At 33.4% G+C, this 144,179-nt stretch overlaps 3 protein-coding genes across 4 annotated transcripts in view; 1 reads left to right on the forward strand and 2 right to left on the reverse strand.

Moving 5' to 3' along the window:
- The window catches only part of LOC124367735, a 26,475-nt gene extending 5,505 nt beyond the window's left edge, over positions 1-20,970 (reverse strand). The window contains exons 1-7 of one of the 2 annotated variants that reach the window (XM_046824812.1): positions 20,705-20,970; positions 16,710-16,808; positions 14,069-14,164; positions 11,954-12,037; positions 6,279-8,594; positions 3,116-3,209; positions 1,663-1,815 (exon numbers count right to left, since the gene is read on the reverse strand). In XM_046824812.1, coding sequence (XP_046680768.1) covers positions 1,663-1,815; positions 3,116-3,209; positions 6,279-8,594; positions 11,954-12,037; positions 14,069-14,164; positions 16,710-16,808; positions 20,705-20,785 — 2,923 coding nt within the window. In that variant the 5' untranslated portion in view covers positions 20,786-20,970. Of the gene's footprint in view, positions 1-1,662; positions 1,816-3,115; positions 3,210-6,278; positions 8,595-11,953; positions 12,038-14,068; positions 14,165-16,709; positions 16,809-19,841; positions 19,947-20,704 lie in introns of those variants that run through there. The other variant, XM_046824813.1, reaches the window with a different exon arrangement.
- Positions 20,971-34,827: 13,857 nt separating this feature from the next.
- On the reverse strand, positions 34,828-72,757 carry LOC124367736 (RING-type E3 ubiquitin-protein ligase PPIL2). Its single transcript, XM_046824814.1, has 11 exons — positions 72,478-72,757; positions 67,182-67,392; positions 65,539-65,682; positions 57,525-57,690; positions 56,047-56,192; positions 52,423-52,546; positions 48,482-48,630; positions 48,148-48,299; positions 38,835-39,024; positions 36,169-36,314; positions 34,828-34,977 (listed from the first exon to the last, which is right to left on the reverse strand). The coding sequence occupies exons 1-11, from the start codon at positions 72,507-72,509 to the stop codon at positions 34,890-34,892; spliced, it is 1,548 nt and encodes a 515-aa protein (XP_046680770.1). The 5' UTR covers positions 72,510-72,757; the 3' UTR covers positions 34,828-34,889.
- Positions 72,758-79,397: 6,640 nt separating this feature from the next.
- LOC124367150 (neuroligin-4, X-linked-like) lies at positions 79,398-111,131 on the forward strand. Its single transcript, XM_046823799.1, has 10 exons — positions 79,398-79,610; positions 85,510-85,949; positions 88,124-88,270; positions 88,371-88,562; positions 103,966-104,238; positions 104,385-104,601; positions 104,709-104,922; positions 107,690-107,847; positions 110,700-110,815; positions 110,909-111,131. Exons 2-10 carry the CDS (start codon positions 85,628-85,630, stop codon positions 111,025-111,027), a joined length of 1,758 nt encoding a protein of 585 aa, XP_046679755.1. The 5' UTR covers positions 79,398-79,610; positions 85,510-85,627; the 3' UTR covers positions 111,028-111,131.
- The last annotated feature ends 33,048 nt before the right edge of the window (positions 111,132-144,179 follow it).

A 144,179-nucleotide genomic window follows, 5' to 3' on the forward strand; every position in this document is an offset into this window, starting at 1 on the left:
CTTCGTCAGAACAACAAGGCAAACTCTACTATGGTACTGGAAATATCTTAAACCTGAAATATATGACAAGGACTGGAAATATACGCTTTTTGACCGAAGTAAGTTTACAAGACCTGTGTGATCCGAAATTTGTGTTTTCTTGATCGGGGTGACAAGGCAGATTCAGCTGTGACATTATGTAATTAATTAGAATCAGAAATGCTCCTACACGTGCCAAACATGATATAATAATTAAGTTAAACTCTGATACTATTTACCATGAACTTAAATAATATCTACCTGATGTATGCCAACTTACGTTTTAAAATTTTTATAGGACTCCCATCATATTACATTGTAATTGCTTTTACTAAGTAATATAAGGCTTCGGTACTAAAGATTGTGTGCGAAGCCGCGGGTAACAGCTAGTAACATATAAAAGAACCACATAATGTGAACAAGTAAATAAAAGATTATTATAACAGCAAATGTTCAAATTTTTTCCCATTTGTGTCAATGCAAAACTGAGCTCTTCGTAACATCGACTGTCTTGTGGTGGGGAGGGGGGGTTCTCCTACTTATACTGCTTAATAATTTCTTTGTTTGCATGAAGTGGTTCTTTTAGTTGTAATTAAAAAGAAAAACCTATTAATTTTCAGTAGCTTTGCATTTTTCAGGCCAAATCTCAAAGGGAACATGACATGTTGTCTAGAAGGAAGGGTTTTACAAATATTCAATTTTCGCGGAAACAAAATATTTGCAACCCCATGTGTATTAGACAAAAAAAGTTTGTATATGATCCTCTAACGACCCTGAAAAAATTTGCACTTTTATCGTAATCACCCTGTCTTCATATATATATATACACACACACACGCATGCACAAAGGCACTCATGAAGGCACGCACACACACAGGATGATTCTGATAAAAGTACAAATTTTTTCAGGATAAAAAAAAAATATATATATACAAAGTGATATATATCACTTTTATTGAAATTACCGTATGTGTGCGTGCGTGCGTGCGTGTGTGTGTGTGTGTGTGTGTGTAAATGGGAACAAATTGAAAAAAAGATGAACATGTGAGAAAAATGGGATTTTATTTATATTACAATCTCTGCACTATAAACCTCCGCCGTGGTGTTGTATACATGACATTTGAAACTATCATGGAGAGTGGCACATGACCTTCCTCTTGACATGCGTGTTTTTCTTGGTAGGCAGTCGATTACCACATGAACTAGCTGAAGATAACCCTTACTTGAAATTTCACAGAAAAAAAGAGTCTGCCTATGCAGAGTAAATGACATTTGGACTCTTGATAGATTCAAAACCTTATGTCAAACTGTAAAGTGTGCTCATGTCCCATAAATCTTCGTACATAACTGTTTCCACTTTCCCGAGTCTAAACATTTCGCTTCTCACCCATTAGGAACCAGACACTGCCAAAATGACCAGAGATGGGGTGCCTAGTCCATTGTTGCACACTGAAGTCTGGAATAATCTAATATATACATCTTTAGACAGCCCCAGTAACTAAAGCACAAACTAAGCGATCCAACAATTTCAACTTTCTTAACGTTGTTCTACCAAACACAAAATGTGTTGAAGTGATCCTCATACAATCTAATATAATAAAAATGTCTAAACTAGCCTGAATTCTAATTGTTTTGTATAATTACCTTCAAAGCATGTGCAACGGTGAGATTGTATAATCCATTCTGGGTCGACAATAGGCTTGCCCTGACCAAGTGCACAGAGGAACTTCACAGTTCTGCGCACTTTGTCAGTAACAAGCACAGTGCAGCTGTCGGGAGAGTCAACCACAGTTCCACCTACACACACATGGCGGAGTACACGCATTAGTATTGAGTTATAATTACATAACACATTATTTTCGTATCTGATGCCACTACCAGTTCACCTGTACTAACTTGATTGTTTTATTTGGGGGCCACAATGGATACAAAGTCAAAAGTCTTCATACAAAGTAAGTTCGAACTATATAGATAACATCTAACTACCATTTTCCAACACTTAGAAAACAACACTTATATTTATAAAAGACATTCGATATCAATAAACAACATGATGGTGAGTTTATTGAAAAATATATTTACTATTCAGATCTTTGTTTTTCACACCTCACCTCATCCAATTGAGTTGTACACAAAATAGAGTACAGAAAAATGGCAATGTTTCATAAATTATATGAATTGATACATTTTAATATACAAGGTAATTATTAAGGAAATACAGTAGATTATATTTTGATATAAACAAAAACCAAAGTACAAGAAACAAAATAGTATATACATTTTAAAGTGACACTGAAATACTATTTTTCAACACTCACCAAACACATTTAGGCACTTATCATAGCGGTGAACTAGTTTTTAAATTCCAGCATTATATAATTCTGCCGCATGAGACTTTAATCAGGTAATCATTTATACCCGTCCGCAGTTCCACATCATCATGAAATTGCAATCCAGGACTTCATTGCTGGAGACATGTGGTAGTCACTGGGAAGCAAGGTCCGGATTGTCAAGCGGATGTGGAAAAACCTCTCATTTAAAAGCATCAAGGACTTCTTGAGTCCGATTTGCCGTGTGGTTGGGCGTTGTGAACAAAAACAAAATTTTCGAACCTAACTTTCCTCTGCGCTTATTTTGTATTGTTCTTCTTAACCCTTTCTGGATGAAACACAGGTGCTGCCCAGTTACTGTAGTTCCACTAGCGGACTAATCACAGGCACTGCACGCCTGGCGTACTACGTCTCATTTCACTGACATATGAGATTAGTTCGGTGGGTTCTATTGGCACTGCATTGTGCTGCTACCTCTCAGGAATAGCTTGAACTATTTGAAACAATGTTGCTGCCGTTTTTTTGCTGTACATTTGCTGAATTGTTGATGAGCAACAAAAGTTACAGCTGCGTGAATTGTCTGGCGATGCAAACAAACTAGTTGAGCCAAAGTTAATCAGGTTCTTTGTACTTTTATACATACATCAACTAAACAGGAAATGTGTTACTTCTGTGGTACTTATCATAACTTACGCAAGGTGTAGTTATAATTAAAAAAAGACACAAATTAATAACCTGTACAGTATTGAAAATTAAATTTTGCTTACCTAATTTTTTTACGTTGGCTTCATATGTTGTGTTGCTAAATCCAGTAAACAAAACTTTCTCACCTCTTGCAAATGATCGCCTTGGGTTCTTACTCTGAAAGTAATAAAATTTAGTGATGGTTACAACAAAGAGCTGTTATATACGGAAAAATATTTATGTTTACATTTTATTTAGATTATACTTAAGGCAAATTTTTAATATGTTTAAGAAATAACTCTGGCCTCTAGTTCTAATGACTTATAGGAATTAAATTATTATGGATGGAATTTATATATTGTGTTCAGTTTCTTACACTCCCAGCAAACATTTTGACAGTTCTGTCTCTAGTTAACAACAGACAAAGCTTCACAGCCTCCAGATAAAAATTGTAAAAGTAATACTTAAAATAGATTTAGGATAGGTGGTCAAAATTATAATTCTCTAGAAATATTTCATATACATAGAGTATTCATTGCATGGAATGTAAATATTGGTTTTTGATGTATTGCTTAAAAATATCTGCTTAAGTCACTGTATAGTGACAGAAAACCTTACTGATCGGCTAATAGATTACCGGAATGAATGAAAGAAGTATTGCTACAATTCACTATTTTATAATAACTCTGTAGAAACACACAACTGGAATACACTGCATTATGATAACTCTGTAAAAACACAATTGGAATACATTGAATACTAGAATATATTAACTTAAGCATTGTTCTTTAACATAAGTTTACATACTCATTTATTTTGCACTGTGAAATTGAACAAAACCAGCGTCCAAGCACAGACCATGCTGTCCCGGACATTTAGTACAGTAGTAGATCATGTCTTTTCATTTTCCTTCTAGTAGACAAAGACTGCATCTCTTTCATAGCTTCCTTCTACTAGCAAAATGCATTCTTCACATTGGTTCGACATCTACTCTCATTCCTTGAGTAGGAGAATTCCATAATCAAGTGGTAATAGGCATTCAATCACACATGGGTGAAAGTCATAAAATAGAGTCGCTGTATTCCAGAAAAGCTTTTAAACAACATGTAAGAATTCACCAACATCTCAGTTATGTGAATTCCAATTTTTTTGTACCATCGTGTAGACTTTTATGTGACAGGGTAATATGCCATCACCTGATCTTGACAATATCCCATTTCATGTTCTTAACAATAGCAGTGGGTTTCATTGTTGTTTCATCTTGTTTATTCTTACACTCTTCCAGGTCAAGAACATGCTCTGTTGAAATAAAACGCACATCTCATTTGTAATACCATTTACCAATGAAAACTCCATCAGTATAGTAGCATGTCACCTCCTCATGTACAAGCTTGGTTTCTACAAACTCAGAACGTGTATTTTTGCGTTTAGCTTTGAGGGTGCTTGTAGTGTCTGTCTTCTGGTCAAGTAGCTCTTTGAACAAGTCGAAAGTGTTATAATAGTTGTCCATGTATTACCCGTGACTTAAGTCAAACCTATCTTGCATAAGATGTAAGACCACAGTTTTTGAATGACCAGTACTGCCAAGGTCAAAATTACTGACTCCGGCAAACACAGCAAAATGTATGACAAGTCCGTTTGGTTCCATCAGTACATATAGTTTGAAACTATACTTGTGTCTTTTGTTCTTAATGTACTGGCGGAAAATTAGTCTTCTCCGCCATAAAACCATAGATTCATCAATACACAGTTCCCATCCTGGTTCATAAATTGCTTTCAGAGTGTTGTTGAATTTTGTTGTTGTTTCTATGACTGGCCGAATTTTGTAAAGTCGGTCAGGTTATCTGGTACTGGCTCTTCACCTAACGGATTCCAGCAAAATGCAAACATTGTATAATGAGCAAAAACTGGTACCGGCTCATATACTGTTTGAAACACAAAACGGTATATTGTAAAGTCTACGAGTATTCCAACAGTCCATCATTCTAGGGCACTGAATAGCACCCATACGTAACAATAGGCTCAAAAATATTTTTACTTCCTCCTGAGTTACTTCACTCCAAGAGTTCATTGAAGAGTGAGGACTTGATTAGTAGTTGCAACTATGTACTGAGCTTGAGCATTTATTTCAGTTGTAAGCAAGTCAGGAAAGTCGTCATATACAAACAGTTACAAAAATCTAAAGGTTCTGCATTGTATGGCATTTGTATTTTAGTGCTTGTATAGAAATATAATTAAAAGTTTGAGTATGAATCCATAGTGTGGTCACTGCACCAAGTGGGTCTTAATAGACTTCAATTTGTCCAGGAGAGATTTGTGCGGTTCTTGGATCTGAGAGAGGCAGTCAGAAATCCCGACGGTCTTGCTCTGGTCAGCACAAATGCCTGCGGACTTCATCTAGTAATTGAGGTTAGAAGATCTGATATCACATTCTTCTATAACGTTCTAAACTCTGTAGTGACCAGCCACCCTCTGTGGAGCTAATTAGATTTTGTGTCCCATTGCCACTAAGATGTCATCACTTATTTACGTTTGGATAACATAACCGCAAATATTTCCAGTTTAGCTCCATCTCAAGAATTCTTCAACTTTGTAAAAAGGTCAGTAGCACTATAAACTTCTTCTTCGGTAGACTCAAGTGTTGTGAACAATGCCACCCTGACATCTAAATTACAGGCCTATCAGCATGATGCGGATTAATCAATTCTCCTAACTCTTGACTTGTCTGCAGCAAAAATGTATACTTAATTACATAAACTATTTTGATGTAGTAGCATATTCTTTGATTTAGTTCGCATTACTGCCATCTTATTATATATTGGTTATTGTTCATATTTTTAGATATTCAATTCAATTTATTGTTGTTACATTTATATTTGTACTGAGCTAGCTCATTACTTGGTTTTTTATTCTTTTTTGATCTGGCCATCTTTGTTCTTAAACTTATCAAAATTGTATTACAGTGAGAATGTAAATAAATAAATAAATCACGTTTTATCTCGTAAATTACACAATTCAGGTAGTAAACAATGTGATAAGGGTTCCACTTTCACAGAATTTCTTTCCACACCATCTATTCTCAAAATAATACAAGCCAAATTCATGTTATTTACATGTTATTATCTTACCTGAAGCGTTACATAGCTAGAGGTCTACAGTAGAACCTGTTATAAAACAGAATAATAATATTCAGTAAATAAATTATAGTTATAACATTACATTAAAAATTAACAAAATAAAACTCACCACTGGTTGATTGCTAGTTGAGGTATCACTTGAAACACTTTTCCTTCTGGAGATTCCTCTACAGTTAACTTTGCCACTTGCTTTTATACTTCCAAATTTACTTCTGGCTTTATCTGGATTCCCATGTTCTTTTGCTGGCACATTTTCTTTTGATTTCTTGGAAAAACTATTATCTAGCGAAATTTCAAAGGGAGAGTCATCAGTGTTTGTGGTCTTCTTTGTTTTAACTACAGATGACTCTGATCCAACACTCTTTCTTTTTCTCATACCAGATCCAAAGTCTTCCTCACTTGAAGAAAATTCTGACCTAACATTACCATTATTCTGGAATCGAGCAGGTTTTACTATTGTGCGTTTGCAATTACTTCTAAAATTAATATCAATTAAATCTTTTACTACTTTATTTTTAATTTTTTCTGAATTTGTTTTGTTATACATTTCTTCCATAGAATGAGAATACAATTTATAAGATTTCATTTTACTTATTTCATCTCTTGTATCATTTTCTATCTTTCTTTTGTTTATATTGTTTGTAACTTTACTAAAAGATTCATTTTCTTTTAAAATATTTTTGTAAACATCAGGATCAGCTAAATTACTCTTTTTTGGTTGGCCAGTTATTTTGGAACTAGGTTCTGATAACTTACAACATTCCTGGTGAAATTGGCTATCCTCTAGGTGAGCTTTAGTTTTATTTTTCTCTATTATATTAGCAATTGTATTACTTTCTGATTTTTTTGATACTGGTTCTACGCCATCTTTGAGGAGTACATTTTTTTCATCTGAACTTTTATAAGTTACCTTCTTCTTTTTGACACGATTATCTTTTTCTGAGATAGAATTCTTTGTTTTGTTTGTGTTTCCTTTTTTTGATTGCCTAGAGACATTTTTATTTGTTGTAACCTGCGTTATACTTTTTAATTGTTTCTTATTTTTTATCAAAGGAGGTAAGACATTGATTTCTGAAATGCTATATTTACTTGATTTTTCTTTTGTATTAGAATATTTTGGGTCAATAACTTTGGGTAAACTTTTAATTTTGTATGAAATTGGTTTCTTTTCTGGAAATCCTAGAAACTGATCACAAATGTTTTCAATTATTACAACAGCAGTTTTCAAATTAAATTTTGAATAGTAATCAGGCTTTGTAGCAATTTCATTGTAACTATTTTTTTCAACTGAATCATTAGAAAGTGGCTTAACATTTAATGAATGTTGTTTATTACAATTGGTTTTAGCTTCTTTCACCTGATTTAATTGTTTCTTTTTTCCATTTAACTCCTCAAGTTCTCCAATTTTTTCTTTTTTGTTTGATCTGTCACAGGGTACAATCTCTCTTATAAAGTCTCCTTCACAACTCATATTAAAATTTTCAGTTGCCAAATGAGTATGTTCATTTTCCTCGCATTCCTCCTCATCAACTCTTTCTTCCTTTATTTCACATTCGCTCTTTATGTCATGTGATAATAAAACTGGTATATTTTCAGAAATGTTACTATTTTCTTGAGAAATTGCAGGTGTACCGTGGTTTAAACCACTAATTTGTTGCATTTCAATATCAATTTCTTCTTTTATTACAACATTACTTACTTCTTTACATTTTAGGTAAGGATTTTCAGGACAAGCTGTGGTTGTTTTTAATACATGTGTTTTATTAGAAAAAGAATCGCTAGAGTACTTAGCTGCTTTTACATTTTGAGTGGTAGCTTTTATATTTTCTTTGTTTATAATTAATATTTGAGGATCTACACTTTTGTTCCTTGTTAAATTTTCTTTGTGTTTAACAGTTATACTTTTCTTATTGCCACAAAGAATATTACGTTTAGTATTTTCAAGCAATGCAGTATTTACTTGAGTCAATTCATTTTCCAAATCTTCATTTGATATTGGAGTATCAACACATTTGCTTTTCTGATAAATATTGCCACTAGAACTAATATTACATGTTTTATTTTCAAGTAATCTAGTATTTACCTGTGTCAATTCATTGTCAAAATCTTCATAAGAAGGTTCTTTACTTTGGTTGTCAAGACACTGCTTAACTATTTCATTTTTTACTACCGTACATGTTGTGTACGTACGTGTAGTGTCAGTGCTTTTACAATGTTTATCTGCTAAAGCTGGATGAAAAGTAGCTTCAGTTAAACTTAAATTTGCCCTTTTATTACTTTTATCTTTCTGCTTTGATTTGAATTCTTTAATTGTCTGGGTTGGTAACAAAAATAAATTGTCATCTTCAGTTTCATCTCCCAAAGGATTATCAACTCCAATAAGATATTCATTTAAATCTTCAATTTCTTGAACAGTAAATATTCTCTGAAAAGTAAAAATAAACATAACTATACTAAACAATCTATCAATTGATTCTAAATTTATATCTAAACAATCACAAATGCACTTATTACTATTCTTATTTAATATATTTGTAAGTAACAATTGGTTACTATAACTCTAGCAAATTTTACTACACAGGCTGCTGAATTAGTTTGTTAGTTCACTTATTCTGACAGTTTTCTATTAATTTTTTTCTAACTATGGGAACAGAATCACAAAGGAGGTTATTTGACTGATAAAAAAATATGGAACACTGCCTTGAATTTAATTTATAATTTAAATAAGCAAAACTAAATATTTGGTCATTATACTGTAACCAATTTTATGACAATGGTGGCATATGTGGAATGGAACCCTCATGATTCATAACACTCATACCCAGAGGGGCTTTATCTGTATGAGGTGCTCTTATTGAGGGATGAATGTTCCTTATGTAATAGTTGCTAAAAGAATAAATATTCTTCACATCATTAAACAAATACAGATTCCGTAATTTAATATTTTTGATGTTTTATATATCTATTAATATAATATTGTTAAATAATGCTAATTTTTAAAAAGACTATTAGTTTAATTTGCATGGTTTAGTTTTAACTACATATATTTTTAAAAAACCGAATTGATCAGAAAATTGTTTCTTAATAAATGAGTTTTTATTTAATGTTTAAGTACCACGAGTCAAAATCTGGGCTGTAAATACTATTTTTTGAAGCTTAGTGCATTTACAATCAATGCAGAAGTATCCAAAAGTTATCACTTCTTATAAAGTTGTAATAGTGGCAAGATGGAAAATGTAATTTTAAAATTGTATTCCACTGAATAACTGGTAGTAAGTACAAAGAGTTCACACATAAAATCGAAATTATAAACATGGAATTGAAACTATAAAAATAAAATAAAAATTATAAAAATGATAATGATAATGGGCTCATGAAGGATATATGAGGGTAATTTAAAGTAAGAACCGACTGTGCATTGTGTCCGCACATCCTGTCACGCGACATCCATTTAAGGTCAGACACTCTTGGCCAGTTCCCCACTACACCACCATTATGTTTCATGTCTCGTGTGCCGGTGTTGGTAGTGTGGTTATATTGCTTTGTTTGTCACCATGTCAATCATTAATTCCACTGATTGTGAAGTGCACTCAGTAACCTTTTTTTGAGTGCAGAAATTCACTGGCAGCTTGTTGAAGTTTATGTTGAGGATGCAATGAACGATGGAAATGTGCGAATGTGGTATATGCTTTTTAATGAAGGAAGGTAAAATGTTCTTGATGAATAATAACCTGGACGGCCTGCTGTAATGAATAAAGGCTTGGTACAAAAAGTTGATGAGGGAATTCTCCAAAACAGGCGCTTCACTAAATTGATGAACTCCATTACAATTTCCACAAGCTTCAAGGTCTGTAGTTTATAATATTGTTACTGATACACTTCGTTACAAAATATGTACGCGAGATGGGTATAAAAAAATGTAAAAAGCAGAACATAAAGCAAAGAGTATGGCACATTCTCTGTCCTTTTTGGAGTGCTATCACAAGGATAGTGATGAGTTCTTAAGTCATATTGTGACGTGGGTTGCGTACTACACTACAGAGACTAAACATCAATCCAGTGACTGGCATCATACAATCTCCCCAACAAAGCCACGGAAATTCAAGTAAGAACTTTTAACAAGGAAAATCATGCTATAGTTTTTTAGGACCGGAAAGGCATACTTTTGATAGACTTTCTGCCGCAAGGAATGACAATAAATGCTCTCTAGCGATGTCTTTCTGCTTCATGGACAAGAAGCTCGGTCTCATGGTGCGGTAAGAACACAGACACAGCTGGACAAGTTCATTGGGAATTACTGGATCATCTATCCACCATACAGCCCTGACTTAGCACCATTAGACTTTCAATTTTTTCTTTACTAAAGGAATTTCTTGTGGGAAGTCTTTGGAAAATGGTGACATGTTGAAAGAAACAGTTACTAACTAACTGGTTTAACAATCAGGAGGCAGAGTTCTTTGATGATGGGATCCAAAATCTCGTCCCATGACTTGAAAAATGTTTAAATGTTTATGGTAACTGTGTAGAGAAGTGAAAAAAGTTCATAATTAGTAATTAGATACAATTTAAGTTCATACATAAAGTTTCCCTTGATCTATTACAAAATGGTTCTTACTTTAAAAATAAAAAATAACACTCGTACACCAATAATTAATGCAGAAACATTGAGTTTTTAATGGATTAATAATGTATGGATTACAAAGGTGTTATTCAGAATCTTTTTTTGCTGTTTTGGGGACCCCACATTGATCACCTATCGGCCAAACTCTCCAGGATTGTTTATTTTTCAAGACTTTGCACTTGTTGTGTTCACACTGATTATCCCAGAACTGCTTAATTCACATTCTTTCAATCAGTGCTCAGATATGGGCACTTAAAACAATATTTACTGTGTGGTATAATTATTTTGGCTACTAATTTTGTCCATCTATACTTCTGCATTAAAACAGGTTTTATATTTGTCTTATACATTACTTGTGTTGTTGCTTTAGTAAGCTTTATGACAATAACATATTTTTATTCTTATCAATTTCTGCTACCTGTAATAGGAATTCCTGCCAGTGTAAGTTATTAAAGATTTGAGTTCTATAATAATTTTGATTATTACAAAGAACTTCTTATTTGAAATAGCACAGTACATTTTATTATCATCATTTGTGACACTAAGTATGAAACACTGAGAATTTGGTTACAACAATTTCAGTACCAGAGGGATGATTGTATTAGGAAATTATAAGCACTAATTAACCCTTATCAGATGGATGTGGATATCCATGTTTGTTTTTAACAAAATTGGTTTGTGGATATATTCGTTTATGGGGATATTCTTCACGGAAAGTTCGTGGAATATCTGCAAAATCAGATCAAACCAATACCAATTTATTTTTTATGTACTTAATGCTATTTAAAAATAGTAATCAGAGGCAATTCATAAAAATAAATCTTTCTTAACATTAATTAAATGATTTTTTTTAAGGGAAATTTATTTTGTGCATTGGCAAACTGTAATCTTATATACCAGCATGCCTTTTTTTGCAATAAACTCTCTAAAAATATATGGCGCAAATTTACAATCATATACTGTTTTATTTTAAAATGTGTCATAAAAATGGGTTTCTAAAAAAATTTTGTTTTAAGTCTAAAAACTTAACATATTTAGCAAATTTTCAGCCGTCCGCAAAGAGTTATGCTTTCAGATTCAGTAATTTTTAACTGCTTGCAAATGTGAGGCAACTCTATTAATCTTACATGAATTTATAATGAAATATTTAAATCAAGATTGACCTTTGTATATACTGCTTTTAAATCAGCAAATGTGAGATGATCATCCCCTTGCAGATTGTATCTGACATTGGGCTTCAATATAGTCTGAAAACAGAAACACAACTGTCAAGAAAAACTTATTAATAAGTGAATTAAGGCCTTTCGAAATCAAAGATTTCACTGTCAGGCGACTCCACAAATATATATTTGGACTCGGCTGATTAAAAAGTTTTGACTGTAAAAAGGCCTCGCAAAATATAAAATAAATATTGGAAAGTGTGTGGATCATTAATAGTGACATTAAATTAAAATATTTCTGATTGCTCCAAGAATCTTCAGTCAATTAATTATTCAACACTTAACACACTGAAGACAGTTTTACAAACATACACAAAATATTTAAAATTAGTTTTAAAATTGAAATTATTTGAACTGTAAACTAAAGTATAGTAACAAAATTCTTGACAAAGCACTTAAATATAACAAAACTATGTCCCTGAGTAGAAATAGCATGAGACTGAATAATGCCCTTTAACCATTCCTTCAGTACTGCTTGTATTACTGACTCTCCTCCCTTATTGTGTTTGATAAAATGTTTGCAAAGGCCTATGAGGGTGAGCATAAATCTAAATTACAAGCTAATTAAATCAGCCTCTTGTTTAGTAAATTACTAATTATATAATACAAATCGGTTGTATATACATGATAAAACATTTATCATTTTATTCAGTTTAAACTGCCACCTATAAATAATGTTTATTTTTCAATTCTATAAGTATAAAAAGCTGTTTGGTAAAACACCTTGCAAAATAAAAATAATTATTTCCTACACTAAATTTATAGACACGCTAATGTTTTATCCCATAATTTTCGGCTAAATTGTACATTTAATAGTTATTTACTCAATTAATTATATATTGCTTTTGCCTTTTAAGTGAGTTACACCATCTCTTAATTCCTGGAAACACTTAATTTGAAAAATATATGTAAGAAATAGGCAATGATAGTACAAAAAAATAGCATAGTAGTTAAAAAAATGGCACAGCAAGCAATATACCTAAATAGTAAACTATATTATTTATATTCTCTGTAGTATATATTAAGTAAAGTAATAACATTTTCAATACATTATAGTCAAGATAATGATTTAAACTTAATTGACATCAAGTAAAAGAATATCAAACTAAGTAAAACAGGTTCATATTTAATCCTTAAGGCAAAACAGTTAGTTAAACTAATCAAAAGATTTTTTGAGAAGATTTACTATTGAAAAAAAAAAAAAATAACTAAAAGGTAAGCATGAGAAAATTGCCGTCACGTGACCTCTCACGTCCTGGAAGGAGGAGTGTTAATAACAATATGTCGCTTTACACATTCGCTACCGAGGGGAACGGTAGTGGAGAGTTATGACACTCATAATATCAGAAACCATGCTGCTTGGTAGCCAAACTAACATTGTATACTATAGCTAGAGTAGTACTGGTGTATAATTTGATCTAACAAGTGTTCAGTCAAAAAATCATTTACTAATCAAATTGATTAGTTGTACTTAAAAATTTCAAAGTTAGTGTGCAATGTTTCAATTGCCACAGCTAAAAATAAATTACATGACATGAATAATGTAATTTCAACAATGAGATAGTTGTCAGGAGACTCTTGGACAGACATGCAATGGAACTTATTAACATTTGACCAATGTCAGCAGTTTTAAATTATTGTGCTATGCGAGACACAATTGACTTTTGATGCCAGGAGACACAACATGGGTGTGGCAGTGGTGCTTACTTAAGAAATAAATGCTGGAACTAACAAAAGAAAACAATTCTGAAAAAACTATTCTTACACCGATTTTAAAAGTAAAATTTTGAAATACAATATATATTTATACAATAATATAAAATATAATGAGAAAAATCAAATTCCTCACATGAGGCTACCACATTCAGAACATATATCTCAACTGACTTTAACTTAGTAAGGCTTAAGCAGTGATACTGCTCTACGTACTGCTTAGTATTCATTCTCTATATAGTAATAATTGATGATGTGCTATTGGTATTGTATAAGCTTATTTTTTTTTCTTCCACTGAATAAGTGAGAGGAAATATTGTAAAATAATATATTATAATAAATTACCTTTCCAAGTCGTGTATTGTTAGTGCTCCCGCAATCATACACCAGATGCGTATCCCAGTCCTCCACCTCGATGACAGCATGTTTACTCGAGATGGCCTAGAATGTAGGTAACAAATGTTAAAACTTTGTATTATAAATCACTAAATATTGCTTATGTTATTTAGTTATAGTGTGGTTACTATCCATAATATGTTACCTGAGGTATCCATGTTATGGAGATTATCAGTCAGAAATAAGGTGTTGGCATTACATTCGTTCTTCTTCTAAGGGGTGGCCTATTTCCGTGCACTTAAGCCTCAATGACCTTTTGCACACCCCGGAAGTGTACCATGAGTCCAACCAGTTTACAGTTTCAGCAGTTCTACAAACTGGAGAGAACAATGAATCAGATTCTCCTGGGGAAATTCACAACAACCCTTGTCCAGAGCATCAAAGATGGTGTAGCACTCCCTTGCTACTGCAGGATAGTCAAAGAGCAGGTGTTCAGCAGTTTCCTCCTGCTCCTAAACGTCACATTCTACAGAGCGGATCCTTCCAGAGAATGCAGACTCTGTGAAGATGCATCCTCAGGTGACCATGTCCAGTAATCGGATCCATAACCCGAGAAGTCACCGATCTACTTAAGGAGAGAAGGTCAGATGCCACTCTGGAGGAAGACTACTGTAGGACCATTCTGCTCATTCTCAGACCTGGATGTAGCCACCACCTTCTCTCATGTTCAACATGAACCCACTTCGAGACAACCCTAAAGGATTCACACCTAGAAATACCACAGGACAGTTGAGGCCTTGTCATGTTAGACGCTGAGCCCCAAGTTGGCCAGGGTATCAGCTCTTTCACTTACGAGAGATCCCCTCATGACCAAGAACGCAACAAACAGTCACATTGTTGATTTTGCCAAGGGAAGAAACGACTTGATAGCAATCCCAGACAAGTTTTAAGTTGAACACACAAGAATTCAATGCCTGTAATAGTGCCTGACTATCTGTGAAAATGCTAATAATCTTATTCGTATACCACAGGCGAAGATTTTAATGAGCAAATTCCATTATGGCTGTGAGTTCTGCTTGAAAGACTATGAGATAAGGACCACCAGCTCCCTATAAGGACTCACTGCCACAATTCCAGCACCTGTGCCATTTTTTGTTTTAGAGCCATCCGTAGACCATTCTAGCACCACTGGTGGAAGAGGTTTCCTTCCCTCAGGCCAATCCTCCCTAGAAGGTATAACAATCCTAAGGGGTTTTTTAAAGGAAAATCTTTGTGGCATCTGATCAGAGATCTTGTGCAGAGCATTCCCTGGATCAGGATGCTAATTTTGCGGTGCGCCCCATTGTTGCAGTCCGAGACCCACCAAAGCTCTGCCTGCTAAAGACAATAGGCACTCCTCCTGGCTATACCCGAACTACAATGTCCAGGGGGCGAGATTGAGACAACAGTCTAGAGCCATGCCCGGTGCACTTGGAAAGGACCCAGTGATAGCAAGGCAAGCCATCCTTTGAATGCTAGCCAGACTAGATAACGCCATCCTGGCCTCCGTAGCTATTTTTTTGGTCACCAGATGACAGCCCCAAACATTAGTGCAGGTCTAACCACGGAGACATAAAGTCAACACAAAATCCTCGGCATAAGTCTCTCAAGAACCACCTATAACACGTCTGCATTGCATCGAAGACAATTTCCCTCTAGCAATTCGAGTCAGGTAATTGTAATTACTGAGGTAAAATACTCAGTAATTCAAGGTAGTACTCATTGGTGCGGCCCTTTTGGAGCATATTCGTGGTGCAGTACACCTTTGTGATAAAATACCTCCATCACAGTCTTGGTTTTGCTCCAAACTTGCTGAGCTTTTTTCGGGTGCTAGATTTCACGTTTTATCCATGTTTATGATTGGGTTTTGGGATCGTAGCCCTTAACCCATGTCTCATTGCCAGTGGTAAATTTATTTGAATATGGGGCGATCATCATGGTTTTGTACAATTTCTTGTGCAACTTCAAAACTTTGCTCATTCTGACTTTTGATGAGTAAATTTGGAAGAATTTCACATCACACCTTTCAAACACTAATCCTCTGACAAAATTTCGACATTAATGGTTTTAATTACGTTCAAATCTTTCTTCAATTCGCACAATGTTAGATGATTGTCAACTTTGATCACTAACTGCACACGTTCGATGTTTAAAGAGATTCGTATCTAGATGAAGGATGACCTAAATGCAGATCACTTTCAACCAAATCATACCAATGTTTACAATCGTTGAACCAAATATTCCCGGAATTCAGGGACATGGCTTCCCACTCAAAGTCTTGCTGGATTATTTGAGTCATATCCGCACACGTTTGATCCAGTTTGAAACTAAACTCGATACAAATTTACTGATCATGTTCTGTCGTGTTTGAGGGAAAAAAATTTAACAAAGGCTTGAGAAAAATACATGCTGAACAGTGACTGAGAAGACAACTTCTTAAAGATATAAATGAGAGCTATTCTCTATGCAAGGAGGAGGGAACAGGGATAGTGCATGCTGAATCTGATAACAGAAGCTGTTGCAGATAAGGAATAATTGTCTAATATTGAATACTTTCCAAGGCAGCTCTTGTATTAGTATGTAGTATGAATAAGTAGAATTGCATACTTACTCCACTCCTGATGACGATATCACAGACTTCATCTCTGCCAATAACATTGACACCTCTGAAGATATCGTGTGAAACTTCTTGTATTAACAGCATCCCTACCTGAGACAATTTTAAAACAATAAAATTAGTATCAAAATATGTTTGTAACTGACAATTCATTGATAACTCTTTACAGACCATTCTCTGACATATTGTTGAAAAGTGTGCTGCCTTAAAATAACAAAACTTATGATACATTAATAGAGCTAGCAAAAAACACCAGATGATATACATGTTAATGTGATGTATTATCATCACTACTTTTAAAAAGTGAATATGGTATGTTTTTAACATTTCATACTGTATTGACAGTTTGGTTTGTAACCATTCAATTACTATAACTTTAACTATACACAAATGGAAGAAAAGAATGTACAATTGTGTCATAAGACTGTCACAACAATCTTTGAAACAAACCTAACATATGAAATTTGTTTAAATTTAAAAAATTGCATGGCAGCTATATTTTGGCACAATCTATATGAAATTTTGTGTTCATTCACAATTATGAAATGTTTTCACTTTTTATAGCAATGTTTATAGGTACATAATAAAATACTATCCCTAAAATGTGTAGTTTATATGGATGCAGTATAATAAGCAGCCGTTACACAATCAAACCATCAATGTTATTGTCCAAATCAGGGGTTTCCAAAATTGTTTGTTTGAGGGCCAAAATTACAGATTTTTGAAAGCAGGTGGGCAAAGAATTTGTACACATATTTTACTAAAAGAAAATATGGTTAGATATATATAACTACCAATAACTAAAAATGTTACACTGATTGAGACAATGTACAGTAGTAAGATTCTAAAGAAAACTGAAAACAGTTTCTACAAAATAGATTCATCTCATATTTACTAAAGTTAATATTCTTTGTAGATAATGTTAAACATAATTTTCTATTGAGCCGTTCCTTGTCTTTATTGTGTATGTGAGAGGTTTACGGTTGTTTTGGCCAACAATGTCAGTCTATCTTGGCTAGAACTTTGACACCCCTATGATCAAAATAGATGTTATGTGTTTATAAGAAAGATTTCTTATTTCATAAAAGTTATATTTGAGAAGTTGGTTCACAGATATAGTATGCTGATTCAAAAATTGAAAACATTACACTTGTTCTGTAGAAGTCATCACACAAAGGCCTACAAAGAAATATATACAAACTTTAATGTGTAACAATTTATTAATCAACTATTAATAAAATATCAACCAATGAAATTAATAAATTAGCCTTGGTTACATAATACATTTAAAACTGTAGGTACTTGTAAAATGCAAGATCTGTATTCTTGTAGCATTCCTTGCAGTATTCTTTCAAGTTATAATCTAAAGCTTCTTAAATCCGTTCAAGTTAAAGTTCTGAAGGTGCTTTTTAAACTTTTAATGTAGGTATTAGGATTTTTGCTGTATCTTGTAAGTTTAAATTTGTTCCAAATTGTGTTTCCTCACTGATTTTGAAATAATAAAAGCTTTTTACTGAAAACTTTCACATGTTGAACAAATTGTACAAGTGATGTTTCGCTTTGTAGTCTCGAGTTTCGAAAATATGAGATGAGTGGTGGTATCCACTGTAAATGCAGGCTTCCGAAGGAAATGGGCTTGGCCTGTTAAATCATGAGCATGTAAATAGCTTAACAAGTCTAAAATAACTTAACATAGTCCAAAATGTTTGCTGCATTTCTCCTTCTCTTTCGTCAACACATATCACAATGATCAGGCACTCCCCATTTCTGAAAGAAAATGCTTCAACTGGTGGTGCTTCAGAATGTTAGACCTAAACAATTAAATGTCTTAAAAATTACCTGGATTACTTCTGAAACCTCATTTTTTCAAGTTACCTCCAGAATTTTGCTATGTTCCAAACATATCCTACTAAGCTTATTTTAGAGATACATATAATTTACCTCCATCAGAAGATACTCCCCTAAAGTTTTTAGGTAAAAAGTTTAGAAATCATTTTATTTACACCTTAGAAAAACTCTGTCCTTAATGTTGCTTTCCATGGAATAAACGTCAGCCAATTCTTCAACGATTTCTAAATCACTATTTATATCCTCAAACTAGTGACTAATGTCACCATGTATACCTGCCTGTATACCTGTTACTGGCACTAGTACTGCCCATCTGTAATGGAGCTATATTGTTACTTAAAATACCTATTACGTAATTTGGTTTGACATTTTCATGGTTTGCAGTATTTTTAGATAGACATGAATACTGAGGATACAATTCTCATGAATATCGATGATTCGATTGTGATCACTTATTATACTGCAGCCTTTCATTATTCTAGGATGTAGTTTAATAGTTTTTTAAATTATTATAGTTACATAAATTCGAGTCATCAATTCAATTCTATGAGATTTACAAATAACTAGTATCATGTAAGGTTAGTCCACAGTACTGAAAATTTCATTCTTTCATCTCGATTCCTATCATTTTAATGATATAGTAGTCTATTATTAACATTGATTTTAGGCATCTACCACAAAGCAATAAGAAGTACGCATTGGACTATTGCATCAATTAATTATAAATAAGGTAACACATTAATTTAAACTTTAATTAATCTATATGCATTATAGACCCGTCATCATATACAGAGCTGAATGTGTATTGTATGCCAGTGATAACGAGTGAACTCCGAACTTTCAATGTTTAATTTTCTTGCTTCTTACTTCCTAAGAACTGTCTGATCATTATACCAAACTATGACAAAAACTGAAATTGACCCAATTGCTTAGAATTACCAGCTGTTGAGACGATAAGCCCTTGTGATACAACAGCCATCAGTTGTTGAGCTGAAACACTTTTTCATCCATTGTAATTCCATTGTAATTGTAAGGGAGAGGGCTGCATTATAACATGTGATCACCAACACAATCAAATCATTGATATCATTGATTTTCATGACCATGTAAAAGTACTAAAATCAAAGTGTTCTACCAAATTACGTAATATTTCAAATAACAGTATAGTTCTGCTGGTTTTAAATCTTAAACATGATAACGATAAATAAAAAACTATGAACACTTATAAAATGTTGGAAACAAAACAAAAGATTTAATTGCCTTTTACTATTTACTTACAGCTTGCCCAGATAGCAACCGCTTTTTTGAAATGGAGGAAAGAATTCTCCCCAGACTGACGCACTTCTCTGCAGTAAAAAATCACAAAGATGATCCTGTTAGACAGTCTGCCGGTTTTCTACTCCACAACCTCTATAACCACATCTCAAGAACTTTCAATCTCACATTTATCGCCATTTTCGGAATTTTCCAAACAAATTTGTATTGTTTTTTTGTTTAAATTAAATATTATTATAATTAATAATAAGTTGGTCATATTTGAAACTAAATCAATTGTAATATCCAATTATTCATGTTATAAAAACAATTGAAACGTTTGATAAAAACAACTGAATAATGAGTTTATCATTATATCATAATCATTTAAGCTTAACTAACAACATTTTGGGGTGAGAATACAGTAATGTAATTCACAAAAGATGAGTCGCCTCGTTCGACACCTAGAAGCATCGGTCCACCCTAATGAGTGTAGACAGCTTCTTAAAGTCTACCCATAACAATGATTTGATTGCAGAGGTGGCCATTTATTATACTGCAGCCTCACAACACAATAATTAGTGACTATTTAGTTAGAAATCAGAGATCCTTTACAGTCACATGTGACTAATTAGGGTTGAAACCTAAATGTAACAGCTGTAAACTGTATGGCCTTAATACTATTACGTGATGAGAAATCAGCCATAAACTTATGTACCCTAGACTATGTACATTCCAAAATTGAAGACAATATGCCTACTAGTTGAAAGCTGTTAGGCTCTAATGAAATAAATAATATTCAAAGGAGTTTCATTTCAAGCTTGTATACCATTTATAATATGCAACACTTAGTGTAAACTAAATATATATGAGTAAGTAAATGTTACCTTTAATCTGCCAACATCAGATCTGTCATAATTTAGACTAGTACGACGACAATCGTCCAGAACTTGAGTGCTATTATCCATTTCGCCTATCTTACTTTTTTATACAGGCAGTTTACGTATCTATAAAATTAAGTATTATCAATTTCACAACTTGAATTTCCACAATAATTACGTAATTACAATTTCCACAATAATTACGTAAATGGATCAAACTTCAACTAGATCAACTCCAATCAAACTCAAAGCATCGTAGATTAAAACTAATCTCTCTCATAAATCTCAAAATGTAAACACAAACATAAACAAGTTACAACTTGAATACGCTTGAATATCGCGCCCCAAAGACCTACAAACAATATGTACTGGTGGATTGTTTACAATCCTTATTATCATTGTGGTCAAATGAGTTGTATAACAATCATATATATACTGTAGTATAACAAATTAACGTAACCACACAGAGAATTATACCGAAGTTGATCTTCTGTTTGGATTAATAATTTTTATGTACGTATTCCCATGCTTCAGGAAGAGTTTTTTATAGGTACCCACAGAAGATATTCTGGTTAATAGACTTCTACAATATGAACGAAGAAAAATGTACGGTATGTTGCTATGGTTATTACCATTTTCTCAATCTGTTGTTATTGCTGTTATGTTTTGCTGATGTTGTATGCTAATGTGTTATTGTTAATATATATATTATGTATTTTTATTATTAATCAAATCCATAGTCTCCTCAATATTGGCATTAGATATTTAATTGTTTTGTCATAGTAAACGCTGCTAGGAATATGTGATCGAGTGATATTAATATTATTGCAATGTAAAATGGTGTTCTACTGTTTAAATAAATAACTGTTATTGAGTTCCCCTTTTTAAACCGCGCTGCGGTAAGATTAAAAGATATTGGCAGTGATTTAAATTACATTTTAGTGCAATATTACTCATTTAAACAATATTTTCTGAGGCATTAGATTTTATTTTATTTATTTTAGCGGTAACCCATTTACAAAATAAGCTTTAAATACAAATATTTACACGATTCGACAGTTATATACAAATTTAGTATTGACACTATTGATAACTGATTAAATCAAATATGGTCCAGATCTAAATAAGACAAACAGACTAATATGATTAATCATGCTATACTGCAATAAATGTAAAGCTAGTAAAACACCGTATGAATAACAATTTAAAGTAAAAAAAAACACACACACACAAAATAAATAACCAACAAACAACAACCACTAATCATATAATAATTCACAACAGATAATGCAATTTTATAAACATCAATCAATAGTAATCCTATTAAATACAACAATAATAAATATCTATGGAAACGTAACAAATATTTAAAAACTATTATCCACTACAAACATACACATACATGCTTGACTGTTTACAACGTACACATCTCATTCTTCAAACGTCCACTCATCAATGACCACAACGATATTTATTATTGCTCTCCTTCCAGCATATTCAGCAAATAAGAAATCCACCTCACCAGCCATGTCGCTGCCATGTCTCTGGATCCGTGTTATGACTCCATTCCGTAGATTATGAACTGCCATGGTGGCGTCTAGAGAATAGTTCCACTGACCGAGTGCGATGATCTGTCCTGAGGCAGACCAACAAAAAAGGCTCCGGGTAATCATTTCGGGAATTGAGCATCTTGTACAGGAACATCAGGCCTCGTATAGTTCTACGAGTGGAAAGAGAGGACGAATTGAGCAATTCAGCAATGTGCGCCATTGACACCTCCTCACTGTTTTGAAGCATTATTGCATGACCCACCTGATAAGGACTCCACACAACAGTATAATATTCCAAAATACCCCTCACGAATGTGCAATAGAGGGTCCTTAACGTCATCACGATGGTGAAACCTCTAGTGATCCTTATGATAAAGCCTAATGTTCTGTTCTGTTCTGTTACTGTAATATTATGTACAGTATGTGAGTATGAGGATTCAAGGATGCAGTAAGTCATACTCCAAGGTCACGAACCACGTGTTTCTTGGTAATGCTAATATTATTAAGGGTGTAATCATGGACCATTGGGTTAAGAGAGCGGTAGAAGATAACAGCTCAGCACTTTTTTTGGAAAAAAGGACATTGCATTCAAAAAACACCAATTAAGAACAGAATAAATTGCATCTTGGAGATAGAAGTAGTCCGATTCACTAACCATTTCTGTATATATCTTTAGGTCGTCAGCGAAGAGAAGATAGTTGACTTATGTAGTTGATAAATATGTTGAAAAACAGCTGTGCTAAACGTGCTCCCTGAGGCACCTCTGATGTAGCCACAAATTCTTCGGACAGGGTACTATGATATCTCACAGCTATTCGTCGATGTTCAAGATAGCTCTGGAAGAAATTTAAGGATGGATAGGAGATGCCTAGCTTGTGTAGTTTGTACAGAAGAACGTAATGGTTGACCTTGTCGAAGGCTTTTGCAAAGTCAAAGAATACAGAATCCACCTGATAGCCCTTACTGAATGCAGCCATAATATACTCTTGAAATACAATTAGATTAGTCACAGTAGATCTACCCTTACAGAACCCATCTTGCTGCTGCACAATCACAGTTTTCAACTGAGGCTTGATCCTGTCAAGAATTAGGCTATCAAATACTTTAGCTACGGTAGATTGTATAGCGATTGGACAATAGATGCATCCTGAAGTTTCCCGATTTAAAAATGGGTGGAACAAAAATAAATTTAAGACTTTAAGGAAAAACTCCAGAGGCCACTGATGTTCTGGGATTAATAATTGCGAGAAGCTAAGGAGAAAGAAGACCATTGCATCTCCTAAGCACACCAGGTGAGAGCCCACCCAGTCAAGCTCCCTTACGTGTGTCAAAGGTATCCAACTTATACTTCATTTCAGTTATAGTGAAGGAGCATGAAGACAAATTAATTAACGAGGGTCCTGCCAGAAAGATTTATTTTGGCCAAGTAAGGCACCGCATGGGCATCAAAAACTGAAGGGAAGTGCTTAGCCAAAATGCCACACACCATTGCTCCACTGCGACATCATTGCTGGTCAGACATATTGGAGACTCGGTAGTTTTGGACTGCCTCACATGACTCCAGAAAAAAGGTATATTGTAGAAGATAGACGTCTTAAACTCTTAGTAGATAGGCATTATAGTAGCTTTTATAGAGAAGTTTACATTGGTCTTTGATATGACTGAATGTAAATGAAGATATCAAACCTCTTCTTATACTGCCTATATAAGCGTTTATTCAAAACCACCAATCCTCTCAACTCACGTGACAAACAAGGGGGAAACTTATAGAGTTGCCTATTCGTTTTGTATGTGAACACAGCAGGACTCGATCACTGATGGCCGTGAGAAGACTTTGGGAGTAGTAATTGGTTTCGACATCAGGATTAAGATAAACTCCATCTCTTCAGATCACTCAATAGGGCATCAACATTGCACCGTTTGATATCTTTAACGTATGTGCATTTGAGAAAAGATGGAAAATGATAATTAGTTAGCTCTAGGGAAACAGCTGGATGATGGAGATCTAGAGAAGATCTGGAGGCTAGACATTAATTAATACCAAGTCCAGAATAACATTGTTGGCATTTCTGATGAGATCGCATTGTAGTAATGAATGACACGCAGATAAGTCAAACAGCCGGCGAGCGTGTGCAGGGACAGGAGCAAGTTACATGACACAGTGAGGTTAAGTGGTAGGGAGGACTTTATAGTCCTAACTTCGCCTCTAATAAAGACATTTTCATTTCATTTCATTTCAAGACAAAAATTACAAAGTCCTTAACTGCAATGTATAGTCTTTGTATTAAGTAAGTTGTAACGATCTTTGTATAAACTGTTTACCAAAGTTAAAAGTAATACTCCCCACGAAAAAAGGTCAAAATTGGTGAAAGACAGAACTTGTAATTCTGTACACTTGTAACAACAACTGTAGTGGTTTAAATATCATGGATAAATATTTTCTTAGAAAGAAATTTTCAACCTAGCACTTAAAAATATTCAGTTTAAAATGATGGAACAGACCAACTAAGTATCTATATGAAATGTATAAATTCTTCAGCTTTGTAAGAATTAGGATAAAAATTAAGTTATTGTTAAAAAATAGGATAACAGTTCACATCATTTTCTGTGCCACAGTCAGGTACGTTAATAGGGGGAAGATGCCATTTGTGAGGAGGGTCATTCTCAAGAGCATACCAAAATTGGCCTAAAAATGCCCTAAATAATAAAGAATAGACCTTGTAATAAGTACATTTTGTTTTTATATACCACTAAGGAGACTTTAGCATTACCTTTAGGTTAAAGTACAGTTAAATGTTAATACAAAAATAAAGAATATAAAATTAAATTAAACATATTCAAAAGTTTAATTGCCGCACTATACGAACAAGAAGTTCTTTTAATTACTGTTGGCATTTGGAAACAATTGATTTGCGTGGGTTTTTTTGTTTCTTCAAGACTCTGATATTTACACGAACTTTATCAAAAATCCTTGAATGCGATTAGAGAAAACTTGTCTGGCTACCAGGAGTATTTTTATAAAGCAGCTGAATACATCAATAAGTTATTTCAAGGAATGTAAACCATAAAAGACAGGTTGGCCTAAAGTCCTATCTGAATACAACGCTATAAATATCACTATTAATTTCACCAGGTTAATACCTGGTGTCAACAACGACGAGACTATTCCATTTGTTAGTCCAGAGCAAAAATCTAAAAATGTAAGTTTTGTACCAATTTTGGACACTCCACTTTAATGAGTTAGACTCATTAGCTTATACTTTTGAGTAAAAAAGTCAGACAAATTGTACTCGTATCTTGTGTCAATGCGTTTAGTTCTTTTTACTACGATTGCTATCCAGAAAGTAGAGTACGTTTCGCTTTGTAGCCACTAGGGGTGGAACTACCGCGGCTATTTTGATGTCAGGGCGTTCTCCATTTAGTTGCTATCCATCCGTGCTTCATACTAGTGAGAGGTTATTGTCGTTCCTTATTGTTTTGCTATAGCATTTTAAATGTGTGACACAATTTAAAATTCCGCGAGCTGTGGAGTGCGGTCGGTAATACGGGTTTGGTTGGCTAAGCACAATAAACCAATAGAGATTTATCACCAACTCTGTGAAGATTATAAGAACGATGTGATTACTGAAGGTGGAGTGCGATATCAGTGATGCATTAGGTTTAAAAATGGCAGAACTAATGTGCATGATGACGAACGAAGTGGACGGCTAAGCACAGTGATCAATGAAATTGTCTCTAATGAGAAGATTAAAGAAGGCTTCCGATTCACAATAACAGAACTCTCACTTAGTTTTCCTCAAATGTCAAGGAGTTTGTTAGAAACTGTTATGCAGACGTTAGATTACCATACATTTTGTGGAAAATGGGTAGCAAAAATCTTAACAGAAACCCGTACAAATCAGCGAATGGCTGCTTCATTGACAAAATGTTTTTGACACTTACATAAAAGATGGTGACCACGCTGCTTGACCGAATCATAACAGTAGACGAGATTTGGGTTAAACACAAAAATTGTGAAACCAAATTACAGTCTATGGACGCAGCGCTTTGATGACGACATGGAACTGCGAGGGATGTGAATAACTGGTTGAAGTCTCAGCGGCAAAATTTTATAACGTTGTAATTTCAAAACTAGTCCACCGCTATAAGTGCCTAAAATTGCTTTGTGACTACGTGGAAAATAGTATTTTAGTGTTACATCCAAATGCATATAATACAATCATAATCTACTTTCTGGATAGCTTTCATATTTTCAAAAGACTGGATCATTTTTATTGTACCTTTGTTGTCGATATAAGGTACTTATGATCGATTTATTAAAATCATTTAACGTCTTTTAATAATATGTATTAAATCGCATACACTTGAAGCTGCAGCAACATACTCAGCTTCAGCTGTTGACAACGGCACACATGCTTGTTTTCTTGAAAACCATGATAAAATTGCATCTCCATAACAAAAACTGGCAGAGCCACTAATACCTTTTCTGTCTTAGTTGATATGAAGCCCAATCTGCATCATAATAAGTGGTGTGAATAAAAACTAGATGTAGCTAAATCTTGCTTTTTTTTTAGATGTATCTCAGTTTTCTATAAATAAAGAAAACTAGATTCTAGTTTAGATATTTCCCAACTTTCCCGGACGACCTAGATTTAACTGTTGAATAAAGAGATAAGTCTAAATTTTTTATTGAAATGTATCTAGGAATTTTTAAGACTTAGGAGTGGCTTGCTAGCTTTTTCGTAGTGTGTCAGTTGTCATCATGGCGATGTTCGTACCTGTTCGTCGCGAGAAAAATTATCGAGTTCGTAAAGATGTGTCACAATGTTAGGGACTTAATGCGTTTTGAAAGTGAAAATGTAGACTTTCTAGCAGCAGAAGTTTTTGCCGGTTACAGAGGAGACACGTGGGGGGGAGCTCTTTATTCCCGGAAACGAATGGAAAATTCTACTGCGGTCTATGGGCGATCCTGGTTTCCAGAGTGGAGTGGCAGAGGATTTTGGAGTTGAACGAAAGTACGGTATGTAAAAACCGTTAACGTATGTAATGGATCGAATAACTGTTGAAAGCAAATGACTGGATTACATTTCCATCAACCAATTCAAGAGATTAATAATGCAAAGGTTTCAGTGGCAAAGAATGTTTCCGTTTGCCTACCGTTATGGAGCTCTAGACTGCACTCAAATAGAAATAAAAAGCCCTCAGTTCATGGTTACGAATACATTAACCGTAAAGGTTATCCAGTATTAATGTGCAGGCTACTGTAGACGCTGATGAGAAATTTAGTAGTATAAGTGCAGAGTGGCCTGGGTAGTGTGCACGATGCACGAATTTTGGGAGGTGTAGTCCAGTACAGAATACAGTTTCGCAATATGATGGGGAGGCTTGTTTGCTTGGTTGAGTTCAGGATATGGGCATATCACCATGGTTAATCACTCCATTTAAGCCACCAAGAAATGGTGATGAGCGCCGTTTCAATTTAATCCATGCTAGAGAAAGGTAATAGTCGAAAGAGTATTTGGTCAACTGAAGCAGGAAAGGTTTCCGATTGTTGGTAACTGTTGTAAGTTAGTTTCTTTAGAGAGAGTGCCTACAAAGTAATCGTAACATGTGCCGTCCTCCATAACATCAGTAAAAACACTTGAACGACAGATTTCCATATAACGTGGAAGAAGCAGAGAAGAACATCGCAAACGAGGACGACGAACCAATCGGCGGGCAGGTAGAAAACAACGCGACTAAAATTCAAGGGGACCAGAAGCGTCAAAATAATGATGGACTTTGTTTTTATAAAAAATTACTCTGTTTTGGTGTGAAAAATAAATGAATTGAAATGAGTAAATTTAATGCTTTAAAATAATTGGTGTGTTATATTCTTAAACCCCACGCTCTAATTAAGGCTATTTAGGTGATAATGGACGTAGTATGCGTCTATCTTCAAAATATAATGAAGTAAAGTTAAATACCTAACTTACTTTATTACATTAGGGTTTCTCAAAATTAAATTTCAAAAATGTTACACAGTTTGCCAAAAAAATATTTAATATTATGCTATACATTGGTACCCTAATAACTGACCAACGCAACGATCAGTACGAGTAAGTCGTTCGCATGGTGTTGTAGGTGTGTCAGGGAAAACACTGTATAGGCCTACATTCCTACGCATTCACTCTCCTCCTCTTTGGGGGCGAGTCGAACGGTAAAACAAATAAATAAATACTCATATACAGTGAGTAATATTTTTGTCTTATTTATATAATTTTTTAAATTAAATTTATTTTATTTTACATCATAATTAAATAGGTAGGAATAGGATGAAGGTAAGGAAAATATTTGTTATTTGTAGTCTGTTTGAGGTTGACTTTTCAACCCCTTTGTTCTTTTCAGCTTCCCTATTTTCTTTTTCTATTTGCAGGTTTTGCAGCGCAAGCTCCAACTGCTTCACAAAAAAATAATCTCTGAAGTTTGTCGCGTAGAGATAATTCTTTTCGTTTCATCACTTTCGTACTTATTAATACTTTTTACTCCTGCACGTACGTAATGTTGAGGGAAGTGGATTTCGATGTCGATGAAGCGGATGAATTGCGGCCAGTACTTGTACCTTCGTCATCCTGGGAATTCCGTACAATTCACCATTCACAACTCAACTAAAGTGGCCCCCGGTACTTTTTTGAAAACTGGATTTTCTTCCTGCGAAATGTCTCAATTAATTTTCTGTTGTATTTGTTCAATTTCCTGAGTTGTCTGGCTTAATATTCTTTTGTCTTCTTTTTAAGCACCTTTTTTGGTTGATCAAGGAATTGGCTTAGATAGCTTGTGACATACGTTATATCTGGTCTTGAAGTAGTATGTAGGAACATAAAGCTTCTGATTAATTCTCTGTAAGGTACATCAATGCTTTCTTCATCCAAGTTCACTTGAAATCCTTTGGTCATAGGATTCCATTAATTCCTTTGATCACATCTACTGTTCCAGTACATTATTCCATATTAAATTTTTCTAGCATTTTATTATTTTGTCTTTACTGTTCTTTTGTAATTTAATTTTTATTTCTTTTTATTTCCATTCTAAGATACTTATTTCTTCCAGGTATTTAGCATTAAATGCATTTTTCAATTTAATCACCACTTAATTTATCCCCTCATCATCTCCAGTTAGCAAAATGTCATCGATAAATAAAAGAAGCCAAACCTTTGTTCCAATATATAAACAAAAGTCATTAGAAAACGTTTTAAAACCATTTCATTCAGCAAATAAATTAAATCTTGTGTTCCAATATCTAGGGCTTCCTCTTAATAATATAATCTTTCATTCATTCTCAAAACTCTATCTCCATATTTTATTCCTTTAGACATTTTCATGTATACTTCATAGTTTAAATCACTGTGTCAGTTGGTATATCCAATTGTTTTATGCTCTACTATTTCTCTATATAATGTGCATGTGGCAATCTTATTGTGGTTAGCCTTGCAACTGGTGAATAATTATTTGTAAAATTATTAATTTACTTCCTGAAACCTCATGTGACCAATTGAGCTTTTTTAGCTCCTCATGTTTTGTCTTAAATATCAACTTAGCATCTGTTGATTTCTTTCCTTATCAAAATTACGTTATCGTCCATTTGTTCATTTTATCATGAGCATTCAATTAATTTTGAATTGCTTTTTGTCATTCTTCCCTTCTCCTTATAGCTTCATTATAGGATCATTTTCAGCCACTAGACAAAAAGCAGGATACTATCCATAGTCACAAAGGGATTTAGGTCTTTTGGTAGGCCTTTTAATACTTAATGGTTATTCATTATCATCTCTATGATATTACATTGTTTCTTCTCATTTGTTTTGATTTTCATCGCCAATATACTTAGAGGGTGGCTAGGAAAAAAGGAAAACATTTTAAAACGTAATTATAGACCTAAAGCAATACAAAAAGTTCATATAAACATATCTCTGGAAATACTTTTTAGTGAGATAAGGCTAGTGAAAGATTTCATCCAGATTTCCACTCCAAGGATAAAATTAACCCGGACTGAAACTATTAGAATGGTAATTAAGACAAACATTTAATCATTTCTTAATTTTTACTTGAAAAATTGAATAAACCAGGCCCCAGAACTTTAACTCCCATAGTTTGTAAATGTACTTGCTTAAAAAACAAAATTTTACTGTCAAAAACATATTTTGACAAAAATAAACAAAAATTGTAGAGAATTGAATTTTTAAAAGTTGACGGGATCAGTGATTCTCTTATAAAAGTGTACCACACCAAACAACCGTTCTGTATTTTCTTTTCTTCACTTAAAAAAACCACTTGGTTTATTTTATGTTCTACGAGGCATTATTATTGAATCATGACAATAATAATAGCTATTAAGAGTTAACAAACCATTACCATACTACAATAAAACCCAAATTGTATAAGCCTCTACTCATGGCGGGGAAAAAAAGAGTCGTAAATTATAACTTTGCCATTCGAGGGTTACAATTAACACTAAATGGCTTAGGATCGTTTATTTGAGCTTGCTTGTTTTTACTACTGATGTAAAAAAATATAAAATCATTATATGTAAGTATACAATAATATAACCGTTGTATTATTTAATAATATAAAGGAAAATCGTTGTGACATTTCTTAAAATAAAGGAATAAATAGTATTTAGAAGTCCAAACTTAAGCCAAGATATAACTGCAATTCTTATTCCAGTAGCAAGATGCTTGTTTGAGATCATAAACTTTGTAAGTTTACCTTGTACTTTATTCTCTGCCCCTTCACTTACAAAATTCTTCAGTTGCTCCATAAAAACAATTTCATTTCAATTGTATATGAAATATATATATATATATATATATATATATATATATATATATATAGTATATTTTTAGATGTAATCATTCTTTGCTATACAAAAAAAGTTCTCCAAGTGATAACTCTTTTATTACAGAAGCAAAAGTCTGGTCAGTCTTGCCCTAGTTTCTGGCTGAAACCTTTTGTAACTAATACTCTACAACTAGTTTAGCCATCCATACACTTGTTGAGTTTGTACACTAATTTATTTTGAACATTACAATTAACAGATCTATTGATAATTTCCAAGTGTTATCATTACTTGGAGTTCCAATTTCTTGATCTATAGTTTGTTTCCAGGAATAGTTCTATTACAATCTTCATAATCTTAAGAGTATATCAGAACTTGTAGCAAGTTCCAAAGTATTACATTAATTGAGTTTCATAATGGTTAAAATACAGTGATGGATTCAGGGGATGGGCCAAGGGGTCCATGATTGAGAAAAGAGGTTTTTATCGAAAAAGCTTATCCACTGTCACACAGTGACCATAAAAAATAAAATCATCTTACCTTTATCAACAAAACTTTGAGTAGTATCAGAAAGTTCCCAGACTAGGCCTGCTAATTTTTGTTTTCTTACCTGGGCTATTATTGGCTGTTATCTCATTCGCAATTAGGTCTATTCGAGTTGATACAATGAAACAAGGGTTTTTTCCACAACTAGAAAGTGTTAAAAAACAGCTTTTCTGGAAAGCTGCTGAAAATTATTGTTTTTTTTTCATATGTTTTAACACTGTCAAAATGGTGACCTTATCATATGCGTTTTCATTTTTGGGAAGAGAGAAAAGTCACAAGGAGCTAAATCTGGCAAGAACGCAGGATGTGGAACGGTAGCCATGTTGGTTTTGGCCAAAAACTGTGTTGTTGTTTTCATGGAAGCGTGAGCTGGAGCGTTGTCGTAATGCAACAGCCAGTTTTTGCCTTTCCACAAATCAGGCCTTTTTCGACCACACTTTTCCCCTCAAATGCTTCAAAATGTCACAATAAAAATCAGAGTTCACTGTAACACCAGGTGGTACGAATTCACAATGGACAATGCCTTTTAATGTCAACAAACTAAAACTAAGAGCAATTTTTGTCACACTTCTCACTTGTCTAGCTTTTTTCAGTCTTGGTGATTATGAACACTGATGACTGCTGTTTTATTTCTGGATCATAACCATAAATCCAACTTTTATCATCAGTTACGATCCTGGATATGAATGTGTTTCTGATCGATAGTCAAAAGCCGAGGCACAAATTTTGTGGCAACTCGATGCATGCCTAAGTTTTTGGTTAAAATTTCTTGATAGCTTCCATAGCTGATAATGACACTACTAAGTCATTTATTGTCTGACGACAGTCTTGATGAATGAGATGCTGAACTTATTCTAACAATTTTATCTGCTTTGCTTGTGGAAGGCCATTTTGAACAATGATCATCTTAAATTGAAATTCTGCCAGCCTTGAAACGAGCGTACCACTAAAAAACCTGTGTTCTCTCAGAGAATGTTCTTCAAAAAGCTTTTTGAAGCATTCTTAAATTTAAAGCAAAACTTAATGCAAGCCTGTTGCTTGAATTTATCAATCATCACAAAAATCACTACGTAATGATAACACACAACAAAATACAATTTTTAGATATGATCTTACCATTCACAACAACAAAACTTGGCACAATGGCTCAGTGGCTATTGCGGCAGAGGATACTATTTTCCCCAGTACCAGTTAAACAGTCCTATTTACAGCAAAGAAAACAAATAATTATTCAATGACTTAGATCAATCAAATTTTAAACAACTCTGGTAGGACTACCACAAGGTTTGGTTCTGGGATTTTGTTGTTGCTGTTAATGATTTTTCTAGTATATTCCTTATAAATCAGTTTTATACAGATTGTATCACTCATAAATTGTATTAAGGATATAAATAATCTTATAACAGAAAAAGAACCAAAGTTGCTATGGAATGGTTAATTCATTTGGTTGATTTAGTGATAAATTGAACAAATAACTAGAGCCAAACAGATTTTTCTTTTAAATTCAGACGTTCACAGAGAAAATGAATCCTTGAAACTATAAATTAAGTTGAGATCACCATATCCAACTTTATGTATGAAAAGTTGGATATCGCAGTGTAGTAGGTTATAGTTGATGAGTGCATATTATGTATGAATTCAATCTAATTTCCATTACACCTGTGTAAATAGTGTCAGTCTTACAAAAGATTTTATTTGGCAATATATGTTTTCTGAACGACTTGGTTCACCGACTGGCTGCCAACAACTGTATGGCTAGGTTTACTCCCTAATCCATATACCTTAAGTGTAATGTGTTCAGAGGTATAGGAATATCTAAGTGAGGAAGAAGTGCTCTTTACATTGTACCACTGACATTGTTTCGATCTTACTGACTCTCTTCAACCAGATTTCAGGAGTCAAGTCTATGACATTGTCAGTTATTAGATGCTAAACAAGTGAAGAGTGAATTGGAGTATTAGTACACAAAATACTTGGCAAAAAAGTCTTACATGTAAAAAGTGTAACTGAGACCAACCACTGGGGAGACTGCGAGGCATGTATACGCTGAGATCCACCCTTCCAGAGTCCGTTAAGTTGCGTCTTGTCGCCAATTTTTTATTACTGTTTTCCTGCATACGGCAATAGCATCTCAAAGGAAGACGCAGAACGAATTCAAAGAATGCAAAACGCTGCAATTCGAATTGTATATGGGCTCTGTCGAAGAGATCACGTGTCACCCTTTCGAGATGCTGCAGGACTCATGACCATGGATGCCGTGTGCAGGATGCAGACTTGCTGCCTTATAAACAATGTACTGTTCCAGCGGGAGCCACGGTACCTGGCAGAAAGGCTGTGCAGTCGTGCTGAGATCGTTTGCCGCAACACTCGGCAGAGTGACCAACTTCACTTTAACAAAGTGAGGTTGGAGATTGGTCGAAGGGGGTTTTCCCATTTTGGTCCAAAGTTGTACAACGGTCTCCCTTGTGACCTTAAATTGCTTAAAGGTTGCCATTTTAAACTCCAGCTAAAGAAGCACCTCTTTTCACTGGAGTGAACGTTTTATACTTTTAACTTTGTACTTTTAACTGTTTTAAATAAGTTTAGTGTCTAAAATATATTGTATCATGTTGACGTGAGTTATTATGAAAAACAGATGTATCTGATAATCGCTTGAAATAAAAGGCATGTTTATTATTTTATTTTTTTATATTTAGAGTTTGAAGTTATAATTTGAGTCTTTATATTAATGTTGTTTAATCCATGATAAAGAGATATTCTGTAGTTTAAAAAAAGGCAAGTAACTTGTCATCATTTTGTAAGCAGCAAATACTTATTTACTTTGCTGTCAATAAGCTTAAGAAACTATTCAAAGTCATATGTACCTAAGAATTAAATTATTTAATGAGCTTCCTGAGTAAGCCTGGAGCAAAAATTTAAGCCAATTTTGGTTAAAATTATTTGGCTTAACATAAATACCTTCCTATTCTATTAATAATAATATTAACAGACTTCACTAGTGGGACTGATTGATTTCTGAAAATTCATTTCACATCGGTAATGTTTGTTCAACAGTCTTGAAAAAGTATTCTTTCTAAGAATTATTGATAGTTCCAAGTTTTCTATATGTAGGCAATTTCTCATAATTTACAAAGAAAATTTCACAAATTCAAAATGTAAATAGTATTTAATTATTTACATTATTTTGTAATTTTATAGGTTAAGAAAACCAACATATGTAACAATAATATGGTATATTTACAAAATTACAATCAATATTTATATACATAAACAAAAGATTTCACCATGAGCTAAAATTACTGAACTGGTATCCAACATCTTTTTTCTTCTTTGCTACGGGCTCTGATGATGTTACCAATTTTTCTTTGCTGGAAACAGAGAACATGAATTTTATAATTAAGAAATATAAATTGATCTCCACTGTTTGTTTGAAATGAACATGCAAGCATTATTCAATAAAACGTTCCACAATAAATCTCCATGTGTTATTAAAAAATATACAAAGTACAAAGAACTCATTAGTAAAAGAAATAAATGTTTCTCAGAGAGAAATCGTGATCTTATCAGTGGTTGCAAAGTAGGAATGCAATATTTAAGTTTAATTTTGCTAAAAATGTGCCTGTAATGTGTCATATTTCAGTTAGTGTCAATTTAATTCTTATTGATACATATATCTGGTTTAATGTAATATCATACAATGCTAGCTGATGTTACCAAAAAAGGCTAAGCAACACAAAATCCTTATGTGAAGATATATTTTATATAAGGAAAACAAATAATATGCATTTATAGTTTAGCCCAATGTAATAATGATCAATGCCATAAAGTCATTTATTAAATACTAGCTGTTTCCCGCGGCTTCGCACGCTCTTTGTAAGCTTTGCCCGTGTATGAACATTTCTGGTTCAAGCGAATTATGTTTACAACACTGATGTAGATTTGGCCTTGTTGCCACGATCAGGAAAATCTGTCAAAAGTGTATGTTTTTATATTTGTATCCATACATGTACTTTATTATAAAGTGGTCTTCTATTCAAGTTTTAAGTTCAATAAATAATTTATTTTTAAGACAAATGTACACCATCTTAGCGCGTTCAAGTAGTTTTTGGCTACTTAATATACGTAACTGTGTCGTGATTGCAGTTTATAACTTGCAGGCGCTTTCAAAACTTTTATGTTCGCAGCACTGCCTGGTGGCAAGTTACAACAATGGGCATACAATATAAACCTTCTCCATGGAAAAATACATGTACATACAAATTTTCATAATGATCGGTCAAATAGTTCACGATTCCATAAAGGACAAACACACAAACATTCATTTATATATATATATATATATATATATATATATATATATATATATATAGATTACTGTTATGACCTATAAATTTGTTAAAGGTGAAAAGAAGAAACAATATAACATAATGTACACTTCTATCAATGCTAAAAATATAAATGTTAGAAAATAACTACAAACATAATTTAGAAAAGATCTATTTTTTTTAATTGTATCTATACAGAATTCAATGAGAAACAGAGCATAAAAATGGCCTAACCTGTTAAGGGTCTGCGGGTTAATGTACTTCCCCACCCCAGAGTGGAAAGCTCTCAATGGCTGGTTGGGAACAGCTCGTAATTTAGGTACAGATTCCGCTGCTTCTGCTGCTTTGCGCTTCAAATCTTCTGCTCGCTCAACTGCTAACTGTAACACATGAAAATCAATAATACATTTTATTAAAAAGGCGATAGCAGTGTCATCTATTTTATTTAACATGACAAGAAGTCAAAGAACTGAATTAGTTACACACAAATAAACATTCAAGTTTTTATGTTTTCAGAGCTCACTGTACTGGTGGCCAACTTGACTTAAGTCCCACAAGAATAATGTTCAAACTCATGCACTTTTATAATCTTATTTTTAGTCATAGAATCATGGGAAGTATCTCATTTTAAATATATAGTTCATACACATCCAAATGCATTTTAGTGTTTTAGTTATTTTTGTTAGTTATCCAGAAAAAAATCTAAAAGCTTTTGGGTGCGTATTAATAAGATCTTTAAAATAAGACATATCCCATAATGCTATGATAAAAAATAAGGACGTAAATGGGCATGATGTTTAACATTGTTCTTATGGGAAAAAACTAAAGGGGTTGTTTTATTACAGCCAGCTCTTAACCCCTTAACTGTGCCAAACCACTGCCTCGCTACACACCGCCCGTCAGTCGTAAGACGATGCACATTGGCCTCTAGTAGTGTTTATTTGAACTACTACAAATCTATAGTAGTGCTCTTTAATTGCTACTACACTCTGACAGTCAGCTAAGGAACTGTCATGAAAGCACATGGTAAAGTTTTACTTAGACGTTAAAAACAGAACCTTGTTACTTTCTAGTTCTTTCAATTGTGCTGCTATTGTAATTTTTTCTATTTTGATTGTGGTTCAGTCGGTATGCCAGGAATTATCTGATATGATAAGGACTTTTTATAATTTTTAGATTTGTCCACAAGCGTTGTTGAGAGTTAGGCATTCAGCAGTTTGAAATTTTGTGAGAATTATGGCGATCGGGATGTTTACTTGACATATTAACAACGATCTGATGGAGTAACTAGTATTATTAAACAAAAATAAAAAAAGCATTAAATATGTTTTAGTAAATACATTCAAACTAATTTTGATGTATCTCATCTATTTTTAGATTTATTTTAATAATAATATATAAAACGCTATAAAAATAACAAATTTCATAAAGCATACATTTTTTAGAGTAAAAATATGTATTATAATAATATGACCGTGTACAAATGTGTAAAATTTTCTTTCAAAATTGGTTTGGATAAAAGGTAATTATGTTGGGTAATAGTTATTCGATAATAAATAAAAATGTCATTTTATTGAGTATAGTTTGTAGAATAAAAAAAAGTAATGTTGTATTGTTTATAACTAACAAACACAAACTCTTTTGAGACAAAAACGTTATGGCTGTATTTTCATAATTTTTTAGATTAATTTTAACTCAATCAACCATAATATCTTTATTTCCAAACTGTACACAAGATACATATAAACAGTGCAACAAGTTAAATTATTTACAAGCTAACATTACAGTAAATGATTAAAATGAAATAGTACTGACTAAAACTAAGTTATTTGTGATTGTCACTAAGCAATGCATACGCCATTATTAATTTCCCCTAGCGAGTAAAAAAAGTGTACTCAGCAGGTATGATTTTAATTTTCTCATGAACATTGCATTATCTTTTTCAATTTTCATTTGCTTGGGCAAGATTCTAAAGAACATGGAACCTGAACCTTTATAGCTTGTGTTCTTTTTGTAGATTTCTAATCTATGCCTTTCAAAGATTACCCGGTTTTTAACAATTATGGGTATTAAATATTAAAACATTAGACTGTTGTTGGATTATATATTTTACTGTTTCAAGAATATACATATTGTAAACGGCCCAAATAGCAATTTCAGAAAACACAAGTCTGACCTAAGGTTTTGGTTTTTAAATTGCACATAATTCTAATAGTCTTTTTTGAATGAGAAGGATTTAACTTATGTTGTGTTTTTGATGTAGTAACATAAACACATGTAACATACGCTATATGTCTACGAATAAATGAAAAGTAAAATATTTTAAGTTACATCATTTTGTCATTCTGGATAATACATACAATCCTCATGACAATCTTTTGGTGGTGATTTGTCCAACTTAATGTACTGTCAACAATTAAACCAAGAAATCTTGTAGTGTCAAAGGTATTGCAGGATTCAAAACACCTCTAGCTTGTATGGTTTAAAAAGAAATAAAGTTAGTTTTATTTAAATTTAGAAGCAAGTTATTGTTGTTAAAGATATTCTTTACATTTAAAAGAGTTTCTAATAATGCAATTTTAATTTCAGTTAGTTTTACTTGAAAAAATAACATTGGCATTATCGGCATAAAGACAAACTATACTATGTAAGAGACCATACAAATTTAATCAAATTCGTAAACAACACACGTTTCTGAGATGTAAACAAAAATATAAGCTAGGTAAAACACAAACACTGCCACCTAACCAACACTGATACAAAATGTAAAAAGAGATAATTTTATCTAAGATTTGCAAAAGACAAATTTTAGTCTTGAAATCTATGACATCAAATACATACAATGGTGCACAAAGGTTACTGCAGAAAAGTAAACAAGAGAACTGTGTCGAAGGACATACCTGTTCATCAGCCTCCACGTAAGGGTCGACGAAGACCTGTGCCTTCTCGATGACAATGTCCTCTATCGGGCAATCTTTATTATCCACCTCCACCTGCTCCATGGCGGAGAGAGTGTCCAGGCCACCCACTACTCGCCCGAACACCGTGTGTTTACCATCCAGGTGCCGGCATGACCGGTATGTCAGAAAACTGTAAAGATGCCTAATGTTAGACACAAAGATTTCTGTAACTTGTACTATTATTTATGTTTGGGTAATTAAACACCTGAAATTGGCAGTAATTATAATTTATCCTTGGAGCTTTACTTGTCATCTGTACTGGCCACCGCCCATTCTGTCGGAAGCGCAGATTAATTTTTACCGTAATGTTATCTGAGTTCGTAAGGCCAGCACCACTGGCCATTAAACATTGCAGTTATTTTCTAATATTCTCTTTGTTTTATAATGAATAGTGAGTGTTAAAACTTATCCATCAGCTTTATTTTAAAGTAGTTTTTTTAATTTTAGCAGTAAATTTTAAATTATCCTAGAGTTTTTTTCTAAACATTGACTGTGCAAATAAGACGAATGGCGCATAGTGGGTCTATACACCTAAGTGATAGAAACCTAGAAAATTTTACAAGAAGACATGTGCTAACTATTTATGACTACATATAGGTGTGTATTTTTAAAAGTTTTATTCATAAAAAATGTGAAGACTGAGAAAAATGTAAAATACTTCATGTCTGGGTATAACATAACTGTAAATGCCTACTTTATAAAATTTTGTTTAAATATCTTGTATCTTGTAAACAATATACATATAAGAGTTAAATTTCCTAAATGTATGTTTATCTTTGTATTAGAAAGATTTATTAAAAGTTTATTTTCATTTCTTCTTTAAACATTTTAAACTACTATACAAATAACACAGAGGATATTGAAAAATTATTCCGATCTGCGGAGGCAAACAACAAATATAGGCCGCTGAGTTGTCATTGAAAGTAGCGCGGCCATCTGTACTGGCCATACGACAAACTACAACAAAACTAACGCGAGCTGTCTGCAACCTTGGTGTGGCCAGTGCTGCTGGCCTTTCGAGCGCAAACGGTTAATGTATTCAGTGTACAATAAATATGATATTTACTCACTCAGAAATTTACAGCCGAATATAGATACAGATACAGATAACTTTATTCATGAGCTTCAAGCACAGAATGGTGTCAAAATTTTTATAATTATAATTTATTTATTTATTTTTTGTAGTGTAGTGTCAAGTAGCACTGCTGACGTCAGGTCTTACGCGAGCGATGAACTCCTCCATGCTGTATAGTGGGATGTCCTGCAAGCCATTGTCGGAGCCCTCTTCTTCAACGTGGAGGGTGTGCCTTCTTTTATTGACTGTGGAAGCATACTGTACAGTTTTTGCTCCAGCGTATGAGGGTTTCTTTGAGAAAATAGAAGTTCTGTGGATGGGAAGATTAAAGTTGCTATTGTGCCTTGTGTTGTAGTTGTGAAAATTTCTGTTTCTTGGAAGAGGTGATTTTAGAGCGAAATCAACTGTCTCTAGGATGTATAATGAGACTGCAGTTAAAATTCCAAGGCTTTGAAAGGAGTTCCTGCAGCTTTCTCTTGGCTGAAGACCCGCCATGGATCGAAGAGCTCGTTTCTGGAGCACCAGCACTCGTTTCAAGTTTTCTTGCTTTGCCCCACCCCCAGAATATTATAACCATATCTGAGGTGAGAACTCGAAGAGGGCATGATACATGTTCTTGTTGCTTCAGCCGTGCTGATGGCTTCGAATACGCTTCAAGGCGAAAATTGAAGAGCTCAGCTTCATGCAAAGAGAGTCCAACATGGTAGTTCCAAGACAGCTCATCATCAAGAACTATACCTAAGTGTTTTGTTTGAAGTTAGGGTTTGAATGTTAGGAGGACCAGTGACCTTATTTTTGAGCTTTCCCATAATCAACTGTGTAGTTTTTTTCTTCATTGAAGACCAGATCGTTGTTGATGCAGTAGTCTTGTGCTGAGCTCACAGCAATGAAGTTGTTTCACTTCCAGTGCTTTCTGCCGCCTTGTCGCTAGTCAGGAGCATGTGTCATCGGCAAACATGATGGCCTTGCTATACCGGCTGACATGGTTTTGGAAGATCGGCTGTGAACAAGGCAAACAGCACTGGACCCAAGACCGAGCCCTGGGGGACTCCTCTCTTAACATTCAGTGGCTTTGATCTGATCAAAGTTGTAATACCATTGGCGTTCCTTTCAGCTCCACAAGCTGCATTCGACTGCTTAGGTAGCTTTTAAACCAAGAGTGTGCTATTCCGACAACTCCAAGATGTTCGAGTTTGCCTAGAATCATCTTGTGGTCAAGGCAGTCGAATGCCTTGCTTAAGTCAAGTGATGTACTAATAATTGTTTTCCCAGCATCCAAATCGTTAATCATACATTCAATGATATCTCCAAGAGCTGTTGCTGTCGAGCGGTCCCGGAACGAAGCCATGCTGTCCTTCAAGGTTCATGTTGTTCCGCTGAAGATGAGCTCTGAGTCTACTTAAGACAACTCTCTCCAGGACTTTTGAGAAGGTGGAAACCAACGAGATAGGCCTGTAATTCTTGATTTCATCTTTTCGCCCTTTTTTATGGAGGGATATACTTTTGAGGTCTTCATTTTAGATGGAAACACACTTTGTGCCAGAGACTTATTTATTACGTCAGTCAAAGGAACCAGCATTTCCTCCCCGCAAGATTTCATGAGCCTTGAAGACATATCATCCACACCAGCTGAAGAAGATGATTTTAGTTGCTCTGATGATTGTCCGGATTTCGTTCATCGTAGTTGGAGCGAAGACCCTGAATGATCGTCAACAGTAAAAGTATTATCAATAGGTGTATACCTCTTTGGGGGATTATTTTTTTATCAGGGTTTCTTCGGCCACATTGATGAAGTATTTTTTTTAAATGTTCAGAAATGGTGTGTAAATTGCAAGTAGTTCCATTGGCTATTTTTAGTGAAGATAATTGAGTCAGTTAAGTTTTTTAATGTTTTTCTTTCAGCATCTATTATTGTCCAGATGGCTTTATTCTTGTTTGCAGATTCAGAGATGAATTTCTCGCTGGCTGACTGCCTCAATGATCTAAGCTGTGAGGTCATAAAGTTTTTTCTTATGAGCCGCATCTGCTTTTTTCTTCCGGTATTCCATTCAGAATAAATCTGTTACGTGCTACAATATAGGCGTTCTTCTTTTCGCTCACCTCTCTGTCATAGGCAATTATTTTATGTTTTACAGATTTTATTGCGATATGTCTTGTATGGACAAGCAAAATCCAAATTGGAGACCATCAGAGTGATGAATTTGGAGTAAGCAATGTCTGCATTCTCCTCCGTAAGCACTCCATCCCAGGACTGATAAGTGATCGTCTCTTTAATGGTGAACATTGTATTGCAGTTGAACTGGCGTCGAGTAGAGACAGTCGATGTACTTTTCAACGATGGTACATTTATAGTACAATATTTGACCAGTATGGTCGGACAGGTGTTCATCAACTATATCCACTTTTACCAGATCTTGGTCGAGACTTGAGCACACTAGGTCGATGGAAGACTGTGACGTACTTGTTATTCCTAGTGGCGGAGAGAGGTAACCTATGTATACCAAAGGAAGCTAAAAGCTCATTTAAGGATGATTTATCTCTTGAATCTTTCAGGTGATCAACATTTAAGTCTCCCACTATGCAGATCCCACTGTTGTTACAAGGTAGTGTCTCAAGCACATCCGACAGTAGCGCCAGTGCATCTTCGAGGGGGGCATCTGGTGGTCGATAGGCACCCAAAATGAGAAGATTTCCTCCATTAGTTAGGGAGATATTTATGCCTGACAACTCCAAAAGGAGTTCTCCTGCTAGACTGTTCAATGTGTAGACTCTCCAGGGGGTTAACAATTGAGTCGTGGCTGTAAATGGCAACGCCGCCCTTTTTGTGATTGGTCCCTGCTGAAAGCTACTATTAGCTTATAGCTTATAAGATGAACATTTGAGATGGAGTCGCAGTCTAGCCCATGTTCTGTGATAACGAGAATGTCAGGTTTATGACTATCAAGCAGACAGTTTCAAGCGTTCTATCTTGTTTCCAATGCGGTCCTTACATTCTGGTGAAGTATAGTTGTCTTTTCAGAGACGAGTTGATTATTATTCTTTCCTTTGTTTCTTGCTTCCACCTGTCTTTGTAAGGGGGGCCTAATGCTAAAAAACGTTTGTTGCCTTGCTTCCTCTGAGATGAGTATTCTGATGTAAAGAAACCTTGAGAAATGGCATTATCTGCATCAGTGGTTGAGTCTATGGATGGGTTGCTTTTGTTCTGAATGTCATTGTCCCTGCTCTGCTCTGTGGGGTTTTTTTATGTATCTGGAGAGAAAATCTTCCATGCTCTCTCCTTGGTCCCGTATTACAGCAAGCATTGGAGGCCTTCTGCTCCGGACTGTAGGTCTAGGAATAGATAGACTCGTCTCTGTCTCAAGGGTAAAATTCTCTCGAGTTGTGTCCGTAGATGCAGGTGAAAGAGAATCTCCAAGTCTCAAATGGCGTGGGACAGTGTTCATGTTGCCAGCATTGTTTGTCAACATCCGGTAAATTGACAGTGGCTTCTTCTGTTCTGGGGTGGGGGCGGTGTCAGGTTTAATTGTATATTTTTAAGTTTTTTCACCCAGGAGCTCTTTTTGCTTTGCTACCTGTAGTGATACACTGAAAAAAGATTTCTGTTTCTTTTTTTCCTCTTTTCTTCGTAGATGGGGGGTGAGGTTTGGAGGATGGCAGTGGTATTCCCGTTTGATGTCTCGATTAGAGGTCCAGTAGGTTCAGAGTTTCCCTCGGTTGTATAGGCAGTCTTTGGATTATCCTTAACTGCTGCTCTACGTGGTCTTAACGCTTGTTTAGATTATCCAGGTGTAGGGTGATAGATGTGCAATTTTGAACAGGTTCAGTTGTTTTTCTTTTCATCTCGTCCAGACGAACTCTCAATTCCACCAACTGAAGCAGAAGTGATCCCTGTGAAGGTAAGGAGTCCATGTTGGTTTGTGTTTCTTCTGCATCATTTGTCGCACATTTCCGCTGTTGGACTTGAGTTCCTATCACTTATTTTATTTTCATTTGGTGTTTTAATTTGTTTTATTACTTCTTGTAGTCTAGCAATTTCCATATTATTACTAGATATTATATGTTCTTTTTCTTTATCATGTTCTTCGAATATACATTCAAGTTTTGAACGGAGCTCCTTTTCCTTGGCAAGTTGGGCTTCAATTTGAATTTATTGTATCCACTAGTACAGAATTTCTATTAGTAGGACTTCTTTTTCCTCTTTAAGTTTTTCAATTTCTGCTTGGTGTATATTTAAGCCAGAAATACCAGAGTCCGAAATTCTTCTTGCCAGTTGGGAGTTTTTTAATTGTCATTATGTAGAGGTCTTCCTTTAACTTACTATTTTCTGAAAGGAGAGCGTTTCCAACTTCTGCCGCAAGACTAAGCGAAGTCTCTAAGTCATGATCATTCAGCATTTCATGTTCCTGTATTTTAGACTCTGCCACTTCTAGGCCGACAGCTGTCTTTTTTTGGTATGCGGTATCGCTTTCAGCTGATTTTAATGTTTGGGGCAGTGTTTGATTTGTCATTGTAGGCTAATTCAAGCCTCTTTCAAGGCGGCGTTAAATTTTTTATTTTTATGATTATCTGCCTTAAACTTACCGTAGGCTTTCTAGATTTTCCCAGTATGGGTAAATGTCATTTTCCTTTACATTGGCAGTTTTTTTATCGCAAAAAAATATAACATTATAATATACTGATTTTTGGGGATCCTTGATTAAGATTTTCTCAATCACTGCTGGCCAATGGCAATATCCTTTCACCCTAGCAAAGACAATTTCACCAACAGTATACATGGTGGCTTTTTTTTTTTTTTTTTTTTTTTTTTTTTTTTTTTTTTTTTTTATAAATAAATGAAATAGAACAGTAAATCTGCTTAAAATTGATAAAAAGAAATATATATATATGCAAATCTGATGCAAAAAGTATAAGTCTCAATTGGGATTTGAACCCCGGCTCATCAGATGTCAGAGACCGGCGGCCCGTGACTTTACCAGTTGAGCTGTTGTCGCAGCTGGGGATCGCGATGAGAACTTATCATTCCTGGCTGTTTGATTGCAATTCCTTTGACATTTGTCGCCACTGGCAAATCCCACATGCCACTTTGTAGTCTTTGTTTACAATGACAGTGAAGTGTCAATGAGAATGAATTCCCTTCTAAAATGTTTGTCACTATATTTAATGTACTCACAGAGAATAGAGTTCCCCACATTGATTAATACAAATGAAGAGCATTGTAGTTTTGTAGGTTATTTAGGCTGGGCACCAATTTTCAGTGATAACTATTTAAAACTTGTTAGATAAATTGCGAACTCATGTATCAAAAGTTTGCACAGTGATATAGTCAATGTCCTGAAGCACTTTTCACGAAAAACTTGATTGTAATTTTTTGGGAAGTCCTAAAAACACTTTCCTCCTTATTGTTCTCAACCTTCGGATGTTTGGGTTATTGAATAGTCTGTGTGAAAGAGGATATGATCTGTATATCATTGACTATCAGGAATTCCTATCTAGAGTTTATGTGCATGCTACAAAAGAGGCCAAGTACAATAGTCATTAAAACTAGCTTTGTTTTAGAAGTAACTTACTTTTTGAGGGCAATAAACTGATAGAAAGGAGTATTGAAGGATCTGACAAAACATATCAAAAGTATAAAACCAACAATCCGACAAAGTAAGTTTACCACCTGTGTTGATAAGTTACTACTGGGGTCGTATGATTGTACTCAGCTTGTTTACAAATTTGTTTATTCTGCAATGTTCTCATTGTCATCTTGGTTACCCATAAGACCAATATAAAGTATTATAATTTAATTTTGATCCTTCGACCCTAAAGTTAATAGAACTTTATATAACCAAGAGGAATTTATATACCTAGTTTCAAGTCTCTAGGATCTTTCTACCAAGAGTTATTGCACAGACAGATGGACAGACAACAAAATTTTAAGAGGGAAAACCGGTATCTCAAAAACCGTTCTGAGATAAAAAAATATATTTATAGCAAAACGTTTATAAATTCTTTAATGCATCCCAGAAAATGTTCCATTTTTTTTCTAGGTTCCTAAATAATGGAGTTGTGAATTTCTGCAAAGGTTAAATAGCTGCCATATTATAATGAAATTGCTTACCAAGCTGGGGAATGATCTTAACCAAGACATTTCAATTTTCGTACCAAGTTGAAACTTTTCTTGAAATTTTGAGACGATTATATTTTTTACAAGCTGAATAGTATAGCGCGCGCGCACACACACACACAGACACACAAAATATATATAAAACATTTTGAACTGGGATGGTTTTGGACTATGGTGATGTTTTTTGCAGAAATTTTCGGCAAGCACTACCAAGATGGCAAGCGCAATAGACTGATTTTGTATACAAAAACCATAAAAAACAACCAAAGTAACAATATTTGTGTTTCAATAGAATACAATGTAAACTTACACAACCACAGTTTTTTCTTTAATGCAGACATGTGGAAACGTCTAAATACACCTTAGTATTTCAAATTAAAAAAGTAAAAGACTTAAAAACATAATTTATCTTCATTAATAAAACACCAATAAACTAGGCAATATTGAAAACAATTAAAAATGTTTTTAGTGCCCAATATTATTTATTTTAAAACATGAAATCTGCGGGCATAAAGTTCATACCTATACATATGTTCAGCGTCTAACTTGACAGACAATATGTGGTCCGCCAGGGTTAAAAGGGTTAAACTGGATACATCATAAGACAGATGACAATCATCACCATTTTAGATTTTTTTGTTTCTCCTTAGATACAAATAGATCAGTCTATATTAAAAATATAAATCTTTTAAACAAATATCAGAATTTTAATTTTGATAATATCTGTATATAACACCTATCAGGACATAATTAAAAATGTAATGTTGTGTTAATACTTTAAATATTGTAATGTTGAACAATCATCACTGCAAATCTCAACATTTTGAAAATCTACTCTCACTTCAGTTCAACACTTATTGCCTTAAAAAAACACCAAAATCAATAATTGTTGTCTTCATTTTGTGAGGTAAAGCATTCCTGCAAATCTTTAAATTTGCAGCTCAAGTTTATGCTGTCATCTATAAGTTTTTTATGGTGTTATATCATTAGTATTTTATAGAGACCAAGGGTAACAGTAGTTGTCACGATAGTGACAACATAGTTTAAAAGTAAAATTAAGTACAGTTTCTTAGAGTATTTTATAACTTAATAATTTCAATTTTTATGTAATAGAAATTGTATAATAACATATTGAAAATCTAAGTACAATTTACATGATTTTAAAATAAAAACTAAATTGATGGCAATTAATTCCGAATAGTAGTGGAAAATCCATGGAGAATCAGGCACAACCAAGAAATCAGAGAGATGTTTCAATCTCCAGACGTTGTAGGAGAAGCAAAGAGCAAGAGACTTCGGTGGGCAGGCCATGTGATGAGGAGGGAGGATGATAAATTGATTAAAGAGGTTTGGAAACACAATCCAGTTGGAAGAAGACCTCGAGGTAGACCCAAAAATCGCTGGAAGGACCAGGTGGAGAAGGACTTGCGGAAATTGAGAGCGGGTCAGGGGGATTGTGAAGACAGGGAGAGATGGAGGTAGCTGGTTGGCGAGGCCAAATACCACCTAGGGTATCCATGGCCATGGGAGTAAGAGTAAGTAAGTGGAAAATCCATCTGTCAGTTGCTGAACATATCAAGAAGAAAGTGGGTTAGATCATCAGATAGTCCACACGAGGTGATGTAGTTACAATTTTATATGAGCTGAAGAGAAAATTACTCTCTGATCACATGCTGGTTCTTTTGAACACTAAGGATTAATGTCAGTCTATGCACAGTACAATAGAAATGTTATGACATGAATAAGTATAACTTACAATAATAAATACAGGTGAGTAAATACAATAACTTGCAACTATGAGCTCATATTTTGATGTAACTAATAGTTTATAGTTATCATGATTTTTAATAAAATCTAATCCGTCTTTGACAATATGTAAACACAAAGTTGAAAAAAAAGATATTAGGTATGCTATAGTGTATTGAATAATTAATGTATACAAATACCTACACAAGCCAGCATTGGAAAACAAGAAGAAATTACAGGAGAAAACAATTAAGTATTCATCCACTGTTTAGGAATAACTGGTTTTAGGAATTTAGGAATCGCAAGGTTTCTATACTCACAACTGAGATTTGTTGGTGTTGGGTCCAGAGTTGGCCATAGATAACACACCACGACCCGTATGGGTTAGGTTCGGTTTGAAGTGGTCCTCAAATGGTTTTCCCCAGATAGACTCACCACCGTCTCCTGTGCCTGTTGGGTCTCCTCCTTGTATCTGAAACCCTTTACTTGTTATTAATTTATACTTCTGAAATATTTTCACTAATAATAAAATATATACATGTTGGCATGTAAACACCCATTTCAGGTTGTTACACATTATCGAATCCATAAAACTTACTGCTGTGCTATAGAAAATGAAGTGATTACAAAGAAAATAACTGAACCAATACAAACCATGAAATTCCGAATGGACCGGTGGAACTTGGTGTTGTCGTAGTACCCTCTCTCACAAAGTTTCATGAAGTTCTCACTGGCTTTTGGCACCATATCGCAGTACAGTTCCAAGTTAAGGGGGCCAAAATTCGTTACCAAACGCACGTATCCTGGAATTTACAAATCAAAATTTTAATTTTAAAAATAAGTAATATGTTTTGCCCTTACATTAAGAATAATGATAACACATTTTTTCTAGAATCTCTGTTATATTTAACCCATTGAGGTAGACACAAGCATTGGTTATGTGGCCGGCATTTGACATTACACTGTTCATGTAGTTCACAGTGTTTCCGCTAGGTATCGTTGGTATGTCTAAGTGTTTAGATGCCACAACCAAATAAATAATTTTGTTTTCATACTGTGGCTTACCTCATTTAAAAAATATTTTGTGTGTCTGTTTTGCTGCTGATCAGATAATAGCTTATCTTGTATACTGTGTTCTCTGTGTTTACATTATGTGTAATGATGGAGCATGAAAACTTACGTGATTCTGAAGTTATTTAAGTGTTCTGTAGTGATTGTGAGTATTACATTTAAGTGATAGTGATATTGAAAGTTTTGAAGATTGCAATACACCCCGATCTAGAAACTATTTCACTAATTAAGTTGTGGACGACTTAGACTCTGATGATGGAGGTTATCAATATTTCCCGGCCAGGACAACTCGGATATTATGTTTCCTTCAGATCATGAGAATGAACAATAGGAAAGTAAATTAAATTTGACTTTTGTAGACCTAGAAATACTGTATAAGATGAAGGCCTAGTTGACTCTGGTCCCAAGTTCTTTTATTGATGAGGCTTATAATAGTTCAAAACATTCCTAGCACTTCCAAAGGAACTTTGGATATATATATATATATATATATGGTTAATTATTTTTTCCTGTGTAAAAAACGTTATGGGTGCTAAATACACAGCATGAAAAGTTTCACTTGAAAAAAGTTGTTGTTTTTATTTTGATTTCTTTTTTGCAATTTTTTATGCAAATAAAAGTTTTTAAATAAAGCATTTTGTTTCTTAAAATGTTATATAACAATGAAGAGGAACAATTATTTTAAACAATATTTCAAACTTCATTGCTCTATTACAAAAAAAAAAAAAAAAAAAAAAAATACTACAACTAAACGCTTACATTTTCATGTAAATTAATTGCTGCTAACAGACCTGCAGAAGCTCATATAACTACTACCTCAATGAGTAAAGAGTTGATTATCAAGTACTAAACGGTACTGTGCGACGGTCCTAACCTCAACAAAATAAATTAAAATCTATGCATTCTAACATTTTTATATACCCATCAATTAAAAGGACACACAGGTCATTTGCCAACTGTATGTTTGAGACTCCGCTTTTAACATGGGATTAAAGTTTAAAACTGTTTTATAAAAATAAAGTATTTGTTCAACACATATTTGGCTAGAATAAAACATTAATTAATAATATGAACGTTTTGTTAGCTACAGATTTATGCTAAATATGTTATATTTAATATTTTTGAAGGACACATGCAAAATAACAAAAAAATGGTCTGACATTTCAAGGGTTAAAATACGACTCTAGAATTACCCACAATGTCAGGGAACGATTTGCAAGGACCAGCAATGCTAGTTGTTGCTTGACAGATATATATATATATATATATATATATATATATATATATCGATACCCACTGTGCACACACTAGATCAGGCTGTGCGAAACCAAGTAATAAACTTGTTTTGTAACATTTAACGATGGCAAATGTTCAAATCCTTTTATCCTTTCATGTTATACATAAACTCTTAGGAGGATTGTTGCCATCTTTTTTTATCAACTTAATGTGGTTTGTACAACTTGGTGTGTCTTCTCAAATCATCAAACTACTTTTCTGGTGACTTAATATTATAGTCCAGGAACAGTGAGCCAATTTGTACTGTACAAGCACACAATCTGGTTTTTCTAAAAATCGATCAGACATTTTTCCTAAGAAAGAAAGTGATAGTAAATCGCACTAGTTTCGGTAGAGGGGTTAGAATTATGAACAATATTCTTTTTTAGATTAAATTTCTTCTAGATTGATACACTTAACAGTGACTATTAAACACATAAATAATATGCTTAATATATAATCAAACACTCCAATAAATGAAAGATTTTTATTTTGTGAGGCCTTTCGTGCTCAAAGAACACATCGTCAGACCCACATAACTGAAATAAAAGTAAATTAATAATAAAAACAATTTAGATTTAAATAAAAACATATGTCTTGAAAAATACAAAGAGATAAGATTTTAAAGGCCAGGAAGCATGTCTACTGTATATATAAAAATTAATATTTAATTAGATTAAAGGCAGTAACGGTGAATTTTGTAGAGGTCCAGGTTCATTATTTACTAAATAATTTTGATTCTTCTGCATAAAAATAGTTTCGTAAGCATCGAGGAATTTGTTGTCATTGATTTCTTTTAATAATTTGACTTGTGAAAAGCAGTGTCCAGTATGGAGTGCATGTTTCGCCATGGCCGATCTTTCTTCTTGCTGATACTTCAGACATGCTTTATGTTCCTTTACTCTCTTTTTTATTTTCCTTTTTGTTTGGCCAATATATTTTAAATCACAGTTGTCACAATTAATTTGATAGATTCCAGATTTTTCTTCATCGTTTATTTTATTCTTTGGATTTCCTAATATGTTTTTTAGTTTTATTTTGGAATTTGAGGATACATTAATACTGGCATGTGTTTTAAAACTTTTAGCAATTTCTGTAGTTAAATTGTTGTAAGACACAGATATCCATTTTTCAGGTTCTTTGCATTTAGTTTGATAGAGAGTTGTTCTAGAATTTCTTTCAATAATTTTCTTTTTCTTTTTTATCATGTTGTCAATCATTTCAATTTTGTAACCATTAAATAATGCAATTTCTTTAATTTTCTTTACTTCCTTTTTATAATTTTCAATTGATAGAGGGGTATGTAAGAGCCTGTGGATTAAACTGTGAAAAGCTGCTCTTTTTTGTGAAGGGGGATGAAATGAATCAAATGGGATAAATCTGTCGTTTTGTGTTGATTTTCTATATATATCAAATTCAAAATGGCCAGTTGTATTTTTTGTAATTAATAAATCTAGAAATGGGAGTTGATTGTTATGTTCTATTTCACAAGTAAATTTTATCGAGGGGTAAAATGAGTTAAGCGAAATAATAAAATCTTGAAGATTCTGTTTCTTGTCAAAAACAGCAAATATATCATCTACATATATTTGTTATATGTAACAATTATAATATTATAACATAAATAATAGTTATATTGCCACCAGATAACTAGATATAGAGAATTAAAGTCACCAATTTAGGGTGGTTATCTGACAATGATTTACATTTATTTGTGTCTCACAGTTACTTTTAAGTGCGTCAAACTAAGAAACATATGATATGAGAAAAATTGTGACAATATTAATAGTTTTAACCCTTTTGATGCCATCCCATTCCGACCTATACAAAACTAGTGTGGCTTTGAAAAAAACTCCTCTATCCAGAAAAAAATTTCCTAGAAAAAAGGTTGTATGCTTATACAATGTAAATCAACTAGATTATTAAATCTTGTAAGTTCCAACACAGATATATAATTGACTCAAATTAAGGCATGAAAAACTCAAGCAATTTATTGTGTCTACTATAGTAGGTGATAGTTGGTTAACATCTGTTTCAAGGTCAAGGAAGATTGGCTAAACAGATCACTTTGCAATTCAGTAATCACACAAGTCTTTGCGGTAATTTACTAATCAAAGGTGACTGGTTACACCTCAAGAGACAAGGCAAACTGTTCCTTTATTGAGTGATTTGTGTGACTAAAAGCCACATAATAATATTAATGATTTAAAACTGGAAATACTCTACGCTATAAAATCAAAGCGATGTACCTTTCTTCTTTACTCTCTCGTAGCGCACAAGGTCTTCCTCTATGATGGCTGCCTCGTGCTGAGTCTCCGGGACCATCGCCGTGGAAGTGAAGCTGGCTGCCACCTTCCCAGTAGAGTAATGGGCCTGCAATTACTTGTTTTTTAGTGTGTTACACAATAGGTAATTTCATAGACCTCTACAGCAGTTTATAAATAATAAATAAATAATTAATAATAATAAATAATTTATAAGTATTTATAAATATTGGTCAAATTTGTCTATACTAGGAAGGGGAGCAAGCAAACCTCAAGCAAAAAAATTCGTACATACACCATGGCATTAAGGTCTAGGACCAAAACAGGACAGCCTCTGCCTAAAGCTTAGCTCCGCATTGTTTGCTTTAAAAAGAGTTACAGGAATTGCCGTTTGGGGTGGTTCTTCAGAAGGTAACCTTCGCCGAGTCCTGCTTATGCAGAAAAAAGTAATAAGGCAGGATTAGAGTCAAGAGATAGCTGCAGAGATATTCTCTTAAACCTCGAGGATCCTGACTGTGACATCAATTTATATCCTGAAAACCATCCTAAAATGCATTACCAATGACCCTCCAAAACAAAGACATCTTCATAACCATAACATCAGAAGAGCAGCTGTTCAATAAGCTACCAGATAGGCTGAAAAGAGACAACACTGCTGCCATGAAGAGGACTCTTCGATGCTGACTGGGAGAGAGCGCTTTCTACACGCTGAACGAGTTCTTCACATGGAATGATCAACTTTAAATTGGAATATGACCTCATCCAAATCATAAATTTCCCTATCACTTCCCAATCCTTTTTTTCTCTTTACATGACTCTGTAACATATCTCAAAGACATTGTTAATAAAGAATTGTCTATTGTCTGTTGTCATATTGCCAGAAGCAGCTGCCTTTTACCCTTCTTGTCTTATTGTTTCAGATGATACGCTACTATGTCGTAGGAAGTGCCGACATTGATATTCTTGATTATATCTCACTTTTGCCTGCGCCGGTGTGACGTGTTTGACTCTTGAACTTCCAGTGCTTGTGATTTGCATCCTGTGCAAGAGACAACATTGGGTCTATTTTCTCCTGTCTTCACATATGTTTAATTCATTTTCTTTATTTTTTTTAATAGCATTGCCGCACATTGTAATTTTTATGTACTAGTTTGTCTTCTCACCAGATGGAGAGGATAGATTTCAATCTTCGGACCGCTGTGTTATACATTTTGTAATATATAACGATGGCTAATGTCCGAAATCCTATTATCCTTTAGAACCTTTGAACATCAATAACAAATAAGCAAGTTGTTTTCCACCATTTCTCTACTGTTATTAAAAAATTTTTCTTCCCAATTATGTCAGTCATTCAAGTTAAAATTGTTATATAAACTCATCAAATTGCATTTTCCCATCATGCTTTCCAGTTAGCAATAAAAAATATTAGTATTTCAGGAAAACTATTTAAAAACGTTACAGTGCCATAAAAAAGTAAAATATATAAATTAAATATCCAGGATCCCAGTTGAGGTGATTACCCGGGGCATGGTTAAGCGAAAGAAACAATTAAAATGAGAAAATAAGGATGAAGACAACTTTTGAACCAGGTCAACAGTTTTTATAAACTGTATTCCATAATTTTTACCTATTTGTAGGTCCTTTAAGTTATTTTAAAATCGGATTCTAGTTGTTTCTTATACTGTTTACTTCTTCTTTTATTTATCAGATTACATTATCATCCAGCAAGATAGTATTATTATTTACTAATAAGAATAAATGTTCATACTGTACGCTTACATTATGCACAATCTTTCAATTACTTTCCAAAATGTTAATTTATAAATTTGAGCAAGATAGGTGGTCAGAAATCATATGAACCCTTTTCCAGTAGGTAAAACTTTGATACAAATCTAATCTTCAGTTGGAATGCTTGTTCTTCTAATTGTTCTTCAGTTGGCGTCAGCACATTGCAGACTCTCAAAGGCTTATTGTGCACTTTGGAAGTATGAAAAAGAGTTAGCATTTTATAGATCAGCAGGCTTGCAATAAGTTGAAAAAACTGACCAGATAGGGTAAAATTTGTTCTCAATCAAAAGTAATTGACACATTAACATACAAGAGCATTAAAAACAATATAGTGAATTGTTTTGCTTCGCTAAAATATTTGGATTTCAAAATTCTTTAAATTAGAGACATTTCAGGAGAATCAAAGGCTTTATGTTACATGCATTATTGGTAAGATTGTGGATAAGAACTTAACATGGGATAATCATATACAGCACATTGAAAAGAAAATATCCTCAGGGTTATTTGTTTTATATACTCTCTCAAAATACTGTGAACTTGATACCTTGAAAATGGTTTATTATTCTCATATACAGTCCCACATTTCCTTTCGCGTTGTGCTTTATGGAGCAACAAGTGATAAAAACTTGCAAAAAATTTGGATATTACAGAAAAAAGCCATATGGATTATGCTTAAACTACACCATCAAGAATCAGTAAGACATTTATTTTCGAATCTAGGCATTCTAACAATTTACGGACTTTATATATTGGAAACGGTACTTGTAGTAAAAAAAGTAAATGACACATTACCAAAATTGGGGGCTTCGCACAATTACGTAACTAGGAATCGTAATCAGCTTGCAGCACCACATATAAATCTAAAAATTACCTAAAAAAAACCAGAAGTAGCAGGTATTAAGTTTTATAATAGCTTACCAGAACATATTTTAAAAATTGATAGTTTTTTATTAAAAAAAAAAAAAAAAACAGTAAAACAATATCTTATAAGTAAATCTTTGTATTCTTTTGATGAGTTTTTTATAAACTGATAGGGGGTTGTGAAATATACTGTTAAAATAAGGTAATTTAATTATGCCCATTTATTATGTAAATGTATGTTATGTTATGTATGTTATAGCTGACACCATTCGATGTTTGTATGTGTATGTAACTGTATATGTACAAATTTTGAATAAAGAAATTTTGACTTGACTTGACTTGTAATATCATTACATGTTACTCTTTTCTTTTTGAAAATTTTAGGAAAGAAATTTAATCTGAAAAAAAAAAAAAAATACTGATAATTCTGAATAAAAATATTTGAACTTCAAATTGAGAAATTACGATTGCAACTAGCCATGGTTATATGTTACAAAATGTATAACAATATGTTTTGAGGATTGAAATCTACTCTCTACATTAGGTATAAAGAAAATCAATACATAACAATGTGCTTAAACCTACAACATGTGACAATCCTCTGCCACTAAAAACCCTGACAACGGCTTGGAATCCAGACAGGAGAAAATTAACCCAGGCACCTTTAAGGGTCCTTTTGCTTGTGCTGGAAGAACTCTGAACTAATTTTGACTAATATTCTATAAACAACATGCAGTTTTTAGTAGTGATGAATCTTTTTCAAAAAAACATTGTTTATTTTTAAATAATGTTTAAAACTTTTGAGAGCCCAATGAAGAAAAACTTAAATGATAACATCTGTTACAAATTTCAATAATATTATATGACAATGATTTGATTAATGTTTATAATCACTTAAGTGAAATTATAATTACTTCTATTTAAAGTAATTAAAAGTTTTGTGTTGCAATATATACTTACAGCATTGAATTTATCAGCCACTTTCTTCTCACTAGCCTGCACTTCAGGCGCTTTGTATTCTCTGTTCAGCTCATCTAGAATATCTCTTGTCTCCTTCGATACAGTTTTTAGCCGAGCTTCAGGGTTCCCTTTAGCTTCCAGTTCATCTGAAAATCAATAAATGTTTACCTTTGTATTAAAATAATCTTCATTCATAAAAGTACAACACAATCGGTACACTGAATGGTACAATACAGGAGAAAAACTGTATTGTAGTAGGAGAAAAGAAAAACTCCTCAGGAATACAGAAGAAAAACTTAAAACCAAAAATATTAATATCCGCTATCTATTGGACAATTTTATATTATGAAACATTCTTCTCTTGAGTACAATTGTGAGTATAGCATAATAAGTATTTAAAAATTGAATAAATTTTAAAACAACTTATTCATTTTCATTATATTAAGTAATTAATTATAAATTTCTCAATGAAAATGTCTTCTTTCATAAACACTGTTAAACTAAAGTGTAATTTCCTTGTAAATGTACTCAATTGCTTTGATGTACATGTGTTAAAAATGTTTTTCAATAGTATATATACTCTCCATTTAAAATGTTCACAAAGATTGTGGTTATATAATTTTTTTTTACTTGGTTGTATGTATTTTGCACATATATGTAAAAAAACTGTTAAAGCATTTTGCATAATAAAGCCTTAAAATCCATTCCACAATACCTTAAGATAAATTTGGTCCCCATGCTGGACTAAGGAAATGGTAAGAGGAGTAATGGTAAGCGTGGGATCTCTAGAGCCCCACACCTTATTTTAAGAAAGAGTGAGTGAGACCCATGTCTGCGTGAACATATCCTAAATACAAAAATACTTTATTAGCACTATTAAGTCTGTCAAAAATACTTTACTGGAATGTTAGTTAGTAAGTACATATGTAAAATAAATTTGCTGAGTTTAAATATTGCATATTCTAGACATCCTGTACAAAGCAAGAATATAAAAAGAACTGCTTTTCTACAGAGTTAAAAATACAACGTTAAATACAGAGTTGAACTGATCATAATAGTGAGCTTTAAGAATTTGATTTTTTACTTTTGCTAATGTACATTGAATATTAGCTTTAAAAGCAATTTTCAGTAATTAATAAAAATAAAATACACAACAAGCAGGACTACAGTTTTATCATATTTTTATAATTATGTAAATGAGATATCAAAATTAATCAATTGAAAAATGACAAATTAATTTATATTGGAGATGTAGCCTCAAAAAGTGTTTGATAAATATATATATATATATATATATATATATATATATATATATATATATATACAATAATAAACCTTTTTAATACTTTTTGATGTATTTTTATATCATCTTCTTCTGATTCGTAGAGTTTGAAATGTACATTGTACGAAATAAAAATACATCAAAAAGTTTTTAAAGGTTTATTATTGTATATAAATTAATTTAACTAAATTCTTACCTTCAGTTTCTACTCTTAGATTGTTCTTGATATGATGAAATGTAGTCAGGTTGAATTTTGTCAGATTTGTAGGATCTTGAAGTGTGATTAAGTCTGATTTTTTGTACGGTTCATCGGTGAGCAAATCCTTCCAAGATTTTGTCTTTATATTCAATTGTTCTATAGCCTACGCAGGACAAAACAAATTAATAGTTTGCTAATTAGATTTCCACTTCATGTGATGAAAATTATTTACTATCTAAAATCTAGTGGTGTAAAATCCTTTGGAAACCTTAAACCTATTTTAAGTACACATAGTTTGGGAGTCATATACTGTTAATGAGGTGGGAGTGGGGATTGGGGAGGATATAAAATAACAAGAGGGTTTACACTGGCTACAAACAAGCTACACATTATAAATAAGATAGCACACATTCAAGTGTTTTAACGCCTTTACATGTGTTTTCTTATTGTCTGTGTGTTCGTGTGTATGTTACTCAATAACAAAAAGACTACTGTACCAATTGTATTGAAATTTTACATTTTCCGCGCTACGCCCCACACGTCTTGAAAGTTTCCTTTTTTGGCATAATCAGCAGATAGTGTGTCAACACCGTGAAGTGTTTATAAACACTGTTTCACTCTCAGAATTGAGGACCCAAAACACTGCTTTTTAAACTTAAATCTAAAATGGACCAGGAGATTGAAATATTTTTGAGTGATTATCCCATAGCTCAGGAATGTTCAGAATGCAATTTAAAAGGAATATGCCCACGATAACCCTGTTTTTCAGTAGGAAGTTGCTTGTGAAACTGTGGGTAACTGCTAGTTAATATCTATAAAATTGTTATTTTAACAATTAAAATGTTATTTTGACATCTATTGTCCATAAAAGAGTTAAAAAATTAAAGTAAAACAAAAATGGTTTATTCTACAAATTTTCTACACATAACATTATAAATGTTTTATTATTTTTTGAATTTAAAACAGTCTAAGAGCCTAATTGATACGCTTAACCATAACTAAGCTAAAAAAAATACAGAAAACCCAAGCAAGATACATAAACTGACTCGATTCAGGTCTCATTGGTAACTAAAGACACTAAGACTAAGTTAACGTGGGGAATAATTGACAAAGTTAATTTGCTTTGAGGTACAAATATTGTTCTAAAAATTTATGGCAAATTAAAGGGTTCAAAACCAATAATTTGTACTATCAGTACTTCAATGAATGTTGGTAAAGATCTTTCTATAACAGTCAAAACTTTTATAGATTAAACCCCTGCTTATGTAAAGGAATGATATGAACACGGAGTAATATAATACAATATCACTCCTTAACACGTTCGCTGCGGCAAGAGCGGCCAATGATGTACCCGATATGCGGCAAAATTCGAACTTGCGATTTTCGTTGAATTGGCGTTATTTTGGTTTGATGCGCTATAAAATAATGATATTCGATTATATTACGTTCTTATACGTTCGTAATCATCGGGACTGTCCGGACAGTGGCCCGCATTTTTGGCATGGCATCATTTATATTAACATATGACAGGGCTATATAAAATTTAACTATAACTTACCAAATGTGTTGTGCGATGTCCAAAAGTAGCAAGAATACTTCAATCGACTTTGATATGCATCAGGTTCCGTTGCTAGACAACGCTACTGTCCGGACAGTAGTCCTGCACATAGTGTAAAACACCCACAGAGCCCGCGGTGCAGATCGCTGCCGCGTGCTGTCCGCACAGTAAAACAAATAAAAGTATCGTTTGAATTAATTTACTAAGGAGACAATACATACTGTATACAACAAAGCAAAATATGTGTATACTGTGTACAAGAAAAATATTGACACCACACATATAGATAAAATCGCAATACCGGTAAAAGATTATCTTACTTTTAATTTAGTAGTAATAACCTATCCAATTTGTAAACAAGCCTAGCTGCTAATACGTATACTCACGAAAACAATAACACAAGGGAAAAGAAATTAGGAACACGTGTTTTATTGTTTTTCTACTGGTTCATAATAGCAATAAACATGTGAAATTTCAGCTGTTTCGCTGGCACTGTCGGGACAGTAGGCCCGCATATCCAGGACGAACTGACGTATCAGAAAGTAAGTATACTTCATCTAGAACAAGCTTGAAAAGTGCTAGACAATTCCCGCAAGATCGCAGCACGTGACAAGCGAAACGAATAAGCAATGCATTGTGCGTATCGGCACTGTCCGGACAGTGCCTCGCAGTTTTGGCGAGGGTCACGGGACTGTCCGGACAGTGGCCCGCAGCGAACGTGTTAAATCAATGTCTGAACTATTCAAACAAGTTCGGGCTCATTAACACAAGGGGAGTTAGATTCTATGTAAGAACAAAACGAGTTGAATTAAAATCAACAAAACTGGCACTTGTTATCTTTTTAAAATTAACGCATAGGTATAATGATGTAATGGAAGCAGGAGAGCTTGTAAAAAGTTGTTTTATAGTTTGATGACACCTGAAGAAGAGAGCAGAAACTAGTTCTGTACTGTAACAGTTTATGTAACATATTGGAATGATGAAATCATAAATCCCAATGTTCTTTCAAAATTGTCAAAATGAACTTTAAACCTCTTCTGCTTCATAAGATGAACAAACAGGTATCTTACGATTTTTTTTTTCAAAAAATAATTAATATGTTAGTTCATTTATACATCTACGATATTTTCAAAATGTTACTTAATTTCATAGATAATTAGGGTTTAGAGTTTAGGGTCCAAACTTATTATAAATAACAAACAAATTTAATAAAAAATAATTTGGGTCTAGACTTAGCATGTTCCTGATCTCAGGTAGTGGTTGACTGTAGAACCACCAGAGGAAAATCCAATATTGTGATAAAACACATGTAAATTTAAAAATTTGGATTGATGTTCGATTATTGTTTACTGGTTTCAATTGGAGAGGCAGTACGTCGGTTGTCCCCCAAAAGAAAGATTTTATACGTTTTAGTATTTTCAATTTAGTTTGTGAATCATGCGTGTTGAGTAAATATTTGAAACAAATGTAAGTTTAAAAGGAAATAAAGCTGTCTAAGAATATAACAGTGTTCTACTCTGATGTTACATAAATAGTATTTCTGCGATTTTCAATGGTTATTATAGACAGTTAAACATTTTCAGGTGGTTTTAAAATTACTCTGCTCTAATACTATAAAGCACATTAAAGGTTAAAAATGAAGAAACAATAAACAAAAATAGCAAATAAACTATGTCCAAAAAAAGATTGAAAATTACCTTTCCAGGAGATAACCACTGAGCATGTGACACGCCTACCAAATCCATATTATCTCTAGCTCCACCACAACAATAGACAATAGACAATTTATAGACAATAGACAATTTATTGGCCATTAATAATTTTCAATAAAATTACAATAGGCTTCGTCAAATATTAAGGCTTAAATTACTAGCCTAATCTAAAGTTAAAAATCCTTATGAACGATCCTCACAGCTAAAAATATTCATTAATATTATAGAAAGGTCTATTTTTTAGCCAAGAATACAATTTATTATTAAAAACTTTGACATGGTAAAGTTTGAACAGCATAAGGTAACAAATTGAACATTTTAATGCCTAAGGTTGTATGGTAATTCATGGTTTTACCTAATCTAGCTCTATCTACATTTAACTTATCTTTATTTCTTGTATTATAGTGATGAACATCATTTCTTTTCAAAACCATGTGTGACTTTTTTCTTACATCTACTAATACCCTCATAAATATACAGATTTATAACAGTTAAAACCACCAATATTTACAAAACAAAGGTTTACAATGATCTAACACAGGTGCATCCGCTAAAATTCTCACAGCCTTCTTTTGGATTACTAGCACCTGATCAATGCCTGTACCATTACCCCAAATTATTAAACCATATCTAATAATACTTTCAAAAAATGCAAAGTAGGCCATTTTTATATACCTTTTTGATACTATTTTTTTTTAAATTACACAATAAGTAAATAACCCTTAGACAATCTCTTGCATACATAATCAATGTGTTGTTTCCAAGATAGCCTGTTGTCCACTATTATCCCCAATTAACTTAACAAAAACTTCAGATTCAAATATAGGCCTATTAATATTCTTAAGAGTTATTAATATTTGTTTTGTTTTTTCTGCGTTTAAATAGAGACCATTTACATTAAACCAGTTAACAGTTTCATTCATTGTAGTCTCTACCAAGTTGTTTAAGTAAAGCAAATTTGTGTGACTATTTAACAAAGTGGTATCATCAGCATATATAGTAGTAAAAACTAGAGACATTAAAAAACTTAAATCATTAATAAATATAATAAACAAAACAGGACCCAACACAGATCCCTGTGGCACACCTATATTTATATCAGCCACTTGGGAATAAGCTCCATTAACCATAACAACCTGTTTGCGATTTGCAAGATAGGACCTTAACATGTTCAAATTCTTTGCACGAAACCCCATAGAATTCCAATTTGTTTCACCAATATATCAGGTCTAACTCAATCAAATGCTTTGCTCAGATCACAAAGTGTGATCTGAGCCCAACAATTATTTTCCAAAAGCTAAGAGAAACATTATTTACAAGAGTATTTACAGCTTTAAAACCGTTGAACAATCAGTGCGGTAACCAAATTGACTAGAACTAAATAATTTGAGATTTTCAAAATGAATACATATTTGATGTTTAAGTAATTTCTCAATTACCATAGACAAGATTGGTACACATGAGATAGGCCTATAATTATTCGGACAATCAAGTGAGCCATTTTTTATACACAGGTACAACTTTTAAAAATTTTAAAACATGTTGGAAAAATCCCTTCCAATACACAACAATTAATAGAATATGTCAAAGGCTCAATTATATAATCAATAACAGCCTTAATTAAAATACTACTCAATCCATACACATCTTTAGAATGGGAATTTTTTAGAGATAAAACAATTTTACGAACATCAATCTACAGTGACAGGACAAAAAACACACTCCTCAAATGGAGGCAATAACTTATTAAGACATTGATTTGCACTATTCACAGAACTTTTCACTTGGCACTGATCTCTCTTCAATAGCTGTCACACAGTGTGAGTTGAATTCATCAGGCAGAATATTACTGGACCGACTGCGTAGGGTTTCCTTCCCCGATGCTTTGTTAATGATTGTCCATGCTGCTCTACATTTATTGACTGAATTTTCTATGTAATCTTCATTACTCTGTCTCTTTGCTTCTTTAATAGCCAGTCTATAGCGCCTTCTAAGAGTTCTCAGCAAGTTGAGTAAATTACATTATTCGTTCTATTATAAATGTCATGACAACACAAAATTTGCTTTTTCATGTTCTCTAGCTCTGGGGTATACCAATTTAAATTTTGCTTTTTAGTTCTATTATTAGGTTTATTAATCTTTATCTCTTGCATTGGATGGCATTGATTAAAAAATTTCTAAAAATGTATTATAAAACAAATCAAAAGTTTCTTCTGCTGTTAAGTTACAATTCTGAGGAGCAATAAAATTCCAGTCTACCTTACTTAAACAGTATTTTAAACCCCTCCAGGTTCACAGTTGTATACCTTCTTGCAAATTGAAATCGAGAAGGCCTACTTGAATTTATTTTACCGGGGCCATCAGTCTTCTTATTGATAGGCCTATTCTCCGCCAACCAAACCATAATTTTGAATAGCCTTATGATCTGACAACAAAGGTTCAAAAAATATGCAGCTCGTAATTTTTAGGGCAGAGGTCAGTAATAACATTGTCCAAACAGGCTTCTCCACGAGTAGGCAAATTATTTACAACAAAACAAATTATATTGCCGGAGACAGTTCAAAAAGTCATTTACACTAGGTTTTGAGGTGTTTCGGATATCAAAGTCAGCATTAATATCTCCACAAATTATTACTTTACATTTAGGCCTAAGTCTGATTAAAAATCTCAGAAGTTGATCTAACTTGTCCAGAAAGACATTTACTTTACCTTCAGGGGAACGGTACAGAGAAAATAATAATGACATTTAATTCAATCAGCCTGATAGCACACACCTCAAAATGTAATTCTTCACAAAATGTATTTACGTTCAATTTCTCAGTGACAAATTTATTAGATAAAAGTATACTTACTCCTCCTCTTATATGTGTCACACGGCAGTATGCACTACCAACCAAATAGTCATCGGGTACATTATAAGTCACTTCATTATCCCGTAACCAATGTTCACTGAGGCACACAATATTAAAATTATCAGATTTTAAAATCTCTTCAAGCTGTTCAACTTTTTTATGCAAACCTTGAATATTAATATAAAACATTTTTAAGTTAGGCAAGTTCAAACATTCCAAATCAGTCATGTTGACCATGTCGGGCTTAGGCCTATGTCCTTTCTAATGGTATCATTAGCTGCTCGTTTAAAAGATTCAGCCTGTGTCCGCCTCTTGGTTAAAACTTAGTAACATACATATTTTTAGGCCAAAAACTTGAATGATAGATTTCATTATAGAGCTTACTTGGTACTCCAACTTTAAATTAACTATATTCTTGAGGAAACTTTGAAGTTAATTTCTCCACAATATAGTCAGCTTCCTTCTTATCTTTAATATATTTCTCTAAGTCTTTAGATTCAATATGTGGACGTAGCCTAGATACAAATAGAAAAAGTTTCTTCTCTGCTACGGATAAATTATCATCGGCCGCTGTGCCAGTGATAAATTTTTTTTTTACCATTAGACCCATTTCTAGTTTTATCTGATATAGTTTTGGCCTCTGCTGCCTGAATTAGGTTTAACCTGAATAGATCCAGTAACATTTGTACTAGCCTAGACCTCCTATTTGACCTACTGTTAACTTCTAGCCACTCACCATCTTCCTCCTTATAAGCTAACGCAGAGCTTAACTTAGGTGTACTAGTTAAATCAACTAGCCCATCAGTAAAATTGTATTCTTTTATTATAATTACAATTCAAACTATGCCCTACATCTCCAACTGCATCAGTCCTAGGTTTAGTTATGGATACAGGCTGACTATGTTTTCCAGGGAACTAGGCATAGTTCAGATAAGTCTTTACTTACCAAATTGCCACTAGTTAAATTATTCTTTAATTTATTTGCATAAGAGTCCTTATTGTCCAAATTTAATACAATATCCGTGATGGCTTCCGATTGGTTTTTTAATAGCTGCTTTAAGCATCTCATTTTTCATTAGTCAATCTACCAAGCTCAGAAGTTTATAGCCTTCTGAATGTTTTGTAATACTTAAAATTTCATCGGTTAATATTCGAATTTGACTTGAACAAGTCAAACTTTCGTCATTAGTACTATGGTGATTAACCTCCAAAAGCAGCTTCACTATTGATTGTACAAGTTGCTGACTCCATAACCTCTCGGCACTTTTGGCATACGAACACTGCTTTGCCTAATAACTTCAAGAAGAGTGTAAATTTCTTCGTCGGATATATCAACAACAAGCTATATGGTGCCACGATTTACAAACTCCATAACAAAATATAGATTTATTACTTTTTGTAACGTTTTTAGAACACGAACGACACTTCGTTTGATTTTTACCGCGGCCATCTTGATCTTCCTGACAACAGCACCTTTTCTTCTAGCGTCAAATGGAGAATGTGAGAGATGGGTTCGGGCAACCTTTTTAGGACGAGCGGGCTAATTATTGCCTGCAAAGTTCGTTAACCTGGAAGATGATGTAGGCTATACATAGTCTGCACTAGTCTTACTGAAGAAAACAAACAGGCCACTTTTTGTTTTAATGTATTTATAAAATATTTGCATTTCCTCCATTTTTACCTTTGTCTTTTTTCATTTACAACCCTCAAAAAAATTAGTCACTTCTAAAGTATTACCAGAAAAAATGTAATAAATGTTTGTCGTCCTAAAAGGGTTAAAACAGACTTCTGTATCAGTAACATTTTAGACACCCCCTGTACACATACTGTATTAACTCAGCTAATGAAACTATAACCCTCTTTCCAGACGTAAATGATTACAGTATTACCTCGTACGAGAAGACATTGCCCGTTGTTGCCACAGCTACGATGTGGGACTGCTTGGTAAGATTCTTGTACAACACAGGGCAGTGGTACTCGTCCTGGGCATTTTTATAGAAGTTCAGCTTTATCAGAGACTTGGAGTCCAACGGCTAGAACATTAATATAAATGTTTTGCAAGAGAGTTCCACCGTTACTAGTAAACTATATTTTAATTAAAAACAAAAAGTAATGGCTCTGATCAAATCAATTTTAAAATATAAACAATACTTAAGAAAAATAACATTCTTTTTTAATAACGTCAAAGTCTTCTGGTTTAAACTGTGTCAAACCTTTGTTACAAAACTATAAAATATTGAAATATTTCGACCTCGCTGTGGAGAACCATCTCCAGTTAACAGATATTAAACCTCAGTTATTTTAACATTTGTTGTTGCTCTGACTAAAGGCTCTCCAAAAGTGAGGTGAAGTATTTCAATAATTTGATTGTGTAAGCAATATTTCGACACAGTGTGAACCATGAGAGTTAGATGTCAGTTATGACATCGGCATTGTAAACCAAAAAACTAAAATATTCATTATAGTACATTTTTAGAACATAGACTAACAAATCCAAATAAAACAGAAACAGTTCCAGATTAGAGAATTTAATTGTGTTTAGTAATTACACTGAAGGAAATTAATTTTTCTATAGGATTGTTATATTGAATGAAATTTGCAAAATATTGCACTAATGGAGAATAATTTTTTTAAAGAAAAAATATATTTACTTTAACAACAATTTTATTAATTTTATTTAATGCTTGCAATTTTGATATAAGAATCATCTGTTTTCCTTGAGTTTGAATTTTGTTTGTCCTTACAGATAAAAAAAAAAAACATCAAACACTGTAGGTTAATTTTTTATTAGATAGGTTATTTAAAATTTTTAATACCAGTATCAATTATGTGAATGTTAAGTTTAGCTCCAGTTCACCTTCCTTTGAGTGCAGTGTCTGGAATCTGAGCTGATATTAGAGACACCTAGATCACAAAATCAGGTGTAAACTAGTTGGAAGTTGTATCCCTTCAGACAGACTGGACTCCAGATTCCAGGAATTAAGTCTGTGACGGCATCAGATTTCAGATGCTCCACTAAGGGGAAGATGAACTCAACTCAAAGTTAAAATTCACATTGAATCAACCCTTCTCATTATATTGTTATGAGTATCCATTATAATAAACAAACTTGGACTTTAGAACAATAGGTAAACCCATTCACAATCCAATTTTTTGTCGGCGGCCCACATGACTGTGAACCTGTTCTAATAACAAAAGTTCATATTGGTAATGGGCCCCAGGGCATATTACCCAGGTACTTGGTTTTGCCCAATACCTCTGACAACTTGCAATAGCACAATCGTTTTAATTCTCCACTTCCCTGTTTTGCTAGGACCAAGAGACAAATCAAGGTCCCTCATCTACACATTTTTATCGAAAGCATGTTTAGCTACAGCTGGGCCTGATCAACGGTTATATGTGGATATCAGTGCCCAATGTCATGTGAAGCGTATAACCAACAAGCAGGATTTAATCAAGCACCCCTACCATCCATAACCCAGCAACAACAGACTACAAAGTAAAGCTGCTACTTAAAGAACAGTTTCATTACCTTTCCAGAAACAGGATTGATCTTGTATTTCTTAAGAAATCCCAAAATAGCTTCCAACTCAAATATGTTTCCTTCTCGGTCACAGTAAGGGTTTTCAAACGGCTGAAGACTAACACAGCAATGGTCAAATGGAAGTCTCCGAAAGTTTGACTTCTCTGGACCCGCCTTTTTACCGCCATACAATGTTGTCCACTCATTGTAAGTCAGGTAGCTAAGAAACAAAAAGCAGACAATATTATATTTATTAGCCTTTAGGCAATTAATTTAAGAAGTAAGTTCGGTAGAGTCACCTAAAGATGAAATCATTGATTTTGAAAAGCCTTTCATAAAATACCAATTTACGTTGGAAATTATTGATTATTACTAGTTGTATGAAATTAAAATTTTCCCAGGAATCTTCAGGTACGTTAATTATAAGCAAGTTGTGCATATATAAAATTAGAATGTAAGGTATAGTTTAGACCTGCTCATGTATTAAATTGATCTTTTCAATACTATAGGCCTATATTACGTTTCTAGGCGGTTACGGATAAATTTGTTTGCATTATTTTCAAATTTGTTTTATCCACATCGGTAACGAGATTCACGTTATTAACCTAGGTACTTTGGGATTATACCGACCACACTAGTATGAAGAACACAAAAATAGAAATTTATAGAAACAAACATGATAGAACGAAAAAACAACTCTTCAATTACAAAATTACAAACTTACAAGCATTTCCAGGTATTGTGATCGTTATTGTTGTCGCTGTTATCTTATCTTTCTCGAGAATCCTGATTACGGCAGACCGCGCGGCATCACGTGATTTGCACGGTACATAATTGCCTTTCCATTACAATTCAATTTATATTTCTGATTAGCCCCTCTAGAATTTGATATTTTACTGATAGGTACTATCTCGAGGGATGTTTTTCTTTCGTCGACATCAGCGCGGGGCAGCACCGAAGGTGCTGTCGAAGCCCGCGCTGATGGCCGGAGGCACTCGCATTTTGGGTGGCGGAATGTGATCAAGAATAAAAACAAGTTTTTAGTGTTTTTTTAATAAAGAGTTTAGTTTGGTAAATGTTTGTTTTTGTTGAATTTTTGTGTTTGGAGAAATGTAGAGGTAAAACACGGAAGTACAACAAAGCGATGCACCAGCTGAACGGGCGGCGAGACTCTGCAATCACGTTATCTACTAGACGTTCGACTTTGACCTCTGTCTGAGGATGGGGAGGGGTTTGCGATAAGACAATTCCTGTTTTATATTGACGAAATATTGTTCTACGCTAATCTAGTAATCAGTAGAAACGAAATGTGAAATAACGATTCATGTCTGGGTGTGGTCGGTATAATCCCAAAGTACCTTAACCTATTGCAATTATCTTCTTGAACAAAACAATATAGGTTTAGTGGAGTGAAAATGACAAATAAAGGTTGTAGAACATTAAAAGTAGAACTAATTTCTTTCAAGATAGTAAGGAGTTATGGTTAGATGAATTTACAATAATATTTACTTCGTCAAGTGGATTTCCGAGCTCTCAATAAATAACTGGAGACATTCGTGAACAAATCCTCTAGAAATTTGTTTTTTCAATGTTAGGTACTGCCTCGAGGGACGTTTTTCATTAATTTTCATCAGCACGCACTACCTTGGTACTGCGGCAGACTGGGCTAATGGTCAGACGCACTTGTATATATGCCTGATATGAACTTTATTCTCAGAAGGTCATTAATACCATTGTTCTTAAACCAAAAACCCCTGAATTCACTATTTAATATTAGATATCCAAAAACAGCATGATGTCTGATGTTAACAATGACTAATACAACATTGATCCATGATCAAAACAAAATGATGTAACGGTCAGTGCAAATGTAGAGGATATGTTGCTCTGCATGATAAAAGTAGTTGTATTTTTAATGCTCTACAATTTTGTTATTTGTCATTTCTACTCCTCATTGTATGGTTTTGTTTAGGAGGGTAATAATTGCAATAGGTTAATAACGTGAAACTCGCATTTTGCCACTACAGGTATTTCATGATTACCAGATAAGGCTTTATATATGTTAAGTTAGAAATGGCTGCAGTACAATAAGCAGCCACCACCACAATCCATTGAATCATATTCCATAAATATTTATTTTAATTATCTAAACTACTGAAGTCAAACTGTTACCGAATTACTTTATATATAAAGTACATTATATAAAAATATACATTATATAAAAACTATCTATGTTGAGTATCTATAAAATGTAACAAACAAGACAGTTTAGTTATTTTTTACTGTTAACCCCTTGAGTGCCACAGCGTTTTACTACATGGTATGCATAAAATGCCAAGCGAAAATGCCTGATTCTGCAAGAGTCTGGTTAAAAATTCAGAACAAATTTATTTATTGGTATAATGTCTTGGGTTTTTGTTTTGGTACTTTGGGATTATACCGACCACACCAGTATGAAGAACACAAAAATAGAAATTTATAGAAACAAACATGATAGAACGAAAAAACAACTCTTCAATTACAAAATTACAAACTTACAAGCATTTCCAGGTATTGTGATCGGTATTGTTGTCGCTGTTATCTTATCTTTCTCGAGAATCCTGATTACGGCAGGCCGCGCGGCATCACGTGATTTGCACGGTACATCATTGCCTTTCCATTACAATTCAATTTATATTTCTGATTAGCCCCTCTAGAATTTGATATTTTACTGATAGGTACTATCTCGAGGGATGTTTTTCTTTCGTCGACATCAGCGCGGGGCAGCACCGAAGGTGCTGCCGAAGCCCGCGCTGATGGCCGGAGGCACTCGCATTTTGGGTGGCGGAATGTGATCAAGAATAAAAACAAGTTTTGAGTGTTTTTTTAATAAAAAGTTTAGTTTGGTAAATGTTTGTTTTTGTTGAATTTTTGTGTTTGGAGAAATGTAGAGGTAAAACACGGAAGTACAACAAAGCGATGCACCAGCTGAACGGGCGGCGAGACTCTGCAATCACGTTATCTACTAGACGCTCGACTTTGACCTCTGTCTGAGGATGGGGAGGTGTTTGCGATAAGACAATTCCTGTTTTATATTGACGAAATATTGTTCTACGCTAATCTAGTAATCAGTAGAAACGAAATGTGAAATAACGATTCATGTCTGGGTGTGGTCGGTATAATCCCAAAGTACCTTTGTTTTTTTTTGTAGATAAACATATTTTCTTTATACATATAATACATTGATCACTTATTTACTGTAACGTTTTTATACAAATAAAAAAAAATCATTAACAAAAACTTTATGAGCAAAAACATTTTTTTTTATTTTGGCACACCTTAGTGTTATTGAAATATTTTATTTTTTAACTTTTAGTTATTCTATCTTATACTCCATTTAATTCTTTACAAAAAGACATATATCACAAATTTTTTTATACCTATAAATAAAGTTTGGAAAATAAATATGAAAATATGAACCACTACAAAACTAGAAATTTTCTAACCTAACCTAACACTCTGGGTATTGTCTACACTGCTAATGCTTAAATCTAATGCCTGCAATACTAGGTCTTCATTGTCAGCAATGTTTTTACGACTCATTGTTTATAAATATCACTGAACCAACACAAAAACCATAAAAACTACACAAACGTATTTAGTAAAGTACTAGATGGTTACGATTGCCGTAACTCACGGTCCAGTCATTGTTCTACTTACACACAGACTAGAACAACATACACAAACGAAATAATTTGAAGATACTAACATTACAAACCCATTTACAATTAAAAACTTTCATTATCATTTGTGAAATAATCAGCAGTGCAAACAAAACATGTGACGGCTCGTCCACGTAGCGGTCGTTACTAAACTCGACTGACACGCTCACTTTACAACCGCCGTAAAAATCAGAATCTAACCAGAATGCAACAAAACCTACATCCAGTTACGTTGAAGCCTTTGGAATGCGTATGTATAGTCATTGAGCCAATTTAGATAAATACTATATAAAATATAAGCGTTACTGCAGAAGACGCTAACAGCGATTCTGGCATTTCTTGCATTTAATGTGAGATCGCTGACAGCGATACTACGGCACTCAAAGGGTTAAGGATATACTATGATTCTATTGTGGAGGTGGCCTCTTATTATACTGCAGCCATTTGGATCCCTGTTTTGATTGTGGTGGTTGCCGCTTAGGTATCAATTTACATTAACGTGACCATGGAAAGGTATGTTCATTTTTTTTTCCTGTAAACTACAATTTTTCCTGAAAACAATATTGAAGAAAAAATTTGTCGGCAACGAAAATCAAAGGAGCTACGATTTTTTTAAATCCTCTGAAAACTCTGTTTTTGACAGTTTCCTATAACTCCGCGTCTGCTCAAACTCAGTATAGCCAGATTTTAAAAACCGATTATCATACCAACAACGAAAAATTATCGTACTTTCATATAAAATAATCGTACCAAACACATTTAATGAAAAAGTATATTATGTTCGTATAATAAATTATGTTATAATTAACTTTTGGTTTGTTACTTGTATAAATTTGTTAAAAATCTTTCATGGTACGATAATAACTACCCATTGTGTATCTTACCGGCGCATAAATTATTATTATTTATTATAAAATCAATGCAATTATCGTACCTTTACGATAATTATCGTACCTCTGGCAACATTATCCATATTTGACAGTTTCGTAACTCCGCGCCTTCTCAAATAAAGAAGGGACGCCATTTTGAACTACCGTTGTTCCTCCACGTCTATTCTTAACCTCCTAGTTCAGTAGTGGTAATGGCACACCTTTGTGTTGGATGTTCGGTATCTCGTGGAAGCAATTCGTAAAGACGAGTCTGACTAATACGTTAATCCTGTCAACGATGCCTGCCTGCTGCGCACTGCTTGCTCTTTTAGAAAAAAAATTAACTCGAGCTTGCAAAAGTCGAATCCCAGATCACATGATGCCCCTGCTCCTTAACGCAATAATGTCCGAAAGGCATAAATATAATACAATAATATACTTTCCCTCCAGTTCATATGCACCTGTGATAATAATACTTGGCTATAAATGCCCAACCCATGAAAAAAAGTCCATTTTCCATGGTCACGCTAATGTAAATAAATAACGCCACTTATTTTACTGCAGCCTTAGAAACTATCTGCTTAGTTAGTGTTAACCTATGGTGTTATCTTAACCTACGGGTGTTCTCTCTTCAGAATGAGTATTACACATGTAGACTTTGTTACTCTTCTCAGACAGTAAATTGTTATTGTATGTACTATTAGAATATAACACATTTTGAATGAGATAACTTACAGTTTATCCTTTTGATGCTGCCTTTTACCCATGTCTAGCTTACAGGTGTATCTTACACTGAGGCAGGCCTAGATTAGAATGTATTATCACTTGCCCAAACTTTTACACAAAACCTATTATAATATCTATAGATTACAGTCTTAAACCAACTTTAAACACTAATGCTTTCAATTTTCAATAAATACAAATAAGGTAAGGGAAAGCACTTGATAGCATAACATTGTACTGCAAAAATGACAGAAACGCCACAGACTGTGAGACAGACAGAACAATAATAATACAGCACTGCAGTGAACATTACAAAAATATCATATTATTTTACAATCAAAGCCAAAACAGCTGCAAAGTTTCTAAAAAATACTCTGACATAGAGAAAAGAAAAATCCGGGTGAATAACAAACAGAAGGAAAGTGCATTCTTTATTCTATGTGCTTATTTTATTATTAAAGGATTAAAGACAGGGTTAAAGGATGATTTTTCTAGCTACTATCCGGCAAACTTACTAGTTTATTTGTTACTAAAATAGCCATGCCATCCGTTTATTAGCATAACTAGCAGATTATAAACAAAACGGGAAGAAAATTTCAAACCGGGCTACTTTATTCGGTACCTTTGAGTTGAGACAGTCAAGATCGCTACTCCCTGCCGTTTGAACGACACCGTGTGCCATCACAGTTGCTAGTACATTTTATTGAATGCTAGAACAGATGTAGCAAGTGGCCAGTATCGTTCTTGTAGGAAATTTCCGAGCAAGTTGTTCTTGTGGTAGTTGTTGTTTTAGCTTATAGACATTAAAAAAGAAGTTAGTGCGAAAATAAAATCAGATATTGTGTCACAAAAACGTGAGGGTGAGACAAATACGAAAACGTGAGAATTATGACGTATAAAACACTCCACTGATAGAGTTTAAGATCCTGCTATTTCATGCAATTTTAGACTCCACTAGTCCTTTTCTCGCGTTCTCTTTATGTTTTTAAACTATAGCATTTAGTAGTCTTTCTGTCTCGCCTATAACGATAAAATACTACTTGTTTGCTTCTATTTGTTATTTTTATTTCCCTACTACAAAAATACAAGGTTGGAGTACGCCCCACCATGTTTCCCTTAACAGGCGTTGTTGAGGTTGCATGGAAGATTTCAGATCTGCAACTCATTTTACTCTCGAGGTGCCCAACAGTTAACTAGGCAGACATAAAATCACACAGAAAAGAAATTAACACAACAATTGCGCTCAGGCAAATTTCATGGTTGGACATTCATAACGATAGAACACATTCTTTCTATTTAGAAAGGAAGTTTCATCCAAAATTTAAAGTTTACGGATACACCTTTTTAGGGGTTATATTGCCACATGATACGTTCCCATTTTTGTTGATTAAATTAGGTTTCATGGCAGTGTTCAAATAACAAAATGTCGGGTAAGCTAGGGAGGGTACTTGAACGCAAGAGTGCGCTGAAATAAAATATAATCTCTAACACTAACTTTCTCTCTATTATTTTTTATTTGTACTCCTTGGATAAAACCGTCACATGTTCAAATCTATCTATATACTGCATATAAAAAGAGATGTCCTGGCTGATAGGTCATCAACACCCAGCAAATATCATAAAAAAGACGTGAAATTTGGTACCATATAGGTTTACCTTATGCCATAGAGACTCACTAAGGAAGAATTTCCCTCTCCGCCCCATTAGTCTCTAAAGTTAAATACAATAGTGCAATCACACGTTATTAATTAATCGAAAGAGTCTGTTAAATGTAATCAACTGTTGTATGTAAACATTATATTATGACAAAACTATCAGCTGTTTAATTAATTTAATACCAATTTTAAATTAGTGTCCATTTATAATCTGCTGTTTTTCAGTTAAATTTGGTAGTATGCTCAGGGCAGTACTCAGCTTTGACGGGCCTCGGAAAAGATATTTAGCCGGGCCCCGTCATGTCCCGCCATGCACCGTTCGTCCACGCACTCCTTTCAAATAGCCGTGTGGAGGGGGGAGGCTCGGCTTGGGCACCCTTAAGGCCTAGGCCCTGGTAAAATTGTCAGAAAATCTAGTCTGAGTACGGCCTTAATTATGAATTCTTCTGGGTCGTGAATTATGCGGTAGGCGAAGGGTTAGGGGAGAGAGGGGCAGATCAGCGAAGCGATGACGGTTGCTATTCTGGTGACATGTATGCAAACCACGTAAATTCGTAAACAGCTGTTGCACACGCTGATATATAAGATACGATAAATAAGATATATCATCCGTCCCGTAGGGATGATATATATTTTCAGAAGGATTCATAATCAAGGATTGAACACATATGGTTTTACATGTAAATAAACTTGATGAATAGCGAATAGTATAATTACGATTTTCCTATTTCCAAAACATAAAAATGTTTAAATTGGATACTTATAATACTTGTACATAAGTAGGCCTAGTCTGTACCTCCACTAATAAATAATTTATGTACGGTTGACCGAGTTTTAGGATCTTGAGAGCACTCACATATGAGAGAAAATCTGTTACTCTGGCGTTATTGAGTTTTACTATGAATTTGATACATACATGACAAAGAATCCAAAATTAAAGCCCCACATTTGAAAGGATTTGATGAATAATGATTAATTAACCATAAACTTGATGGTAAAATTAAAAACAAGATAAATTGCCTTTATTTCTGGCCTTGAAAGTAGACTATACTTTGGGAGCATCAATTAGATGAGTCAGTATTTCAGGACAGCACACCGAACCTCCATCAGTGACGTGCAGTTTGTCGAAAGAAAGTATGATTGAGAATCTTACTTCAGAGTTAGCAAAGTTTAACACGACGTTAATGGAGAAGCATGAGAAATCGACTCGAGTGCTAATGTAACGTCAAGTAATGATTGATTTATTACTGCATCAACAAGTGAATGCCAACGTTTTAAAATTATTAAAAACCAGCTATTAGCTAGAAGGAAATTTGAAATTATAAAATATAAAACTAATTGCAGTTTCGATTTAACAAAAAAGAAAACCGAAATGACTTGCATTTAATGATGTACAAAAATATATTATTAATGCATAATTCTATAAACATTTGGAAATAACAAACACATACAACTTTACTTGCTCTGAAATGCGTATTATTGATATTATCCTTAATATTTAGTAGTAAACTATTCTATACTGGTATAAAATATACTCAAAGTAGTGAACATTGATCAAACACATCAGTTATCACTGACCTTTACCCTTATGACAGCTACCTGTCGTAATGGCTTTAAAAGGAATAATAAATATTAAAGCACCATTTTTTGGGTAAACGATCATTCCTGTCAGGAGTAAGACTAGACTATAAGTTTTTTAAGATACGCGAGAACTCTTCAGATACCTAAAAATAGAGTAACTCTATAATTAATTCAGAGAGTTAGAATAGAATGTGGTTGCCTTTACTGTTGCATCAAGGTCCGCGTCTGACGTCTCACAGAGTGGACTGAGGGGAGTTGACAATGATGTATGTTTTGTCCTTAAATTCAACTAAAGCACGATAGGATTTGGAGCGTTTCCAACATTACATCTTAAAGTCTACGACGTTTCGAGAACTGATACATACACACTTCTTCTTCAGGCTTCAAATATAACTAAAATTAATAAGTAAAAACAATATGTGTGTGGTAGACATGCAAAACTCACATTTAACGACAGAAAAGTAACAATCACACATATACCTGCGAAAGATCGCAAAAAATACTAATAGAATAATACTGAAACACAGGCGTATTGCTGCAACACACGATGAATGTACTGCAGCAGGTCAGTGAAAACTGAGCAGGTAATTCCATTACGCCACGTTTCGCGTCATAATGACCCGGCTTATTGGCGCAGCATCTCATTAGTCAATAGTCCAGCTCTTTATTGCATGGCCATGGGTTTCATTTATTGGATGCTCCGGTTACTCAGATATTAAAATTTTACCACCCACTCTACATCAAAATGAACATTCAAATATTTCATCCACACGTTTTCCTTACATTCGCCGATTGTTCCATATTCAGCGCTGTAGTGTTATCCCGATTTGCTGGTTTACCAGTTTTATACCAAAAACTTATTGACATTATAGAATTCCCGTAACGCTAAAAAGCGTTTTAGACGAATTTCGAGCACTTTGGGGTTGGAGCATTTTTGTCCAGTGTGGCAGCTTGTTGATAGAATGAACACTGAACACTAATCTGCGACGGCAGGCGTTCATAAACAACCATTCTGTGTTGGCCAGTTCGGTACTTTTTCCTGCCTCTGGTTTCATACGAATGCGTCTTGTCTTGACACATTTAGATATACGAAACAGAGTTGTTTCATAAATGTAGATACTCGGCAGATCTGCAAACTTTTGAAAGGCTCTCTGCATGATCCAATGAAATTTAAATTATTGCAAAAACAAGCGATTATTCGAATCGCTTGTTTTTGCAATCTGAACACTCTCATCAACTGGTTGTTTGTACAGTGACCCCATAGTACCATTCCGTAGGTAAGATGGGGTAAATCAAGTCTTAATACGCCGTTATCAGTAAATAAATAAGGCAATATTTGGCTAGGTTCCTCAAAACCTAAATACCTGAGAATATTTTGGCGCAAACGTGGTCAACGTGATCATTTCATGTAGTATGGTAATGATCAAGGTATATTACAAGCAATTTCAAACTGTAGGCTTCTTCAAGTATGGAATCTGCCAACATAGCCCATCCATTTCAACATTTTTGAACCATGTATATCTTGGCATCGTTTCAAAAACCTCTTTATACCATCGAGCTTTACTTACTCCTATAAACAGACCGTTACATTTTGAGAAGTATAATTGGTTTTTGGTATGCTTTGAAATCGTCTATGGAATTATATAATTGTTCAATTTTAGTGGCATATTTGACTGTCACTTTTGCAACTTTGTCATTACCTATATGACTTAGAAGTCACTGCAGGGCAATATTTTTCTTCAATTCTAATAATTTGAATATTATTGAAAAGATTAGATTTTGTTTCGATAAACCTTCGAAGCTGTTTTTATAGCGCTTAGCCTACTGCTGTCTGCGAGTCTGTTAACCATTAACAAAATCATTAAAGTCTAAACTTATATATTATTTATATATTCAATACATTTTAAAATTCCAATAGCTCGGCTGTATAACTAGACGAATGCGGGTTTAATGAGTATTGACCTGATATATTGATCAGTGGTATATAAGAGGCAGACCCCGTACCATCTTTTGTTTTTGAGCCATCTGTGAAAACACACAGATAGTCTTTGTGTTGTGTTAAATTTCTGTTTTATTGAATGCAAAATAACTTTTACGTTTTTAAGATTTTTATTCATTATACACTCATTGTTATCTGCTATATTTATACTAGTGCTAGGTTTTGCATTACAAACTGCCAATCATAAGTAGATTTTCTTTAAAATCCCATTGGTTTTTAGGTTCTTCATTAATAGAGAAATCAGAGTTTTCTGAGAAATTTTTTGAAATGATTTTAACAATAAAGGTATCTTCTTCTTTTCCCAATACTGCATATCTATAGATGTCGAGTTTAAGTACATCAAACCTAAATAAGCAGGATGTTTACACTGAGTAATAATCTTGTAGATTAATCTTTCAGTTAACATATTTCTTCCTAGACTTAAAGGCATTATTGCTGCTTCTGCATGAAAAGCTATAATAGGGGGGGGGGTAGATCTAAATGTTCCAAGTGCAATTCTTAATGCTTGATTTTTAATATTGTCTATTTTGTTTACGCAATGTGTCCATAAAGAAAGTATCCATAATCTAGCCTACTTACTTTTGTAAATCTGCAGTACAAATTCTGGAAGCGCTCCACTTGTTCAGCAACTAATTTATTTCAATATATTTAAATCCTTTAGACATTGTTGCAATATTTTATTAACATGAGTCTTAAAAGTAAGCTTATTATCTATAAAAATACCCAGAATTTTCTGATCACCACAGATATCCCCACTCCCACATTACCATCTAAGCCTAGCCTGCAGTAATGTGACGGTTTCGGGTTAGAATTTGACATAATTTTCTAAGAATGTTGTATACCGAGTCCATGTAGAATTTCAACTCGACAGATGTACGTACCTACTTGGTTTTGTATTGAATGTTCAAACCTCCAAACAAATCTCATAAAGATGGCCCAATCGATTTTAGACTTGTAAAATATTTTCAACGATAATTTATAGCTCTTTGACACATGTTCCCTCTATTCAGAAGTAGGTAGTTTTTTTCATAACTCCACGTGAAATTTCAGGCATTTAAAGTAGGAAGTTTATGCAATTTCGTAATCAAGCCCAAATTAAAATGACTGAATATTAAAATGTGAAATTTGCCCCGTATGTAAGCCTACACGAGTTACCGCTTCAGGGAATGATATGTTTTTTATTCATTAGTCACGAAAGAAAATTTAATTTTTCAATTAACTACAATTTAAAAAATGGCACGTTCTAAATATTTTCTTTATAAATAAAAAAATCACAGTATCATCTTCAGCAGTTTTTAATTGGACCTGATTACAAAGTGACTAATTGCCCTGCTTTAAATTCCTATCATTTTACGTGGAGCGATAAGAAAGATTTTCTTCTATTTGGTATTTAAAGAAGTTATCTTGAAGAACTAAGAATTTAACATAAAATAATATTTTCCAACCCCAAAATCGATTGCGCTATCTTAAGCTCATTACTATCACTCACTGAACTAAGATAGATAATGATTCTGGAGCACTCTCGAAAGTTACGTACTTTGCAGGGAAATGTTTGGCGGGACGTATTGTGACTTTGTACAACAATACTAGTGCTGTAACTGTTTAGTTGAGGGGGTGGCCACACAGCGCTAGCATCGCTTCCTCTCTGTACAGTTGACTTACGTCAGCACCATACCAGTCAGTGTGCCGCGAGCGGTTGTTGTGGAGGGAGGGTGTAAACTTGCTGTGACTGTACATCGCGAAATTTAAGTTCGAAACAATCGCAGTGTATATACTTCAAAAATTATAAATATACAGTGATATTATTTAGAGAGATTTATTTCAACAACATGTGATTATTTATTTCTAAGTGTTAATCTTTAAAATAAAAAATTAACATGGTTAACACGTGAAACACATTTAAATGATAAGTATGCAACTCATAAAACATTATTATACGTAGTAACTAAATTCGCCATAAGTAGTCTAACGTTTTCTGCATTAAAAGTAGACAGAATGCTTATAACACCATAAATGATTTAAAGTTATAAAAAAAGTAGTTTACTTAAATACATGACTAGATTGGTTAGTATTTTATTGCACCGACACTTCAAGTCATATAAAATTATGTATTGACTTAATTCAGATTACATACTATAAAACCACAATAACCTGTTTACTATTTAGGATTGTAACTATAGTTTCATAATGTGAATTTGTCGCTTTATTAATATTTTACATTAATACAAGCATTACATTAATATTTTACATTAATACAGTTTTTGTACATTGTAGACACAGTTTTAGTAAGTAAATACAGTTTAGAAATATTTAATAATTGTTTCTTTTAATTGTTAGTTTTTGTAATTCCGGTTGGTATTTATTAATTGAAATCTAAAAACTTTATTTATTTCTCCTTATCATTAATGTTTGAAGACAACTTCCACGGAGATGGAATTGCAGATATCTCGATTTTTAAATCAATAATAATTATAAAAAGTTAATATTTGTTTAAAACTAATAATCGCTATGCTGAATAGGTAGGCCTATTAAAATATAAAGCATAAGCGAATGGTTTGGCTTTATATTGACTATTAAGATTTCTATTTACGCAATGTTATAGGTACGTGACATTGTTTTCGTTAGGTGAACTATACTTTAGACGATTACAAAGTTAGAAACCTAAAAATGTTCAACAGATGAGGAATAGTGACATTCTTTATTTATATGCGGTTTTATAATTCAATGTAGGAATAAGCGATTGAGATATAAGCAATTTTAAATCGTACGATAGGCTGTATTAAAATGACAAAGAATTTTGGCACAGTTATTTTAAAATGAGAGTATCCCATGCTAGTTCTACACAGTCAACTAGCAAGGACCGAAAGAAAATAAAACATTCTGAGATATTGATGGCTGTAATATCGAATACCGGTGGTATGAATGTCCGTAGCGTGCTTCTCACTCCCTGGGCCAAACCCCCCCCCATTTAGTTTAAAGGGTTTCATTAAGGATCTAATGTCAGTTAGGCTTAACTTCAGATCAACCGAAATAATGCATTTGCCCCACAGTTACGTAAGTGAAATTGGTCGGTAATATACTACACCACACTATCTTATTTGCAACAATTATATTTTTAACACAAAATTAGGGCAAGTTTGAATTCTTATAATGATGATAATAATAAAATGTGTAATGGTCTAACAATTTGACGGGGCTATGTTTTGCACATATTAAACATTGAAGTCTTGTATACGAATTAGTAATAATATTTTAAACTCTGCAGAAGTATAATTTAGCTTGTTTTACAGAAACAGGAGTTGGGTAATGTTACTATATTGTCTTATTTATTTATTTGCATACACTGTTACATGTAAAAAAAACCTAATTACAACAAAGCATTACTAAACACTAAAAAACTACCACTTGTACAAGTAAAAAGTATTCATAACAAAAACTATTAAACTCAAATCAACATATACAAATAGTACACATAAAAAATAATAAAAAATCAACTAGTAATAAACAAGGATACAAGTACTTATTAAATATAATGAAAAATTACGGTATATAAGTTATGCTAAACTATGATTTATATAATTATGCGTATAAATATTTATATATAAATCAGAGTTAAACATACCCTTCTGAACTCACTTAAAAACTATTGTTAAAAATATCTAGATTTTGAGCCAATGAATTGTAAAGCAGCATCATTGAGACAATATGAGGGTTGGCTAATATATTACTGTAGTGCTAGAAAAAGGCATAGCAAACAGATCGTGGATTCTATTTTTAATTCCGGAAACATGAAAACGAATTTACTGCATTAATTTATGCATTAATCCATCAGGATGTTGACGAAACCTAAACATACCTCGAGATTGTGCCTAATACGTAACAGATTACAGGATCTAATTAAAATGCCTGAGGGAGAGGGTGTAATCAAATATTAGAATTTAAACAATCCTGTAAAACATAAAAATAAGACCCATTTAAAGTTAAGACATTAATAATAGAAAATGTCAGGAGAATAACCAACCAAAAAGCAATGTGTATTTTATTTTTACACATAGACTTTTGTAGAAAATCTGAAATTTTTTTATTTTGTATTTCTTATGTTTTATCGCTTAAACCGACTACCAACCACAGAAATAAAACGTACGTTACATTTACACCCAGTATAAAAATTTAAAGCTGTTGAAAATAAAAACAATTTAATTGATGAAGTGTCATTTATGAAATCGGGATTGTATAAAAATAGCAAAGCAGTTAAGAGAGTTTCATAAATGTTCAATAACTAATCCATAACTATTAAGAAAACTGTAAATGTTGAAGAGTTGGTGAAAATCCCTTTTCTCAGCTAATTTTGTATTAATAATCGAAGTACAACAAATAAATTCACATACGCAATAAATCTCAAAATCTATTTTTAAATAAAGAGACAATATAAAAATTATGTTTACTATATAAAATGCAATAGTACATAAGTTAATTTAGATTTAACTATATAAGTTCCAGTGGTCTGGCCAAACATGAAAGTAGTGAGTGACGTTTAAGTACTTCTTTTATTCACTTCTGACTTCCGAAAAGTGGCTTGTTATTACGATAGAACACTTTTTAATCGGTAACGTCTGCTTATTCACTTATGTTTTTTGTTCAAAGTTTACTATTTACGATGGCTAATTTTACAGGATAACAGGTTTTCGAGCGTTTACCATTGTTAATGTACCAACAACATAACACTACGTTTCGAGGATTTGAATCCATCCTCTTTTATACAGGAAATTATGCCATAAGTGTTTATAGCACCTGTATAAGAGAATGGATTCCAATTCTTGAAAGGTAGTGTGTTTTAGATAGATTTTGTGTAAAAAATCGCTCTATTGTAGTTGTTCTCGTGATGGCACTTTAGGATAATTGTCACATAACTTAATCGAACATGACATTCAGAGCTTAAAACCACCCCCGATCCAAAGTTTATACTATATGGTAAGACGTGTAAATTATAACTGCCCCCCCCCCCCCCAACTTGACGAAAACATTGATATTATACATATCTAAGCTAAGTTTTTGGCCAGATTGGTACGCCATTTCGCTTTTATATTATGGCTATTAAAAAAATCACAACTCCATTATTTAAGGACCTAAAGAGAAAAAAGTAAGTGTTCTGGAATATTTTCCCTAGCCTTTTTGTAACAGGTTATTTTTGTATCTTGAACTGTTTCGAGTGTAAATCTGATAATAATTTTTTAATCATCAATAACTGGGGAATGAAATACTGAAACTAGTACATAATAGTATAAATATTGATCCTATACCATGTTCATTGGTCAGTTTGGTTCACCGTTTCATTCCAATATGACGATCGTTAAAATAAAAAAGACTCACAAGGACTTATAGGAAAAGTAAAACGTGCTCTGGTTCCCTCATGACATATCTTAAACTTTTTGTAATATACAATGTGTTTGTATCTCGAGCGTTTTACTGGTAATCATTACATGAATATTCCATAATACATAAATGATTAGGTGAAATTTATTTACTTAATCCACTTCTGATTGAGTCTTAAGAACTATTATGTATGTAACATTAACGATGAAATGTTCAAAAACCTGTTAATCTTACTCGTATAAAACAAAATGAGTTTCTATATGTTATAATCCGTTATTAATTCATCTTGATTATATTATTTGCTGCAGTTAGAAGTAAAAATTCGAAAAATTGAATTTATTGAATTTAAATAGTAAATAAATATGTTTAGTATATTTGCTGTAGTTAAAATGCTGGTACCAAAATGTTAAACATATACATACACAATTGGATTTGATATTTAACTGAATTTGACCGAGAATTCATTTTTCAATATTATGTAAAGTAATTTTTAATCCGATTTTAACAGGATTAAAATAACACCCAAACTGATTTCGGGACAGATCAACATGAGATGCTCTAATACCCTTCGTTTACATTGGCATCAGCTAACAGCACAGCGCTGGGTGTTGTCGGTAAGCCGTTAATCATTTACGTAATCCGTTCTGTCCAGTCCAACTGCGAGAGCGGATAACTGAGAGCGCATCCTGTCCCGTGGCAATATTATCCGTGGTCAATATTGTATCCGACATGCCCGATATAACGGATATCATTAATTACCTCCAAACGCAATCTGTTTGCGATCCGCATTACTCATGGTCTGCTGTATTTGCGGCGAATATTACTGAATCCTGGTGGTTAATTTACTCCAATGCGGAATTGTAATAATGAACTGGAGCTTTTCAGTTTTATACGTATTGGATCCGAAATTCGGCCCTAATAAGCCAAGCAAATATAATTGTTAATAGGAGAGGCCGATCTTTAAGCATTTTTCTGTCCATTCTCATGGGCCACTGACCTGAGAGGGTCTTGTCAAACAGAACAAGAGGGTAGTCGATAAAGTACAAAGTCGAAGATACTGAAAAAAACACAACGGCCAAAAACAGGATTTGAATCTTCGCTATGTCTAACTCAGATACACGGTTAGACGTCTAGACCACTTCGCTATCTGCACTCTCAGAATTAACTGGTTATATAAAACACGTTTTTGTAAAAAGCGTACATTGTTTGTTCACTGCTGACAAAAAGATCATACGTGTTTGCACTTAGTCCTGAAAGGGCCTTTACACTTGATCCGACGTGACAGATTGACGAAGATAACAGCCTTCTGTCGAGATCTCATGAAGAGATAGTGGACACTATCAGTCATGTGACTTGGAAGAAGTGAAGGCTAACTCTGTTTCAGCCTCTTCCAGTCAAAGCAGGTAGGAGTAAGTACTCTCTCGTGTTTAAGATAACAACGGTCTCTAACATTAAGGGACCTCCACTCACTCCAACAGTAATCCGACCTGAATTCGAGATACTGACCTATCCGCGAACCTCTTTACCGCAATATCTGAACATGTGCCGCTCCTGGACCCACAGGGTTGCCTAGATGCGAAACGTCGGATTTTGTTGTATCCGGTATAGTTTCAACTGAGGGGTATAAATAGAAATGAATTATTCTGTAACACCGCTTAAAAATGTGTTTTTCACTGATATTTTTTTGAGTTTTCTTTTAAAAAAATACATAAAATCAAGTGTCACAAAGGCTGTTACTAAAATCTTGATAAAATGTTCCTCTACTCGTAAACAGAAACTAAATATTGAAAATTTGAGCATTCCAGTTGCAAAATCATGTCGCCCCGCTCCAATGAACTCAATGGCGTCATCCAAAAGATTTTGATTATTTTGACTTAAAATAATTATAATAAAGAACACGAGAAACAAGTTAGTAACGTTTCGAACATGCAGAAGTATAGATTGGTAAAGCTCACCTTGTACCTTTAACATCCTATGAACATGTATATAGTATAACAACAATAATAAAATGTATTCACGCCTTCCTAAATATAATATTAACAAAAAAAAATCATAAATAAAATTAAAATAAAAAATAAATATAATATTAAATTATATATAATATATTAAATATTATTAATTAAGTAATATTATAAATGATAATATATAATGATAAATATATATATATATTATAAATGATAATATATAATTATAATATATATATATGTATTATATTCTTTTTTATTGTAGATATTATATTAATTTATCCACATTGTTTAAATTTAATTATTTTTTAATTTTTTATTCTTAAGGTAATGTAAGAAAGGGCCATGCGGCCCTAACGTTGCCTGTATAAAAAGAATGTTTCATTTAATTTAATTTATTCCTTGTAAATGGTAGAGTATTGATTATGTACTATGTGTTTTACATTATAATATCCATTAATTGTGGTTTTAGATTAGGCCTAAAATCTACATACTGCACAGGCACAGACTTTTAATGTGACAGGTCTATTAACTAAGCTTTAATAAACGACAAGGAAAGTTACATATTGTGATGAGGACTCAAGGCCAGGATGGCTCACTGTATACTCAAGATGTGCCACAGATGGACCATACTGTGTACAGTGGCCGTGTACCATCTGTGTGCCGGAGAGGTCGATGTGTACCGTGGGCTGCCGTACGCGACTGTACCTCAGCGGTTTTCGCCACCACAACCGCTCCCGAAGGTTCCATGGAGGGGAATGAGAGGAGTCAAGTCCGACAGAGGGTTCAAACCTGCGTGTCCTCAACGTCAGCCGGACGGTGAGTTTTCCAAGGGCCGCCAGGAGCTCCTCAGAAGAGCACTGGGTCACCAGAGCGAAGACTGTCTCTACCTCAACATCTACAGCCCTTCAGGTAAATTCAGATGGTTTCTGGTAAATTCTAGTTTCTAGCCTCTTGGGCGTCTGTAACATGCATTATAGAGCAGATTGACAGACAGGCGGACCGAATGCTTTAGACCTTCTGACTCCCAAATTAATAGAGTTCTCGCTTGAGGCAAAAGGAACTTCTGTACCAAGTTTCTAGTCTCTTGGGCGTCTGTAACATGTATTATAGCACAGATGGACAGACAGACGGACCGACAGCTTTAGACCTTCTGACTCCCAAATCAATAGAGTTCTCCCTTGAGGCAAAAGGAACTTCTGTACCAAGTTTCTAGTCTCTTGGGCGTCTGTAACATGTAGCACAGAGTGACAAACAGGCGTACCGACTGTTTTTAACTTTTTTACTCCAAAATGAATTAAGTTCTCATTTTTCCACAATGAACCTACGTATCAGGTTTCAAGTTTCAACGACCTCTCTATCAAAAGCTGTCGCACATCGGACGGCCAGATGGACAGACGGAAAATTACACTATTGTAAGAAGGAACTGTCTGGAACAATATTTTAGTTGTTAAATTTGGATAGAAAAGACATAGTTACAAAAATCAACTTTAAATAGATTTACTACATAGAATTATTTTGTTCAAATAATTTTTTTGTCATGTCATGCTAAGATGTATGTGGTTTAACCTACACTGCAAATCAATACATGTTTCATCCCTAAGAACGTCTAGAGAATTGTCTAGAGAATAATTGCAAATATTTTCGCATGTAAAAAATAAGTGATGACTAACCTACAAGATTTCGGATTCCAACAGCGTTGAAAAAATGGTTACTCTATTAATTTATTGAAATTTTTGCTCCACTGTGGAAAGTAAACAAATTGTAAACCGAAACCTTAAGTTTCAGGAATTTAATTTTGTAAGCAATGTTTCAACATGGTACGAACCATGAAGTCAAATGTTTATTATAACACTAGCCGCGTAAGCCCAATAATTTTATAAAGGTACTCGTGTGTATCTCTGATAACCCTTATCCGCAGCAGTGACAGTACCATTTAATTGTATAATCTTAGCAATGATCTTCAGTAGTATCTAACTACTTTCTGTTTACTGTTGCGCTTTGCAGCCAGGGGGTTTTGTCTGATTAAATGATACTGTCCACCTTTGGAAGCGAATGTAAGGAAGAAAGAGGTCGAATAAACGTTCATGTCACAAATTCTCAAAATCGTATAAAATATGTGAATAACATATTATTCTAAACAATTGATGCGACGAGTTTTTTTACCTATTTATATTTCTGTTTAAAATGTAAAACCTCTCTTTATCTGGTTTTATAGTGACTTTACATTCTCTGGTCACGTCATTCCAGCATCCAGCATCACAATCAACTGAATCAACAGATTATAGGCGTAAACCTCTTGCCTGTGCTTACATTTTTTCAGCAGACTGAGGGGCCTGAACAGATTCAGAAGATCCCTGCCAGAATTTTAAGATTCCATTCGTGCAGTTGATGATTTTTGTCATTTAACACTGCTGTCCTGCTTGCGGCAACATCAACTTCAACACTAAGTTACGCGCTTCAATTTTGTTATATTTAAAACGATTTTATCACATATTCTCCTATAAAGATGCCGTCAATGGAACCTGTTTGTACGTTGATCACTTGTTGAATGGTCCACAAGAAGCTGCGAACACTAGCCTACATCGACGAGCGATTCTTGTTGTTGTTGGAGTTCTCGCAAGGTGCCAACCGTTATAGCATCTCATACATTTTGAAACGTTAGACATAAAGGTACAAATTATAGGGCAGGAGATATATATTTTGACCCTAATTGTAAAGCTAACTCTCTCCCTGGTTTAGTATTATTAGAAAATTAATTTCCACTAAAAGCATTAACCAAACAGTTTTGAACGGGCTATCACCCACCTACCTCAAGAGGGGAGAACTACGAGTCAGGCACCTAATAGAGTCTTCAAATCTTGTTTTGGGTGAGGCATACAGAGCAAAAACTTGAAGAGAATCAATTAAGAACTAAGATGTACAGTCAAACTATTGAAATTTATTCATCAATTCATATTTTTCTAATCTGGTAGCACAATAGTTGGACAAGCCTCTCATCTATCATAGGCTATTCTGTGCAAATTAAACAAAACCTTTCCTTTCCAATGCTATAAAAAGTACAGCTAATGTGTACTTTGTCACAGGTCCGTCTTCCACGAAGTATCCAGTTCTTCTGTTTATCCAGGGTGAGAGGTTCGAGTGGAGCTACGGACACTTGTATGACGGCTCTGAGCTTGCCAGCTACGGCAGACTGGTCGTTGTTACCATCAGCTATCGTCTCGGCATACTAGGTATGGTCAGCAACTTCAGCCTTTTAAAATTCCAGCTATAGGTGCATTATAAGATTGACGAAACAATTTAATGATGATAGACTTACTACCGTATTTCCAGGCTTTCTCAACACCAACCCTGGACGAAGAACTGTGGCAAACTTCGGACTGCTTGATCAGATCGCAGCCCTGCAGTGGATACAAGATAACATCCACATGTTTGGTGGAGACGCTGGTTCAGTTACTGTACTTGGTCATGGCTCAGGAGCGGCCTGTGTCCACTGGCTCATGACGTCACCGGCTGTTCCTCCAGGTGAGCAACCTGTCCTATAGTAGTGAGTTTTTCCCTTTAATTTCAAATCGTCTTTTTTATTACTAACATATTAAAGAACAGATTGGTTAGGTGTGGCTGACCGGGCTAGGAAGTTAGAATCTGATAGAGATGGCACAGGTAAAAATTCTGTCTGTGACCGTAGCAATTTTTATCAGTACCATCAAACTTGTACTGAATCGACTTTCCCTTTTATTCTGTTTGATAAGATCCTCGCACAGGCCTTTAGTCCATGAGGACTGACAGAATAAGGCTTAAAAGGAAATCGTTCAGTTCTAAAAAGAATTAAAGGCAGGAGATACCTACTCAAAATTAATACATTAGGATTCTTGAACCATTTCAATCCCCCCTGTCTCTTTACTCTGTTGCGTGTATCCTCCTTCACTCGTCTCTTTTTCTCTCTCCTTCTACCCCTCACTGTATCCCCTTCCCTATATCCTTCTCTTACCATCTTCCCCATTTATCTCTCATGGTTTCTATCCCTTTCCACACTTTGTCTCATTCCTCTCTCTCTCTCTCTCTCTCTCTCTCTCTCTCTCTCTCACATACACATTGTATTCTTTCCTATTTCCTTCTCTCACCCTCTTCCCCATCTACCTCTTACCGTCTCTTACCCTCCTTCACCCCACCTCTTTCTCCTCTCCCCTCTATCAAAAAAATTTCTTTCGTTCCTGGAATATGACTATTAACCATTTAGTGATAGTTATTATATTGCCCAACAACAAAATAAATAGGTAAAGCAGTAAGTAAAATTTTCGAAATGATCTGTTATTCTAATTTACTGTTTACATAATTTTAGCTTTAACTCTTAGACATTTTTCCTTCTAAAATTATAACTTATCCTTTACTATACAATTTTGTTGAAAGAATTCGATAGAAATACATAGATTGCTATTACTGAAAAATAGCGATTCTTGTAGAGTTCCTGTAGAGTACTGTGCAGTAGAGACTCTGACATTTCCTCAGACTTCCTTCGCGATTGCGACCTTAAATTATTGGATCCTTAGAACGCTAACTGGCTAGTTGAAAAAGTTGGTCTTGGTATTTACTTAATTCCTGGATCCCACACTATCACAATTATTGTATGACGTGTCACCAACTTCTAGTCCGGTTGTTTAGGAGACTTGGGTCAGAGCTATGTAGAGATTTCATCTAGTCTTTTTCTCCCGAAGTAAAGTACCAGAAGAGATTCTGTATGGAAACACAGGAGACTCGATAGAGACTGTGGATACTGTGTAGAGAGCCAGAGGAGACAATTTATACTGTAGATACTATGTAGAGAAACAGATGGCACCCAATGTAGACTGTAAAGCCTGAGTGGAGGACCAGAGGAGACTAGATTGAGACTGTAGAGACTTTGTAGAGAAAAAGATGACATCCAATGTAGACTGTAGAGACTTTGTTGAGAAAAAGATGACATTTAATGTAGACTGAAGAGCCTGCGTTTAGGACCATAGGAGACTAGATTGAGACTGTAGAGACTTTGTTGAGAAAAAGATGACATCCAATGTAGACTGTAGAGCCTGCGTGGAGGACCATAGGAGACTAGATTGAGACTGTAGAAACGTAGAGTTACTAATTGTATTATTTCACTGAACGATGGCAAACGTCTGGAAAAATCCAGTTTCCTCCAAATGGTTTAAAGTTTTGATTCGGCATTTTAAAATATTTTCTAACTTTAATAACACGTTTCTATCAAATAGAGCTTTGAAAAAAATGTGCTCTATGTTTACATTTGATCATTTTGAGATTAGAACCCTGGACCTCCAGTTTTGGCACACCATGTTCCTTAAATTTGATTAAATTATTTTAAATAGATTCTCTGTATGCGATACATTTTTTGCATTTTGTTTCTTTTTTATAACTCTAACACTCCTCCTTATATGTGTTTAGGACCCCTTGTACGTCTGTTCCTGTATACATCTATGAATTTTTCATCAACATCACTGTCCTAGTTTTGATTTTTAAAATAACGTTAAATAGTAATTAAAGAAAACAAAGGATGTCTTATTCTACCAGGCGAAGTTAGGCCTAAGAATCTCTCTCTAACACTTAAACTAGGGAGAGTAGGTAATGTTTAGAATATAATTTAGATTTCGAAGTGAATACGCTAAATATGTTCTAGTCTTCAATTTCCTATAAATTTGACAAAAGACACCTTTCAATTCTTTATTTCAGATTATGTAGCATTATTACAAACAATACAATCAAGTTATAAAAATTATATAAAAACCGTTCAATAATTGTAGTGTCTTTCTATTAGTCAGCTTTCCATATTGAAAATACTCGTATAACTAAAACGTATGTTTTTATTCAGGAAGCGCAAGAGACTAATATGACAGCCTTCTATAAAGTAATAATGATTTCATAACTTAACCTAAATAGATTACAATCCAATCTCAATATTCGACACAACAGTTTACATGCATACCAAACATTGGCTAGAGCATACAAGAGAAGGGCATACAGCACTTTACGTATTAGGCTACAAAACAAATAAATTGGACAGCCGCGTCTATATGTCAGTAGTGGAATAAAATCCCTGGCATAAGGTGTGTTGACAAGCGTATTAGGTTCGGGTGAAGCAGGTACAATATTTACTGACAACAGCAGGGTTGTTCGCTAGCAAGGTATTGTTGGTCTTTCTATATTGGACACACACGTATCGGGATTGTTGGCTATCTAGGTATTGTTGGCTTAGCTATATTGGACACACGAATAGTTGAGTAGGTCAAATAGAAATCAGCTACGAGGGTGTTTTCAAATTCATCACCTAAATTTAAGAAATGCATTCCTTCTGAAGATAGAATGAAGAAAGGATATTGGAACATGTGTCCGAAAATGTTTATTTACAGAGTTGTTCAACGTTTTAATTAACAGTTACAGAGTGTTAATATATAAATCTGTTATGGTAGCTAGAACACTCGGTGTTTAGAGAAAATATTCAGGTAGGTTAATCTCCTTTAGTCTCACTACAAGCCTTTGCTCGTCTCATTGAGTTACGCAAACGATCAAAATGCCCGGTGTAGTGCGCACCGTGTAAAAGGTCGCTTCAGTAATAACAATATTAATCTTTTTATTGCGAAGGCAATTTGACATTGTATGGAAAATCCATAGAACATTTTTTATGGTAGCGGTATATTCAATTTTTTATTCATTCTTGCATCTAGATCCCATTCAAACGTACAATTTCTACATTCACTCATTCTCATTCGTTGGAATTATCCCACTTCAGCACCTGGTCAGTCTGCCAATTCTGCGGTCTTCCATTTGTACCGTTTTACTCGCACATGAGAATTTAGCTTTGAAATTTAAATTTTTGTGAAGGAAAAGAAAATCTTCTGAAATAAATAAAGTTAAAACTAAAATAAAACTTCTTCTTGAAATTAATTACTGGATTTAAAATTAAAATAAAAACTTCTTGATGACTTTTAAATTCAAACTTGTAATATATTCGTCACTCAAAAATGTACAAAGTTTTTACAGCTTGTCTTTTATTCAATTTTCAATTTTCAAAACTTTCACACTCTAATCTGATCTGGCAATTCTTCACTTTAATTTATCTTCAAAATTCAATTTTATTTTGTTACTAATTTTCTTTACTTTACTTTAAATATTATTTCTTTTCAGTGTTAGAATTTTTTTTATTGCTTAAAGCATCTATAACAACCACAAAACTCTTTTAGTATTTTTACATAAAATTTTATATACATATGTTCACTGCACCAACAAGTTTTATATTGCAAAGATCAAAAGGACAAGTTCCTAAATTCCCATTAAATTTAATTTTTACAATATTTCTTTTCCCAAAATTAATTAAAATAATTAAGAATGAATATTGACTGGACTCCAGTTAAAAGGTTCACTTACCCGCAGGTTCGATGACGATTAGCAAAAACATAACTCTAAGCACTTTCAAAGACTACTCGTTACTACTACTTCCGATCAATTGAGACGGGAGGTATGGCACGTCTACCTCACCCCACCTCTCAATTTCGTTATCAAACACTCCCATCTGCGAATGCGCGCCTCGCTGATAGTAGCCTCTTTTGTACTGTCCAGTCCTTATCATTCTTCTGGGCCTACTCCTTCCACCGGTAATCCAGTTACCCCAGAATTATTATTTAATACAATCGGTACACATTGATAAGCCAAGAACTCGTCTGTGCTGTAGAATGCTTTTGCAATCAACGCAGTTTTCAGACAAATTTTGAATATCTTGAGAATTTGAGCACTTTTGACTGAATTTGGCAAATTGTTGACAAATTGAACTCTTTATGTGATGGCAAGTGTTTATTTGTCTCCCAGTTCGGTAGCTCTCCCAATCCTCAATAAACGGAGAGATAATATGTCTCATCATCAACAGGAGCTGAATGTACAATAGTTACAACGTATCCCTACTTTTGTAATGTGCAGAGTTCCAGTTCAAGTTATGCGAAGAATCGTGTCTCCGAGCTTGCATTGTTGTATGCTCTCAGACAGAGCGTGAATGTGACTGTATTGAAGCAGGAGAATATCATTTTGAACATTTCGTATGAAACACAAGTTTTCAATCCAGCGGTTGTAACACAGCTATGTAACACTTTGTGGAAAGTTAAAAAACTGTATTAATGTGCACTTCTGGACATATAGTCTAACAGCCGAGAGCCAAATTGCATTGTTTATGGAGCACAATACCTAGTTTCCCTTAAAATCGATAAAGCAATTTACCCTAATGTTATCTCCTACATTATTGTATTGCAAATAAAAATAAAGAGTAATATGTTCTAAGAGTTAATATAATCCTTAAAAATTAAAAATGCAGAAAAAAATAAAATGAAACATAACTTCAATATTGCAATCGTGGATTTTGAGATTTTAGACAGAAGGACCAATATTTAGTTAAAGCAAAAAATTGAAACAAATTCTAATAATTATTACATTTGGAATAATACAATAAGACTAATATTAGTAAAATAATGAGCTCACATATACTAATGAGCTGCTCGCAGTCGGACTGTAATAAATTTGATTCCTACAATTGTTGAAGCTTGTATAAAAGATCAACTCTATAATTTCTTTGTAGACAATAAATTACTTTGTATTGAACAGTTTGGGTTCATAACACGTTTAACTACAATTAACGCAGTGGAAATGTATTTACTTTAATTTTAAATGGCTTTGAAAACAAAATGGTGATTGTGCTACACTAATTGATTTGACCAAAGCTTTTGATTGTATTTAACACAAAAGTTTCCTGAAAAACTTCAATATTATGGACTAAAAGACACTATTTAATAAATTTTTACTTGTGTAACAGAAAATATATTGTTTATAAAAACTTTGGTATATCATAATGTTTTGACATTTTCAACTTTCAATTAATTAAATGTGGTGTTCCTCAAGGATCTGCCTTGGGTCCTTTAATATTTGTAATAGCAATAAATGATTTATCAAGTAGTATACCATGAAAATCAATATTATACGCAGATACTACTACCTTAGTGCAGCCAGGGAAAGGTATTAAAAAACTGCAGCTCCAGAAAAATGTATCAATGAATAACGCAGTGGACTGGTTGAAAACAAACAATTTACATACTGATTGCAAAAAACCAGATTCAATTATTCTCTCATTAATTAAACCATTTCAAGAATAGTCTATTAAACACCATAGGATATACTTAGATAACACACTGAAATGGGATGTACGTATAAAAAAATCTTTGTACAAAAATATCTAGGATTGCTCATTAGTCTAATATATAATAGGTTATATCCCACTGTCAATTCAATACAAATTCATATGGTCTTAATAGTTATGGTGACATGTTTCGAAGGTTAATCTTCATCGTCAGACCTCAGTAGTCGTGGTGGTGGATGGTTAAGTCATAGAATTAAAATTATACAACTCAACACAGTATACATATAAATAAATAAATACGACTAGCACAATATAGGCTACACAAACAGATCGCGCGCGATGTTTCCTGCAGACTGCAGTGCGGTAACAACAGGTGGAAGACCTAACCTAGTCTAACCAAAATTATACAACTCAACACAGTATACATATAAATAAATAAATACGACTAGCACAATATAGGCTACACAAACAGATCGCGCGCGATGTTTCCTGCAGACTGCAGTGCGGTAACAACAGGTGGACGACCTAACCTGGTCTAACCAAAATTATACAACTCAACACAGTATACATGTAAATAAATAAATACGACTAGCACAATATAGGGTACACAAACAGATCGCGCGCGCTGTTTCCTGCAGACTGCAGTGCGGTAACAACAGGTGGACGACCTAACCTGGTCTAACCAAAATTATACAACTCAACACAGTATACATATAAATAAATAAATACGACTAGCACAATATAGGCTACACAAACAGATCGCGCGCGCTGTTTCCTGCAAGAACTGCAGTGCGGTAACAACAGGTGGAAGACCTAACCTGGTCTAACCAAAATTATACAACTCAACACAGTATACATATAAATAAATAAATACGACTAGCACAATATAGGCTACACAAACAGATCGCGCGCGAATGTTTCCTGCAGACTGCAGTGCGGTAACAACAGGTGGACGACCTAACCTGGTCTAACCAAAATTATACAACTCAACACAGTAATACATATAAATAAATAAATACGACTAGCACAATATAGGGCTACACAAACAGATCGCGCGCGCTGTTTCCTGCAGACTGCAGTGCGGTAACAACAGGTGGAAGACCTAACCTGGTCTAACCAAAATTATACAACTCAACACAGTATACATATAAATAAATAAATACGACTAGCACAATATAGGCTACACAAAACAGATCGCGCGCGATGTTTCCTGCAGACTGCAGTGCGGTAACAACAGGTGGACGGCCTAACCTAGTCTAACCAAAATTATACAACTCAACACAGTATACATGTAAATAAAATAAATACGACTAGCACAATATAGGCTACACAAACAGATCGCGCGCGCTGTTTCCTGCAGACTGCAGTGGCGGTAACAACAGGTGGACGACCTAACCTGGTCTAACCAAAATTATACAACTCAACACAGTATACATATAAATAAATAAATACGACTAGCACAATATAGGCTACACAAACAGATCGCGCAAGCTGTTTCCTGCAGACTGCAGTGCGGTAACAACAGGTGAACGACCTAACCTGGTCTAACCAAAATTATACAACTCAACACAGTATACATATAAATAAAATAAATACGACTAGCACAATATAGGCTACACAAACAGATCGCGCGCGCTGTTTCCTGCAGACTGCAGTGCGGTAACAACAGGTGAACGACCTAACCTGGTCTAACCAAAAATTATACAACTCAACACAGTATACATATAAATAAATAAATACGACTAGCACAATATAGGCTACACAAACAGATCGCGCGCGCGCTGTTTCCTGCAGACTGCAGTGCGGTAACAACAGGTGGACGACCTAACCTGGTCTAACCAAAATTATACAACTCAACACAGTATACATGTAAATAAATAAATACGACTAGCACAATATAGGCTACACAAACAGATCGCGCGCGCTGTTTCCTGCAGACTGCAGTGCGGTAACAACAGGTGGAGGACCTAACCTGGTCTAACCAAAATTATACAACTCAACACAGTATACATATAAATAAATAAATACGACTAGCACAATATAGGCTACACAAAACAGATCGCGCGCGCTGTTACCTGCAGACTGCAGTGCGGTAACAACAGGTGGACGACCTAACCTGGTCTAACCAAAATTATACAACTCAAACACAGTATACATATAAATAAATAAATACGACTAGCACAATATAGGCTACACAAACAGATCGCGCGCGCTGTTACTGCAGACTGCAGTGCGGTAACAACAGGTGGACGACCTAACCTGGTCTAACCAAAATTATACAACTCAACACAGTATACATATAAATAATAAATACGACTAGCACAATATAGGCTACACAAACAGATCGCGCGCGCTGTTTCCTGCAGACTGCAGTGCGGTAACAACAGGTGGACGACCTAACCTGGTCTAACCAAAATTATACAACTCAACACAGTATACATGTAAAAAATAAATACGACTAGCACAATATAGGCTACACAAACAGATCGCGCGCGCTGTTTCCTGCAGACTGCAGTGCGGTAAACAACAGGTGGAGGACCTAACCTGGTCTAACCAAAATTATACAACTCAACACAGTATACATATAAATAAATAAAATACGACTAGCACAATATAGGCTACACAAACAGATCGCGCGCGCTGTTACCTGCAGACTGCAGTGCGGTAACAACAGGTGGACGACCTAACCTGGTCTAACCAAAATTATACAACTCAACACAGTATACATATAAATAAATAAATACGACTAGCACAATATAGGCTACACAAACAGATCGCGCGCGCTGTTACCTGCAGACTGCAGTGCGGTAACAACAGGTGGACGACCTAACCTGGTCTAACCAAAATGCATTATAATTTCTTATTTTTTAAGGAAACAAACTCAGTGTAAGTAGACATACTCAAATGTTGATTAGTGCCAAATATATCTTCTATCATTCCCAAATTGTATACGGTATTGCATTATGGGGAAACAGTGCCTATGTTGAACTAGATTTTAAATGGTAGAAATATGTACTGCGAATTACAAAAGATAGATAATCGGGAATCTTGCTTCCCTGTTTTCAAAGGACTGAAAATAATGACAACACTAAATTTGTATGCATATTTTAGTCTATTAGATGTAAAATGAAATGTATTTAGGCTTAAATATAAAACTAGATCAGATATACATATCTACATCACAGGAAAGAACTATGTTTTAGATTTACTTCCTGTTGGACTGTCAAAAACAAATAAAAACACATTTTTGCATGAAAATGATACTATTTAACAAACCACCGCAATCAGCTAATACTTAAACTCGTTAGTCTTCTTAAATTTTAAAAATGTTTGAGTAATTGACTAAAATAACAAGTTTTTTACAAGGTTGATGATTTTCTATTAACAGAATATAGTAATTTCACACAATATTTGATAGCTAAATGCAGAACATATATAAATAAGTGTCTAAATATTAATAAATATATTTTTACTCTTTTTGTTACTTGTACTTATTTATTGTGAGTTGCATAAATTTTTATTTTTTAAAACTGTATATTTGTTGATTCGTGTTGTTTGTTAATTGTTATTTATTTACAATATACTGTTATAATTCATTATTTAGTGTAGCAGTTTTTTAACCCGTGATTATTATATAAATGTCTTGATATGTTTTACATATTTATATACTGTTAACTAAATTTTGTTAATAGTTATAATTGGTTATGACATTTTCCATTATATGTGCAGAAATTGTCTTTATTAAAAACGACTTAAACACAGTATTAAAATGAGGAATGAACTAGTAGCATTTATGTAATAGCTATTAAACAGTGATGTAGGTATGACAAAGCCTAATGCATCATTCTATGTCTAATGACTAATACAGTTCTTGATTCTTGATTCAGATGGTGGGATGAATAATATGTGATGTGTGACGTCCTTTGGATGCTGAGTAGATACGGTGGGATGATCGGGAGGTCAATTAGGATGATGTGACGGTCGATTATATTTTGTAGTTTAATTAAATGTCACTTTTCAAAAAAGGTAATGGACCAAATGATATCAAAATACATGTAAATACTAACAAAGCTGTGATGCTTTTAGAATATACAAAATGAAGGATAGGTAATATCTAGGATATAAGTTAAATAAAACGGAACCAAAAACTTATGTGTGTTGGTCTTGTATAATCAATCGTCGAATAGTGTTTGTCAGATGGGTGATTGTTAAACAGTCAATTAATATAATTACAAAATGAAAGATAGTATGATTCTGTTAGTGTATGGATTACCCGGTAACGTTAAAAATAGTTATTATTGAAGGTGGTTTTAGATACATTATTTTTTTTATTTTATTTATTTATTTTTTTAAAAAGAAGAGGCCGACCCCCTTTTAATCCTTATTCTGTCCGCCCTCAGGATCTTATCAAACAGAGTATGGGGGAGAGTCGATACAGTACAAGGTCGATGGTACTGATAAAAAGTGCAATGGTCACAGACAGGATTTGAACCTGCGTTATCTCTAACTCAGACCCAAAGTCCAACGACTTAGACCGCTCGGCCATCGGCACTCCCAAATTTAAAATTCCCATCGGATTAAAATTCTTAAATTTAGGATACTCGTTCAGTTATTAACATTTTGTGAATTATAAATCAGTAGTTTAAAAGCAAAAAAAATTGAGAATAATTTTAAATATATCTCCTATTATTGAACAACCATATGTTTTACTGAGAGTAAAGTCGAACACAGGGTGATTTATATAAAAGTGCGCATTTTTAAAGGCTGATATAGGATCTGAATACAAATATTTTTGTCCAATATACATGGAGTCGCAAATATTTAGTTTCCGAGAAAATTGGGAATTTGTGAAACTCCTCCTGACAGGAACAACTTGATTTAACGTAATATACACGTCACGTAATAACACGTAAAATAACTACACAATGTGAACAAGAATGTAATTCAAACTAGTAAATGTTCAACATTTCTCCCATTTATATCGATGCAAAGCTGAGCTCTTCATAACATCGACTCACATTTCCAAGGAGTTGGGGGTTCTGCAGCTTAATAATATATGATGAAATTAATTTTTTACATTCTTGTGTGCATGGAGTGGTTCTTTTATTTGTTGTGTTTGTTTTTCTGGCCGAATCTCAAAGGAAACACTACGAGTTGCCTACAAGAAGGTGTTTCAAAAATTCTTAATTTTCTCGGGAATGACAGATTTACGACCTCTATGTGTACTGGACAAAAAATAATTGTTTTCTGCAAAAATGCTCACTTTTATCGGGATCGCCCAGTATAGTCGCTGTAGTCTCCGAAGAGATAGTATTAAACTAATTGTAATTGTCAGTTAGACTAGTTTTCGCATTCCGTCGAAATCACGTAATTAGTTTATTTTTATAAATTTAAAATTTAAAATGAATCATAATATCGGGAAGTAAGGTAAAAAGAATTTTTAAAACTTTTTCATCGATTTAAACTGACTTTAACGATATTTATCGGCGGCCAGTGGATAAAAATGTTCCTGTGAATAAAGCAAAATATTACATGGAATTAAATTTTCTGGATCAACAGCTTATTTAGGGAATCTATAAATTAAGCTTTTTAATTGTCGGATGAAGGATAATATTTCATGAAATATGGACTGTCAGTTATAGTTACGTTACACTAATGAAGAAATCAATCGTCAGCCTCACAATTTTTGGTGGATGTTTTTGGTGATACAAGAGAATATTTTATTTCTCAGACTGTCTTTTTTCTAGTTTGGTACGCTTATAGCTGATTGACAAACACCTATAAGTTATAAATTCGCCACTTTGGGAGTGCTCCCATCAGCCGTTACCTACTCAACTATAAAGCCCCTTTTAGTAGTTGATGTTAGCGCCGTAATTGTTCCGTCAAGGGCAGCTTGACAGCACATGATAGTACGGATTAGTGCTCCCGTCAGCCGTTACCTATCCAACTATAAAGCCCCTGTCAGTAGTTGATCATAGCGCCGTAAACGTTCCGTCAAGGGCAGCTTGACAGCACATGATAGTGCGGCTGAGTGCTCCCATCAGCCGTTACCTATTCAACTATAAAGCTCGCGTCAGTAGTTGAAATAGTTGAGGTTTTCCTAGTTATATTAAACGTGTTTAGTTTTGTTTCCATTTCATCATATATTAAATATAAATCAAAGTCATACCCAGTTGCTTCAATCTTCTAATAAGTTTGCTTTAATTATATAATATTTAGATACACAAATTAACACACAGTTTTTACTTTTTATCTCCGAAACATGTAACATGGAACAAAACCTCATCGATTGATTTTAGGTTTGACGGAGGTAAAAATTCCGAATTAATTTGCTAACTGAATCCAAAAGGTGCGCAATCAATTAACGTTCAGATAAAAGTAATCCCAGTAAAAGAATATCACTAGGTGATCAAAATACTAAATTGAATAAAACCAAACCTTTGGATTCATCCTGTCACAAGATTTGGTAGATTTTCGTTGCAGTTCATTACACTTTGCTTTTAAAACTTGAATTTATAACTTTGTATAACTATCTTTGAATAAACTACCCATCGCATAAAACGTCCATGTAATTTTGTTTAAGATCCATACTTGTACATACCTGTACATATAAAATACATACAGGATAGTATTGTAGAAATTGCATGACTTCCAGCTCTTGGCTTAAGGGATGCGACATATCTATAATGAATTCAAATTTGTATTATAAAAAGTTCATGTTAGCTTTTTTTGAAATCTATACAACCATACGGCATTTACAATGATCTTGTATAAAATATTTTTGGCACTGGATCTTCAGCCGATCGCTCCAATTAGCTTTAACAATCTTCGGCTTGTTACTCTTGGAACATACACAAGGTTTTCTTTTCCACAAATTACGTTTAGCTGATGAATTGGACACATTATTGTTGTGCGCCCTGAAATGTTGTCTAAACTTTCAGCAGTCACGTTATTTATAACAGTCGCAATAAGTAAGCATGAAGAACCTCTCACTAACATACCACTTGTACTGGCAGATAAGTAATGTATAGTAATTTGTTTCAAATAATACATAGAGTACTGTTGAACATCCGTCGACACTTCTTTTTAGCGTTATTATTAAACCAGCTAGTTTTGTGAAATTCAACGAAAAATAGAAATAATATATTTAAGTATTATGCATTTAAAATTACATCAAAATGATTTATTTAATTAGTTTTCACATAAAAACAGAGAATTCAAGTTTCAAGAAGATTATCAACCTTTCATGAACAAACGTTCTGCTAATAGTTCTTAGTATAAGAGCAGAGGGCGATTTTCTTTGAATAAGTGCACAACCTGGGTTTTCTACGATACATAGTATAAATTAAAGTCATTTTTTGAATTGGTCTGTTTGTGCATCGGTATTTTCTAAACTACTCAACTGATTTTGATGCGGGTTTCAGTTTTGGCTTCGTTATGAACTAGGGCAGATTCCTAGGTGTGATTCATCAATATTTTAATCGTAGAAATTAGAGAAAAGTTTGTATAAAACGAAAATTTATATTTTTGAGTGCTTTCACTGTTAATATTTCTTAACCTTACGACTTATAAAAAATAGTGTACTACGGAATTGTACATCTCAGAGAGGCCTGAAAAATATTCCGCTGTAGCACGCATTTACGTTACGAGTATCTTCAACCAATTTTCTCTTTTAAAATGTACATTTTTATTAGCATTTCCGAAGATATTCATTTAAAAAATCGTAAATATTAAAATGCGTGAAAGCCGCGGGTAGTATCTAGAAAATCATAAATGCTAAATCTACATCAGCTAACTTCTTAAAAATCCCTACACTAGCAATTTTGCCTCTTTACCTAGCTGTCTGACGGCGATATAATTATTGTTTAAGTGTCTGAATTTTTAATTAAAATTTCGGAAAAAATGTATTATAAAAATGTACTAAATAATATGTTTTGAACCTTCAGTTACTCAAAAACGCCTTCACTTCGACCTCCATGAAAACTAGCCTGACTCACCATCGATTTCTTTGTTAAAAGTGTTTCTCTATCGATTTAAAGTAAAACTTGATTAAGTGCTTATACTGCACAAATTGACCCCTATGATGGGAAGATAGTTCCAATAAAAGTAAAAAATTCTATTAGATTGACAATAATCAAAGTTGAAAAATATATATTAGAATGAACAGTAACATTATTTAACATTAAACTGTGTAGAATCTACAAATTAGTATATAACACACATACACACACGCGCGCGCGCGCCCATGTGAACCTATACGACGGTTGTAAACAACGTACAATGTCATGACAATAAATTTGATTAATTCGTTTATTATTCTAAAGGTGATTGAGTTTTCTTTTCGTCACGTTTTAGACAGTTACTATATTCTCTGTGGTCAATAGCAGTAGGCCGAGTGCAGAACCCTTTAGGACTTCTTTAAGAAGGTATTAATTAATCTAAAATTCATTAAATACTGATAGGATTTTTCAACTATGTACATAAATAATACCTTAAACCGAGTCATGTTGCTCTTTAAAATCAAAAAGAATGATGCTGTGTTCTCTTTTACTAAATCTTCTCTTTCTACTTTTAACGATATAAGCCGATCCAATGGAGTATCGAAGGACCTGACAGAAAGTAGCAATGTCTTTACCAAACCGATTGTAACCATCAGGTTACAAACCAACTGACCACCTTTTCCTGCAATTTTCTTGTTGAAATCATGAGTAAGTGTTGGTGAGACCAATGAAAAATGTTGGAATCTTCGTCTTTTCCTTTAAATTCATTTTCATGTTCCCGGAATTAACACTAGAATCCACCATCTGTTTGCTATAGGTACCTTTTTCTAGAACTAATATATTAGCCAGCTCTCCTATTGTCTCAATGATGCGGCTTTACAACTCAATGGCTGAACACTTATATATTTTAACAATAGCTTAAGTGAGTTCAGAAGGGTATGTTTAACTGTGTTTGATATATAAATATTTATAAGCATAATTACGTAAACCATAGTTTTGCATAACTTATATACCGTAGTTTTTCATTCTATTAAATTTTAATATGTGATTGTATCCTTATTTATTGTTAGTTGATGTTTTATTAATTTTTATTAATACTATTTGTATATGTTAAAAGTTTTTTTTTAAATTTATGGCTGAATATGACTGTTGTATCTAAGCATCTAAATATGTTCTGAAGTACCTAAAAGAATTGTATCTTGCTTTGTTATAAGTATTGTATTTATTTATACTATTAAGATTATTTATCTATTTATCCTTGTATTGTTATTTAGATTAGTTTCTAGGGGTATGCGTCTGTTGTTGATTTCTTGATGTTGGATGAAATTTTAAATTATATACAATGTATTATATGATTTGAATGTTGTATGGTAATGGGAAATAAATTATTTCTATTTCTATTTCTATGTTGTTTTGAGTTTAATAGTTTTTTGTTATGAATAATTTCTAACCGCTTACACGTAGTAGCTTTTGTTTAGTTTTTAGTACTGCTCTGTTGTATTTAGTTTTTTTTACCTGTAACAGTTCATGTAAATAAATTAGTAAAATAAGTAAAATTTTGAGTTTTTGAACCCACAGTCAATGTAGTTTTTTCTTGGATGAAGATTCCTATCTATGTACAAGGTTTCAAGACTGTAGGAACTTTCTAACAAGTGTTATCGTACGGTTATTTTTAAGAAGAACCTGACGATTTAAATAAACGTTGCTATCCCTGTTTTTGTGTTCTAATTGTTGATTCCTTAAAACACACATTCCCATGTTCCAGGTAAACTGTTCCACAGAGCAGTGTTAATGTCGGGCTCCGCTCTAAGTGTCGGGTCTCTCGTTAAGGAACCACTGAAGGCTGCCAAGGAGGTCGCCCATCACCTCAACTGTACCGAGGATCATCGGCTACTTTCTTGTTTGAGGGAAAAACCACTTAAGTTGCTTCTATCAGCTCCAGTGCTGACATCCCAGATCCTGCCCACATTCGGCCCAAGCGAGGACGGCGTTATTATTGTAGCCGACCAATTACAATTTAGTCATTGGAGCCGACACGGTAATTGCAAGTGAAGTAAAGCTGCACCCATTGAATGCATGTAACTATAAGTTGTAAAGATAAAGCAATAAAAACACAATGGCATTTTTTTGAAACTAAAACGTTTCATTGGTTTGTCACAATTTAACGGGAATCATTGTTTTCAGACCACAAGCATACAAGGCGGGGATTGACCAAGATTAGCCTATTGCAAGGGGTGGATAATTTGACTCTGCGACACGGGAAGAAGGCAAACTATGATCTCCTTCTTGGTGTGGTGAACGCAGAGGCGTTTTCGTACTTTTCAGAGGAGGATATTTTGTATGGAATTGAGACTTGGAAGAAAATTCAAGTTTTGCAGACTTTCATAAACAGTACCTACAGGTAAGGAAAAATGGATTTTTGCACTCAATCCAACAATAGAGTTTTCAAACTCTCAGAGAAATTTCTACATTTTGACATTATTCTAACTTTTTAAACCGCTTTCTAAGGCACCACCAGTCCCAAATCCTGGCGACTCTGGTGAACGAATACACGGAATGGGAACGGCCTATCCAACATCCCATCAACACCCTATGCGAGACCGTAGAGGCTCTGGGAGATGGGCTAGTGGTGGCGCCCATACTTCGTACAGCTGATATGCACGCTGGGAATAGTTTCTTGTACGTTTTCAGCCACCACATCAGGTCCGGCCTTTATCCCCAGGTAAGTAGTTAACGATATAAATAAGTTTTTATAAATATGTTTTGGATTTTTTCAAGCGTATTCCATAATTTTTGCATTGTTTTTCGTACACCTGAAGGATGTAGTTTAACAGCAGGAGATATAACACATGGGGTGAAGCAGTCGAATGTATCAATGTGAGAAATTAAAAAGACAAGAGATTGTTTGTTAACAGTCTATTGATGACACGAACTAATTAAAAAGTGTTAAAAATAAGTGCGAAGTTTACACAATCCATACACAACCCATACGTCACAATAAATCTGTATTGTTTGAAACAATTTTGCAATACCCTGTCAGCTAAACAAAGCTCTCACAAATTACAGATAATAATAATCTCTTTATTGCATTTTTTAAACAATATAACATTGTATCGCAATCGTCATAAGCAAAAATAAATAGTCCTAACTATACCTTCATACACATCCACACTTACAATTCATACATTCGCTCAGACACATTCAAACTGACTCCAGATCCAAAGCAAACATACACATACCGACTCCAGATCGAGAGCAAACACATACAGACTGATTATTAAATACAGTGCAAATTTAGACCTCCCAGCGGCTCGTCATTAATTCATCGACAGAATAAAACGCTTTTGACACCAAAAGGCATTTGAGACGAGTTTTTAATTGATTTTGATTGATGGAATTTTTTAGACTCTCAGGGAGCTTGTTGATGAGTCTGACACCAACTTGTTGCGGGAGGTGTTGTGATAACGTCAATCTGTATTGGCTAGTTCGAAAATTGTCCCTTGGCCTCTTGTCCCATATTGGTGAACGTCACCGCCACGAACCAAATCACACTTTGATTTGCAGTATGTGACCACCTCAAGAATGTAGAGGCAGGGCAGAGTCAGCAACCCCAACTCCCTGAAAGATTCCCTACAACGACTCTTCTATAATTCAGCTTTGCAATGATTCTGATTGCTTTTTTTGGAGCTTGAAAACTCTTTCCATTTTGTTTCTGGCACAACCTCCCCAGAGTCTCACTCCATACGCAAAGTGTGGGTGGATTAAGCCGAAATAGGCCATTTTTAAAACTCTGAGGGAACAAAACTTTGCTAAACGCCGCAAGGCATATATGCCTGAGGCTACTCTAGCACATACATTGTCCCACATGATCAGCCCAGGTCAGTCCACTATCTAGGAACATTCCAAAAACTTTGTGGAATCAGTTTCCTCTAAACGAACATCATCCACAAACACAGCAGGGGTGCGCTGTGTGATCATTTTGTCGAAGGCTAAAATGTATGACATTTGTTTTTGACTGATTTGTTTTTCAGGTTTCTTTCCGCAAAATACTGAATGCATGCATTCAATTCTATGAAAAGAATTGATTTCCAGATCTTGGGTTGATTTGTTTTTTGAGACAGAGAGTAGTGTCGTCAGCATACTGAACCAGCGTTCCATGCTGGATCACTGATTTCAATCTACAGACGTAAACTAGAAACAAGAGAGGCCCAAGGATGAAGCCCTGAGGGACACCGTGGGTCATTTTAATTTTGTTTGAAACAACGTTCGAGATCTCCACGCACTGGTCTCGATCCTTGAGGTAAGAAGCGAGCCACAAGTGCGAGAGACCCCGCACGCCGCATTTCTCCAACTGGTGCAACAGTGTCTCATGATGCACACAGTAAAAAGCTTTGGATAGGTCGAGGAATATTCTAAGCACATGTTCTCGTCCTTCCATTCCAATCGACAACATTGTCCAAGAGGTTGTTCACAGCATCCACTGTAGACCTGTTTTCCTAAATCCAAATTGTTCTGGATTCAGAATTTTGTTATTTTTCTAAAAAGCTTGCAAGTCTTTCATAAAAATTCTTTTCAAAAATTTTGCTAAACACAGGCAGAATTGAGATTGGGGCGATAGTTGCTTGCAAGGCAAGGATCGTCCTTTTTGAAGATCGGGATGACTTTGGCCGTCTTCAGGAGAGACGGAAAAGTTCCCTTTTCCAAAGAAAAGTTTATCAGTTTTGTGAGTGGTCTCACTATGTGCCTGAAGCAACGTTTGAGAATATACAATATATATGCGCGCTAGTACGTGGGTGTATGTTTTGATATTTCTTGACTTTTTTACAAATTTAGATTATTTTGCTTATTAACTGTCAAAATTAACGTGAGTTCCTCTTATAGTTCTTTATCTAAAAATATTTTTTGCGACTACTAAAAGGAAGCATGTGAATAATCTGTGTTGAACTGTCACACAATCGTGTCAATCAAAATTCTCACCAAAATACTGACAAGTCACTCAATCCTAACAATCCTAATTTTTAGAAGCAAGTGTGTGTCCATGGGGATGAGTTGTCTTAGGAATTTGGAATGCCAAAATATTGAAAAGTCACTAAATCCTAACAATCCTAATTTTTAGAAACAAGGGTGTGTCCACAGGGACGAGCTGTCTTAGGAATTTGGAATGCCAAAATATTGAAAAGTCATTAAATCCTAACATTCCTAATTTTCAGAAGCAAGGGAGTGTCCATGAGGATGAGCTGTCTTAGGAGTTCGGAATACCAAAATACTGAAGTCACTCAATGCTAACAATCTTAATTTTCAGGAGCACGGGTGTGTCCATGTGGATGAGCTGTCTTAGGAGTTTGAATTGCAAAAATACTGAATTCACTCAATCCTAACAATTTAAATTTTCAGATCGAGGGTGTGTTCATGGGGATGAGGTGTCTTATGAGTTCAGAATGCCAAAATACTGAAAATATACAGTTAATCCTAACAATCCTAATTTTCAGAAGCCAGGCTGTATCCATGGGGAGGAGTTGCCTTATGTGTTCGGAGTGCCACTAATGAACGCTAGCAGCCAAACCCTATCATCCTACAACTTCTCCAGAGCTGATACAAGGTTATCCAGGTCTGTCATGACCTACTGGGCCAACTTTGCAAGAACAGGGTAGATCTCTATTCAGAATACTAATAAAAATCCATATTGTCACTATTTTAAATTTAATATATATCTGAAATAACTTTTCCGTTATGTTAATATTGTATAAAACTATCATTTTAAAATTCTGGTTTTACAATGATATAAAACGTCAATTAAATTAGAAGTATTAAAGGTGGAGTATCATTCATAACAAGTAATTTTATAAATATAGGCAATTAAACCAAAATTAATGAAGCTACAAAATTTCATACTCGATTCGCTGTACACAAATACATGCCTGTAGTAACCACAATTTTTGTAGTTAGTAACAATAGCAACACAAAATTGTTAATGTGAAATATTAAAACTAATGAAAAAAAAATCTTACTGAATTCTCTGCAAAATTTACAGTTGACTTTAAAAATCTTTTAACAGATAAATCTTGTTAAGTGCTGTTTGCGGCGTAGCTCTTTGCTTGACTATCCCTTTAAAATGATGTTCATGCCAACCTCTGCTTATATTAAAACGTTTCTACTGACTCCTCGTGGACCATTCCCATAGAATATAGTAGCAGGACACTGAATACATCTGAAACTAGGTTTTTGTGTACAGTAATCATGTATGAAGTTTTGTAGCTTCATCTGATATGGTTACAATAAAATTAAATCATTCTTGAACTTGCACATAAGTTCAGTATTGAAACTTTCGTGCACCGCCATTTTGTTTAGGATTAACCTTATGAAGTCTAATTTTCGACACGATGGTCTAATAATTAAAACTTTTTAAATGGTATGGACATCGAATTATGCTTACATTTAAGATATTTCACTGGCTACTTACGGAACATCCCCCTGAGGTGGTGAAGAGCTACTTATTGCATAAAAAAGTTAAATATCATGCAATGCGTCACTGTATAAAATTTTATGTTTGTACGTTTACGAGTATAAATGATATTAGACCTTTTGAAGACTTTTCAGCACCCCTGTACTTCTATAACATTGTCAGCGATGCAAAAAAGAGAAAGAAAAATAAGGAAAGGATAACCTATAGGAGACGAATGGAATAATATGAATGGGACTGGTCCCTTCGAAACTGTTGGTTCGCTTAATTCACCACATTCCCAGCCATGTAAGTCTGGGCTGACAGTACAATCCCGAATATTTTCCGCATCTCTGATATTAATTGAATTTTATCTATAGCATTTGTATAGGTAACCTCTTGTAGCGATTTCTATCTCGACCGAGTTTTGAGACTAATGTTATCAAGATCTCATCGCTCCAAGACGATCAGATTCTGCGCCCTGTGATCGCGCATGGTGAAAACACTCAAATGAATGATAATGATCGTGTACGATGAGAAGACAATTGGAGATTCTGCGCACTGTGATCGCACATGGTGAAAACACTCAAATGAAAGATAATGATCGTGTACGATGAGAAGACAATTGGAGATTCTGCGCCCTGTGATCGCGCATGGTGAAAACACTCAAATGAAAGATAATGATCGTGTACGATGAGTTGACAATTGGAGATTCTGCGCACTGTGATCGCGTATGGTGAAAACACTCAAATGAAAGATTATGATCGTGTACTTTAATAAGACAATTGGAGACAAAAGATCGTGATTGCGCCAAAAAATGGACTATTAGCGATGAAAGTACTTGATCGTAAATGACAAAAACTTTATTATCGACAAGTTTTGAAAGATGTTAATCTAGCACGAAGAAAATTTTGTTAAGAGTAAAGATCGTTGTGTTGCACTATGCAGAAAAGAATAATAACGATCAATTATCCTGATGATGTACGATAATAAATTATTATCAACTATATTGCAGGAATTTGGAGATAGGACCAGCTTTAAATATTGGCGGCCCTCAAAATGTTCCTGTATACCAGTCCGGCCAACACCTAATAAAGTCACTGCCAACTTGCCTCCTTTTTTAAATTTATTTTTTAACACAACATACATTTTTTAATTTATTTCTGAGAGGGTTCTTACAAAGCCAATGGCATTTATAATTGATTCTAATTAATTAAGGTGATTAATAAAACTACCGCATCGTGCGGAATAAGTTATTCATGTGATATGTACAGTATGGTTAACCCTCATGATTTATATTCTCCCACATAGCAAGTATCTCCAAGTATCAGAGTTGCTACACCACTGATCCTACGCCATGAGTGCTAGAAAATAGAATAAATTACATCTAAAGAAACATAGTAAAAGATATAACACCAGACTTGTGAAAACATTCTTTAAATATTGAACCTTTTAACACGTTCATGACATCAGTGTTTTTCCGGACTTTTTTATTCGCCTTCGAATTTTTCAATAATAATAACAAAAAACCGTAATCGGGTTTTTATGTCAAACGTCAAAGTATAACGAGAAAGCTACGTATGCTTTACAATTTTGCATAAAAAAATAAATTATTTCATTACGGTACGTTTTTTTCTCATAACCGAGTACTCTGAAGGGTACCTAAAAAAAATTAATTTAACCTTAAACGTTAACTAATAGTGTACACGACGGGGTAAACGATAGTCTGAGATATTTTTTTAAATTTTGTGAATAATTTTAACAAACCACCAAGACAGCCGAATATGAAAAAAAATGCAATCATTAAATGCATAGCAACGTGTGCCCCATCGGACGCACGACGCACTTAAAAAAAAGTCAGGTGTGTACTCGATCGGGTACACGACGGCAGTTGTGAAAGATCGCGTTAATCGATGGGTCGTGAACGTGTTATATCATTTTTAAGTTCAGAAGTAATAATGTTTACGAGCATATAACTTTAGTGAAACTATTCTTGTGTTAAGGTACAATAGAAGGTTTTAGTTTTCAACCATTACAAGACCGTTTTGAACTCATTTCAGGAACCCCAATAGAAGTGGAGACCACTCACCCCATCATCATCTGCAAAAGACACAGAAGCCTTTGGCGGAGAGATGGCTGCCTTATGACAAAATCCACAAACGATACTTACTTTTCGGTGAGGTTTCACAACAGTTTTATTGGTTTACTGATACTGTTATTAGTTAAGTTCCTCAGTGTTTCACGTACCATTGTTCCCTACTGTCCGCAGATTCCAAGCCCAGATTGAGAAACCACTATCGAGCGCACAGATTGTCCTTCTGGCTGAACCTGGTGCCTCAGCTGCTGACGGATGTGGACGACGATCAGTTCGCCGCTGACTCCAGCTGACCTTTTGTTGCTATTGTAGCCTCAAGAACAGTTAGTTTTCTACGTATGGCGAGCATGTTTGGTGAGCCATGTTTTCAAAGGGGAAATAAAATTTTCAGAATATAGATCTTATAATTGATTACCTTGATCCTATGACTTAAAAAATAGGCCATGTGAGTACTGTTTGGTGGAAATTAATGATTGAGTAGTAAAGCTAGGTCTGTGCCATGATTTGTAGACACAGCAGCGCCTCTATGCTGAATATCTTTTACTCACGTTTGTAATATATTTGACTCTTCTGGTAATGACCTACTTTTGATTATTTTTAAGAGTAAATGTTTGAAGTTTTTATTATCGCCAGAGATTACTTAACGAGTTTTCTACTTTATGTAATATATTTATAATAACTTTCGTTAGGGAATAGTTAGCGCGCAAGTTCCAACAGCTTTCGCATCTAATGAAATATTTTCTCATAAGCTATCAAATGTGAAAGCCTAAGATTAATTAGTATTATACGCATAGCAAGCATGTTTGGTGATGCATTCTTTCAAAAGAAGTATCAAATATAAAGGATATATAACACATTTTAAGGGTTTTCTTGCTAATAACAACATTGTGAACGGTCACATTACATTTTTAAGGTAAAATGGTTCAAACCTATTTGAACATTTCTATTAACCCACCTGGGAATCGAACCCGTGATCTCTCGGTTAGAAAACCGTAGCCTTACCCCTAAAATAGGGTAAAAGTCATGGTACTTCCATTACTTACTCTTTAGATTATATATATATATATATATATATATATATATATATATATATATATATAATATATATATATATATATATATATATATTAGAATAACTAATAGTACGCTAGAACCATTTTTTTGAAAATTAATTTTATTTTATGTAATAAATAAATAAACAACTTAATATACATATGTTTATATATATATATATAATCTTTTCTTGTTACTAATTAGGTGCAACTTCATCAAAATTAATATACGTAATTAGAGAGTATACATCAAGAATGTTGAATCGGATTAACACAGCAGTCAACTTAAAATCTCTAAATGTTCATCGACTAAAAGTAACTATAAATTACGTTTTAATTGCAGCACTACTCAACGAGAACGGGTTCTGTAGTTCTCTTGTTAACTAAGGAAAGAGCTTGTTATTAAATTGCCATTTAACTTCGCTTAGAGTTCGAATTGAAAGAAAATTGCTTCACTTAGTGCTGTATTTCAAAATTTTAATACATAATTCAGTTTTCATTTAAACCTGTCGTCTCATTAAACTTTGTCTTATTTCATTAAAAACTTATAACTCCAGCTGTATTCTTGTTTCTTATTTAACAGTAAAATGTGATTTCTTTAAGAAGTTTATGTTTCCGTATTACTAATTTATAAAAAAAGATATTTTGTGTTGCCCAAAACAAGACGTAGTGTAACACCTACGGTGAGTTTGCATGGAGAATTTCAAGTTTTTATGTCATTGTATTCAGATAATTCTAGGCCACGTGTGTCTCTGTGTGACATGTCAAATTTTCTATATGACGTAATATGGTGAGTTTGCATAAAAATTAATTTATTCTGTGATTTTTCTCGTTGCCATTCTTGTTACCCAATAAGAGCAATGTAAAAATATTCGCTAACTCTCAGCCAAATCCCATGGAATGACATGCACCATCATCGAACTCAATGTTGCTTATAAAAGAATTTATCTGTGTGCAAAATTTAAAGCTTATAGTTTATTTATTCTCTAGATATCGTGCGGGCAAATAGACACATACTTCCAGTCCTTTGAGTGATAGAGAGATTTCGTTAACTCTCAGCCAATTACAGATGGTTTAGGTTTACTAATATTGTATGCTCACAATCAAGATTATTTGAGTATTATACGCCAAAAACCACTCAGCAACTACGCGTATTTTTGTCGATGCACGACGTTTGTAGTTATGAACAGAAACCGTATCTGCAATATTTAAAGAATTTCACAGACTTATCTATATATATATAAAAATGAATGTTTGTGTGTTTGTCCTTTATAGACTCAGAAACTATTTGACCGATCATTATGAAAATTTGTATGTATATGTATTTTTCCACGTAGAAGGCTTATACGCTATGCCCATTGATGTAACTCACGACCAGAAGGCGCTGCAAAATATATAAGTTATCAAAGCGCCTGCACATTTTAAACTACAATTACGAGATAGTTGTGTATAATAACCACACAATATGTGAAGTTTTTTATGGATATTTGTCTTTCAAATGAATTTCTGTTTGGCCTTATAGCTTGAATGTTAGACCACTTTATTATTAAGCACATGTACGTGTACAATGGCTATAAACATACACTTTTGGCAGATTTTCTTGATAGTGTCAACAAGGTACACTCTACATCGGCGTTGATAATATAATTCACTTGAACCAGAAGTGCTCATACACGAGCAAAGCTTACAAAAAGCGTGCGAAGCCGCGGGGAACAGCTAGTAATTTATAAAAGTAACCCTTCCGGAGATCTGTTTTTGTCACATTGAATTTGGAATTATAACTCGGCCTAATTATAAAACTCAGAAGCACGAGGACATTTACAGAGGCTAGGTCCGGCTATAACAATCTTCACGCAAAGCGATAACCTCTATCCACGCTATTGAGACAAGATGTCTTCTCCACCGAATCTAGAAGCTAAGAGACCTCCCGTGTTACAAACCGAAAGGAAAAAGACCGAAACTGAAACTTAAAACATCTAGAAGCGAAACGAAGACCTCTTCTGCAGGGTGAATAAAAACCCCATATTAACTTATTAATGACCGCACCTAAAAAACATAAACTCAGTATTAAAATCTTTAGGGTATAAAACTAAACGTTTCGGTTAGTATTACAAGATTTCCCTTGAACCAAAAGTACAACAATTTGGGGCCCAACTAAATTTAAATTTAAACCTCTGTCAAGTTACTTGTCGTTTTGAAGATTTTTAAGAGACTTTATAGCGGTCGTTATCTCAACCCTGTACAAAATGGTGACTATTTCTAAATGATGACGTAACACGCTTAAACTTAATATATCAATACATAAAGGCTAAGGAAAACAGTGTATTGGTTTTTGAGTCACAAATAAGTAATAGGGCTAACTTATTTTGTTTATTCTTTTGTGTTTATTTTAAATTAATAATTTATATTTTGTAATAATATACACTTTAGAAGTACTGGTTACTCAGTACTGTTGTGAGGGCAATTGTCTAATATATTTCGTATTTTTTTAATCGGCATTAACAGTGTTGTGCATAGTATCGTGTTAGCCGTTTGTAAAGAGACAAAGCTGGGTAACATGTCAAATGTCGTAACAGCTTTGTGTTCTCCAGCAATCGCACTGTCATGGCCACAATGTACACGTTATCACTACCTAATCAGCTGTCTGTGTCAAACCAAACACTCGCCAGTAGATGTCTGTTGTTGGAGGTTTTATGATTGTAATGTTTATCTTGCCGCCTCTCTTTAAAACATTCGGGTCTGTGAAAAATGAATCATGATTATTTTAAACTGATTACATATGAAGTTTAGTAGTATTTTCGGAAAGAATATAACAGATAAATTAAAAACTTAATTTATTTAACATTACGCATTTATATGAAGTAGCAAGTATTCTAAAAATAAGGTCACTACCTTAAAAATAAAATAACAATATTTGTTTCATATTGACTTATAAACTTATGTTTTGGTTTATTTTCCGTTGAAATAATATATAATATGTGCAATTTCAGTAAGTAGAACATGCTATAAAATATATTCAGAAATTATTTTAACTGTAATAATTTCGTTAAAAATTTACTTAAATTAGAAAGATTTGTGTTAAAGGTCTCTAAAAATTTAGGCTTGTCAATTCTAATATGTTGAATAAAGCTATTAAATTTAATTTATTCTACCGTAAAAGATATAATAAAAATAAAACGTTTTAAACTTGAAATTGATGTAAAACTAGCAAGCGGGAGTTAAATTACATTAGTTTTTAACCAAACAGATAATATCTACAAAACAATAACTATAAAACACAATAATGGGTTGCAACATATGTTTTGTGGCTCTTGGGTGTTTACACCAGCTCAGAAAAGATTGAGTTATCTCAGACTACTGTCAAGTATTTTAATATGTCCAAATTAAGGCGAATTATACATTACCACCTATCTAAATCTAATTTTTGACAGTAGATAAGATACAAAAAAATAAAACCGATAATATAGATAAGATAGGAAGTTTGTACAGTTTGGAAATCGGACGAGTTGTAGCTCCTCTTGCAATTTTAATTTTAGCCGCTCGTACAATTTTGTCCTGTCCAGGTAAAGTTATTTCAATTCAGCCCAAATTCCAAGCCTGTGGAGGTACGTTCAAATATTTAATGATAATAAGAATTCCTTGATCAATGGTTGTCAACAAGTTAGGAATTCCACTTGATTCCGAAGATTCCAGAAACGTTGCTTCATTTCCTGGAGACTTTGCCAGCGAGTTCAAGGCGAGTTACACTGAAGAGGGTAATTTAACAGGAGTTTCCCTGAGAGAAAATTTCTGGTTGTAATTACATATAGACATGGCTACAAAAGGTCTTAAATTCAGGACTGCTTCAATGTAGATGAAGAGATTAGTGATTTCTTCCATAGTTAATATCTTTCCCCAATCACTCGGTTGAGATGGTGTTTAGATGTCTTGATACACGATTTAAAAGTTCTTCCGAAATTCGGGGCATATGTTGGATTGAATCTATACCAACTGATTTCTTCGGTAGAAGGATTGTGTTTAGTTTTCTACTACTAATTCTCTACAACTGTACTAGACTGGGGAAGTAGTGCTTGTACTTCATTCTTAATACTGACAAAACTGTCTCCTCGGTCACTGTAGACATCTTTTACAAAGACCTCTTCGAGAGATAGATCACTGAAAATCTAATAAAAATGCTTCAGTCGAACACAACTTCTAGATGATATGCCTTGGTGCATATACAAACAAACAAGCATAAGTAGGCTTTACTTATTTGTGGTTTCCATAGTTGATCTGTTTTGATGTAGAATGGTCCCTCAAAGTACACTCCGACAGATATAAAGGGACGAACCTATCGAGCACGAACTGCTGGAAGATCTTACAAGAATGGTTGTGGTACTTTCTGTATATCGCGTGCATACAAAAATATTCTAAGGGACGTTTACTTATTGATCAAATGGTTTTCATTGGACCATAGAACTAATACAGCATTGTAACTCTCAGATCGTATAGGTACCAAAAACAATTTGAGCCACGACCTTTGATTTTCACTAGACAGCGATTTTAGTAGAACATATAAGCTGAATTGAAAATCTAAATTTTGAAATGGAATTAATAATTGTCATAATAATTAATGCAGATTTAATTATTAGTATTAGATTGTAACTAGATTCACTAACTTTTATTTACTATTCATTATGAAAGATACTATAGTTTTTCGTATAGAATATCGTGTGAAGAGCCGTGGGAATCGTAAGTAATTGATATATCGATACCACCAAATTCGAGACATCGATTGTTGGAATCGACCCATCAGATAATTAACGTGTAAACAAACTAGATAATGTTTTGGAAAGGACCCAAGAGTGCAATGTTGCTAATTTTTCTAATTTACACGGAACACAGATAGTTATAAGTAATACGTTTATAATTTTGAAAAATAAAACTAGTATATCGTATTTGTAATGTAAGTAATGTAAACAAAGGTTTAGGCTTACACATGGATTTCCAAATCTGTTTCCGTTGTGTAAACAAATAGAATTGGCCAACAACCGTAAGCCATCTGCAGATGTCAGCTTATTGTAACATTCTGACATTGTGTTACAACAGCTTCACAAGCCTGGGAGCGTCTTTCTGAAGCTGAACAATGAAACAATACAGTTTGTTGCTAATAAATCTATTATCGTACTGATAATCTAGAATAAATATGATGACGAGTAGAGTAATTGTCATGAACAGATTGCATATAATTGAGTAAAATACATTTTTTCCCGAATTCAAAAAAAAATATTCATCAATTATTCTAATTGAACAGATTGCGTATAAGTGATTGAAATACATTTTTTTAATTAAAAAATAATTCATCAATTATTCTAATTGGGTTTTTAGTGTAACGAATTAATTTTATTCTAGATTAACAATATCCGATTTGTTTAGTTTATACATATACAGTATAGTGGAAATTAATTTGTATTCATCCTGAAAAAGTTATCTTCATTTTTAAAAACTTCTAGATATTTTAAGTTTTCAGTTTCGGCCTTCTTTTCCCTGCAGTTTTTAACACGGGAAGTGTCTTAGCTCCCAGATTCGGTGGAGTGTACGCCATGTCTAAATAGTGTGGAAATGTGCCAAATATATCTTGATATGTTTTTTTACGCGTGTGATTTCTGCGTTTATAATTAGTCACCATTTTGTACAGGGTTGAGATAGCGACCGCTATAAGTGTCTTAAAAACCTTCATTAACGATAAGTAACTTGACAGGGGTACAATTTTAAATTAATTAAGCTGGGCCCCAAAATTTGGATTTTAATTCAAGGGTAATCTTGTCATAATAAAGGAAAAGTGCAGTTTTTTATTCTACATATTTATACTGAGTTTGGTTTCTCTAGGTGCGGTCATTAAAAAGTTAATATGGAGTATCCACGTTTTTTATTCGCCCTGCAGAATTTGTCTTCGTTTCGCTTCTAGATGTTTAAGTTTCAGTTTCGGTCTTTTTCCTGCAGTTTTTCTTAACATGGAAGGTCTCTTAGTTTCTAGATTCGGTGGAGTAGACAACATGTCTAAATAGTGTGGATATGGGCCAAATACATCTTGGTATATTTATTTTAAGTGTGTGGCTTCTGCGTTTAAAATTAGTTAAGACATTTAGGAACTCTAAGATTGTGAAATTCTTTAAATATTGCGTGGTTACGGTTTCTGCTCATGACTGCAAACAATCGAGCATCGACAAAAATTACGCGTAGACGCTAAATGGTTTTAAGGGATAATACTGAATGAACTATTGCTAATTACACATTTACAAGCATTTCTTCCCAAAAATAATTTTTCTCTCGAATCTGAGCATAATATAGTACTTATTTGTACGTTTTAGAACTAAAATATCTGTAATTGGCTAAGCGTTGCCCTCAGGGGCGGTCTTACTTTCAAGGCCGTACGGGTAGTGGCGACCCCGAGGTTACCCTAGCTAATGCTCCAGATCCCTTCTCTTCTTGTTCTGGAGGCCTATGGCTGGCACACTTCTCTATGTGTCAGCCTATCTCTCTTCTTCACTCTCTTCTATCTGAGGTAAAGTTCCTCAACTCTTCGATCTAGTTTCCCTTTCATTTCTCCCACTAGGGGCCAAGCCACGGTGGAACAGCGTAGGCCAGGGCTGAATGGCTGGTGGCAAACCAGTCTAACTACTATGCGGACTCTGGACACCGGCGACCCTCCAGTTTAAAAGCAGCTTACCCAGGCATGCGGGGCTCTGTCTGGGCGGACCTTCCATTCCCTAGCTTCTCGTGGGAACAACATGGAAAGAAACAAAAACAAAAAACAAAACAAACCAACCCTTGAAACAGTTCCTGAAGCTGTTTCTAACCTACCTCTTCCTGCTGAGGTAGCTCCTGAAGCTACCTCGCACATACCACCACCTGGCAACACAACTCAAGAGGTTGTTATGCCAACATCCCTACCTTCTCCTCAACAAAGTGCCTTAGGAACACAGGAGGTTCCATTGCACACTGAAGCTCCCATACATGGCAAGGCTTTATCTGAGGAAGGCAGTACAAGCGCTGAGGAAGAAAAATCCCTTCAAGATATAGAAGATCAGCTCCTCAACAGCCCAAGCACTCCCATGTCTACAGGTACGCTGGATGATGCCACAGAGCAACTCGGCAACCTCAGAATGAAGAGGCCCAATCTCACCACTGCTCAAAGAAGAGAAGCACTAAAGGCTAAACTTCTTGAAAAGGGTGAAGCTTTTGACCCTTCCAAGTGGAGGAGGGGGAAAAAGAAGAAGACAAAGAATCCAGAACGGCAGGAGGTCTCAACTCCGGGCCCAACTGCGGGTTACCAAGGCGGGGGTGGGGTCGGCCCAAACGCCCCAGAGGCACCTTGGTCACCCCGCCCTCCGCTGAGGGACCCGCAAAGAAGGCTAGGAGGGAAACCCAAAAGCCCGAAGCCCACGATCCCGAGGCCTCTGGTAGCACACCCAAGGCTACTACAGAGAGGTCGCAGCGCATTAAAATGGCCATAGCCCTCGAAGGCTACCCGGAAGCGAAGCTTAGTGCAGAGCAAGGAGAAGCCATCGAGGACGCAATTATGGAAGAAATCCAACCCCTGGAGGATGGTTCCGTTCCATCGTTTGCGGGCACCTACCTAGAGAAAGGTGTTTTAATTGCTTCCTGCATCACACGAGCACACCAAACGTTGGCTGGAAGAAGTTATCCAAAGAATAAAACCTCTGGGAGATGATATCTCTCTGAGAGTGGGTTGCGTAAGGACATCTTGAGGTCCACTAGGGTGTTTTTTCAGAGCTCACCCGAAGCTTCTGAAGAAGACACCTGAAAAGGTACTTGAGATGTTCAATAAGCAGAACCCCAACCTGAATGTAAACGAGTGGAAAATCCTTCCATCCAAGCCAGACCCGAAAGGTTACGGATTCGTCTGCTTCCTGGACGAGGTCTGCTACAAGGCTGTGAAGGCTTCCAACTGTAGAGCCAACTTAGGACTCTGGCAGGTCTCTATTGTCTCCTCGACAGTCAAGGACAATGCCACGAGTTCCTACCCAAATCAAACCTCCAGCACAAGTAGGGCTTGCCTCGGCAGCCTTCTGCCAGTTCTTCCTCCAGGAGGGATTTTGATCCTGGCACTGTATTCCAAGAACCATGGCCTTTCACCAAGGGAGAGTGGCTGGGCCTAAATGAAAACCAAAGGTAAAGTTTTATATTTTACTGGTGTACCTTCTCTAGAGGAATGTCAGAAGAAACCTGCCCCCATCCTGTTATGAGGAGAGAGGCTTGGATTTTCTTAAAATACCCTCTAACGAATTCTGACTCCAGAGATCTCAACTGTGGGCACACTGACCTGGAATGAATGGAGGTTATAGTGCAGAGCACAATTGTAGGCTCCGGGCTTTATAACTTAGCGCATATGATGCCCAGGGAACTCCCTCCATCAAGAGAACCCTAGAGCTCCTTTAAACTTTCTCTACACTAATTTTTTTTATATAAATATATAAGTTCTTGCTTATAACTATTCTAAAGAATGGTACCATATACGTGCCAATTTGTTCAACCATTACAAAGAATAATCGCTTATGCAGGGCTTTGAGCATAAAAGCTCAAACATATTCTTTCAGCAAGACAATCGCTTACCGTATTACCTTCGGGTGGCATGATATTAGTTAGATTTGTGAAAAAAAATCATTTTTTAAAATGCGAGGGCTCAATATCCTCCTTGGTTATTTTCAAATTTGATACCCACTTAAGATTTTCAGTTAAAACTGAGAAGAAAACTGTTACTTCTTAAATTGTAACGGGATTTCATACTGTGATAGTTTAGTTTATTTCAATTTATACCAACAAAGGAAGTGTCAACAGGAACATGGCGTCACCACAAGTCCTTGACTGCTTTTAACTTTGGGTTAATTTGTAATAAGCATTCATTTGTGAACTTCTTGGGATTTTAAAAAAGTTGTATAACACTTACTTTGTTAAGCATTTTTAGAACAAACGTCGTTAAAATAAACATAAACTGTCAGAATCCTCCCTCTACCATAACATCAGAAAGGTGCGAATTAAGAAACCTTCACGACCCTTGAATTATTTAATTCAACGTGGAGCATTTTAGGCAATCATATTATGTCACTCTTCGAAAGCGTTGATGATATTCAGTTGCACGAATTCATGTTAAAATGTATTCCCTAAAAGATACAAACCAAGGTTTTAAAACGTAAAATAATAAAAACATTAATATCAATAATTATCTTTTGCCTTTTTAGATAACCAATGAGAAGATAATTAAGAGGCATTTCGTTTTCTCATTGAAGCCGTTTTGTGTAGTATGAGTAGAAAATTTTCAGAAAGGATATGGGAATTTGATTTTTCCTCACATAAAACAAAAGAAACAAAACTAAAATATTAAATATCATTAAGATTTAAATTTTTAAAGTCCGAATTGTAATTATTGAGGAGTGGGGTAATTTATTGGTACACGAAAAAAATATTTTATTTTTGCACTAGAGTATAATTAAAATAGCATTTCTTGGGCTGAGCATTATCTGATAGTCTATCTCCACTCGAGATGCTAGAAAAAATTATTTCTGCATGTCCGTCTGTTGCATTGTAGTACTTTCCATAGATCACCGAATACTTTTATTATTGGAACATTGTTATGATATATAACTTTAATGCTCAAACTTATGAGGATGAAATAATGTGTGGGTCATAAGATATCTAGATAAAGACATTTTTTCTCTAAACTTGTAATTTTTCATGTAAAGTAGACCAAAAATAAAGTTCTATGATGCGCATTGCCTACCATGGAATTGTGCTGAAGCGTCAGTGAAACCTATCACTGAGTTGGCCTCGTTCCTTTGTCTGTCAGGGGATGTAAACATTGATTTATCTGAATGATTATTGGTACTGTCAATTGGTCCGCAGGATATCTCGCCTAATCATTCTAGAGGTTTGGGACATTTTGCAAGGAAACCTCAACGAAGCCTGTTGCGCGAAAGGGTGGTGTGCCGCACTCTTACCTTATAAATAGTTTTAGAGGGAAAGTGAACATAATGGTTAAGATAATAATCTTTAATAGGGACAAATATTTAATTAATTGATTCACAAGAAATTTATTTAACTTGTGAATAAAATATTCACCAATACTCATTTTTATTTCCCCCCCCCCCCCACCCCCCCCCCCCCCCACCCCCCCCCCCCCCCACCCCCCCCCCCCCCCACCCCCCCCCCCCCCCACCCCCCCCCCCCCCCACCCCCCATAAGGTAATAAAGATCAGTCCAGTATGTGTGTCCTGAAGATAAAAAATAAGTATTAGTCTAAAATTATATGTGAATGTAAAGTTATTTCAGTTCAAGAGTTATTAATGAAAGTGTTAGAGAATGATAAAATAAATAAAAACCACTCCAACAAATAATAAATCGCTGTTTCTTATTATTTTATATCCTTTAAGGTTCATGAAAGTCGCCTTGACTACGAAATTCACTTTATTTAGACAAGGATAGATCTTTTTTACTATAGTAAAATTTATATTGTAACATTTGGAGATATTCCTGGGGGTAACTTTCGATGGGGTAAACAAATCACATTAAACTTTTATTTATTTTTTAAGGCTCTCCAGAAATGCCTGCCATGGCCACTGCTGATGTTGCATAGAGATTGGGCGTTAAAAATTAAAGTTTTATTTAGTTTTTAAGTCAAGGGATGTACACTTGAATTTTATTTTAATACTTCAGAATCCCAATTGGTATTTATAAATAAAATGTAAGCTTAATAAGTGGCTATTCCCAAAAGTTGTGTCTAGCCAGGGGAACATCTAAACTACACCTGATAATCATATAACAACATATTATTTGTCATTTATCAAATAAAGTTTTGATTTGTAAGTGCTCTCGCACCACCCATATGTTAGCTTCATAAAAAATATAAAATTATCTTGTATGATATAATTAACGGTTAGTAATGCTCAAATTAAAATAAAGTAAGTGGCTACAATAGAAATCTTATTTAAATGATTTAACATTTCTTAGATATCACGGACTTACACAATTTTAATATTTTCATCAGAAACATATTTCATTAACTATTTCAGTACATTCAAAAACAAAAATCAATGTCTTTCCGGTATGGTACATGTTATGCTCCATGGTAAACAGATAATAGAGTTGTGTAGTATTTACAAATATATATTATTCAACCAGTAGAGTTTCCCTTCCCGCAGAGTATAAAAACACTATTCTCAGTGAGGGCACCTTACCATTGAAACTGAAAATTAATTTTGAACATTAGTGCAAGTTATGCCTTGGTAAAATTAAATAAGTAAGTAAATACTAAGTTCGTCTTTAGTATGTCTCATTTATTACTAATTCATATCCGGTGGTGGAGTCTTTATAAGGTTTTAAAAATCTCAAATCTAGGAGTAGTTCGTCACGATCGGGTGTTTTAAGTCATTTCGGGTTTGAATCGACATATTTAGGGTTATTAAGGTCGGTCCATTGTTTCTGAAAATAAAAATAAGGATTAGTCTCAATTATATGTGAATTTAAGTTATCAGTTAAAAAGATATAAATTGTTTCCAATCGGAACATATTTTGAGAACAATAAAATAAATAACAAACCCAAAAATCAGCTGTCTCTTATTTAAACCATATCTTAAAGGTTAAGGAAAGTTGCCAAGAATAGGAAATTCACAGTATTTAGCCTAGGGTTGAATTTATTTAACCTAGAAAAGAGTAAATATGAAAGTGTGAGATTGTACTTATTTTTAATGGGATAAATTAATTAAATCATACCTGTCTTTATTTGTTAAGGCGCTCCAAACTTCCTGAAATTGTTACTGTAGAAGCTGCGCTAAAATTTCTTTGTAAACTTAACATGTGATTTCGCTTGTCTGTTAAAGTGTGTACACTTGTATTTGATATTGATTCTGTGCTATTCCATTTCTTGTTAGTCCATAGAGTTTTGAGAGAGTCAGTATCTGTGACAGTAGTTGGGTCAGGTTCATCCCGACTATATCTGACAATCATACAGCAAAATATTAATATTTGACATGTGTCGCAAAAATGTATGATGGTTTTATCAACACTACTAAACTACAAATATCTGAATATCCGATAAAACTGGGCCAATTTAAATTCGTGCGTCAAAAGCTCCTAAATATAATATTTTGTTTCTGTAATATATAGTATTTATTTCATACCATTTTAACAGATATATGCCACCTCCAATCAATATTCCTGTAGCCGCTACACACCACCAATAATTTGAGTGAAAGTAATGTTTTTAAAAAAATCACACATTTGGTAAGTAATACATTCGAAAATCAAATATAATATGACACTGAAATATGAACCGTTGCTAAGAGACCGCTTAGTATTGTTATATAATTACGTTAAATCTAGCTCTAGCTATAATAAGATGTCAGGGCTATTTTTATGCATTTAAAAACAATATTATTAATTCCTAATTAATATTATTTATAATTAATACACCAATTATTTACAACTGTTGTCTTCTTAACAATCTAAAGTTGGTTTGTGCAGATATATGCCACCGCCAATCAATATCCCTGTATCCGCTACACCACCAATAATTTGATTAAAAGTTATGTTTTTAAAAAAATCACACATTTGGTAAGTAATACATTCGAAAAAAAAAATAAAATGACACTGAAATATAAACCGTTGCTAAAAGACCGCTTAGTATTGTTTTATAATTACTTTAAATCTAGCTCTAGCTATAAGAAGATGTCAGGGCCATTTTCATGGAATTAAAAACAATATTAAAAATTCCTAATTAATATTATTTATAATTAATACACCAATTATTTACGACTGTTGTCTTCTTAACAATCTAAAGTGGGTTTGTGCATCAGAAGGTATATATCCAAACATGTTGTATACATTTTAACTAACTGTTGGCAGACCTGGGCCTATCTTGTTTAACACGACGTCTGTTAAAGCTCCTTGGTTTAAATTTATTTTAAGTGATTTATAAACTTTTGACCAGCTACAAGTTTTGAAGTGCATATTTATATTTATAGAGAACATATTGATTCAAACCATTAATAGTGTACTGAAATAATACTTTTTCGTGAGTACTACAAGAACAGCTAACCTCCAACTAACAAGGTTAGACTTGCATCTCATATTCAAGACATACGTAGTTTTTGACGTAACTAAGGACGCCGCGCTTTATAGACCAGTAATTAACGTCGTTGAGTAACTAATACAGTGGCAGAAGTATTAGCGCTTGATGCTCTCACGTCAAGGTTCATAGGTTCGGTTACTAATAGCCGGAGCATGTTTTTGAATTAGAAAATTACTATTTTTGTGCGACTAATTCTTTTATTTAAAATTGTAAATAATTGTAAACTATTTATTATTAAGTTTTTTGTTCTTTGTTCTATATTTACTTCGTTGTTGTTTGTTATTAAGTTATTTTATCTGTTACTGTTTTGTTAAAACTTTGTCATATATTTATTAATCATTATAATCAAAATCAATATTTAATATATTTTTAACCTTTTTAATTCTGCAACTTAAAAAGGTGGGGTGAGGTAGACGTGCCGTACCTCCCGTCTCAGTTGATCTCTATTAGTGGTAACGATTAAAGCCTTTGAAAGTTTTTAGAGTTGTTTCTTGCTAATCGTCATCGAACCTGCGGGTAAGTGAACTTTTTAACTGGAGTCCAGACAATATTCATTCTTAGTTATTTTGAATAATCTTGGGGAAAGAAATATTGTGAAAATTAAATTTAATGGGAATTTCGGAACTTGTCCTTTTCATCTGTGCAATATAAAACTTGTTGGTGCAGTGAGCACATGTATATAAAATTTTATGTAAAAAAAATATTAAAAGAGTTTTGTGGTTGTTACAAAATAATGCTTTCAGCAAATTAATTCTCTAACACTGAATAGAAATAATTTTTATTTTCTGGCACAGAAGAATTTTTATAATACAAATATTTTTGATATTTAAAGTAAACTAAAGAAATTAGTATCAGAATAAAATTGAATTTTGAAGATAAATTAAAGTAAAGAATAGCCAGATCTGATTAGAGTGTGGAAAGTTTTGAATTTTGAAAATTGAATAAAAGACTAGCTGTGAGAACTGTGTACATTTTCTGAGTGACGATTATATTGCAAATTTGATCTTAAAAGTAATCAAGCAGTTTTTATTTTAATTTTAAATCCAGTGATTATTTTCAAGGAGAAGTTTTATTTTAGTTTTAAGTTTATTAATTTTATAAGATTTTCGTTCCATTTTTGAACCTTCACAAAACTTATATTTCAAAGCTAACCCCTCATGTGCCAGTAAAACGGTGCGGTGAGTAAATAAGTTTAAAAAACTTTAATTACATGCAGTACATTTTACCACATACGCTGGCTTCATAAAAAACTAAAATGTATCTTACATGATATACTTGAATTTTGTAATACTCAAACACAAATAAAGTACAGGGCTATAATAGAATCTTATTCGAATGCTGTATCATGTCTCAAATATCAAGCACTTACACAATGCAGTTTTTTCATGAGATACTAGATAAAAAACTATCATCTCATAATCGAGGGTGAGCTGCCCTTATCAGATTCTGTATGGCAAACTCGTGAGTTATTTGGTTATAATCTATAATTTAAAGTTTCTATTCACTTGTATAAGGTAATAAAGATCAGTCCAGTATGTGTGTCCTGAAGATAAAAAATAAGTATTAGTCTAAATTATATGTGAATGTAAGTTATCAGTTCAAGAGTTATTAATGAAAGTGTTAGAGAATGATAAAATAAATAAAAACTCAACAAATAATAAATCGCTGTTTCTTATTATTTATATCCTTAAGGTTCATGAAAGTCGCCTTGACTACGAAATTCACTTTATTTAGACAAGGATAGATTCTTTTTTATTATAGTAAAATTATATTGTAACATTTGGAGATATTCCTGGGGGTAACTTTCGATGGGGTAAACAATCACATTAAACTTTTATTTATTTTTTAAGGCTCTCCAGAATGCCTGCCATGGCCACTGCTGATGTTGCATAGAGATTGGGCGTTAAATTTAAAGTTTTATTTAGTTTTTAAGTCAAGGGATGTACACTTGAATTTTATTTTAATACTTCAGAATCCCAATTGGTATTTATAAATAAAATGTAAGCTTAATAAGTGGCTATTCCAAAAGTTGTGTCTAGCCAGGGAACATCTAAACTACACCTGATAATCATATAACAACATATTATTTGTCATTTATCAAATAAAGTTTTGATTTGTAAGTGCTCTCGCACACCCATATGTTAGCTTCATAAAAAATATAAAATATCTTGTATGATATAATTAACGGTAGTAATGCTCAAATTAAAATAAAGTAAGTGGCTACAATAGAATCTTATTTAAATGATTTAACATTTCTTAGATATCACGGACTTACACATTTAATATTTTCATCAGAACATATTTCATTAACTATTTCAGTACATTCAAAAACAAAAATCAATGTCTTTCCGGTATGGTACATGTTATGCTCCATGGTAAACAGATAATAGAGTTGTGTAGTATTTACAAATATATATTATTCAACCAGTAGAGTTTCCCTTCCCGCAGAGTATAAAAACACTATTCTCAGTGAGGGCACCTTACCATTGAAACTGAAAATTAATTTTGAACATTAGTGCAAGTTATGCCTTGGTAAAATTAAATAAGTCAGTAAATACTAAGTTCGTCTTTAGTATGTCTCATTTATTACTAATTCATATCCGGTGGTGGAGTCTTTATAGGTTTTAAAAATCTCAAATCTAGGAGTAGTTCGTCACGATCGGGTGTTTTAAGTCATTTCGGGTTTGAATCGACATATTTAGGGTTATTAAGGTCGGTCCATTGTTTCTGAAAATAAAAATAAGGATTAGTCTCAATTATATGTGAATTTAAGTTATCAGTTAAAAAGATATAAATTGTTTCCAATCGGAACATATTTTGAGAACAATAAAATAAATAACAAACCCAAAAATCAGCTGTCTCTTATTTAAACCATATCTTAAAGGTTAAGGAAAGTTGCCAAGAATAGGGAAATTCACAGTATTTAGCCTAGGGTTGAATTTATTTAACCTAGAAAAGAGTAAATATGAAAGTGTGAGATTGTACTTATTTTTAATGGGATAAATTATTAAATCATACCTGTCTTTATTTGTTAAGGCGCTCCAAACTTCCTGAAATTGTTACTGTAGAAGCTGCGCTAAAATTTCTTTGTAAACTTAACATGTGATTTCGCTTGTCTGTTAAAGTGTGTACACTTGTATTTGATATTGATTCTGTGCTATTCCATTTCTTGTTAGTCCATAGAGTTTTGAGAGAGTCAGTATCTGTGACAGTAGTTGGGTCAGGTTCATCCCGACTATATCTGACAATCATACAGCAAAATATTAATATTTGACATGTGTCGCAAAAATGTATGATGGTTTTATCAACACTACTAAACTACAAATATCTGAATATCCGATAAAACTGGCCAATTTAAATTCGTGCGTCAAAAGCTCCTAAATATAATATTTTGTTTCTGTAATATATAGTATTTATTTCATACCATTTTAACAGATATATGCCACCTCCAATCAATATTCCTGTAGCCGCTACACCACCAATAATTTGAGTGAAAGTAATGTTTTTAAAAAATCACACATTTGGTAAGTAATACATTCGAAAATCAAATATAATATGACACTGAAATATGAACCGTTGCTAAGAGACCGCTTAGTATTGTTATATAATTACGTTAAATCTAGCTCTAGCTATAATAAGATGTCAGGGCTATTTTTATGCATTTAAAAACAATATTATTAATTCCTAATTAATATTATTTATAATTAATACACCAATTATTTACTACTGTTGTCTTCTTAACAATCTAAAGTTGGTTTGTGCAGATATATGCCACCGCCAATCAATATCCCTGTATCCGCTACACCACCAATAATTTGATTAAAAGTTATGTTTTTAAAAAAATCACACATTTGGTAAGTAATACATTCGAAAAAAAAAATAAAATGACACTGAAATATAAACCGTTGCTAAAAGACCGCTTAGTATTGTTTTATAATTACTTTAAATCTAGCTCTAGCTATAAGAAGATGTCAGGGCCATTTTCATGGAATTAAAAACAATATTAAAAATTCCTAATTAATATTATTTATAATTAATACACCAATTATTTACGACTGTTGTCTTCTTAACAATCTAAAGTGGGTTTGTGCATCAGAAGGTATATATCCAAACATGTTGTATACATTTTAACTAACTGTTGGCAGACCTGGGCCTATCTTGTTAACACGACGTCTGTAAAGCTCCTTGGTTTAAATTTATTTTAAGTGATTTATAAACTTTTGACCAGCTACAAGTTTTGAAGTGCATATTTATATTTATAGAGAACATATTGATTCAAACCATTAATAGTGTACTGAAATAATACTTTTTCGTGAGTACTACAAGAACAGCTAACCTCCAACTAACAAGGTTAGACTTGCATCTCATATTCAAGACATACGTAGTTTTTTGACGTAACTAAGGACGCCGCGCTTTATAGACCAGTAATTAACGTCGTTGAGTAACTAATACAGTGGCAGAAGTATTAGCGCTTGATGCTCTCACGTCAAGGTTCATAGGTTCGGTTACTAATAGCCGGAGCATGTTTTTGAATTAGAAAATTACTATTTTTGTGCGACTAATTCTTTTATTTAAAATTGTAAATAATTGTAAACTATTTATTATTAAGTTTTTTGTTCTTTGTTCTATATTTACTTCGTTGTTGTTTGTTATTAAGTTATTTTATCTGTTACTGTTTTGTTAAAACTTTGTCATATATTTATTAATCATTATAATCAAAATCAATATTTAATATATTTTTAACCTTTTTAATTCTGCAACTTAAAAAGGTGGGGTGAGGTAGACGTGCCGTACCTCCCGTCTCAGTTGATCTCTATTAGTGGTAACGATTAAAGCCTTTGAAAGTTTTTAGAGTTGTTTCTTGCTAATCGTCATCGAACCTGCGGGTAAGTGAACTTTTTAACTGGAGTCCAGACAATATTCATTCTTAGTTATTTTGAATAATCTTGGGGAAAGAAATATTGTGAAAATTAAATTTAATGGGAATTTCGGAACTTGTCCTTTTCATCTGTGCAATATAAAACTTGTTGGTGCAGTGAGCACATGTATATAAAATTTTATGTAAAAAAAATATTAAAAGAGTTTTGTGGTTGTTACAAAATAATGCTTTCAGCAAATTAATTCTCTAACACTGAATAGAAATAATTTTTATTTTCTGGCACAGAAGAATTTTTATAATACAAATATTTTTGATATTTAAAGTAAACTAAAGAAATTAGTATCAGAATAAAATTGAATTTTGAAGATAAATTAAAGTAAAGAATAGCCAGATCTGATTAGAGTGTGAAAGTTTTGAATTTTGAAAATTGAATAAAAGACTAGCTGTGAGAACTGTGTACATTTTCTGAGTGACGATTATATTGCAAATTTGATCTTAAAAGTAATCAAGCAGTTTTTATTTTAATTTTAAATCCAGTGATTATTTTCAAGGAGAAGTTTTATTTTAGTTTTAAGTTTATTAATTTTATAAGATTTTCGTTCCATTTTTGAACCTTCACAAAACTTATATTTCAAAGCTAACCCCTCATGTGCCAGTAAAACGGTGCGGTGAGTAAATAAGTTTAAAAAACTTTAATTACATGCAGTACATTTTACCACATACGCTGGCTTCATAAAAAACTAAAATGTATCTTACATGATATACTTGAATTTTGTAATACTCAAACACAAATAAAGTACAGGGCTATAATAGAATCTTATTCGAATGCTGTATCATGTCTCAAATATCAAGCACTTACACAATGCAGTTTTTCATGAGATACTAGATAAAAAACTATCATCTCATAATCGAGGGTGAGCTGCCCTTATCAGATTCTGTATGGCAAACTCGTGAGTTATTTGGTTATAATCTCTATAATTTAAAGTTTCTATTCACTTGTATAAGGTAATAAAGATCAGTCCAGTATGTGTGTCCTGAAGATAAAAAATAAGTATTAGTCTAAATTATATGTGAATGTAAGTTATCAGTTCAAGAGTTATTAATGAAAGTGTTAGAGAATGATAAAATAAATAAAAACCCAACAAATAATAAATCGCTGTTTCTTATTATTTATATCCTTAAGGTTCATGAAAGTCGCCTTGACTACGAAATTCACTTTATTTAGACAAGGATAGATTCTTTTTTATTATAGTAAAATTATATTGTAACATTTGGAGATATTCCTGGGGGTAACTTTCGATGGGGTAAACAATCACATTAAACTTTTATTTATTTTTTAAGGCTCTCCAGAATGCCTGCCATGGCCACTGCTGATGTTGCATAGAGATTGGGCGTTAAATTTAAAGTTTTATTTAGTTTTTAAGTCAAGGGATGTACACTTGAATTTTATTTTAATACTTCAGAATCCCAATTGGTATTTATAAATAAAATGTAAGCTTAATAAGTGGCTATTCCAAAAGTTGTGTCTAGCCAGGGAACATCTAAACTACACCTGATAATCATATAACAACATATTATTTGTCATTTATCAAATAAAGTTTTGATTTGTAAGTGCTCTCGCACACCCATATGTTAGCTTCATAAAAAATATAAAATATCTTGTATGATATAATTAACGGTAGTAATGCTCAAATTAAAATAAAGTAAGTGGCTACAATAGAATCTTATTTAAATGATTTAACATTTCTTAGATATCACGGACTTACACATTTAATATTTTCATCAGAACATATTTCATTAACTATTTCAGTACATTCAAAAACAAAAATCAATGTCTTTCCGGTATGGTACATGTTATGCTCCATGGTAAACAGATAATAGAGTTGTGTAGTATTTACAAATATATATTATTCAACCAGTAGAGTTTCCCTTCCCGCAGAGTATAAAAACACTATTCTCAGTGAGGGCACCTTACCATTGAAACTGAAAATTAATTTTGAACATTAGTGCAAGTTATGCCTTGGTAAAATTAAATAAGTCAGTAAATACTAAGTTCGTCTTTAGTATGTCTCATTTATTATTACTAATTCATATCCGGTGGTGGAGTCTTTATAGGTTTTAAAAATCTCAAATCTAGGAGTAGTTCGTCACGATCGGGTGTTTTAAGTCATTTCGGGTTTGAATCGACATATTTAGGGTTATTAAGGTCGGTCCATTGTTTCTGAAAATAAAAATAAGGATTAGTCTCAATTATATGTGAATTTAAGTTATCAGTTAAAAAGATATAAATTGTTTCCAATCGGAACATATTTTGAGAACAATAAAATAAATAACAAACCCAAAAATCAGCTGTCTCTTATTTAAACCATATCTTAAAGGTTAAGGAAAGTTGCCAAGAATAGGAAATTCACAGTATTTAGCCTAGGGTTGAATTTATTTAACCTAGAAAAGAGTAAATATGAAAGTGTGAGATTGTACTTATTTTTAATGGGATAAATTATTAAATCATACCTGTCTTTATTTGTTAAGGCGCTCCAAACTTCCTGAAATTGTTACTGTAGAAGCTGCGCTAAAATTTCTTTGTAAACTTAACATGTGATTTCGCTTGTCTGTTAAAGTGTGTACACTTGTATTTGATATTGATTCTGTGCTATTCCATTTCTTGTTAGTCCATAGAGTTTTGAGAGAGTCAGTATCTGTGACAGTAGTTGGGTCAGGTTCATCCCGACTATATCTGACAATCATACAGCAAAATATTAATATTTGACATGTGTCGCAAAAATGTATGATGGTTTTATCAACACTACTAAACTACAAATATCTGAATATCCGATAAAACTGGCCAATTTAAATTCGTGCGTCAAAAGCTCCTAAATATAATATTTTGTTTCTGTAATATATAGTATTTATTTCATACCATTTTAACAGATATATGCCACCTCCAATCAATATTCCTGTAGCCGCTACACCACCAATAATTTGAGTGAAAGTAATGTTTTTAAAAAATCACACATTTGATAAGTAATACATTCGAAAATCAAATATAATATGACACTGAAATATGAACCGTTGCTAAGAGACCGCTTAGTATTGTTATATAATTACGTTAAATCTAGCTCTAGCTATAATAAGATGTCAGGGCTATTTTTATGCATTTAAAAACAATATTATTAATTCCTAATTAATATTATTTATAATTAATACACCAATTATTTACGACTGTTGTCTTCTTAACAATCTAAAGTGGGTTTGTGCATCAGAAGGTATATATCCAAACATGTTGTATACATTTTAACTAACTGTTGGCAGACCTGGGCCTATCTTGTTAACACGACGTCTGTAAAGCTCCTTGGTTTAAATTTATTTTAAGTGATTTATAAACTTTTGACCAGCTACAAGTTTTGAAGTGCATATTTATATTTATAGAGAACATATTGATTCAAACCATTAATAGTGTACTGAAATAATACTTTTTCGTGAGTACTACAAGAACAGCTAACCTCCAACTAACAAGGTTAGACTTGCATCTCATATTCAAGACATACGTAGTTTTTGACGTAACTAAGGACGCCGCGCTTTATAGACCAGTAATTAACGTCGTTGAGTAACTAATACAGTGGCAGAAGTATTAGCGCTTGATGCTCTCACGTCAAGGTTCATAGGTTCGGTTACTAATAGCCGGAGCATGTTTTTGAATTAGAAAATTACTATTTTTGTGCGACTAATTCTTTTATTTAAAATTGTAAATAATTGTAAACTATTTATTATTAAGTTTTTTGTTCTTTGTTCTATATTTACTTCGTTGTTGTTTGTTATTAAGTTATTTTATCTGTTACTGTTTTGTTAAAACTTTGTCATATATTTATTAATCATTATAATCAAAATCAATATTTAATATATTTTTAACCTTTTTAATTCTGCAACTTAAAAAGGTGGGGTGAGGTAGACGTGCCGTACCTCCCGTCTCAGTTGATCTCTATTAGTGGTAACGATTAAAGCCTTTGAAAGTTTTTAGAGTTGTTTCTTGCTAATCGTCATCGAACCTGCGGGTAAGTGAACTTTTTAACTGGAGTCCAGACAATATTCATTCTTAGTTATTTTGAATAATCTTGGGGAAAGAAATATTGTGAAAATTAAATTTAATGGGAATTTCGGAACTTGTCCTTTTCATCTGTGCAATATAAAACTTGTTGGTGCAGTGAGCACATGTATATAAAATTTTATGTAAAAAAAATATTAAAAGAGTTTTGTGGTTGTTACAAAATAATGCTTTCAGCAAATTAATTCTCTAACACTGAATAGAAATAATTTTTATTTTCTGGCACAGAAGAATTTTTATAATACAAATATTTTTGATATTTAAAGTAAACTAAAGAAATTAGTATCAGAATAAAATTGAATTTTGAAGATAAATTAAAGTAAAGAATAGCCAGATCTGATTAGAGTGTGAAAGTTTTGAATTTTGAAAATTGAATAAAAGACTAGCTGTGAGAACTGTGTACATTTTCTGAGTGACGATTATATTGCAAATTTGATCTTAAAAGTAATCAAGCAGTTTTTATTTTAATTTTAAATCCAGTGATTATTTTCAAGGAGAAGTTTTATTTTAGTTTTAAGTTTATTAATTTTATAAGATTTTCGTTCCATTTTTGAACCTTCACAAAACTTATATTTCAAAGCTAACCCCTCATGTGCCAGTAAAACGGTGCGGTGAGTAAATAAGTTTAAAAAACTTTAATTACATGCAGTACATTTTACCACATACGCTGGCTTCATAAAAAACTAAAATGTATCTTACATGATATACTTGAATTTTGTAATACTCAAACACAAATAAAGTACAGGGCTATAATAGAATCTTATTCGAATGCTGTATCATGTCTCAAATATCAAGCACTTACACAATGCAGTTTTTCATGAGATACTAGATAAAAAACTATCATCTCATAATCGAGGGTGAGCTGCCCTTATCAGATTCTGTATGGCAAACTCGTCAGTTATTTGGTTATAATCTATAATTTAAAGTTTCTATTCACTTGTATAAGGTAATAAAGATCAGTCCAGTATGTGTGTCCTGAAGATAAAAAATAAGTATTAGTCTAAATTATATGTGAATGTAAGTTATCAGTTCAAGAGTTATTAATGAAAGTGTTAGAGAATGATAAAATAAATAAAAACCCAACAAATAATAAATCGCTGTTTCTTATTATTTATATCCTTAAGGTTCATGAAAGTCGCCTTGACTACGAAATTCACTTTATTTAGACAAGGATAGATTCTTTTTTATTATAGTAAAATTATATTGTAACATTTGGAGATATTCCTGGGGGTAACTTTCGATGGGGTAAACAATCACATTAAACTTTTATTTATTTTTTAAGGCTCTCCAGAATGCCTGCCATGGCCACTGCTGATGTTGCATAGAGATTGGGCGTTAAATTTAAAGTTTTATTTAGTTTTTTAAGTCAAGGGATGTACACTTGAATTTTATTTTAATACTTCAGAATCCCAATTGGTATTTATAAATAAAATGTAAGCTTAATAAGTGGCTATTCCAAAAGTTGTGTCTAGCCAGGGAACATCTAAACTACACCTGATAATCATATAACAACATATTATTTGTCATTTATCAAATAAAGTTTTGATTTGTAAGTGCTCTCGCACACCCATATGTTAGCTTCATAAAAAATATAAAATATCTTGTATGATATAATTAACGGTAGTAATGCTCAAATTAAAATAAAGTAAGTGGCTACAATAGAATCTTATTTAAATGATTTAACATTTCTTAGATATCACGGACTTACACATTTAATATTTTCATCAGAACATATTTCATTAACTATTTCAGTACATTCAAAAACAAAAATCAATGTCTTTCCGGTATGGTACATGTTATGCTCCATTGTAAACAGATAATAGAGTTGTGTAGTATTTACAAATATATATTATTCAACCAGTAGAGTTTCCCTTCCGCAGAGTATAAAAACACTATTCTCAGTGAGGGCACCTTACCATTGAAACTGAAAATTAATTTTGAACATTAGTGCAAGTTATGCCTTGGTAAAATTAAATAAGTCAGTAAATACTAAGTTCGTCTTTAGTATGTCTCATTTATTACTAATTCATATCCGGTGGTGGAGTCTTTATAGGTTTTATAAATCTCAAATCTAGGAGTAGTTCGTCACGATCGGGTGTTTTAAGTCATTTCGGGTTTGAATCGACATATTTAGGGTTATTAAGGTCGGTCCATTGTTTCTGAAAATAAAAATAAGGATTAGTCTCAATTATATGTGAATTTAAGTTATCAGTTAAAAAGATATAAATTGTTTCCAATCGGAACATATTTTGAGAACAATAAAATAAATAACAAACCCAAAAATCAGCTGTCTCTTATTTAAACCATATCTTAAAGGTTAAGGAAAGTTGCCAAGAATAGGAAATTCACAGTATTTAGCCTAGGGTTGAATTTATTTAACCTAGAAAAGAGTAAATACGAAAGTGTGAGATTGTACTTATTTTTAATGGGATAAATTATTAAATCATACCTGTCTTTATTTGTTAAGGCGCTCCAAACTTCCTGAAATTGTTACTGTAGAAGCTGCGCTAAAATTTCTTTGTAAACTTAACATGTGATTTCGCTTGTCTGTTAAAGTGTGTACACTTGTATTTGATATTGATTCTGTGCTATTCCATTTCTTGTTAGTCCATAGAGTTTTGAGAGAGTCAGTATCTGTGACAGTAGTTGGGTCAGGTTCATCCCGACTATATCTGACAATCATACAGCAAAATATTAATATTTGACATGTGTCGCAAAAATGTATGATGGTTTTATCAACACTACTAAACTACAAATATCTGAATATCCGATAAAAACTGGCCAATTTAAATTCGTGCGTCAAAAGCTCCTAAATATAATATTTTGTTTCTGTAATATATAGTATTTATTTCATACCATTTTAACAGATATATGCCACCTCCAATCAATATTCCTGTAGCCGCTACACCACCAATAATTTGAGTGAAAGTAATGTTTTTAAAAAATCACACATTTGGTAAGTAATACATTCGAAAATCAAATATAATATGACACTGAAATATGAACCGTTGCTAAGAGACCGCTTAGTATTGTTATATAATTACGTTAAATCTAGCTCTAGCTATAATAAGATGTCAGGGCTATTTTTATGCATTTAAAAACAATATTATTAATTCCTAATTAATATTATTTATAATTAATACACCAATTATTTACGACTGTTGTCTTCTTAACAATCTAAAGTGGGTTTGTGCATCAGAAGGTATATATCCAAACATGTTGTATACATTTTAACTAACTGTTGGCAGACCTGGGCCTATCTTGTTAACACGACGTCTGTAAAGCTCCTTGGTTTAAATTTATTTTAAGTGATTTATAAACTTTTGACCAGCTACAAGTTTTGAAGTGCATATTTATATTTATAGAGAACATATTGATTCAAACCATTAATAGTGTACTGAAATAATACTTTTTCGTGAGTACTACAAGAACAGCTAACCTCCAACTAACAAGGTTAGACTTGCATCTCATATTCAAGACATACGTAGTTTTTGACGTAACTAAGGACGCCGCGCTTTATAGACCAGTAATAATTAACGTCGTTGAGTAACTAATACAGTGGCAGAAGTATTAGCGCTTGATGCTCTCACGTCAAGGTTCATAGGTTCGGTTACTAATAGCCGGAGCATGTTTTTGAATTAGAAAATTACTATTTTTGTGCGACTAATTCTTTTATTTAAAATTGTAAATAATTGTAAACTATTTATTATTAAGTTTTTTGTTCTTTGTTCTATATTTACTTCGTTGTTGTTTGTTATTAAGTTATTTTATCTGTTACTGTTTTGTTAAAACTTTGTCATATATTTATTAATCATTATAATCAAAATCAATATTTAATATATTTTTAACCTTTTTAATTCTGCAACTTAAAAAGGTGGGGTGAGGTAGACGTGCCGTACCTCCCGTCTCAGTTGATCTCTATTAGTGGTAACGATTAAAGCCTTTGAAAGTTTTTAGAGTTGTTTCTTGCTAATCGTCATCGAACCTGCGGGTAAGTGAACTTTTTAACTGGAGTCCAGACAATATTCATTCTTAGTTATTTTGAATAATCTTGGGGAAAGAAATATTGTGAAAATTAAATTTAATGGGAATTTCGGAACTTGTCCTTTTCATCTGTGCAATATAAAACTTGTTGGTGCAGTGAGCACATGTATATAAAATTTTATGTAAAAAAAATATTAAAAGAGTTTTGTGGTTGTTACAAAATAATGCTTTCAGCAAATTAATTCTCTAACACTGAATAGAAATAATTTTTATTTTCTGGCACAGAAGAATTTTTATAATACAAATATTTTTGATATTTAAAGTAAACTAAAGAAATTAGTATCAGAATAAAATTGAATTTTGAAGATAAATTAAAGTAAAGAATAGCCAGATCTGATTAGAGTGTGAAAGTTTTGAATTTTGAAAATTGAATAAAAGACTAGCTGTGAGAACTGTGTACATTTTCTGAGTGACGATTATATTGCAAATTTGATCTTAAAAGTAATCAAGCAGTTTTTATTTTAATTTTAAATCCAGTGATTATTTTCAAGGAGAAGTTTTATTTTAGTTTTAAGTTTATTAATTTTATAAGATTTTCGTTCCATTTTTGAACCTTCACAAAACTTATATTTCAAAGCTAACCCCTCATGTGCCAGTAAAACGGTGCGGTGAGTAAATAAGTTTAAAAAACTTTAATTACATGCAGTACATTTTACCACATACGCTGGCTTCATAAAAAACTAAAATGTATCTTACATGATATACTTGAATTTTGTAATACTCAAACACAAATAAAGTACAGGGCTATAATAGAATCTTATTCGAATGCTGTATCATGTCTCAAATATCAAGCACTTACACAATGCAGTTTTTCATGAGATACTAGATAAAAAACTATCATCTCATAATCGAGGGTGAGCTGCCCTTATCAGATTCTGTATGGCAAACTCGTGAGTTATTTGGTTATAATCTATAATTTAAAGTTTCTATTCACTTGTATAAGGTAATAAAGATCAGTCCAGTATGTGTGTCCTGAAGATAAAAAATAAGTATTAGTCTAAATTATATGTGAATGTAAGTTATCAGTTCAAGAGTTATTAATGAAAGTGTTAGAGAATGATAAAATAAATAAAAACCCAACAAATAATAAATCGCTGTTTCTTATTATTTATATCCTTAAGGTTCATGAAAGTCGCCTTGACTACGAAATTCACTTTATTTAGACAAGGATAGATTCTTTTTTATTATAGTAAAATTATATTGTAACATTTGGAGATATTCCTGGGGGTAACTTTCGATGGGGTAAACAATCACATTAAACTTTTATTTATTTTTTAAGGCTCTCCAGAATGCCTGCCATGGCCACTGCTGATGTTGCATAGAGATTGGGCGTTAAATTTAAAGTTTTATTTAGTTTTTAAGTCAAGGGATGTACACTTGAATTTTATTTTAATACTTCAGAATCCCAATTGGTATTTATAAATAAAATGTAAGCTTAATAAGTGGCTATTCCAAAAGTTGTGTCTAGCCAGGGAACATCTAAACTACACCTGATAATCATATAACAACATATTATTTGTCATTTATCAAATAAAGTTTTGATTTGTAAGTGCTCTCGCACACCCATATGTTAGCTTCATAAAAAATATAAAATATCTTGTATGATATAATTAACGGTAGTAATGCTCAAATTAAAATAAAGTAAGTGGCTACAATAGAATCTTATTTAAATGATTTAACATTTCTTAGATATCACGGACTTACACATTTAATATTTTCATCAGAACATATTTCATTAACTATTTCAGTACATTCAAAAACAAAAATCAATGTCTTTCCGGTATGGTACATGTTATGCTCCATTGTAAACAGATAATAGAGTTGTGTAGTATTTACAAATATATATTATTCAACCAGTAGAGTTTCCCTTCCCGCAGAGTATAAAAACACTATTCTCAGTGAGGGCACCTTACCATTGAAACTGAAAATTAATTTTGAACATTAGTGCAAGTTATGCCTTGGTAAAATTAAATAAGTCAGTAAATACTAAGTTCGTCTTTAGTATGTCTCATTTATTACTAATTCATATCCGGTGGTGGAGTCTTTATAGGTTTTAAAAATCTCAAATCTAGGAGTAGTTCGTCACGATCGGGTGTTTTAAGTCATTTCGGGTTTGAATCGACATATTTAGGGTTATTAAGGTCGGTCCATTGTTTCTGAAAATAAAAATAAGGATTAGTCTCAATTATATGTGAATTTAAGTTATCAGTTAAAAAGATATAAATTGTTTCCAATCGGAACATATTTTGAGAACAATAAAATAAATAACAAACCCAAAAATCAGCTGTCTCTTATTTAAACCATATCTTAAAGGTTAAGGAAAGTTGCCAAGAATAGGAAATTCACAGTATTTAGCCTAGGGTTGAATTTATTTAACCTAGAAAAGAGTAAATATGAAAGTGTGAGATTGTACTTATTTTTAATGGGATAAATTATTAAATCATACCTGTCTTTATTTGTTAAGGCGCTCCAAACTTCCTGAAATTGTTACTGTAGAAGCTGCGCTAAAATTTCTTTGTAAACTTAACATGTGATTTCGCTTGTCTGTTAAAGTGTGTACACTTGTATTTGATATTGATTCTGTGCTATTCCATTTCTTGTTAGTCCATAGAGTTTTGAGAGAGTCAGTATCTGTGACAGTAGTTGGGTCAGGTTCATCCCGACTATATCTGACAATCATACAGCAAAATATTAATATTTGACATGTGTCGCAAAAATGTATGATGGTTTTATCAACACTACTAAACTACAAATATCTGAATATCCGATAAAACTGGCCAATTTAAATTCGTGCGTCAAAAGCTCCTAAATATAATATTTTGTTTCTGTAATATATAGTATTTATTTCATACCTTTTTAACAGATATATGCCACCTCCAATCAATATTCCTGTAGCCGCTACACCACCAATAATTTGAGTGAAAGTAATGTTTTTAAAAAATCACACATTTGGTAAGTAATACATTCGAAAATCAAATATAATATGACACTGAAATATGAACCGTTTGCTAAGAGACCGCTTAGTATTGTTATATAATTACGTTAAATCTAGCTCTAGCTATAAGAAGATTTCAGGGCCATTTTCATGCATTTAAAAACAATATTATAAATTCGTAATTAATAGTATTTGTACATAATACACCAATTATTTACTACTGTTGTTTTCTTAACAATCTAAAGTTGGTTTGTGCAGATATATGCCACCGCCAATCAATATCCCTGTATCCGCTACACCACCAATAATTTGATTAAAAGTTATGTTTTTAAAAAAATCACAAATTTGGTAAGTAATACATTCGAAAAAAAATATAAAATGACACTGAAATATAAACCGTTGCTAAAAGACCGCTTAGTATTGTTATATAATTACGTTAAATCTAGCTCTAGCTATAAGAAGATTTCAGGGCCATTTTCATGCATTTAAAAACAATATTATAAAATTCCTAATTAATAGTATTTGTACATAATACACCAATTATTTACGACTGTTGTTTTCTTAACAATCTAAAGTTGGTTTGTGCAGATATATGCCACCGCCAATCAATATCCCTGTATCCGCTACACCACCAATAATTTGATTAAAAGTTATGTTTTTAAAAAAATCACACATTTGGTAAGTAATACATTCGAAAAAAAAATATAAAATGACACTGAAATATAAACCGTTGCTAAAAGACCGCTTATTATTGTTTTATAATTACTTTAAATCTAGCTCTAGCTATAAGAAGATGTCAGGGCCATTTTCATGGAATTAAAAACAATATTAAAAATTCCTAATTAATATTATTTATAATTAATACACCAATTATTTACGACTGTTGTCTTCTTAACAATCTAAAGTTGGTTTGTGCATCAGAAGGTATATATCCAAACATGTTGTATACATTTTAACTAACTGTTGGCAGACCTGGGCCTATCTTGTTAACACGACGTCTGTAAAGCTCCTTGGTTTAAATTTATTTTAAGTGATTTATAAACTTTTGACCAGCTACAAGTTTTGAAGTGCATATTTATATTTATAGAGAACATATTGATTCAAACCATTAATAGTGTACTAAAGTAATACTTTTTCGTGAGTACTACAAGAACAGCTAACCTCCAACTAACAAGGTTAGACTTGCATCTCATATTCAAGACATAGTTGATGACGTAACTTAGGACGCCGCGCTTTATAGACCTGCAATAATTAACGTCGTTGAGTAACTAATATAGTGGCAGAAGCATTAGCGCTTGATACTCTCACGTCAAGGTTCATAGGTTCGGTTACTACCAGGCGGAGCATGTTTTTGAAGTAGAAAATTACTATTTTTGTGCGACTAATTCTTTTATTTAAAATTGTAAATAATTGTAAACTATTTATTATTAAGTTTTTTTATTCTTTTTTCTATATTTACTTCTTTGTTGTTTGTTATTAAGTTACTTTATCTGTTACTGTTTTGTTAAAAGTTTGTTATATATTTATTAATCATTATAATCAAAATCAATATTTAATATATTTTTAACATTTTTAATTCTGCAACTTAAAAAGGTGGGGTGAGGTAGACGTGACGTACCTCCCGTCTCAGTTGATCTGTAGTAGTGGTAACGATTAAAGCCTTTGAAAGTGTTTAGAGTTGTTTCTTGCTAATCGTCATCGAACCTGCGGGTAAGTGAACTTTTTAACTGGAGTCCAGTCAATATTCATTCTTAGTTATTTTGAATAATCTTGGGGAAAAGAAATATTGTTAAAATTAAATTTAATTGAATTTCGGAACTTGTCCTTTTGATCTGTACAATATAAAACTTGTTGGTGCAGTGAGCACATGTAAATAAAATTTTATGTAAAAAATACTAAAAGAGTTTTGTGGTTTTTTACATACAGATGCTTTCAGCAATATAATTCTCTAACACTGAAAAATAATAGTTTTTTATTCTCTAACACAGAAGCATTTTTATAATACAAATATTGTTGATATTTAAAGTAAAGAAAGTAGTAACAGAATATAAATGAATTTTGAAGATAAATTTAAGTAAAGAATTGCCAGATCTGATTAGAGTGTGAAAGTTTTGAATGTTGAAAATTGAATAAAAGACTAGCTGTGAGAACTGTGTACATTTTTGAGTGACGAATATATTGCAAGTTTGAACTTAAAAGTAATCTAGAAGTTTTTATTTTAATTTTAAATCCAGTGATTATTTTCAAGAAAAAGTTTTATTTTAGTTTTAAGTTTATTAATTTTATAAGATTTTCGTTCCATTTTTGAACCTTCACAAAACTTATATTTCAAAGCTAACCCCTCACGTGCCAGTAAAACTGTACGGTGAGTAAATAAGTTTAAAAAACTTTAATTACATGCAGTACATTTTACCACATACGCTGGCTTCATAAAAAACTAAAATGTATCTTACATGATATACTTGAATTTTGTAATACTCAAACACAAATAAAGTACAGGGCTATAAAAGAATCTTATTCGAATACTGTATCATGTCTCAAATATCAAGCACTTAAACAATGCATTTTTTCATAAGATACTAGATAAAACACTATCATCTCATAATCGAGGGTGAGCTGCCCTTATCAGATTCTGTATGGGAAACTCGTGAGTTATTTGGTTATAATCTGCTTTTTGTCATTTAAAGTTTCTATTCACTTGTATAAGGTAATAAATATCAGTTTACTATGTGTGTCCTGAAGATAAAAAATAAGTATTAGTCTAAATTATATGTGAATGTAAGTTATCAGTTCAAGAGTTATAAATAAAAGTGTTATAGAATGATAAAATAAATAAAACCCAACAAATAATAAATCGCTGTTTCTTATTATTTATATCCTTAAGGTTCATGAAAGTAGCCTTGACTACGAAATTCACTGTATTTAGTCATAAAAAGATTTTTTTTATTATAATAAAAGTATATTGTAACATTTGGAAATTTTCCTGGTGGTAAACTTTTGATGGGGTAAACAATCACATTAAACTTTTATTTATTGTTTAAGGCGCTCCAGAATGCCTACCATGGCCACTGCTGATGTTGCATAGAGATTGGGCGTTAAAGTTAATGTTTTATTTAGTTTTTCAGTCAAGGGATGTACACTTGAATTTTATTTTAAGGCTTCAGAATCCCAATTGGTATTTATGAATAAAATGTAAGCTTAATAAGTGGCTATTCCAAAAGTTGTGTCTAGCCAGGGACCATCTAAACTATACATGATAATCATATAACAACATATCATTTGTCATTTATCAAATAAAGTTTTTATTTTT

Source organism: Homalodisca vitripennis, chromosome 8 (genome assembly GCF_021130785.1).
Source record: "Homalodisca vitripennis isolate AUS2020 chromosome 8, UT_GWSS_2.1, whole genome shotgun sequence".
NCBI classification, from domain to species: domain Eukaryota; kingdom Metazoa; phylum Arthropoda; class Insecta; order Hemiptera; family Cicadellidae; genus Homalodisca; species Homalodisca vitripennis.

Coding starts and splice junctions, on each gene's coding strand:
- LOC124367150 (XM_046823799.1), top strand. CDS start 85,628: ATGGCTCACTGTATACTCAAGATGTGCCACAGATGGACCATACTGTGT. Junction 88,563..103,965: donor GTCACCGGCTGTTCCTCCAG/GTGAGCAACCTG, acceptor CCCATGTTCCAG/GTAAACTGTTCCACAGAGCA. Junction 104,239..104,384: donor TAGTCATTGGAGCCGACACG/GTAATTGCAAGT, acceptor CATTGTTTTCAG/ACCACAAGCATACAAGGCGG.
- LOC124367736 (XM_046824814.1), bottom strand. CDS start 72,509: ATGGGTAAAAGGCAGCATCAAAAGGATAAACT. Junction 67,393..72,477: donor CAGCATCAAAAGGATAAACT/GTAAGTTATCTC, acceptor TTTGTTTCTTAG/CTACCTGACTTACAATGAGT. Junction 52,547..56,046: donor TGGCTGATAAATTCAATGCT/GTAAGTATATAT, acceptor AAGTAATTGCAG/GCCCATTACTCTACTGGGAA.